Below are 116428 nucleotides of genomic sequence, written 5' to 3'. Positions count from 1 at the left end.
GATTGAAGAAAATAAAAGAAATCTCAATCACAGGTTATTATTTCAAATTACGTATTACACCCCATCATCTTTCTGCCGTTGTTCACATACATAATTAAGTTATGCATTATTTCTTATTAGATGTGTTTAGCTGCCTAGCTTGTATTCATTGTTTCTTATTAGATGTGTTTGGCTGTCTAGCTTGTATGCATTTTTTCTTATTAGATGTGTTTGGCTGTCTAGCTTGTTGCTCGTCATTGAGCCTCTCCACTTATATTAATTTCTTGGTTTTGCAACCCAACTTCATCATGTCTGAACACTTTTGGCCTGGATACCACTCCATTCATTTTTGAAAGAATCACTTTATTCGGAAATTGATAATATAAAGATTTTATCGAACAGTGATCAGGATGAAATTTGAGTGAAATTTTAGCCATAAATATATATATTTATATAGACTTCGCTGTGCAACTGATGAAAATCTGTTAGAAAAATAAAACAAAATAAATAAATGAATGAATAAACAAAAAAGTCATACAAATTATTCTAAGTATCTTTAAATTTCATAAAAAGAGTAAAACCTCGATAAATAGAAGGTTTTCCTATGACGTGTTTCATTTTTCTCAGAGATTTAATATTTAATATTCATCTTAGTTATTATATCTTATTAATATACAAAACTAACTACTGTGGAATCATCGTTGATCGTTGGAACCCAATATTCATGAATTTCGTGGGTCACACTAACGCAAACAATAACATCCTTACGAACAATTTGTCAATGTAACGGTCTCTTATGTATTTTGAATACAGGAGTTATCTATGACATTATTTCCCAACGAATCACTCAAATTTCGTTTGTCCACGAACATTGACTACCACGGTTAAAGATGATTTCACAGTGGACTATTTTTAGATACCTCTTCAAAACTAGCTTCAAGACTTTAGCTCTATCGGAGAAATTTATTCTAAAACTTCATTAAGACATTTAAATGCCAATGTTGTCAATTCACATGCCTTAGATTTATTTTAAATTGCCTCGAAAGATTAAGCATATTGAATTTTTGTCTATCAATGATCGCCATTTTTATTTTTGATAACAAAACTATTTTTCTTCCCCTTTCAAGTTGTGAGACAAGTAAAGTGAAATCATAATAAGAAAAATGTGTCCTTCATTTGAAATCAAGTAGAGCCGAGAGATAATCTGTATTGTTAAAAAAGACGGAAACTATTTCCCCGTGATTTTGATAGCTTGAAACCAGGTACAATCCACGTGACGCTGAATCGAAAAGCTGATTTCCAAAAATCGTACTTCGTAAAGTAACTTTCAAAGCACTTTGATGCTGTTTAATACAAATAAAATCTTATCTAACCTAACCTAGATTTGGGGGGGGGGGGAGGGGGGGCACGCCCCATCTAAACCTAAATTTTAGGGGGGGACGCCCCAGCTAAATCCGCTAGTTAATTGCTTCATATCAGGATATTTTACTACAAAAAAAAAAAAAAAAAACTTTAATGGTTATCTAACAAGAAAGCTTCATGATAAACGTTATGACTTTAACTTTTCATTCTTCAACTTCCCTTACTTATGCAGCAGTATACCCTTATCACCTGCATATGTGGTGTATATCTCTCAGTTGATTCGATACACAAGAGCATGTTCTACGTATGAACACTTTCTAAAAGGAGGTAAGTTAACGGCGGGTGTGACCGTTCGGCAAGGGATGCTCACACCTGAATGGGACCTGGTCAAATCTCTGATGTTTTAGAGGTCCGTGTTTGCCCTGCTCCCGATTTGTATTGTTTTAATGAACTTTGATCTTGAATAGTTTTCGTTATCTCCATATTTCATATGTGAGAATGTCAACTTATTTGAAGTTGAATCCAATTAAAATTTGAATTACAGTAAAATCAGATTAATCTTATGCTTCCCTTGTTATAGTTCGGAAGGAATGGCTTAAGTTTGCACAAATCTGATAATTTAGAATGCTACGTTTTTTGTATCCACTTTAAGATGCCGTAAGTTTTTGTTTCCTTCCTTCCAACAAGATATAAATCCTCCAATCATTGCTTTTTAAACAGAAAGAAAAAACAAATTTATATATCAAATGCACAATATGCTACTAACAATATAGTCCCATTTTAATATGGAGAAAAAAATTGTATATCTTATCACGTTTGCTTGTTTTGCGAGACGCTGCTTTGCTCTAAAGTCTGTCAAAGAGGTATATATCCCAGGAGACTTTGTTTTAGGAGCACTCTTTCCAATACACGACTCCAAAGACGGAATCTGCACTCCGCAGGTGAACGGACAAGACGGGATTCAGATTCTGGAGGCGACAATCTTTGCTCTGACGGAAGTGAATGATCATCTGAGAGAAAAAGGTTTTTCTCTAGGATTACTGGCTAGGGATTCTTGCTTTGATACAGGCATATCACTACAACATGCGCTTGAGTTCGCACAAAAGCGATATAACTCACAATCAAATAGGCCTCAGAACTGCACTTCTTTGTCCGAAACTAACAACGTCGTTGGTGTAATTGGGCCACTCAGAAGCATGGAAACAGTAGACGTAGCAAATCTACTCACTTTGTTTAAAGTGCCACAGGTATAAATTATGCTTACATTCTTAAATGAATTCTAAGCGAAAAGAATGATTTTTAAATCAATACACATAGTATCTTTTCATTAATATTCTATCAAGTAAATACAGAGCGACGGAAAGCTAGGAAATGTTTCATTTAATAAACATGTAGTGGTAACCATAAGATCCTATCAGGAGTGGCAGTTGAAATATCTGCAGTTCTTGAGTCTAGGCCCTAAAAATCGTTTTTCAAACTCGTGTGTTCAATGAAAGATTCCATATGTAGACCAGATTTAAATTTAGAATATGAAAGACTTTTTATTGCATAAATAATAAATCCCTTAGAATGCGTTGGGAAACTTTAACCCAATCAATCAGCCTTGCAATATAAGGGAACATGCAGCATCCTTAATAAGATTGGGTCTCCGTCGGCAACATCTTTTCAAGCTTGCAATTGATAATCGTTGGAATAGTAAACATTTGAAAAACAATGAATTTTTTTTACAAACTTTAGGAAAATGGTCACATAAAACAGAAGCGTCGTGACTGACTTATAGTGACTTCCGAAATTAAGATATTCCAGTTAATACAGTATCCGTATCGCAGTATTATCTGTCCTTATTGACACCATCAATGGAAGATGAAATATGATTATGACGCACAGGATGTCATTATAAGACAAATCCACAAGGGGACAGGGTCCTGTTTTACAAAAGAACTTACGACTAAGATCAACATGTTATTATGCAAATAACTTTCCTTTTTGCATTACTTTGAAAATGGTTTTCATCTTTTTGAAAGGAATTTAGAAAGATATTTTTATGCAAACAATTTTTAACAGAACCATAAGTTTTGTAAGATTTTTCAATTATTTAAAGTTTTTAGTCTTAGTCGTAAGTTCTTTTGTAAAACAGGCCCCTGGTCTGCTGGAACAACATCGACAGCTTTAAATTGATCATTTATCCAGTATATAATGGTCACAAACAGCATTCAAGACATGCTTATTAGCATATATCTACGAAATATATACCAAAGAAGATAGTTGAGATTAAGGTTATGACCAATCAAACGCAAAATGAATTATATTGCAACCACTTAAAATGAAGAATTTTGAATGACAATTCTAATTCTCAGATCACATCTTTTAGGCCTCTAGGGCCAAATTACAAGCTTCAAATCAAATCATTGTGAATCTGCACAACGTGACGAATCATAGGTACAATGGTTTTTAGTTATTAGCTTGTAGAAGGAGAACAGATGTTTGACAGACGGGGATAACATCGTGATGCGCAATTTATTTATTGTGTTTATTGTGACACAATAAAACTGATATCTGAAGTTTTATTCCCTTATACAATTATGATGACAAACCCCTTCGATTTTTAGATAGATCACTGTTCGTTATCTTCACATATTTCGTAAGGTTAATAAATGATTGGTATATACCCAGTTTTCAATTCTTGTTATTGTATAATGCTTTGTATTGAAATACAATTTATTGACAATAATTATTTATGTCTGGTTGTACAATATTCCCTCTTTTAAACAGATAAGCTACTTTGCCACAACCCCGGAACTGAGCGACAATGTTAAATACAAATACTTTAAGAGGACGGTCCCCTCTGATACCTACCAGGCCAAAGCATTAGTCAGCATAATGCGGTATGTGATGACATGTAATACTGTATCATAATGAAATCTCTATCAAGGTTTTTATCTCGACAAAATAAATTGAAAATTCAAAGAATGCCTTTGCCCACTGTGTTTACTTGTTATCAATGGTTAATTTTACTAGAGAATACCTTTTAGTTGTTAGTACTACATATTTCTAGTTATCTTGGAACTTTATTCCTTTAAATAAAGGTAATTTTTGAATTTTCACAACAAACTTAAAGAAAAAGATGGCAAATGTCACTAAGTTTGAAATAAGTCCCCTTGAGAAGAAATAATTAATCAGCTCATTAATTAATTGTATGTATTTACATATGTAAACAAGAGCAAAACTGGAACAAGAAACATAATTACAAATTGTTAATGCACTTGTCCTTCAATATCATCTTTTAAAAAAAAAAAACCGACCAGCTAAGTTATCTTATCCTGCTTTCAAGTAGGAAACTGACTGTTTCTTCAATCAAACTTTCTGGAATAGATATATGTAACACCGCCAACTTCCTCCTTTTAATATCCACTCAGAGAGAAAGATGAAACATTTGCAATGATAAGTAATAATCACAATATACTTTTGTAGCTCTACAATTTTAGAGCTTCCTTGGTAATAAGGAGCATCAAAAAGATGGAAAGTCTAATTTTGTCTTCTGAAAACATGAAAAGGCCCACATAAATTATCATTATGCTATAGGATAGCTGAAACATTTAACAGTAAGGATGAAATAGTAGAGACTTTTAAAATTGTAGTTCTCTAGATTGGCAATATGTCAGTATCCTCTATGAAGACAGTAACTATGGTATTGACGGGTACACTGAGATCAAAACTGCCGCTGAGGATGCAGGGATATGTTTTGGATTCGATAAGAAAGTAAGGGAATCAGCCAAAGAAGACGAACTGGAAAGGATAGCTGATAATTTAATGAAAAAGCGAAACACAGACGGTAAGTCCACAGATTCTGAATTATTAACGAGAATAACATTCAGAGACTACCAACTTTTTAAGCTTTTTTTAAAGACATATTTCTAATTACAATGATTTTATTATTTTATAGCTTTTTCTCTACAGGGTTATTCCATTGTACCCTAAGATTTTCAAAAAAAAGTATTCAAAGAACTTAAACTGTTTAAATATTTCATTACCTATCGATACAATTTGAATATCTGGCTACTGTTTAGGATAAAAACTGTAAATAATCAGAGAATAGCAATATTTTAATGAAAAGTGAATTCAAGATAAAAAAAAAACAAAACCCAGTAAACATACTCAAAAGTCCAATTGTAGGTAATATTGATGCATTATTGATGTCTGAGATGGAAAAACTTTCATATTTACACCTGATCTTCTTCATTTTTCATTGCAAATGGCAGATTAAAATCTTTTTTGTTGACTCTTCTTTAAAATTATGTCCTGATACACCTTATTTAACCAAGCTGTAGTTGTAAAACTTAATTTTAAAAAATCGTTTCTCAAATTTGAGAAATCTGTAAGCACCTCTACTAGATCTTGACCTTAAACCAGATACTTGATTTCCTTGAAATTATTTTTTAATGATGCATCACTCTGAAAGACAAATACGTGTAAAAAATGTACTGATTGATTGTATGTTGTTTAGTCCCATTCGAGAATTTTTCATTCACATAGAGACGTCACCGTATGCCCGAGAAGGGTTTCAAATTTAGACCTATACATAGCTCTCAGAGCCATTGAGCAGTAAGGGATTTTTATTGTGTCAACGCCTACCGAGACACGGGACTTCGGTTTTTTAAGTTGCATCCAAAAGATCAGTGACTCACGTTTAATGTCGGGCACTTGGTGAAGAACAGTCACAATTAATGTTTATGTTCTAGTTTTGACGCGGCACGGCGAAGGAGACTCAGCTCGGACCTGGGCCTCCCGATCACGAAGCAAGTGCCTTACCACTAGGCTACCGTGACCGGTTGACGTGTAGTTAAGAGGTTTTGATCTCAACACAAAGAAAATGTTCAGGACTAATAGTCTGTACGCAAAATACTTTACAACAATCATGTTTATAGTGAAAGATAAGACCGACCCCATTCTTAGTTATATTGTATGAAATAACATTTAAACTGTTTCCAGAGGTCTTCGTTAGCTTTGCTAACAATTTGTATTGTTAAAATGGAATTTTGAGCATGATCATTTTTTGTCTTCTTCAAATTTCATTTTAAGATGACATTTATTCACCTCGGTATGAATGTTTTGTTTTTTTTTGTTCCATGAGTTATAGAATATTAAGTACAGACGCTTTCACTTTTGAAGACAAACAGTTCGATCAAAATAATTGTTCAAGTTCCTTTAATGGTAAAATATGTAGGTAATTAATATTATAATGCAGTGCAATGGCAGGGCTGGGCAGCAAAAATGATCTTGGGTACTCATTAGGATTTTAATTTGTCTGACACTCGCTACTTAAAACTTTTTATACATCCCTCACACCAAATTGTCTTGTTATGATACGATATTGTAACTCAGCAGATTGAAAACGTTTTATTTGTAGATGGTGATAACCAAGCTGCCTTTTACTTGAAATCCACTTTTCAGCATATTTTACTGGAATAAAAATGCTACATTTTACTACCCATAACAAACATTCTGCGTTGCAAAGAATAATTAAAATATTAAAATAATTTTTTAGGGAAAGTCGTTGCCATTTTATTCACTCAATATGCTCTGGCGCATAGAATTATGGAGATAGTAGATAAATCTTATAGCAGCAATGACGTCGTTTGGATCGGAGGTGACGCTTGGATAGGGAAAGAGCCACCTATTGGACGACAAAAAACTATTGAAGGAGCCATAGGAATTAGTCCTGAAACCGGACGCTATCCGGGATTTGCTGAGTACTTCAAAGAGTAAAAACAATCAATATTTGCATGGATTGCGATCATGATATGCTTTTTAAGTTTATTTCACCGACAACCAATAAGGAAAGTGTTCGCGGTTTATATTTGCTGAATTATTTCGTATAGTTTTATCTTATTTTTATGTAAAAAAAAAAATCTAACAACGTCAGAACTGTTTTTTAAAACCATGGGTAAAATTTCATAATTAACCCTATAATCTTTAGATTATGAAGGTAAGTCTCTCTTGTGAGCAGTAATCAGACAAAATACGGCTGAAAACCCAAATGGATATTACGTTTTATTAAGTATTGAGTATTGATAAAAATTGTAAGATTTGGTTTTACAGTGTGATTACTTTTTCTTATGCTTTTAGAATTAATATAAGTAGGAATCCGAATCCCTGGTTTGGTGAATACTTGAGACAGCATTACAACTGTTCTTTAACTGACAAGAACAATAGTTGTTCTGGAATCCAAATCAAAGGTAATGCGAAGAGAACAAAGTCAAAGATACAAATAGAATTTGGTACAATGATAATAATCAATGATATAAGAACTGGTCAATAGGCAAATGAAGTGCTTGCAAAATCAGAGATGAATACAATAATTACATAATCATATGTTTTAAACAATGACCAGATAAAAGGCAGGATATGAAAATGATAACAAAATCAGAAGTCAATACAAAGACAAAAAAAATAAGAACACCAAACAAACAATCATATATTGATAAGACAACAAAGTTAGCTAAAATAATCCTCTTCTAAGCCAGGAAATATAATTCTTAATATTTTCATTTAATTGAAAAAATTCTAAAAAAAAAAAAAAAAAAAAAAAAAAAAAAAAAGCAAGCTTGAAATTGAAATATTTTCTTGCAAGAATTTTCATTTCAGGCATCTCAATATGATTTAAAGATTATACAATTGAAGTTAAAAGAAGTACTTAAAAAATTATTCGTATTAAAAACTTGCATTTTTTCCAAATTTCTGAATACCTATATCTCTCTCTCTCTCTCTCCCCCCCCCCCCCATCCAAAAAAAAGATAAAAACCAAAAAAACTTATTGATCAATTTTTAATTAGAAATGCATAACTGGTGCTTTCATTTATGTTCCCCCAAAATAAATAGAGATTTGATAATTTTCTCTACGTAATTTAATTAACAATAACGATGAGCTTTGAAGAACTATCAACTGGGTAAATATTCATTACCCGTTGAATTCAGAGTCATTTTGTGAGCATTTTCAATTGCTTATTCTCAGAACCTGTGGATCAGACTACCTTAATGACAATGAAGTTAGAGATTGATACATGAAAAGCAAATCATTACCGATAAACAAAAACACAGAAATCGGAAATAAACTGACCTAGAATACAAACATTGATGATGTTCTGTGATATTAAAAACATCACAATCATAAAAGAAATTTATGATGAAATTTGAATCATGCAAGGATAAAAATTACAATGAATTAAAAGTATTTATTTGTTTTGAATAAAGCATTAAATTTGTGAAGACGTACGAAAAATATCAAACACTTACAAATGCAACAATCTGGCATAATTCCCCCACTATTGTAAAATTATTTCTGGCTAGATTTCAGAGAACTTTTAACAGTCTACAATGTCCGAAATGCTGTATACGCTTTTGGCAGTGCTTTGGAGGCTATTCATGCTTTACTTTGTAGAGGAAATAAAGATGTTTGTATGAACATGAAAACTAGCCTATCAGGAGCATTGCTCCACCAATATTTGTCCAACGTTTCAAGTAAGAAACATTGAAGTACTTGCTATTGTGTTCAGTACGTGTTGGTTAAGGTTTGCAAAAGGAATCAGACCATATTTTTTTATTTTTAATTCAATAAAATTAAGGGGACAAACTATCATCATAAAAGAACACCTCTATCTCTGGTATTTTATTTAACGTATGCTCAGCATCAATTCTTTGTTAGTCTAAAGAAAGTGAACAGTCAAGTATAGCGTATCGATTTTAATCGTTAAAAATTATTGATTTATTCTTAGTGTTAAAACAAAGCAAAGAACATTTAAGATGCATTTTTTCTTTGTAAAACATTGCTGAAAAAGGTTGAAACACTTCTTTCTTATAAACATATAAACTTACATTTTTCTGCTTTTGTTTGTGTTTAAACATCAGACCCATTCAACACGACTTTCCACTTTGTAAATGGCCGGGACGGTCTAATCCGATATAGTGTGTTACAATACCAGAGGCAGCAAAATGACTATAAATGGATAGAAATGGGAAATTGTATGAATTACTCAACATTGCATGTTTTTCATCTATTTACGCCAAAATCTGTACACCTGTACAAATGTAAAGATGATCTACATTATTTAACACTCTGTGTACAAAGGGAAATAATCCTTAAAAGACCATTTATTTTATATTATACTTCTTTTCAGATTTAGGACAGGGATTGATATGGAAAACAATAAACAGATCTGAATACACCGCTTCCGTGTGTTCGCTGCCTTGTAAGAATGGTCAGTTTCGGAGTAGAAGCGAGGTTTGTTGTTGGGAGTGCAAGGATTGTGACTACACAGAAATTGTAAATACTTCTGATCCTTTCAACTGTCAGACGTGTGATATCAACTCTGGTTGGACATCCAGCCCTTCACAGAACGTTTGTGTGGCTATTCCTGTTGATTATTTTCACTACGATAATCCGTTCATTATAGTGATCTCTGTTTTATCCACTCTAGGAATCATTATTTGTTTTGTTGTGTCTGTTGTTTTTATCGTCAAACGAACTACACCCATAGTGAAGGCCACTGGTTTTGAGACAAGTATAGTCCTCCTGATTGGAATCCTTTTCTCTTACATCTCTCCATTCATTCTTGTAACTGAACCCTCTTTAGCTTCGTGTGGTTTCTTCAGAGTGTTTCTAGGTCTTAGTTACACAATGGCGTACTCGTCAATTTTCTCGAAACTGATGGTCTACAATCGAGCCTTTGATATACAATCATCTATGAGGAACAAACCAATTCAGGGGCAAAGAGTATTCAACAGAAATATATGTACTATGAAGACAGCCCTCGTTATATCACTGACGCTCTCAGCTGTACATCTCCTTGCGTTAGTTTTCTGGAGTATACGGGATCCTCCGTCACCAGAAGTCAACTTCTCCGTTACACGTGAGGAAGCGCTTGGTAATCTGTCATGTGCAGATCTAAATAATTTCAGCTATTTCGTTAACCTATCCTTCTCATTCTTGTTAATGATTGCTTGTTTGGTATTTGCAATTAAAACAAGAAAGCTTCCGGATGGTATGAACGATTCCCATGAGATAATGTATTGCTCTTTCACTTCTTTTTTACTCTGGATTGCATTTATTCCTCTATATGCCTTTTCTGAAAATAAACTTGTCAAAGTTATGTCCCTTTCCATATCGTTGATCATTCACGGTACAGCTTGCTTACTATGTCTCTTTATAACTAAGATATATATTGTGATTTTTCGCCCTGAGAAGAACAACAAGGAACGGGTCATGAGGACCACCCCTAGTCGAAGTCGAGATTCGTACAGCGGAAGTTTTCAAGGCAGTCGTGCATTCGAAAACAGACAATCGTTTGGTGTGACTTTGGAGGAAAAAACATCCACAAAATGTACAGGAAATCTCTCTTCAGCATGTGGTATGTTCAATGTGTGATTATATCTGATGTTTATTTTTTTTTAACTAGATTTCAATCCAAAAGCCTTTTTCTTTATGTACATTGAGTAACCAAAATAAAAAAAAATCAGAAATAATTTGAGGGGAAAAAGTTGTTTGTAAATTCTGTGTAATACATGTAGTATCTGTTAACGTTCATGCCTTAGTGTTTACGGCATATAAATATGCTATGCAGAAAAGATTTCATAATGTGCTTAAGAACGTTATTCAATTTGTCAGCATAGCCGTTGCATGACACGTTGCAAGTCCAAAATTTACAATTTTAAAATTTTTAAACAAAGTTATTTTGTTGTAAATTATGGAATTGATTGAAAAAAAACAAGTAAATAATTGAAAATGACAATTAATTAATCGTGAGTCATTTTCTTTATTGACCATTTTTCTGTCTTATAGTTGCAGACGACACCGAGGAAGGCGGAGAAGGGTACTTTGAGACTAGGGGACCGTTACCATTCGAAAACTTAAACGTAATCGACAGACCAGGGAATAAAGAGGGATTAGGGAATATAAAATCAGATGAAAGGTTGACAAATCACAAAGTCAATGGTGATATTTTGAAAAATGACAAAATATATGACAAGGATAAATACACTCAGGTACATTCAAACCAAGGCAACTTTCTTAGAAGCATAGGATTCAAGCCAAGTAATTCCATTAAACACATCACTTCTAGCGAATCACAGGAAACGCCTGTCAGCATTGAAAATAAACCGGAGGAAAAGAAATAAGAACACGTCAAAAAAGACGGTCAGAAGGCCGTCCTAATCATTACCGGATGTTCATTTTAAAGAGACTTAATTTTTTTCTATTTTGCATATTTTGTGTCAATACTCAAATTTGCAAAAGGTACTAATTTGAATTAGGGCGAATTATTATTTAAAATACTGATTTGTATGATATTTCATACGTACTTGGTACATTAATTAATAAACTGTCTTATTAATCAATCTGTTATGCATGCAGTGGAATCATTATCTCCGATAAATTTTAGAATTCTGGGGGATTAAAATTGGTTTATATATATTTGGGTATATTAAGCAAAACCATATGCTCTTTCGTATCTGGTTATATCTTTATACTCGTAAAGTTTATTTTATTATACAGACACTATATTGATCTCATTGATTAAATACACAGATAATATATTGATCTAATTGATTGAATACATAGATAGTATTATAGGGTTATTGAACTTATATTGGTGAATATTGGCACGAGTTGGCTGTACAAATCCAAGAGCTTGCGCCAATGCACGAGCCAATATTCACCAATATAAGTTTAATAACTCCTTTATTATCTAGCTAAACATCTCCCATTAATTTATATTAATTATTTCAGTTAAATAACTCAAATTAATAAGATTTTTTTAGTATCGGTATTTAAATTAAAGTTTGTCTTGTAAGTGTTCAATTTCGCATCATTCCAGTGACCCTACCAAGCGTTATGATTTGCTTATTGAGGTTTTATTGAGGCTAATACGTACTAAATTATTAATAAATAATCTCAATTTTGTGTGAAAATAAACACATCTTACTTAGCTGCCGCTACCTCTCATAAATTTGCCTTTAAGAAATTGACAAAACGACATTTTTTTTTACAACAGGGCATTCGATATTGAACGCTCGTATTCGGAATTTTTCGGGTATACTCATTTACGTAATATAAACTCAGCGTTCAATAAAACGCCAAGATATTAAACTCTAAAATTCTCTAGACTTTTAGTAGTTTTTCATTATAGACTACATTAGCTATGAAATATATGGAGATAACGAACAGTATTCAAGCTCAAAAGTCCATTAAACAATACAAAATAGGAGCAGAGCAAACACGGACCTCCAAACATCAGAGGTGGGATCAGGTGCCATGGAGGAGTGAGCATCCCCTGCCGACCGGTCACACCCGCCGTGTGCTCCTTGTCATGATCGGGAAATAACGGAAAAATCCGTCGACAATTCAGTGTGTAAATAATGGCCTAACAATTAGTATGAAAAACGTCAGTCAGCATTTGACTCAATGATAAATTGTATTTGCTGACGGAATCATATTATATTATACATAAATACATTCATTAAAGATCTACAAATCAGTAGAACCTGAGATCGTTAAAATTGGGCATAAGCTTACTTATAAGAGATGTAAAACTGTCCGGTTTGTGCACCTCCAATTCATCATTCAACGTTTTCTTTCTGCCATGAAACATGTTTTTAACGTTCTATACATACGGTTGTCGATTGAACAACTTTTTTATGCAAATTTATTCCAGAAAAATTGATTTGAATGTTTTATGCATATATAATTTGCCTATTTAAGACGTGGCAACCACCTATCAAATCTCATCAATTTTTTTTACAGTATGCTTTCATTATAATAATCATAATTATCATGACTGCAGGTAATAATGGAACATTATTATATAAATATGGGAAGCTGACGATGGAAAACCTGAAAACCCGTTAGTCATATAATTTAGTTGTTTGTTTGTCATTAATGTTTATATTCATTAAATCATCCAAACATGATTCTGATATGTCAGATTATATGGCTTATCAATTTTGAGTTAACCGAAATATATCTAGTCAACATATGGAGGAAAATAAAATGCTCAAAAGTCATTTCAAAAGATATAAATTGTGAGCAGAGCCAACACAGACCTCAAATAAAAGAGGTAGGACCATGTGCCATGACAGTGTAACCGGTCACACCCGCCTTGTGCTCCTTCGCAGCACAGTAAAGGCTGCAGTAAGGAGGCGGGGCCTAATTTATACGGGAAATGCTTACTATGACATCACACAAAAATATAAGTTCTTCAAATTACCACAAAATGAAATGATTTGCTATTTCAAACTGTTAAATAGCTTTAAACTACATCAACACTAAGAAGTGCATGCATTAGTGTCGTTGGTTAAATCCCACACAGCAATATATAAACAATTCACCGATCGCAATGCACTTGTCAATGTGAGGTCATATCGTAAAATTTGACGCAGTTTGTATGCAGTGAGAGGCGGATCAAGTTATATTTATACAATGAAAAATGTATTTTGTAATTAAATAAAATATAAATTGTAGATATATAAAAGGCCATTAACTTGGATGCAATGTCTATTTTATGATTTTATTCATATACTTCCCGTACATTCCCTAGATAAGCGATACTGTCGTATATTTGTATGCAGATTCATTGAAGGGTAATAGAAGGGCCGTGATAAATCGATATATTGCAAGGGCATACCCTCAATGAATTATGACAAGCTTTTACACATAAACTCAAGAAGTATGAAGATATTTGAAAAGTGCTGCGAACCTGTTGAAATCTTGCAAATTAATTAATTATATCTATATTTAATGAACTTGACCAGCAAAATATTCAACATACGGTCTAACAAATGTAATTTTAGTACATAGATAGTAGAATCTATGTAGGTTCGCAGCACATTTCACAAACTACAAAGAGTGTTGAAAATAATTATATGTTAAACTTAGATTTTTAACTTGGTTATGCCCTTGCAATATTAGAATTTATAGATGACCTCAATACTTCAGGTATATTTGCTAAAATCACGTGACTGCCACATCACGTGACAAGTCTAAATAAGAAATCTAATCGTCCTCAACATGTAGTTTTCAACCACATTGCATTTGTTCGATAATAGTAAAGTCCTAAAAAGAAACACCCATCCTTGTAAAGAATGTATTTTCTATCTCAAAAATTCGCTGATATTTCCATTTGGCACCTTAACTGTGCTGCGTTGTCATGATCGGGGAAATCCGTAGAGAATTCATTATGAAAACTTCAGCCAACATTCTACTTAATGACAGATTGTATTTACAAACAAGTACATTGTATTGACCATCGATTTAGCGAAATTTCGAATTTAAATAACATTGTTGATGTCCTTGTATCATCATCAACTTATTTGTCATCGTTTTAGAAATTGAAGTACATGCTCTTACGTATCGAATCAACTGGTATATATAAACTCCATATGCAGATGATAATGGTACATTACTACATAAATGAAGGAAGATAACGATAGATAAGTTAAGGTGATCACGTTATTCATATTGTTCAGTTGCTAGTTTGCCAATAGGTTACTTTAGTAAAATATTGAAATATGAAAGAGAAGTTGTGTCTTTTATTCGAGTTCAGAGGGATATATCAAATCAAAGTATGAATGAAAATGAATATTTTAATTAAGAAAATGTCGTCGATATATATCTAAATGTAGAAATGAGGCACACAGCGAGATAATTCTTTTAATGTAGAAGTTTTGAACACAAAAATAGGTTTGTTGATAACGGGCCGCATTTAGTACCTATGGGAATTCCGACAGACTGTTGGAAGATCTGATCTCCACTCTACGTAGATATTGACAGACAGACACTCAAATATCTTTTTAATATGAGCTTGTGTACAATCAGAATTTTTTTAAAAATAATTTTGCAAATAATCAATGACAAGAAAAGTAAATTTACGAGTTCCGTTTTGATTGAAAAAGCACCTGTCTACGAAGTAGAACTTGGACTTAAAACTATCGTGGGGAGTGGTTGTATAAAGTGTTGAAAAGTTGTTCGTTTTAATGTTTTTTATTTTGTCAAAATTAAAGTCCTATCACAGGCGAACCTTAAATTTTCAATCAATCGAAATCAATTTAAACGTAAAACTCATTCATATCTTGTTGCCCTCGTGGCTAAGTGCTTAAAGCGTTTGCTCTAGATCAAGAGTCGCGGCGAAAGGACTAGATCCTTTACATTGCGTGTTCGAGACCATTGTTCGACGTGGAGACCGGTCCTTCGGATGAGACCGTATAAACCTAGGTTCAGTGTCGCTGTAGGTGCTGGCACGAAAAAGATCCCTCACTGCTCAAAGGCCACAATGAAATATATGGAGATAACGAACAGTATTCAAGCTCAAAAGTCCATTAATCAATACAAAATAGGAGCAGAGCAAACACGGACCTCCAAACGTCAGAGGTGGGATCAGGTGCCATGGAGGAGTGAGCATCCCCTGCCGACCGGTCACACCCGCCGTGTGCTCCTTGTCATGATCGGGAAATAACGGAAAAATCCGTCGACAATTCAGTGTGTAAATAATGGCCTAACAATTAGTATGAAAAACGTCAGTCAGCATTTGACTCAATGATAAATTGTATTTGCTGACAAGGTCATTGTATCGACCATATAACTTAGGTAAATGATGACTTTAAACGAGACAGCTGATATTCTTGTTTCATCAACTTATTTGTCAACAATTTACCTCGTTTTAGAAATTGTACATACGTAGAGCATGCTCTTGCGTATCGAATCAACTGAGAGATATATACCCCGTATGCAGGTGAAGAAGGTATATTGCTGCATAAGTAAGGGAAGTTGACGATTGAAAAGTTAAAGTCATCACGTTTATCATAATGCTTGGTTGTTAGATTACCATTAACGTCTTTTTCAAGTAAAATATCCAAATATGAAACAGATGTGTCAGACTCTGTGGTATCTTTTATCTCAAGTTCACCAGGATATATCGTATCGACATAAGAATGGAAATAGCCATTGTTAATTGACAATACACATGTACGTCGTCGATATATCTAAATGTCGAGTTGAAGGCCACAGCAAGTGTTTTCTTCTTTTCACGTACAAGATTTTGGACAAATTTTGCTTCATATGAATACAAAAAAAGGTCTGCTAATAACGGGGCGTAATTGGTACCCATGGGAATTCCAATAGATTGTTGGAAGACCTGGTCTCCAAAAACCACATAGATATTGTCAATCAGAAACTCAAGCATCTTTTTAATGTCAACTTCAGGGTACTTGTGTGAACAATCAGAATGTTTTTTAACAAAATAATTTTGCAAATGACCAATGACAAGGTAAGTATATTTACGAGTTCCATTTTTATTGAAAAAGCAGCTGTCAATGATATCAAAAAGCCTGGACTTTAATTTATCGTGGGGAATGGTTGTGTACAAAGTTGAAAAGTCGTAAGTTTTTAAGCTGTTGATTTTGGTAAAATCTTGTGATTTCAAATTTTCCAAAAGTTCCTTGGAATTTTTAAGTATCCACATCTGATTTACACCACTTCTCGAATATATTGTTGCACAGTACTCTTGAAGTTTCTCCTTCACCACTGTTAATATCTTAGTGAGGAGTAAAGATATAGGCTTGGTTGAACATTTACTGTAACCCGCTATGTATCTTTGTTTGTAAGGATTTTTATGAAGTTTCGGAATCCAATATAAATATGGTAATTCAAATTCATTTTGGTTGTTTGGAATATTAAAACTATTCAAAACTGACATATGATTTTGAAGAATTTCTTCCTTAGAAAGGGAACTATGAGTATAAGTTAGATTACCACTTGTAGAATTGAATCCAAGTTCCTCTAAAATACATTTAATATAATGAGCCTTACAAACAAAGACAATGTTGTTACCTGCTTTGTCAGCAGGGACCAGTACGTACTGATCATGTAATCTATCTAATTCTTTTTTCACTTCTGCATTATTGAATACAGAAGGATAGATGGTTTTCATATTGCCTCTCAATCTTTTAATGCGCGATTTTAACATACATCTGATACATTTAATCCATTCTGACAAAGTGTCAAGGTCTTCTTTTTCATGTCTGGTCCATCGCCTAAATGTCGAGTACAGGTCTAAATTTGCAGCCCCCCAAAAAGGTTGCATTTCAATGCAATATGGAGATAAAGAACATTAATCAAGCTCAAACGTCCATTGAAACAATGCAAATCGGGAGCAGAGCAAAAACGGACCTCTAAAAAATCAGAGGTGGGATCAGGTGCCATTGAGGAGTAAGCAGCCCCCGCCGACCGGCCATACGTGCCGCGTCAATATGAGTGAAAATTCTCGAAGGGACGTTAAACAAACAAACAACCAACCAACCAACCAAACATTCATATCTTTGTCCCAATAAGATTTAAATCGTTCAATGTGCTGTAAATAACTTTTTATTTTTATTTCATTTTCGCGTAATTATGCTAGTCTGTATGCTCGCTAATTTTTTTTTTCTCGAGTATGTTTGAATTGTTAAGGATAATATACAACAAAAACATTAGCTCGCCAAAATTTTGTCTCGTTAGTAAATACCAAATAGCTATCTCGCGAAAATATAGTGATCTACAGTAATCAACTAGTCAATTAATTAACTAATTAATTAATCAGGTGTCATTCTTTATGTTTCAGTTCGTTAAACATTATTTCATTAAAATTAAAAATAAAAATTAACTGATTGATTTTTTTTAAAACTTAATAAATGAAGTTTTGTATGGAATCCGGATAGGGCCATGCAGTTCACTATCGCATCATCGCACCATCGAGGTTTGAGTCGATAGTGCGATGACGCGATAATGCGATGACGATGAAGCGATGGTGCGATAATGATGAAGCGACGGTGCGATAGCGCGATGACGATGATGCGATGGCACGACAATGCGATGACGATGATGCGATGGTACGATGAAGCGATAGCGCGATGACGCAATGGCACGATAGCGATGATGCGATGGTGCGATAGGGATGATGCGATGGCGCGATAGTGATGACTATCGCTCTATCGACTAGTACTTTCTATAACCGGATAACATTCCCAGCAGTCATTGCACAACATGGCGTTTGTTGACGGAAAGATTCAAGAATATTTCTTTAACAGATACGATAATAAAGAAACATATTCTTTCTTTGGAGTAATTATGGTGTGAAAATAAGGTAGGTATTATTAATTGTCATAAGTTATGATAATATAAGTACCTGTATAGGCTAATATTTTCTCTAAGAGTAATAAAGTTACTATACATTAAATTTATAGTCTCATTCACAGATTGTTTATATGCGTGTTCTACTTGTATGTATATATCTGTTATTTAAGAAATAGTGATTGAAGTTAAAATCACCCATTTTAAGATATATTTTATGCATTATCTTTTAAAATAATTAAGCTGTAGACATGTGAAAACGCGCATGACTAGACTTGATTTGAGAAGACGGAGATCATACAATGTGGATATGGCAATGAGGCTACTCAGGTAATATTGCTTGTGTTTTATTTCATCTTTCTTTTTTGATAGATTGATCAAATCTAGAAAAATCGTCAGTAACATCTACATTTTGATGATAGCTCATTATTTTTAGTTAACTCATACAAATGTTAAAAATTTCATATGATTTACATATATTCTACTCCAAGGAAGAAATGATTTTTTTTATTGGCTCTTTTTTTTCATATACAATGTAATAACATAATAAACATGCAACAAATTTAACTATATACAGTAGCGTCAGTCTGCATTCTGCAAGACAATGTTTTGCAAATCATGAAAGATCACAGTGCATACTCTCTACAGATACAAAACATATTTTCACTACTTTTACAAAGAAATATGTTACAGGGGATATTACTTTTTGATTATGACATTTGATTTAAATACATAGTGAGATAATACCATTAGTTCTGATGTAATAACTATAATGCATCTAATATTGGTTGCCAAGTTTCATTAAAAATATCTAAATTACTATTTTAGCAATATGCTGCCTTTTTAAGTAGTAATTTCTTTTTCAGGAGGTATAAAAAGGCATGAAAACTTGGTTCTTTTTTAAGGACATTCAAATTAGCTATAGACACTGAATGTATATAAAACTTAGAAAGCAAAATACAGTAATTCAATCTATCACATTTTCTCTCATACAGACCTAATATAACATTTTGACAAGGTAGCTTGTCTATGTGGAAAATGTGTATATCATTCCACCAAGTTAGAAAGTGGTTCCAAAATGTAGCAACATAAGTACAGTAATAAAACTTGTGTTATATAGTATCTTCCATTTTACATAAAAAACATTAGGGGGAAGTTTTAATTTTCATTTGAAACAGTAGTTTATTATGAGATAAAAATCTATGAGTTAGCTTATACTGAAAAGACTGTAGTGATGTTTCATTAGAACATACAAAAGGTAGCAAGAAAATTTTTTCCAAGCCTGTTTCCGAAAAATTTGCTTTAAATATTTCCTCCCATTTTTGTACACATGTTGGTACTTCATTTAAACTTTCCACTGTAATCCAGTAGAAGTCTTTACAAGATATTTTTGACAAAGGACTTCTTTTATTATTAAAAGATAAGGTCAAAGAATCTCTATTAAAAGAACCTTTTTTGTTTTGTCTTATATATGTTCGCCAATGATATGGAATTGCATTTCTTAAACAAAAGTAATCAAAAAAGGTATATTCAAGTCATACAGATTACTTAATTCTTCATGGCTTAAAAAATCATAATTATCACCTAAAATGTCTCCAATAAATAAGATACCTTTTTTATACCATTTTTTCCAAAACACAGTCTCATTATTTATTTTAATGTTATCATTGAACCAAAGAGCTTCTTTAAATATTATTGGTTCAATATTAATAACATTGCATCTAAGTTGTGTCCATGTTTCAAAAATGTCTCTGTAAAATTGTGGTAATGATGAACATGCATGTAGCCTATTTTGACAACCTCTGGTAATTATAAAATCATTCAATTCTATATCATTCAGGTAAGATTGAATTATACTTCTCCATCTTGCTCTTGTATTAATAAATATCCTTCTAATCCAACCAAGTTTTAATGATTTCATTTGTGCTTCAAGATTAGGAACTTTCAATCCACCCTTATTGATTTTTTGACAGGATACTGAACTTTTAACTTTGGCTTTTCATTATTCCATATAAACTTATTCAGTTCTTTAGACACCTCCTTTATCATTTGTAGGGGAATTGGAAGTACTTGTGCTTGGTATACTATTTTTGATATTACTAAAGTTTTTACAATTAGAATTTTGCCAATAAGTGTTAAATTCCTCATTTTCCATAAATTCAAAGTTGCTTTTAGTTCATCTAATTTTGTATTTAAGTTTTTAGCAAGGGTCTTTTGTTCACCGCTTGAACTAAACCAAATACCAAGAGTAAAAAATTGACCTTCAGACCATTTCACTGGCAAGATTCCTGGTTTGAAGTTTTTGTTCTTTCCTATCCAAATTGCTTCAGTTTTATTCAAATTAATTTTCAGACCAGAACAGTACTTAAATTTGTGAATAACATTTAATATTTCAATTCCTGATTTTTCATCACTTAGAAAACATGTAGTGTCATCTGCTAACTGGCTTATCTTAAATTCTGTCGCCCCTACTTTTATTCCACGTATATTTCTATTTGCCCTTATGGCTATTGCAAGTAGCTCGACACATAAAATGAACAGGTAGGTTGATAAAGGGCATCCTTGTCTCACCCCTCTAGTTAATTTGAAGAAAGAGGTTGTATTCCCATTGTTTATAACACTACTAGAGATATCTGTATACAGGATTTGAACCCAATGTCTGAAACTTTCACCAAATCCAAATATTTCTAAAGCTTTATCGAGGAAAGGCCATTCTATTGTATCAAATGCCTTTTCAAAATCAACTAAGAGAATTAGTCCAGGAATATTCTTAATACTAGTATAGTTTATAAGATCAGATATGGTTCTAATATTTTCTCCTATAAATCTATTCTCTAAATATCCAGTTTGGTCAGAATCTATTAAATGAGGTAAATAAGTTTTCATCCTTTTTGCCAATACCTTTGATAATATTTTATAATCAAAATTTAGAAGAGATATTGGTCTCCAGTTTTTTAACAAAGTTCTATCTTTATCTTTTTTAGGAACTAGAGTTATTATTCCTTTTCTTTGGTCAACTGAGAGAGCGTGTTTTTCAGTGCTTTCATTTATACTATCAATGACTAGTTCTGATATCTGATTCCAGAAATACTCATAAAATTCCATTTGAAACCCATCAGTTCCTGGTGATTTATTATGTCTAAAAGTTTTCAAAATATTTGCACATTCTTCATAAGTAATTGGTCCCTCACATGAAAGAGATTCCTCTTTTTGAAGTCTTGGAATGTTTACATTATTTACAAAATAGCCAAGATTTTCATTATATTCATTATAATCCAAGTCAGATGTATATAATTTCTTATAAAATTTCATCTCCTCCTCTAATATTTCACTTTTACATTGTACAATATTTTCATTTATATTTAATGTTGAGATACATTTATTTCTGTAATTTCTTTTTTCCAAAGATAAAAAGAATTTTGTGCATTTTTCCCCCTCTTCACACCATTTTGCCTGAGATCTTAATATAATTCCTTTAGTTTTGTTATCATTTAATATTTCCAACTCTTCTCTTATTTCATTATATATGTTGATATTTGAAGAAATGATGTTCAGTGGATAGACTCTTGGGTGTCGTTCGATGAAACGAAGACTTCTTCAGAAGCATGGCATCTTTATAGGAAGGTATATTATCTTATTATGATTAATAAACAGAAATCAGGTTTCTTGTTCAAAGTATTAATTTTATTTTTTTTTAATTCAGGAGAATGCCAATTATACAGAATATTTGCTGACATTACTTTTATGAGCTTAAGGACATACACAACATAGTACTGGAATTTTATTTTCTTATTCCCTTGTTGATTTAATTAAGAGTTCAATAATTGAAAAACCTTTGTACAATTTAATGATGCCTGTAAATGCCGTTACCTTCTCTGAAGCAAATGTTGAGGAAATACCAGCTAAAACTATATTTTTGTTTTTTTTTTCTTTGAGAAAATACAATGATTTTCATCATTTGACATCTTTTTTTTTGTCTTAAAACACCAGATGAAATTCTATAATTTTAAATTCGGAATATCCTGGAAAATAGTTGGTAAGGTACATGTAAATGCAAGTTGCATATGACCTTAGGAGGCAATTATGCTTTTCTTAGTCACAATTTTCAACGTTTATACTACTTGACATGTATTTCTAACTCATCTCATTATTTTCCTTTTCTTTCAGAAGGTACATCTGAAATAAATCTAAACATGCTCTTGGCGTTTTGGACTGGAGCTGACACAATCCCTCCACTAGGATTTCACAAAAAGCTTGAAATTAAATTAGTGGAAGACCCTGCCTGTTTGCCAGTTGCACATACTTGCGAACTTTTGTTGGAAATATCTAGGGGAGAACCCCCTGAGGAATTACACAGAAAAATGTAGTTGGCATTCACTGGGGGGGGGGGGGGGGGGGGATTCCATCTTGCTTAAGAAAATAACTTTATGTATTCAATTCTGTATCTATGTTTTGAAAGTTTTCATTCAATTAATTTTTAAACTCAATAATGGCAGTGTTAGTCATATTAAGCAATAAGAGTATTTCTTAAGGGAAAGATAATACTATAGGACATTGATAATCATATGAGGAAAATTTCTTCAGGGAAAGATAATACAAAAAGACATTGATTTTTGTATAGGAATATTAATTGATATTTGGTGTATTTGTGGTAGTAAGCATGCTTTTGAATTTTAAAGTTTTTCTCAGAGCAGTTTGCTTTCCTTATATCTTCATTTTGCAATTGTCATTAATAGTTGTTCTAATGAATATGACATGTATGGTGACCCAATAAACATAGTAATAATTTTTGTTTGTGACTTTTAATTCATACACTTAGATGATTAGTGTACAACATTTGTCATGAAAATTGAAGAAAAAAAAAAAAACAAGTGAAACATCAGGTGATGATTTATTCTCTAATCCTAATTTGGATTTTACAACTTTTCAACCAAGTACTTCAAAGCCTCCATGGCCTTCTCAGTGGTGTTTGGAACAGTTCTCCCACCTTCCAAAAGCAAATGATCAAAGTATGCTGCATTGTCCTCACAACATTGGACTAGGAAATAATCTTTGAAACTCTAGCACGTCATGAATATCCACTGGAAATTTATAATCTACTGCACCTGTACATAAAAAAATGAAGTCATAATGTGTTGATACTGTTTTAAATTTGAGCACTGAAAAACAACCAAGGTATCGAAGGAGAAAGGTAAACACAGAAAAATATTCAAATTAAAGTTAGTGATTAAACAAATCTTTATAGGAAAAATACCAAAAATTTCAGGGTGGAAAAACATCATTTCTGGTTTTCCTGGGAGACTTCCATCATCATCATAGCGTCTTTGTGCTCTGATGTAATGGTCATTCCATTCTGTTTTTATTTGATCACGTTTTTGTTGGATGATTTTCATAAAACAGAAGCAAAGGCATTCTTTAAATTGTATGCAGAAATATCATAATAGGTTATAAACGCACAATTCTTAAAGTATAAATAAAGAATTTATTTCTCTTCTTACATGTGCTCGTTATTTGCTGATGAGAACATCCCTTGGTCTTTTATGTCTTTGAACAAGTGTATCCAGAAGGAGATGCCCATCTCTCTCAGTGTTCTCCACTAGCGTTCAATTCTCTTAAATCAAAATGTATTTGTGAAAAACTGAAGGCTGATTTTTCAAAAGTAGGTCAAACTTCAAGGTTATTGAGTACAAATGTTGGTACTGTCACAAGGAATACACAACTTCCCTAGGATCAACCGTTCAAAGTTATGGCAAAGGTCAAAGTTTTACAAAAGTAGGTTAAACTCCAAGGTCAATTATTATAATGTTGGTACTCAAAGACATATTTTTTTTTACAAGAAATACACTTGAGAAATATGAAATCTCTAACATCAACCATTCAGAAGTTATGTCCAAAAATAAATTTTTTTCACAAGTAGGTCGAACCCTAAGGTCAAGGTCATTAGGTCAAAAAATGTTGGTGCATTAAAGTCTTTGCAGATAAGAATACAGACAGACCCAAAGCTATATGGATAAGGCTCCCGAATCTTTAATAATAGGGGCATAAAACAATCACATAAATATGTCATATATTCATTTCATAATGATACAGAAACAATAAATTGTATATCAAATTATGTGCAGAGATATTTTAAATCATTTAACTGACTTCATTTTCAAATATTTGACAACAGGTTTCTGGAAAGGGGTATAGAGAGGGGTATGGGAGGGTTATCCCTCCCCTAGGTCAAAAAATTTATGATAAAAATGCATACAAGTCTGTTGCATTCTGGGGGTCATATTTTTTCAAATACGAAATAAACAAATAAATAGCAAAACTTTAAACAAAAGATTGGTGTTTTCAGGGGTTGCAATTGCATCCATGCCCCCCCCCCTTTTGATGGCTCTGTAGTATAACTAATACTATAAAAAGAACTGTGTCACCTTGAACTCTATTAAATGAAACTGATGCAAATAATGAAAGTATGAAGTTTGCAAAACTTTATCTGTGGTATCAGATTACACAATGACGCCAAAGAAAGATAATATGAAGAATTTTTTTTGGTCTATGAAAAGTAATAGTGAAAATAATCAGTCAGTTGATCTATTTCCTTTTAAACATAAGATAACAATTTTCCCTCAGGAAAAATGTTCAGAAAAGTAGAGAGTTTGAAAAGAAACTTAAATGAGGATTACACATACAAATTTTTAAAGTATTCAATTACTTCAGTTATTTGATCTTACATTAAGTTGGGACTAACTGAATTGACTGTGATTGGAGTAGTAGACCATTCAGATTTGATCAAGTCCCCCCCCCCCCCCAATTTTCAAATCAAAGGGCAAATTACTCTAACTTCTACTGCAGGAGTGTTAACTGGAATTGGAACTCAATCCTAGGTGTGCAGATTTTAGAAGGTTATTAAACTCATCTGATTTGTTTATGCATAGGTTACTGAATCATATTGTTATTTAAAAAAAAACTTCATATTCATACCTGGTTAGACATTGATCTTCCTTTGATTACACTCGTTTCTCCACAAATGTCATCATTATCGTACCAACGGAAGGATTTTTGAATGTCCTCAATATATATATTCTCAGTTCCAGCATCAAGTCTCACACACCTTGGAGCACCTATGTATTGGAAAACTCATACTACAATGAACTGAGACAAATATGGTTTCTTTGTTCAAATAAATATATTTTACAAAATAATGCATTTTATGTGTATTTTTTATTCTGTATCAATACAAAATAATGTATTTAGAATGTTACTTAGTAGAAAATTTTAAACTTGTGAAAATTAAACTGCATTTACAGTATCAATGATTTGTAAAAAATATATACTCAATTATTTCCTCCAGGTATTTCAAGAAATATGATGCTACAACAAAAGGGTCATTGTTTGTTCTTGCAACTTTAAGCCATAGTATTCGTCTTGAAAATCTGAAAGAATAGGAATTTGATCATTTAGATTAATAGTTAAAATTGTTTTCTGGTATGTAGCTACAACAGTATATAACAATCATAAATTCTATAACTTCATAAATTCGTGTAATCTTACATGACTCAAATGAACACTAAAAACTGATGCACATTAACTTACCCACACATTGCACCATGTATAGCGAAGCCAAATGGCTTCAACTTGTCGTACCCATCAACATGTGCAAGATAATTTGGTCCATTGTTTAGATACATTCTTCTTGTCAAGCAGTGACTTGCTCTTAGATCAACTCCGTCAGGATCGATTATTCTCAATAAACACAACATGTTATCCCTGGAACAGTATATATATAATTAATTATCAACGATTTTAAATCTAACCATTACATTTTAACAAAAAAATGAATTCAATGAAATTATTATAAATATCTTATTTATATAAAACTCATTATAAGCAATAGGCACATCGGTTGAATTCTGTTTATTAATCATAATAAGATAATATACCTTCCTATAAAGATGCCATGTTTCTGAAGAAGTCTTCGTTTCATCGAACGACACCCAAGAAGAGTCTGTCCACAGAACATCATTTCTTCCTTGGAGTAGAATATTTGTAAATCATAAGAAATTTTTAACTTTGTATGAGTTAACTAAAAATAATGAGCTATCATCAAAATGTAGATGTTACTGACGATTTTTCTAGATTTGATCAATCTATCAAAAAAGAAAGATGAAATAAAACACAAGCAATATTACCTGAATAGCCTCATTGCCATATCCACATTGTATGATCTCCGTCTTCTCAAATCAAGTCTGGTCATGCGCGTTTTCACATGTCTACAGCTTAATTATTTTAAAAAATAATGCATAAAATATATCTTAAAATGGGTGATTTTAACTTCAATCACTATTTCTTAAATAACAGATATATACATACAAGTAGAACACGCATATAAACAATCTGTGAATGAGACTATAAATTTAATGTATAGTAACTTTATTACTCTTAGAGAAAATATTAGCCTATACAGGTACTTATATTATCATAACTTATGACAATTAATAATACCTACCTTATTTTCACACCATAATTACTCCAAAGAAAGAATATGTTTCTTTATTATCGTATCTGTTAAAGAAATATTCTTGAATCTTTCCGTCAACAAACGCCATGTTGTGCAATGACTGCTGGGAATGTTATCCGGTTATAGAAAGTACTAGTCGATAGAGCGATGGTGCAATGACACGATGACGATAGTGCGATAAAGCAATAACGATGACACGATATAGCATCGCGTCATCACTATCGTGCCATCGCATCATCCCTATCGCACCATCGCTATCGTGCTATCGCTTCATCGTACCATCGTCATCGCACTGTCGTGCCATCGCATCATCGTCATCGCGCTATCGCACCGTCGCTTCATCGTTATCGCACCATCGCTTCATCGTTATCGCATTATCGTGTCATCGCACTATCGACTCAAACCTCGATGGTGCGATGATGCGATAGTGAACTGCATGGCCCTATGCGGATTCCTTAGTTTTGTGTACTTATTTGTGAAATTTAAAAGATCAACACCTCAAATACATGTGAATATTATTGCATGCAAACAAAGGACTCCGACCACTAATATTTTTATTCAGCACCCCATCTCCCGGTTGCACATGTAGCGTAGAAATATTCTAGGACCCTTACAATGTACAAATGCTCGTGTTACTAAAAACTGCTCTCGGGTTAGAAGTTTTGATGTGTATATTATTGTTAAGATGCACTCCTTAGGCGTCTTGCAAGTAATGGAATGTTCAGCATAAAGTGAAAGTCCCCTTTTAAAATCGACGTTAGAATGAACTATCATTCATCCGTAATGGTATATTGATAATTTGGCACATATCAGCAACACTTGTCAGCTTGTCCCCATTTATTCCTTCTACATTTAAGGTTCCTATCTAAGTACAGAGGGAAGTTGATGGCTGTCACTGGGTTGTGAAGCTGCTTACAACTAATGATGATGTACATTGCCTGAAAATTATATTTTCATCTCTATGAATTTTATCTCTGGCGTAATTGAGCTTCATGTCCAGTTCCTTTTTGATAGTTTGATAATCAGTTCACGTCCTTTTACATCCTTTTACAAATTTATCTTCATTAAAAAAGCACTGATCTTAGTAATTCAGCATCACTTATTATTAATAAGATCAAATAAATCAGCAGTGATATCTGCAAAATAAGCGTAAGAATTAGATTACCGCTTTTCAGCTCACTGAACTCTAATATTTTTTTCGTCTAAAGACATATTCTTGGTGCATAAATATTGTAAGAGTTTTCTTAATCGTATTCTCTTCTGAATATAAAATTTCAGTTGTGGACCAATAAAGTGATTTACATAAATAACAAGGAGCTTTAATGAGTAATTTATGATTAATACACACTATTATATTGATAAACACAGAAGCTGCTAAATCATTAACATGGCTGTATTGTTTTTATTACCAGTCATTAGTATATAGTTTTGTAATTGTCTTCCTTATATATATTTGTTTGCAACATAAAGGCTTTTTAAGTCCCTCAGCTACAAACGTGTCGGCTTGTTTCAGTTAAGTACAGCTATGCATTGCGCTAATTATGAGGAAACATTTGATGCGAACATAAAGATGCAATCTATAGAAAACTTTCATCTTCACGACATTTTTTCTTATGTTTCTCCTTTGTATTCCTCAAATAAAATACATAAACATGCGACAAAGTTTAATTTAGGTTAAAGACTCGTAACAATGCCAAGGAATAGTAACAGTGTCAATATACAATTTACAACATTGTAGTCAATGGATATGACAAGACAAATAAGATATCTTGCGCTTTATTTGTTAGCATTTTCTTCATTTCTTTGTAACAAAACTGGACGAACATATCTCCACATTCCCGGAGACTTTATTTTAGGTGGACTCATATCCGTTCATTTTCCAAACGACGATGGATGCGATAATAAAATTGACCCTCACGGAATTCAACTGTTGGATGCTATGATATTTGCGCTATCGGAAGTCAATGTTTACTTAAGAGAGAAGGGAATAACACTTGGTTTGAAAGCATATGATACTTGCTACAGCATTAACCCGTCCTTGGAATACTCCTTAGAATTTGCTCAGCAAAGTTTCTACACGAAGCAAGAGGAGACTGGATACAATAATTGCACGGCACTGCCGTCAAGACGGGTGATAGGGGTAATTGGTCCAGCGACTAGTAGAGAGACACAATATGTGGCTACTCTGCTTACTCTGTTCAAAATGCCACAGGTAAACATGCATGCTTAATGAAAAAAAAATCATTAATGAAAAAAGTGAGTTAACAAACAGTGATCGATCTTGAGAACATCCAGAAACAATAAAAATCTGTGAACAGGGCATAAAACAATATCAGAGATAGGGTCAGGTGACTAGAAGGATTAGGCATTAAACACAATAAGTGTTGATCACGTAGACGGAACGTTCCATAGTCAAATTAATGTAAAAAAACAAAGGCTTATAAATTGTTATGTAAAACGACAGCAAAATGATAGGATATATATGCTAACATGGCCATTACAACCTTGGGCCAAGCGAGGTTTTGCTATGGAAATATGAAGAAAAAAAATTAAAATTTGTTTTCAAGACCAATACGTCCTTAATGTGTCATATTGATAAGCAGACTTCTTCAAGTAGTGCAAATTCACATTTGGTCAAATCAAAGGGGAAGGAGAGGGTTATAGAATGAGGCAACTATTGGAGATAAATACTTTTATTAGTAATATATAGGGAAAATATCTTAAAAATTCCTTTCAAGACCAGAAACTCATGATTACTTACATAAACATAAAAGGAGCCTCGTAGAATGAAGGTTGATGTTCTTTTAAGCCCGGCCCCCATATGGGAGTTAGTCTGGCAACACAATACCGGTCAACATTTCTCATGTGGACAAAAAGGAAAAATATATTGGTATAATCATCTTTTGATTAAAAAAAAAATTCTGGTGAGCATTGTGGCCAATGAGCCTGTCGTTTGACATGTTGTATATGACAAAAAATTTATTTTGTATATTGATTGCAGCTTTTTAAAATTATAATTTTTAATTTTTAAAAAAAGTATAGATTTTATTAAAGTAATCAAAATATAAACCAAAAAACGTTTTCATTACTACAGATTAGTGGCACGGCTACTTCTTCAGCTCTTAATGATGGACAAAAGTACAAATATTTCAAGCGAACGGTGCCCTCGGACACATACCAGGCCAAAGGAATTGTTCAGCTTCTCAGGTACCTCTGCTTGAATTTAATGAGGAATAAAAGCAGCGCTCATATGATACTGACTTCATTTTCTTTTTCTTAATAATTAATAATCAGTAAAGAAATTTAAGATCAAGGATGTTATAAAATTAATTTAATCAGCATTTTAAATGATGGTACTGCAAGTGCAATTCAGTAATGAAAATAATGGCTTGAATTTAATTTCTAGTAATGCCAATCCCTATGAAGTGAAACTAATAACATATCAAATGTTTAAAAAAAACAATGAAATCAAAGTCGAAAAAGTTAAGGAGTTTGGATCCCATCAAAACTAATGAGAATTTTTTTATCAGGTATATTTTTAGAATTTATACACATAGCTTAATAAAAAATCAAAACAAAAAATGGGGGTCAATGCGCTTCTTTTGGCGCTCCAGAGCGTTTAGTTTGACTTTTTTGCACTGTAAATGCGTCTTACACATAAATCAATTTTAATTTTTATTAAAGTTTTTCCTCCAATATTTTTTATTCAAATAAATTATGGGAACAAACACAGTCTTATTTCATCTTGAATAAACACATTAAAATTTGTGACAACGAAATTTTTTTCAATTTACTCCGCATGTTCAATTATTTGTCCTTTTTGCACTCAAAAAATTTTATTTTTCTGGCATTAAAAATTCAACAAGCAATAAAATCATTTGAAATGAAATATATGGAGATAACGAACAGTATTCAAGCTCAAAAGTCCATTAAACAATACAAAGTAGGAGCAGAGCAAACACGGACCTCCAAACATCAGAGGTGGGATCAGGTGCCATGGAGGAGTGAGCATCCCCTGCCGACCGGTCACACCCGCCGTGTGCTCCTTGTCATGATCGGGAAATAACGGAAAAATCCGTCGATAATTCAGTGTGTAAATAATGGCCTAACAATTAGTGTGAAAAACGTCAGTCAGCATTTGACTCAATGATAAATTGTATTTGCTGACAAGGTCATTGTATCGACCAAAGTAATGACATTTTACTGAATTTAAGAAGAATGGTCAAAAGTATCTTATATATTCAGAAAAGAAAATAAAAAGTGGGGGTCTGTGATGTTAATTTTTAGATATTACTAAAAAAGTGCTCATTTTAAGCTTAAAATAAGGCTATTTTTTTCTTGATTTTCACAATATATTTGCTATATTTATCAAATATGATGATAGAATTCATGTCACTTTATTTAATATATAATTTAGGACCAGTATAAAACAGTTCACTGCACAAAATAACTCTGTGTGCAGACTGCATGTAAATATAGGAATCCAAACTTAACATACTTTAAATACTTCGAAAGAGAAAAAATGACCATTTTCTTCTAAAAAACCTTCCGCCACAAAATATAGTTCCTCACCTAATGCTTTTGTTATGGAATTTAATCATGGATTTTTAACTGAATATAGTTTAATTGGCATTGTAGAATCCAAATTTATTGTAAGAATTAAAACTTTATGCAGAATTTTTGAAATATTGGTTAAGATATAAATCTGCTCAAAAGCTCAGGAGTGAACCTCTTTAATTAATAGTCTGATGTAGTGAAAAGAGAAGCATAACGAAAAATCAGATAACTACGAGGGTTGTACGGTAAAATAATAGACAACGTGTTTTTATAGGAAAATAATGTGTTAAAAATGGTCTTTTACCCGAAAAGGTGTTACGCTATGAATGCTAAATAGTCTGAGATTTACCGGTCAAAACTACTACTTCTACAATTATATTCAGAATTCAATAAAACATGCACAGAAATAGACTACCAGTATTTAAAGATGTATAGTTCTAATTATAAATTTTGATTTTCTTTTTATAAAAAGTGTTTTCCTGGTTATTAAAACTAGAATCTTACGAGAAATTGCAAAGTGGAAACCATTTTTTTTAAAAATAAAGTTGCACTTATTCATTTCAATCACAGGGGTTCGCGTACCTATCAATTTAACCGAAATTTTCAGTAAATAAAAAAAATACGTAATACCTATAATAATAACACAAGGAGTGCAACGCATTCCAGGTCACCGGGGAACCCCTCTCTTAATATCGAGGCTGCCGCGCAATCAATTTTCAGTCGAAAATTATAAACACAAACCATTCTTTTCGGAAGGAACCATTCTTTTTTGTCTGCTAATGCATATGATTTGAAATGCCTGTTTAACAACAGTAGCAGTGATATTTCTGATCGACTTCGCTCAAACGTTGGTTGTCCGCGACGCCATTACGTGACGTTGTGATGGGTGCGTTGATTTACCCAAAGAAAAAAAAATGCCAAAGATGAATAATAATATGGAAATTAAGATAATTTAAGGTCATGTACGATATGAATCTTCTACAAACCAATTCAACAGTTCTCCGTTTTTACATACAGGTGTAAATAATGTGAAGAATACAACGTACAAAACGATACATATAAGAAATCAAAATGAATCACATGTACTTCCAGTAGACAAATGATTTGAACGTAACAGGGAAATGTTTAGAGCAGTGTCTTTCTCCGAAAAGATAATTATCATTTCCTTCTGACATTTGAAACATCAATTCAAAAAATGCTTCGGGCACTTTTTGATATTCTTGCATGAAGTGTGCGAGGGTCTGTCAATGTATGTGTAAAATGAATTATTTAATAATGTAACACTGCATGCTTGTGAACAAAATTGTGAGTGATAAAGTTCAATTAAAAAAAATCATATATCCCCCCAATAAATAAAAGTAAAATGGAAACGCACGTCCAGCGATTGAACAACCCTTGAATATCACCCCCCCCCCCCCCGCCAACTTGTACGTAAATACATCCCACATATATAGATACTTCTGAAATGGTCTCTGTTAAAACAACAGACAGCTAATAATCAGAAAAGCTTATTTGAGCCTTCTGCTCAATTGAGCATGAGCACAAATTATAAGTGTTACGTTTTTTTTTTTAAATAAGTATTTAATAGGTTTTTTATTTACTGAAAATTTCGTTACAATTGATGGGTACGCCATCTTCCGCGATAGTACTGATTAAATTCTCAAAGTAAACGATTGTTGAATAATCTTTTTGTTCTTCCTTTTTTTACTTTTCCTCGCCAAAATTGAAGTCACATTAACTTGGATTGGAACCCCCCCCCCCCCCTCTACTTCCTACTTTCAAGTTTTTTTAACACCTTAAACGTAATCTAGTATTAATATATGCTTAATTTTTTACATACTACATTGAATAAATTCAATAAGGGTTGGAAAACGTATATCTGTTCAATGTCTAAAAGGTCAAGACAACAAGGAGTACTTTAGTATACTTAAGTTAATAATCAATTATAAAGATTCACGGGCAATTATTTTTTTTTTAGTATTTTAGAATAAAAATGAAGATGACGTCAGCCCCCCAAATTATTCACATATTTTTCTATCTATACATAAAAATTTAGATTTATTAACCGTAAGTTGTGTATTGAACCCCCCCCCCCTTCGCCTAATGCCCCACAAATCTTTTAAATACCACTGCTAACTTATTATGTAAAATGTTTCATATATTTTATATATATTTCACAATAGACAAACAAGTACAAGTACACGAAGAAAAAAAAAAATATTGAAACAGATTTGGTTTAATTTCATGTATATATATGGTACACAGGTAAACTTCACAATTGAATTATATTTTTTGAAAAGATGTAGTATGATAACTGCAACAGTGTGTGCAAACGCATTGAGTAACGCGAGTTGGCAAGTTATATAACACCTTTCAAAAATAATAACTCAATGCTTATACCTACATTTTTTTAACTCCGTGCCTTGTCTGTAAATGTAATTTTTATTTCCAAATTCTTTGGGTAAAATTCAACCAATGGAAGATCCAGTGCGACAGGTACTACCTTGAATTTTGAATTTTGTTGATGACGTTGCACCTGCACGACGTTCAACTTTTGTGAAGTCAAAATAAAAATCAGGTAACGATTTTACTTCCCCGACCGTGTTATAGTGTTTTGAATGCTAAAACTTTCCACACATTTGATTGCAAAATACTTGTGTAATGTATAAATTAAAAAAAAAATGTCAAAATAAGAACCACAATAAATAAAACAATCTAAGAAGCCTTTGTCCAACATGAATTAGTGAAACCTAAAGAAATATTCACATGCAACAAATACTAGAACCTATGCAGCACAAACCGTTAAAATGTGGTGAAACAAACAAAATTAGGTGAGATTTATCTTATTTTAAATATCCCGATAAATGACATACGTTATACAATTTCTACCTAAGAATTCTTAGTAGCCCCAGTTGTCGATTTCTGTTTGGTCTATATTCTGCAATTCAATCTCATACGAGTCTTGATCGTTTGAACTCACCTGACTCATGTTTATAAAATGATTTTTTTCTTCTTTAGAGCAAATGGATGGGTGTATGTTAGCATTTTGTACGAAGATTCTAGCTATGGTAGATATGGTTACAATGACATCAAAAAGTTTGCACGACTTGACAACATATGTATTGGATATGAGAAGCAAACCTCAGAGGATATGACAGATTTAGAGATCACGGAAGTTTTAACAGATCTTAAATCAAGAAGGAACGAAAAAGGTACACTATTTGAATTCAGTGTTCTTTAGATGATATGTATAAAGAAAACTTAGATATCGTAACAAGTAAACTGTGAATAAGAAATTAATAAGGTTCATCCACCTTATAAATTGTAGACCTATCTTTGTAAAGAGCGCCTTTCATTTGCAGATTTTAAAAATATTATGTTATATTTATTAGGAAAAATAGCGGTAGTTCTGTTTATGCTGTATCGGAATGCATACAGAATTATTCAACGAATTCATGACATGCGCATTGAAGGCTTTATATGGACTGTAAGTGACGGATTAACCGGGCTTGATCCCCCTGTTGGACTAGAAAATATCATGGATGGAGCAATCGGATTAGCCTTAGAGACTTTAAAATATCCAGGATATATCCAATACGTAAATAAGTGAGGAAAAATGTTGCATTTTTTTTAGTAATACAGTGTAATACATCTTGGACAAAACAATTTTGAATTATTAATGTCAGAAACTTTGGCCAACTAATATCATGCTACATAATACTTTTCATCGTCATTGCAGCCAAAGTAGAGAAACAAATGCAAATCCATGGTATTCAGAATTCCTCCAGGAATATTACCCCAACTGCACAACGGGAAACTGTGGGCGGATTAATAACACAGGTATATAAACATAAATATGGACAATTGTAGACTATCAAAGATTTGAATTCATTCATATTGTTATTATATATTATATATAGCTAATTATAATTAAATTACTTTAAAGTGCTTTAACATTAGAATAGATATGAAAGAATACAACAATCAACTAACACTTAATCTAGAAATTTAGACGGACAGAGATAATTAAAAATGATTTAAAGATTTGATCCTGAAGTAGCAAGCCATTATATATATACATTTTGATTACGGAAAAAGGTCTTAAATGATAACACAGATTTACAAATTAAAAAGAGCCCAGAAACTATAGACACTAAAATAGAAATTACATAATTACTATGTATACAGATAGGGCTAAAGATATATATATCCATTTTAAAAAGATAAGGCGTAAGACACGTCTTAAAATTGCATAGATTTGATTCATGTCTCATAGCTGCCAGGAGACAGTTCTAGAATGCAGATGATCTTACATCGAAATGTCGATTCCCGTATAACCTGGTTTATCTACTTTCTAGATTATATCTATAAAGTAATACGAATCAACATTTCCCAAGGACTTCAAAGCATACCATTCCAATGAAGATTTCAAACTAACAAAATTAGGCAACAGATCAACAGATTCTGAATTAAGAGTTTTATATAGCCTATAGTGATAGTAAATGTTACGAATGTATTTATAGTTATGTTCGCCTTTGATAAAACCCTTGAAAGTATTTTTTATAACTTCCAAACCGTTCACGGTAGCTCAGTCGGTAGAGCCCTCGCTCCGTGATCGGGAGGTCGTGAGTTCGAATCTTGGCCGCGACTGGCCTAAGTCGATAAAATATGGGAAGCAACTGTTTCTTCGCCATGCGCTCGGCACTTTAAAGTGAAGTTGCAGGTCCTTCGGATGAGACATTAAAAACCGAGGCCCCTTGTCAGGTCAGGCGTTGGCACGATAAAGATCCCTCACTGCCCAATGGCCCTGAGTGCCGAGTAAAGGTCAGAATTTGAAGCCCTTCACCGGTATAATGGTGACGTCTCTGTATGAGTAAAAAATTCTCGAATGGGGCGTAAAACAACATACAATCAATCAATCAATTTATAACTTCCAGCGTTTTAATAAAGGCATTTATGTTCTCAGGTCAATGCCCTTCCCATAGGAATTTGAAAATAAGAACTTAAATTCTGATTTGTAAAGCTTAATATTGGAACCTGTCTATCAAACAAAAATTTGAAACATAGTTATAACAAACAATATTAAAACCAAAAAATGAAGATGTCACTGAAAATATTTCTCTTAAACTAATTTTTACTGCTTATATTCACCAGGTGTCCCGTATATAATCAGCATCCGAGATGCTGTTTACGCATTTGGCAATGCCATTCTAAGCATTCATTCAGAGATGTGCAAGAATGATACTGGTGTATGTGAGAAAATCAAAGAAAAGTTAACAGGAGATTTATTGTTAGAATACCTCGAGAAAAGCAAAAGTGAGAACACGAATTGAAGATAAGAATTTGAAGTTTAATAATATTAATAAAATATCACAATATAAAAAGGAGATTTTTTAATAAATTATTTAATTTAAATAACAGATCCTTTCAACACTTCATTCCATTTCGTTGATGGTGTTGAAGGACCCCCTAGATACAGCATCCTACAGTACAAAGGAAAAGGCAACAACTTCAAATGGACTGAAATAGGAAAATGTATCACATCTCTGATTTCATTTATCTACTTCAACTAGATTTTACCTTACAAAATGAAATTTAGAGCTATATATTCTTGATTCAGGATCTAAATATAACTTATGTGAAAATGACTTATTTTCTCTTTAAAACCAGTTGTAGGAGAGGAATTGGTACTCGATGCTGTTAAGTCGGAAGCAGCGTGTTCTGTGACATGCCTTCCTGGCTACATTAAAAGAATAACTGAGATATGCTGTTGGGACTGTATACTTTGTCCTCGTGGAACTATCACTAATTCCTCAGAACCGTACAGCTGTACAGATTGTTCACCTGGATATATATCAAATTCAGACAGAAATGAATGCATTCAGATTCCAATATCTTTTTTTACATATGGAAATCCCTTCTCTGGTGCTATTCTTGTATTGTGTGTTCTGGGTTCTGTTTTATGCATTGTTGTATTTGTTGTATTTTTCCAAAAGAGAAATACGCCTCTCCTTAAAGCCACTGGTTTTGAAACCAGTATGGTATTGCTTTCCAGTATTCTTATGTCGTATATATCACCTTTTATTTTACTAAGCTACCCTTCTTATCTATCCTGCGCAGTATCTCGATTATTTATCGGTATGAGTTATACCATGGCGTATTCTTCCGTTCTTTCTAAGCTAATTGTTTACAAGAGAGCATTCGATGTGAAATCTGGAATCAAGCAACACACAGCGAAAGGACAAAACTTACCAAGACCTTACATGTGTACAATGATGACTGCTTTGTTACTTTCTCTTGCTCTTTCAGCTATGCAGCTTCTTGCTATAATATTCTGGCTTATAATTGATACTCCAGAACATACGATAACGTACGATCTTACGTCCGATCCTCCAGCTGGTCACCGCACATGTCGAGACTCTAATAACTTCAATTATTTTGTTCTACTCTTCTGGCCTTTTATGCTAATGATTGCATGCCTTATCCTTGCCATCAAAACAAGAAAACTCCCGGAAGGTATGAACGATTCACGTGAAATCATGTACTGCTCTTTCACTTCCTTTATCATCTGGTTAGCGTTTGTACCTCTGTATGCTTTCTCCACAACTATTGCTGCACGAGTTATCTCTCTTTGTGTTTCATTGTTCATTCATGCGACAGTTTTTCTCAGTTGTCTTTTTTTGACAAAGATTTACATCGTGGTCTTTAGACCAGAGAAAAACAACAAAGACCGTGTAATGAGAAGTACAGCTGCCAGTCCTAGCAAAACTCATAACACATATAGCGATGCCCACCATAGCAATGATTTACAGGCAAAAGGCAAAAAGCAAGCCTTAAATGATTCATACGACTCAATTGTAGAATATTCGCCATCTAACGGTAAGAAATCTCTGTTTTAATCTTCAAAATATTTTATTCTTTTTTATTTTCATTTTTGATTTAGATTTGTACTTTTTTGACTATATAGTTTGATTTTTATATTCGTTATAAATGCATAACTTTGGAGTTATATTTACCTGTCAACCTTCATATTGTTTACAGTGGAGTTAGAACATAAAGTCTCCCTCCAAAAATCCACCTTAATTAAACAGTGAAGGATTCAATGCAGGAGATGGGATTGTTGAGATTACTGAAATAAACGCCGCTCTACAACTCCTATGCAGGGATTACTCTATACCTTGATTAGTAAAAAAAAATCCCGAAATAAAAGCTGTCAATCCTAATTGATCCCATATTTGATTACAGAATGATTTGGAAGGAGACGTCGTCCTGTAATAAGATATTTGGATTTAATAATGGATTTAACAAAAAGAAATGTTTTGAAACTTTTGAAAAAATATATATTAATGATGTTAATGATCATTCTGTCTACCACTCAAATACGTGATGTACACTTTAACCAAAATAAAACATTCTTAGAAATTACATGTCATAGTACTTTTCAAATTGTAGTCCGATGCAATACCTGTGTTTTGTCACACATGCTCTGGAATACTTATTATCTATTAAAGAAGTTGAACGTGTCTTTCTACAATTTCAATTGAAAATCCCACAAATTGGTCAATTATGTCCTACACATGTACAGGTATGTCACAGACCCGCGTGAACTGGAGGAGGAGGCTGGGTGTATTTTCAAGTCTATTCTATGCAGTTGAAACTAATACTCCTTTAGATTGTGTTCTTTAGTTGATAATGTCTATGATATTATTTCATTGCATTTCATGTTAGGTCAATATAAGGACAGAACAATCAGAGGTAACACAATGAGAACAAAAGGTTATTGCACAAGCTACAAAATGAAATGTTAATGCGATTATAAAAATGCAAATATAATGAAAAATAATTTATTTTTCTCTTAAAAAGAAAATCAGAAGTGAATCAGGTGTCTGCAAGGATAAAGCTCTCCCTGCCTTTATCTTAATTTAATTTTGATTAATGGTCATTCCAAAGGTATTTGGAATGACCCTTAATCAAAATTAAATTAAAATCAATGCGTCTGTGTCCTTTAAAGTAGCCACAGCTTCTGTCGTATCTCATAATGCACATTTATACGAAATGTCACTTAAATGAAATGCTGAACCTTAATTTAATATTTCAAAAAAAATTATAATGCTGTGAAAAGATTGAAAGTACCAGAAAATCTTACGACAAATGATACCCCATTTAAAATTCATGTCAGATTTTTTGAAGTGACAAGAAATTACCAAACACTAAACGGCCAACGATATTTTCTAGTCAGATACCCTGGTATTTCATTTTTATTATTTGATAAATTAAAGTTTGAAGAATTGTCACCACTAATCAGTCTATGATGCATTTATCTGGTTCGAATCTTTATAATTGCCGATAAATTCAGAATACTCAGGAGCGCGAGATTGTTGCCTGCTTATACAATTGTATATATAAATATAATATAAAAGCATTTACTTAGACTATGTACACATTTGTTCTATTGTTGTTAGTCTGTATAATGTAGACACTGAAACGATCTCTTAAATAAAGAATATTCCTTCTCCTGATCCTGGTGGAAATATATCGCATTTACAAGGAATAATGTCGAAAAATGAATGTTAAAACACCAGAACAAATGTATTAAACCTAAGAAATTTCATCATGTAAGCAGTTACCATAGGAAAGGAAAACAGTACAAAAGCTATCTAACCTTAACCCTGAATGACATGGTAGCTAGGAGAGCAAACCCTGACAGAAAATACGGAGTTCTGTAGACGGTTGGTCGAACCTTGTGACACATAATGACGACTTCCGGCAACTCCTGCAGCTTTGCTGCTGGTAACTCATCATAGAATTAACGGTACTTAATTTCTACAGCATTTCTCTTAATATTTCCGCATTGGATTAATGCTTCTTTCTGAAGCATTGCTCTTGCTAATTCCGTAAAGGATGAATGCTACTTTCTGAAGCATTACTCTTAATAATTCAGCATAGGATCCCTACTACAATATATAGCATTTATCTAGTAATTGAGATTGGCACAATGTTACTTTCTATAGCTTTGCATAAATATTTCTTTATTGGATAACTACTAGTATTTGTGGATTTTTTTCTTGGTAATTTAGCATAGGGTTAGTGCTACTTTTTATAGCAGACGTCTTATTGATTGAGAAAAAGGGGTAGCAGAAACAGCATTCAAAGTTTACAAGTCAAAATAAATAAATAAATAAATATATACATGTAAATAAATAAATAAATAAATATAAAAAGTATCAACATTGGCAGTTAAAACATTCAAGGAAACATTATACTGTAATTGTAATATGGCGGAGAAATAGAAAATTAAAGTTACACACTTTTTTTTTTTACAATGTTTGAGAATTTGCAATTTGAAGTACACCTTTGTTTCAAATTATGGCATTAGCAAACAACTGAATAATTATTAATGTGACTGTAATTTCATGTTTCTAATCAGTAATAGTACCTTTTCTTTTGATTATTCTTTTTTTCTGGAAGCCAGTATTCGTTTGCCTTTTTGTCGGATTCACGGTTACAAGTTGTAAATTATATACGGTATCAATTTTGATGCATCAGATGTGCATTTCGACAAATTATGTCTCTTCAGTGATGCTCAAGCCAAACGTTGGAAATCCAAAATATTTCAATAAAAACGACTTGGAAGAGCTGAAAAAAGGTGCCAAAGACTGGAGCCAAATACATTGAAGGATCAGAGCTATGCCCGAGGGAGATAATCCTTAATTTAAAAATAAATTTCAAAATTTTATCACTGCAATTTAATATTTATCCGTATTTTCAAGCTAGTACCGAAGTACTAGGTTACTGGGCTGTAGAGACCCTCGGGGACTAACAGTCCACCAGCAGAGGCCTCGACCCAGGAATCAAGATGTAAATTATATACGGTATCAATTTTGTTGCACCAGATGCGCATTTCGACAAATTATGTCTCTTCAGTGTCTTTTCAATGTCTCTACAAATGCATCAATGTTATTACATTATCAGGCTTTACACAGTTAAATATCTCGCTATAGATGAGGAAACATTTGATTCATACCTAAAGCTGTGATACAAAAACAAGCTTTATCTGCATTCCAGTAGTTTCCTTATGTGCTCAACTTTTTAAATATAAATTAAAAAAAAAAAAAAAAAAAAAAAAAAAAAAAAAAAAAAAAAAAAAAAAAAAAACGACGAAGTAAAATTAAAGTGTAACATTTGATTTAATACCAAGGATAAAAAACAGTGTCAATATATAACTCGACAGAAAAAGGTAGAAATGGCCACGACAAATGGAAAAGGACAACCTGCCTTTTATTTACTTCTAATCGGGTCAATTTATTCTAATGAGCTTGAATTACATTTCTACATATTTCCGGAGATCTCTACTCTTCTTGAATGTAGCATGCACAACAGACAAACAATCTCTAAAAGGAGGCTATTGACAAATATGTTGCAATTGAGGAAACAAGGGTATCAACAGTCTCATTTAAAGTCAATATTTCGCAAATACTATGGTCGATACAATGACCTTGTCAACTAATACAATCTCTCAGCAAGTCAAATTTGAATGACGTTTTCCATAGTAATTGTTAGGCCATTATTTTTTATACTGAAATGTCTATGAGTCTTCCCGTTTGCGCGATCATGACATGGAACACAAGGCAGGTGTTTAATAGAAAGGTAAACATGCATTACTTGCATAGAATATCGATTGCTATCTTTCGAATAAGCAAAAAAAAAAAAAATAAATAAAAAATTGGTCCATATTTTTTTGAAATGTTTCTTTTAAAACGGTCATTTTTTTTTATTCTACATAAATATTTAAAAATAATAATCAGAACAAATGTAATTGCATGTATTTAAAGCTAATATTCAGAGAGACTTAGTTTTATCCTGAAATTCAGCAGATTTCCACTTGCATTTTAATGAAAATTGCTACTTTTTAAAGCAATATATCAATAACTTTACAAATTCGGCAAAGAAAAAAATCCTGTCTTGACTAAAATGAAATAGGAAGATAACGAACAATCCAAGGAAACGATACAAATTTGGAGCAGGGCAAACATGAACCTCAAAATTTAGAGGTGGGATTAGGTGCCATGGAAGAGTGAGCATCCCCTGCTGACCGGTCACACCCGCCGTAGCTCCTTGTGATGATCGGTGAAAAAAAAAAAGGAAAAAATCCGTAGAGAGTTCAGTGTATAAATACTGGCCTACCATGTAGTATGAAAAACATCAGTCACCATTTGACTTAATGATAGGTTGTGTGTACTGTCGAGTTCATTGTATCGACCGTAAAACTTGCGAAAGGATGACTTCAAACGAGACTGTTGATATCCTTCTTTCATCAACTTTTTGTCCAAAACTTTTGTCAATGTCTCTTCTAAGAAATTGTTCATATGTAGAGCATCTTGCGTATCGAATCAACTAAGAGACATAAACCCCATTTGCAGGTGATAGTGGTATATTGGTACACTAATGAGGGACTTTGACAATTGAAAAGTTGAAGTCATCATGTTTATCATAAAGTTTTATTGTTAGGTAACCATGGACGTCATTTCCTAGTAAAATAGCTCAATATGAAACAGATGTGTCAGAATCTGTGGTATCTTTTATTTCAAGCTCACTGGGATTAACGAGTCGACATATGAATGAAGGTAACTATTGTTAATTGATAATACGTCGTCGATATGTCGAAATGTCGAGTTGAAGGCCACAGCAAGTGTTTTCTTCTTATGTGGAATTTTTTAAAATAAATTATGCTTCATATGAATACAAAAATAGGTCTGCTAATAAGGGGGCGCGATTGGTACCCATTGGAATTTCAACAGATTGTTGGAAGACCTGATCTCCAAAATCTACATAGATATTGTCAATCAGAAATCCAAACATCTTTTTCATATCAACTTCAGAGTACGTGTGTGTACAATCAGAGTAATTTTTAACAAAATAATTTTGCAAATGACCAATGACAATATTTACGAGTTCCATTTTTATTGAAAAAGCAGCTGTCTGTGGTGTTAAAAAGCCTTGACTTCAATTTATCGTGGGGAATGGTTGTAAAAAGTGTTGAAAAGTCGTACGTTTTAGTGCTATTGATTTTAGTATAATTTTGTGATTTCAAATTTTCAAAAGTTCTTTGGAGTTTTTCTACATCTGATTAAAACCAATTCTCGAATATACTTTTGTACAGTACTCCTGAAGTTTCTCCTTCATTACAGTAAATACTTTAGTGAGGAGTAAAGAAAGAGGCTTGGTAGAACAAATACTGGAACCCGCTATGTATCTTTGTTTGTAGGGATTTTTATGAAGTTTAGGAATCCAGTAAAGGTATGGTAATTGAAACTCATTATGATTGTTTTGAATATTAAAAATACCTAAAATGGACTTATGATTAAGAAGAATTTCCTCCTTAGAAAGGGAGCTTTGGGTGTAAGTTGGACTTCCACCTGTAGAATTAAATCCTAGTTCCTGTAAAATACAATTCAAATTATGAGCCTTACAAACAAAGACTATGTTGTTACCAGACAAAGTTAAAACAAAATAATTAACTAACATTGATGTAAGTCTTTGCAAGATAGGTGTTTAAGAAATTCAGATTTATTTGTTCTCGAACGACGAAGTTCACAGTAGTACAATATTTATCTTCAACTACATATCCTCGATGAATGATATCCAGCAGGATTTTGTATCTATGCGAACTTCTCAATAAATTCCAGTTGTAGAAAAAAAATATATCGTTGAATTAAAATTGCACTTTGCTTTTAGGAGACAGGTACTTGATGTTATATATATATATATATATATATATATATATATATATATATATATATATATATATATATATATATATATATATATATATATATATCAATACACACAAAAATTCCGAAATCATTAAGACGTGTTTCATGTTTTTCTTCCGTGTCAGTTATACTGTATTGCTTTCCGTATTTTTTAACTCCTCTAACCAATGTGGTTTTCCTTGTATATTTGTCAGCAATAAAAATGCCCTTTTCGGTTCAACAATTACAAGAATATCGATATCTTTAATTTAAACCGTGAACACACCGATGCAGCTCGCTAATTAGGAGGAAACATTTAGAGCATACGCACAGATGATCTAAATAAAAGCATTTCATCTTAATGTCACTGTTTTTTCCTTATGTTTTTTTTTTGCGATATTGAAATAAAATACACAAGTTTAATGAAAAATTAACACTTTCATCAATACGAAAGAGAAGAAACTATGTCAATATACAACCTTCAAGTTGAAATAAATGGATATGGCAAGGCAAATAGGATATCTTGCACTTTATATACTAGCATTTGGGTCGATTTGTTGTAATAATACTGCGCGAACATATCTCCACATTCCTGGAGACTTTATTCTTGGAGGACTTTTCTCAGTTCATTTTACAAACAAGGATGGATGTGATGTTAAAATTGACCCCAATAACGGAATACACCTACTTGAGGCCACGATATTTGCTCTATCGGAAGTCAATGTTTACCTGAAAAAGAAGGGAATAACGCTTGGTTTGATAGCATATGATACTTGCTACAACATTAACCCGTCCTTGGAATACTCGTTAGAATTTGCTCAGCAAAGTTTCTATACGAAAAATGAGAAGACTGGATACAATAACTGTACGACACCGACATCCAGACGGATGATAGGAGTAATTGGTCCAGTGACTAGTAGAGAGACACAATACGTGGCCAGTTTGCTGGCTCTTTTCAAAATGCCACAGGTAAATATACTGTTATGTTTAATCCATTTCTGTGTGGGATATATGGCTAAAGCAATGGGGTACCGTCTCCTGTTATCTTTCCCTTAGAGGGCGCCACAGGCAAACTCGGTCCCGTATCGGAATACCCTCGCGCATTATCAGTATCTAACTATCGAAGAAAACGTAAACAAACCGCTGTCAATCTCTTTTTTAACATGCCTGAAACTTGCTGTTGTGTACCAGAATGCAGTAATCGAGGTGGACATGTGTTTCCCTCTGATCAATCAAGAAGAAAAATTTGGATCCATGCAATTAAATGCGGCGAAACCCGTTTTCAAAGTTGGGAACCTAAGACACATGCTGTTGTATGCAGGGCACACTTTAAAGCTGATGACTACGTAACTGAAACTCAACACGGTATTTATTTATTTTTTAATCAGCTTAAAACTTTATCAACAAAAAAAAATATTAAGAAAAAGTTGCATTTTCCATGTAAATACTTTAATTGCATGTAAATTAATTTACGATGAACCTGTTCCAGACACTGACACATGCATGCCAATATTTGACTCCCGCTGACATTCCCGATTACACTTGTGATCCAGTAAACAAGAAGCATGTCTGGCAGCTCTATAAAACTTCTGGTAATCTATTTATGCATATGTAATAAGCATGATAAGAAATCGTCTTTTGTTTACCCTTTTATTTTCATCTCACACTGTTTAAATCTCTGCATGAACAGATGAAGTCTGACAGATGTTCGGACTTTGTATAAGTATGGATAATAATGTAACTAATTACTGGCTAATCCACTGTGAATTTGAGAAATAAATAAATAAATAAATATATATATATATATATATATATATATATATATATATATAGAATAAATTAAGATTTATATTTTGTATCTTACTAGATAATAAAATTTTAAACATGTTAAAAATTTGTTTCAAAATAAATAAATTATTTTCAAGGAACTACACCCCTGAGTAAAAGACTTAAGAAAAGTGCGGTCCCTAGTATTTTTTCCTGGGTTGAGCCAAGTCCCCATTCAGAGGCCAGATCTGATAGAGCAAAGTCCAGGGGTATCAAGCGAAAATTAGCAGAGGAATTTTCTTCCCAGTCAGAGGATGTAGAAATTATATATGCAAGTGATGAACTGCAAACAACCGAAGAAGTAGTTTTTGATTCAACAATTTTAACTGAAGCTTCAGAGATACCCAAAGTTGAAACCAACCTTTATTTTCAAAATGTGGAGACCCAAACACCTAAACATCCTCCAATGAGCATAGACAATTTTACAAATGATGATGCTGGTGTTCATTTCTATACTGGCCTGGAAACACTACGGAAATTTTACTTTGTTTTGAGAACTCTAGGCCCAGCTGCCTATTATTTAAACTATGTGTATCATCAAGTTTCAAACATCAGTGTTCCTGATCAGTTTTTCCTTGTGCTTTGTAAATTACGCCGCCACACTACAAATTTTGAACTGTCAAGACTTTTTGGCATTTCTGAAAAAACGGTCTCAAATATATTTTTTACCTGGATTCTATTTATGAATAAGCAATGGCGTGAAATTGATTTGTGGCCTTCAAGACATCTAGTTAAATATTTTTGCCCGTCAGATTCTAAAATGAAATTTCCAAATACAAGGGTAATTATTGATGGTACTGAATGTCCCATTAAGAAACCAAAACTTCCTAAATCTCAGCAAGCCACTTTTTGTACATACAAAAACCGTAACACTGTGAAGGTTCTTGTTGGAGTAACACCAGGCGGTTTGACATCCTACATCTCTACAGCCTATGGCGGATCTACAAGTGATCGTCAAATTGTTGAAAGAAGTTGTCTAATAGATATGTGCAATTCGGGTGATTCAATTATGGCAGACAAAGATTTTAATGTGCAGGATATGTTTGTACACAAGAACATTCAAATTAACACGCCAACGTTTTTTAAAAAGAAAAATAGGATGTCCTGTGAAACTGTTATAAAAGATAGAAAAATATCCAGTAAACGTGTACATATAGAGAGAATTATTGGACTTGCAAAGACTTACAAAATTTTAAGTGAACCAATGAACAGTTCAGAATCAAAACTGTCATCTGAAATTATATACATTTGTTTCATGTTGTGTAACTTGAAGAATTGCATTGTGCCATCATATGCATAATTAATCAGATCTAATAAACACTGAATAAAAAGAGTGTTTTATAATTTAAACTTTTATTTACTTATTGCAATTACAAACACCTTCGTATGTTTTGTAAAACATTTTCTCAAGCAAGGCAGATTTGAAGTAAGTTTTGTAAAACTCATCCAATTTTCTTTCATGTCATTTATAAATTTGTCATTTCTTATTTCATTTCATTTCATTATACATGTCTTTAGCTTTCTTGTCCATTATCTTGTTAAACTTTAACAAGAAGGCAGAGATATCTGAATCAGTACATCCTGGAAATGCCTGGCCACTATGGAGGTCTTTATAAAGCTGTGGATCTGGGGTCATCATGAGGAACTTAGGTCCAGAAACGTCAGTCTTTGCACAGTGGGCATTTCTTTTGTAAGCTTCAAGTCTGTAAAAAAAAGTATTATCATAGTTAAATTGATTAAGTTTTTTAAAAATAGATAACAATATATTAAATCTTTTCATGATTTTGTGAATTATATGAGGCGTACACTCACAGGAAAACAAAGACCACTCAGATGACAATGATTGAGGAAATTCGGGAAAAATATATAAGCAATAAAAACGATCATTTTATATCTTTCCAAAAGACTTTTTCAATTAACTGGCGTTTTTAAGGCTATATAAATACAGATCACTGATATTTTATTTCATTTAAATGTTTCCATAAGGTAACAAAAGAGTATAAAAAGATCGATCAGCTGTTTACATTGACATATATATATTTACCTCTCAACGAGCTCCCATTTTCTGCCGCTTTTTTTCGCACCGAGTTTTTCCAACTCTCTTTTTAGCTCAGGTATTGTCATAGCACCAAAATTTGGCATAATCATGTTATTCAATTCGCGAATTGATTAAGTTTGACGTTGTACACGTAACCTCATTACATTTATAAAACTGATTTTAATGATAAAAAGCATTAATAAAATGATAAAAAGAATTATACAGTTAGACAAGACTCTTAAATTGACTTTTCACGGAAAGCGAATTGAATAACATGAGTATATATATACAGAGGCAACATTCTAAACGTCTCCGAAAGGGGAGGTTTTCCCCGGAAAAGGGTTTCTTTGGGGGCCATACAGATAAAAAATGGGGCTTGGATTTTTTGGGGGGATTTTCATTTTTAAAATAATGAAGGAATTGAATGAAGCGAATTGAATAACATGAGTATATACCGACGCAAGTTCAATTTTCCTTTCTATAAAAAGCAAGTGAACCGAATCGATAATACATATCAGATATTAAGAGCGAATGGAATAACATGAGTATATATATAGTGAGGCAAGACTCTTAAATTGACTTTTCACGGAAAGCGAATTGAATAACATGAGTATATATATACAGAGGCAACATTCTAAACGTCTCTGAAAGGGGAGATTTTCCCCGGAAAAGGGTTTCTTTGGGGGTCATACAGATAAAAAGAATGGGGCTTGGATTTTTGGGGGGGATTTTCATTTTTAAAATAATGAAGGAATTGAATGAAGCGAATTGAATAACATGAGTATATACAGACGCAAGTTCTGTTTTCCTTTCAATAAAACGCAAGCGAACCGAATCGTTAATACATATCAGGTATTAAGAGCGAATGGAATAACATGAGTATATATATAGTGAGGCAAGACTCTTAAATTGACTTTTCACGGAAAGCGAATTGAATAACATGAGTATATATATACAGAGGCAACATTCTAAACGTCTCTGAAAGGGGAGATTTTCCCCGGAAAAGGGTTTCTTTGGGGGTCATACAGATAAAAAAAATGGGGCTTGGATTTTTTTGGGGGATTTTCATTCTTAAAATAATGAAGGAATTGAATAAAGTGAATTGAATAACATGAGTATATACCGACGTAAGTTCTGTTTTTCAACGCAAATCAGGTACAACGAATTCATTAACACGAGTAAATATATAAAAATACAAACTATTCCATTTATTCCGTAAATAATACACATTCTTAGTGAACTTTGAAGTCAGTTAAAAATTTGTAAGGATTCACTTATCAAAACCAGTAGATACATATACTGACATAACTTTGAAAAAATCAGGACTGTGGTTGCAAATTTATAATACAGGTGCAAGTAAATTGCATTTTTGTCTAAAAGGGAAGTATATATAAACTTGTCTTATATCTACATTACATATATTTTTCTTCTAATTTTCGAGCCCACTGCGTCAACGAACGTCAAGTTTGATCTATACACTTGAGTACACATCACTCACGTTAAACTTGGACTGTACGAGGCCTATGAAAACAATTGGGTGGTGAACGCCGTGAACACTCTTAACACTACGCTGAATAATATGAAAGAAGGAACACAAATTATTTACATTTTAATAATAGTTGTAATTAGCGTTTTTACCACATGCACTTCAATACGATACGAACTGTTTGAAGAGTGAAATCCCAACAAGATATTTAATACTGCGTTTATTCCGTAAATGGCATACAAATTAATATGTTACGTCTTTATATTTCATCTAATACGAAATAAATAGCAAATGGATGATGTATCTGTTCTTTTCTTTGAACACTAGAAGTACAACAAAATTAAAAACATATTAAATAAAATTCCGTTTATTCCGTAAATGGCATCAATGGCATAACCCGTTATTTTAAAATACGTACTTTACATATAAAATATTAGAAATAAGTAAATTTAATAATTAAAAAGCACATTTTGGTATTTTTCCTTTTAATTCCTTCTCCATTAGTTCTCATTTATTCTGTTTGCAGTATTATATATTTAAATATACGTGAAAACAGAAAAAAATTAGTACATTTACGGAATAAATAGCATATTTTTAATTTAAATTCCTTTCATATTTCTTTTGTTTCTTGTATTATATTCTTAGATATATGTGAAAACAGCAAAAATTAGTACATTTACGGAATAAATAGCATATTTTTAATTTAAATTTCTTTCATATTTCTTTTGTTTCTGGTATTATATCCTTAGATATATGTGAAAACAACATCCTTCAAAAGGAAAAGAAACGTAAACGTTAACGTGTACAACGTCAAACTTAATCCATTCGCGAATTGAATAACATGATTATGCCCAAAATTTGATGCCATAGTGGGTAAAATATGTTTTTGATACGTCTATTTTCTTCGAAAGTGATCTGTAGAATAATCGCCGATAAGCCATTGCTGCCATGCCTATCAGTTTTTGTGTTGGACCGCATTTGCCTGTGGCGACCCCTTACGGTGCAAGATAAGATAACTGACGCCGGTTCACCATTGATAGGTTACTTTGCAGTATGGAATGGTCTTGGATAACACAGCAACGTCTTCCAAAAAGATTATCTTTAATGCTTTATCTTTATAATAATATACGAAAAATGCTTTTAAATAACGCCTTCATGTGTAATTGTGCATGCTTTAGAGTCCAATGACATAGTACTTTATGGAATCTCTTCAGAGATAAGTTAGATACCTTGCAATAATTGAATAAATTTCGTTTTGCAGTAGCATATTAGAACCCTGCATTGTACGCAATATAGCTTTTACATACTAATTTTCCTTTAGTTTGTATATAATTGATGTTAGAGAGGGATGGATGGTTCAGCTTCGCTGAAAAATGTTATGTTTTTCCTAAATATTCTATAAATAGAATGCATAGATATCAACTTGTTTTTTTTCAATTCTCCCTTGAATAAATGTTACTTGAAAGATTTTGCAAAGTTTAAAAAATTGACGGTGTAAGCTTGCAACTGAAATATTGTTTTATTTTATTTTTTTATATTTTTTGGTTGATTGAGTCTTTAATGTGTTGTTGATTTATTGCAGTTGAGAAAATTGATTTGTTTCCTGCTTACAAGTAACCCCTGAATTTAACAGAGTAACTTCGAATTGTGTTTTTAATAGGGATGCTTACTCCTCCATGACATCTGACTCCTCTTCTGTTTTCAGAGGTCCGTGTTAGCTCTGCTCACTTGCTTATCATATTGTTTAAATTCGTTCTTTATCTTCCATTTCATATACTGATTGATATATAAGCAAAGCGTCAAACCCTTCAATTCTTTGCAAAGTGCAGTGAAAAGCTTTTTCCTTCCTTATAACAGAGAGTTCTCTATAACAAAGTGTGGTGTGATTTTTTTTTATCTAAAGGAAAATGTTCCATAAATTCCATTTATTCTTTTACAATGTTCTTTCTAACAAGTCTGTATCATTCTTCTTCAGAAAAATGATATTATATATGCTTTATTTGACATGTGCTAAAAAGATCTATTTCCTTTCTTGAGTGCAGGTTTTTCATTTTATTATGATTTTCATTTTCTACAAACCTGTAATAAAACGTATCAAAATAGATAATTACTGCATTTTTAAAAAATTATTTCAGATCAGTGCCACGGCTACTTCTTCGGTCCTTAATGACAGACAGAAGTATAAATATTTCAAACGAACAGTACCCTCCGACACTTATCAGGCCAAGGGAATTGTTCGACTTCTCAGGTACGACAACTACAATTTAATGCGAAATAAAAGCAGTAAGTGTATGAAGGTAAAAAATCGGATTTTACCATTTATTCCTAGAAAAGGTATTAAAAAAATGAAGTTTATATCAATTTAATCAGTATTCTAAAGGACGTTATCTGGTGGTACTGTAAGTACAATTCAGAAATGAAATTTAGATTTAAATTGAACCGCTCGACAAGAGAAGCTTACTCCTTCATAGCACCTGATCCCACCTCTGATGCTTATAGAGGTCCTGTTTGCTCTGCTCCCAATTTCTATTGTTTCAATGGACTTTTGAGCTTGACTACTTTTCGTTATCTCCATATTTGAATTGAATGATTTCCAGCGGTTGCAATATCAGCTAAACGAAGTCAATTAGATAGTAAATGGTATAAAACTAACAATGAAACCAGACACAAAAAGATTATATAAATGAAAGAAAAAGGTGAAAAAACGAACCGTAATTGATCTAAAAATTCTATAAATCAGTACAAATTAGTAACCAGAAAAAAAAAAAAAAACGGACCCCCGGAAATCTCCAGAGGTTCATGCAGCATCGGGTGCCTATAGGAGGAGTGAGAAACCCCTGTCGACCGGTCACACCCCTCGTGAACCCTATGGATTATCCAGGTAAATAAAGAAATCCGTTGTCAAATTTTATATAAAAGTAATAGTCTAAGAATTTGGATAAAACTCCAACAATTTGTTTAAAATATGTCAGTCAAAGTATGACTCTATCATGGGCTGTAATTGTAAACAAAGTCAATGTAACAATGAGGACAATTTTAATGAGGATCTTAGACTACATATATTGTCAATGAATAACCCATTCATCTTTTAGTATCAAATTCAGTGCCCTGATCTGTAGAATCAGAATGATTAAAGAGTAAATTTTGTAGAAGATCGATAACAAGGTATGAGAATTTCCTCTTATTTTTTTAGCAGAACTTTTAATGTATTGATATGAAGCAGAATTTATTCAAAAACTTCTACATCAGAAGAAGAAAACACTTCCTGTTGCCTTCATCTCGACATTTAGATACATGTATATAGACGACTCATTATCAATTGACAATAATTACTTCCATTCATATGTCGACTCGATATATCCCAGTGAGCTTGAAATAAAAGATACCACAGAGTGTGACACATCTGTGTCATATTTAGGTATTTTACTAGAAAATGACGTTAATGGTAATCTAACAACAAATTTTTATGGTAAACGTGATGACTTTAACTTTTCAGGGTTAGGGTTCAATCGTCAAATTCCCTTACTTCTGTAGCAATATACACTTATCACCTGCATATGGGGTTTATGTCTCTCAGTTGATTCGATACGCAAGAGCATGTTCTACGTATGAACAATTTCTAAAAGGAGGAAAGGTATTGACAAACAAGTTGATGAAACAAGGATATCAACAGTCTCGTTTGAAGTCATCATTTCGCAAGTTTTATGGTCGATACAATGAACTCGTCAGCACATTCAACCTCTCATTGAGTCAAATGCTGACTGGCGTTTTTCTTACTAATCAATAGGCCATTATTTATACGATGAACTGTCTACAGATTTTTCCGTTTTTCCCCGATCATGACAAGGAGCTACGGCGGGTGTGACCGATCGGCAAGGGATGCTCACTCCTCCATGGCACCTGATCCCACCTCTAAAGTTTGAGGTCCGTGTTTGCTCTGCTCCAAATTTGTATCGTTTCATTGGACTTTCGAGATTGAATCTGTTGGTTTTCTTCATAATTCATTGACAAAACAGTTTTCTATATCAAAAAGCAATATCTTTAAATTATCGGGGGAATGTCTGTATAAAGTGTTGAAAAATTATAACAACTTTTGACCTTACTGACTGAAGAAAAAAAGAAAAAAACTTACAATTTTTGAGGATCAACATTTAATTTACACAAATTCTTAAATTTTTGCATCACAGTACGTCTGAATTAGCCTAGGATAAACTAAAAACTGTAGCAAGTTTATAAAAAGCATCGGTACTGCAAAAGCTACATGTATATACATTGGATTAATATTGAAATGATAATACACATTATATACTCGAGCTCTTTCCCCCGGAATGTTTTTCCCCATTAGTCACGTGGTATTTTGATTAAGAAGGCACATGCTGTTGAGTATCAAATCAAGTGAATGCTGGATAGTTCTATTGATCGAAAAATACTTCTTCCAAAGTTTTAGTACGATTTCGATAAAAAAGTTGACACAAGTTAAAAAAATCAATATATAAAATTCTAAATTTCAATTTTGATTTCAAAGTAAAGTGTTACCAAGGTTATTAAAACTATAAAGATGTTATGAAGAATTCTATCTAAACGGAAGCCATCCTACTGTCTAGGTCAAGAATCATTGCTTCAAAGGAAGCCTGTAGTATGCCATGTAGAACATATAAAAAGCAACACATACTACCACAAACAGAAACTATATTAGGTAATATAAGAAATTTCCTATTACAAACAAATGGTTAACGTTATTCACTGTGCATGATAATTCCTGGAGCCCTAATGGTCTACCCGGGGGTATTTCAATTTGATATACTTTATGTTTTAATATCATATGCTTCCTGACCGATTTGTTTCATCTGCATATTGTTTGTTAATTGTATTTTGTTCTTTCTTCAGAGCTAATGGCTGGGAGTATGTGAGTATCCTATATGAAGATTCCAGCTATGGCCGATATGGTTACAATGATATCAAAACCTTTGCACAACAGGGCAATGTATGTATTGGCTATGAAAAGCAAATATCAGAGAAAATGACAGATTTAGAGATGAATGAGGTTGTAAAAGACCTTATATCCAGTAGAAACTCAAAAGGTACAATAATTGTATATCAATGTATCGATTTATCAATATATCAATGTTCTTTTGATGAAATGTAAAGATGATTAGATATAGTATCAACTAAACTATGAACATATAACATAAACATTTTCTCTTTTCTAGGTTCCAAATTGTAGATCCAAGTTTGTGAAGAACAACTTTTCATTTTTAGATGCATTAAAACATTTCTATTATAGGAAAAATAGTGGTAGTTCTGTTTATGCTGTATCAAAATGCATACAGAATTATTCAACGAATCCATGACATGCGCATTGAAGGCTTTATCTGGATCGGAAGTGACGGATTAACAGGGCGTGATCCACCAGTTGGACTAGAAAATATAATGGACGGAGCTATCGGATTTACCCTAGAAACTTCTGAATATCCAGGATATCTCCAATATGTCAATAAGTGAGGAGAAATCTGATACTTTTTACTCGTTACACTTACGCCTACATCTCTCAGTTATGTTAAATATTAATACCCTTTGAAGCATTTATACCAGTATTATATCTAATAATTCTTAACATCTTATTTACAGCCAAAGTATAGAAACAAATTTAAATCCGTGGTATTCAGAATTCCTCCACCAATATTACCCAAACTGCACAGCGGGAAATTGTGGGCAGATTAATAACACTGGTAAATTACAATGATTATGTCAACTTAAAATAAATGTAAAAATCATGAAATGAAGCTTATAGATTTCCCTTCTAGACTAATCTATTAAGCGATGCGTGTCAGTAAAAAGTTCCTCAACAGTTTACAACATTCAATTTTAATGAGGATCTTAAACTGGCAAAGGTAGTTAACTGATAAACAGTTTTAGAATTAAATTTATTTTATGAATTATTATAATGAGTATGAATAATGTTTAGATGCTCACTTGTTTTTATACATCCTTGATAACAGGGTTATAATTTTTTGCGTTTTCATTTGGCTTACTGTCTTCATGTCCAGGCTCTTCCCATGAAGATTGAACTTGAATATAAGAGCTCAATTTCCGATCTGAAAGCTTTTTATTTGAAATTTAAAAAAAAAAAAAAACATTGGCACATAAAAATGAAAGAAAAAGATAAGAACATATTGTTAATATCACATTGAAATGATCAAGTTACTGAAAAACATCATTTTATCTACTTGTATTTCTCAGGTATCCCTTATATCATCAATGTCCGAGATGCTGTTTATGCATTTGGTGATGCCATTCTAAATATTCATTCGGATATCTGCAAGAATTATTCTGGTGTTTGTAAGGAAATTAAAGAAAACTTAACAGGAGATCTATTGTTACAATACCTCGAGGGAGTTAAAAGTAAGAACACGATTTCAAGATGAGAATTTGAAGTAAAAATGTCTGAATACAATGTATATCAACGTGAAAAGAATTCTTTTTAGGGAATGAAAAAGATGACAATAAGGAAAAGTGATCGATCTTAAAATATCTAAAAACAATAGAAATTTGTGAACAGGGCAAAAAACATGTATCCCGAAAAATCCTGAGGTGAGATCAGGTGCCTAGGAGGAGTAAATATCCCCTGTCGACCGGTCACTCCCGCCAAAAGCCCTGTGTATTGATCAGGTAGACGGAACATTCCGTTGTCAAATTTAGTATATAAAATAGGGAAATGATAAATGTCAATTTCAATTACAGATCCATTAAACACTTCATTCCAATTTGTTGATGGCATTGAAGGACCACCTAGATACAGTATTCTACAGTACAAAGGAAAAGGCAATCACTTTGAATGGACTGAAATAGGAAAATGTATAACATTTTTAATTTTATATTTATATTTGCTGAAATTAACCTTCCAAATTGAAATTTAAAATTATATTTTCTTGATTCAGGACTTTAAAATATTATCTGAAAATGACATTTTCTCTATTAAACAAGATGTAGGAGAAGATTTGGAATTCGATGCTGTCAAGTCGCAGGCGGCATGTTCTATGGAATGTCTTCCTGGCTACGTTAAAAGAAAAACAGAAATCTGTTGTTGGGACTGTACACCTTGTCCTCCTGCAACCGTCACTAATTCATCAGATCCTTACAGCTGTACAGATTGTTCACACGGATATACACCCAATTCAGAGAAAAATGAATGCATACAAATTCCAATTTCTTTTTTTACATACGAAAATCCCTTCTCTATTGCTATTCTCGCATTGTGTATGTTGGGTTCTGTTTTATGCATCGTTGTATCCGCTGTGTTTGTGCAGAAAAGAAATACTCCTCTACTTAAAGCCACCGGTTTTGAAACCAGCATGGTATTGCTTTCTAGTATTCTTATGTCGTATATTTCACCTTTTATTTTACTAAGCTTTCCTTCATCCCTATCCTGCGCACTATCTCGATTATTTATCGGCATGAGTTATACTATGGCCTATTCCTCCATCCTTTCTAAGCTAATTGTTTATAAGAGAGCGTTCGATGTGAGATCTGGAATCAAGCAACACGCAGCAAAAGGACACCGCTTACCAAAGCCGTACATGTGTACAATGACGACTGCTTTGTTACTTTCTGTTGCTCTTTCAGCTATGCAACTTCTTGCAATAATATTTTGGTTTATAATTGATACTCCAGAACAAGCGATAAAATATAATCTGACATCAGATCCTCCAGTCGGTCACCGTACGTGTAAAGACTCTAGCAATTTCAAATATTTCCTTCTACTCTTCTGGCCCTTTATGCTAATGATTGCATGCCTTATCCTCGCCATCAAAACAAGAAAACTACCTGAAGGCATGAACGATTCACGTGAAATCATGTACTGCTCTTTCACTTCCTTTATCATCTGGTTAGCGTTTGTACCTCTGTATGCTTTCTCCACAACTATTGCTGCACGAGTCATCTCTCTTTGTGTTTCATTGTTCATTCATGCGACAGCTTTTCTCAGTTGTCTTTTTCTGACAAAAATCTACATCGTGGTCTTTAGACCAGAGAAAAACAACAAAGACCGTGTAATGAGAAGTACAGCTGCCAGTCCTAGCAAGACTCCTAACACATATAGTGGTAATCATCAAAACAATGGGTTACAGTCGACAAGAAAAGAGGAACATTCAAACAAATCGAACGATTACACCGTAGAGTATTCACAATCTAACCTTAAGTGTTGCCATTTTTTAAGTTTACGTTTTTAATCTTTTGTTTTTAATTTTTTGACCTATATTTCACTCTTTGTAAGAATATATTATACTTGCTTCGATTAAGATTTTTGTGTTCGTAATACATGCATGATATTAGAATAATATTAAACTTAACCTAATACTTAATTTTTTTTTACAGATGACTTAGGACCTGATAATATCCTCTCAACAGATAAAGTATATGTATCCACCTTTAACAGTAGAGGATTCCAAGCAGGAGATGGAATTGTTGAGATTATGGAAGTTAACAAAAACTCTATCCACAACCCCGAGGCATAAATCAATTTATGCTTTAAAGGAACACGGATTTGAAGTGTACCATCTTTTCCCCCGCAATTTAGTACTTTCATATTACATGAGTGTTTCAGGTTGATAATTTTTAAAACTTACTTAGAAACTTCTTTCATATGAAAAATTATATATAAAGATCGGGCGTGTTTGATTGCTATACATTCTTACACATCCACAAACTAAAATGCATCCTTGATTTTCAAGGAAAATGGAAAATCTAAGGTGTATTAATAAAAGACATTAAAACTATTGCTAAGAACAATAAAAGAAAAAGTGTAAGAAACCAAAAGCAACACACCAGTGTTAACACTTTGTTGTTAGTGAAGTGAACGTTATAAAAAAAATCAAATAAACCTAGTAAAACTTAAATATTAAAATAACAGAGTGAATGTCAATGTTAACAACTACAACTGTTTGGTGTAAAGTTATTTTGAAAAATCCGTTGTCACTGAATGTTAAGTATTTTCATGTATATTCATTACCTTATTTCAATGAAGTAGAAAAATTCAAATTTTAAACAAAACAGCATTGCAAGTGTGCCAACCTCCTGAAGAAAAGTAGGAAATATTTCAATCCTTATTTCTTCCATCTTTGACGCCATCATTCAATAGATATTAACACGAATCCTAAAAAAAAACAAAAAAAAAAAACATGTTTTATTCTTTCAGTAAAAAAGATGATTTAATTGATGTAAAAGATATTGTTCCCTACCACACCAATGCATGAAGAAAGGTTTATTTTAAATGATATAAATCATTCTTAGATGCTTTATATTATTTTCAAATTATAATCCGTTTCAATTCCTGGGAGACTCTTTTCACATTTTTACGTGAATGCAGACCAAACAAAATGATCAAAAGCCTTTAAAAAGAATCTGAATTCGCCTGTACGTACATTTAAAATGATTACAATTGTTATTTTGTTTCGAACATATTTTTATTGAATGAATCAGAAGGATTGAAAAAAAGGTTCTTACACTTATTGGTATACAGTCTTTGGTATTCCCTTTTTCAGCTCTCCATTGCCTTTTCTTTATCAAAGTATTTCAGATTTCCAACGTTTGGGCATGAGCATCACTGTATAGACGTAATTTGTCGAAATGCGCATCTGGTGCATCAAAATTTGTAGCGTAAAAGATTTATTTTAGGACCCCTGTGTCGAGGCCTCTGCTGGTTGACTGTCAGTACCCGAGGTTCTCTACAGCTCAGTAGCTAAGTACTTCGGTACTAGCTTGAAAATACGGACAAATATAAAATTGCTGTGGTAAAATTTAGAAATTTATTTCAAAATCAAGGATTATCTCCCCATGCCAAGCTCTGATACTTCGACGTATTTGGCTCCAGTCTTTGGCACCCACTTTTTTCAGCTCTTCAAAGTCATCAAACTATCAAACTATTTCGGATTTCATACGTTTCGGCGTGAGCATCACTGAAGAGACATAATTTGTCAAAACAAGCAGCTGGTGCATCAAAATTGGTACCGTGTAAGATTTATTTTATTTTCCTCTCTTTACATAAAAAAATATGTCAAGTAAAAAATAAATCAAAGAAATATAACTTAAACAAGTGGGATAAATAAAAATTATTTACAGTAGCAATAGCAATTATAAATCGACAGGTTTCATAAATAAATTTACAGACAGCAGCAAAAATATTCCAATTTATATTATTTATAAGAAATGGCCCTTAAACTGTATGCTGGCCGTATCTTCATTGATAATTTCAAAGATTATTAAAATGCTGCAGAGAACATTGAAATAACAAGAAAAACTTTTCGAAATGATGCCCTTTAAACTTTCATGTCGGCTATTTTGAAAATGACCGAAACTTGATTGACCAACAGTATTTCCAAAAGGTTTTAAACAATCGACAATTGACTAGACAAGTAAATTTATGAGTTCATTTTGTACCGAAAAGGCAGCTGACTATGATGAAATATGGAGATAACGAACAGTTTTCAAGCTCAAAAACCAATTAGACAATACAAATCAGAAGGAGAGCAAACACGGATCTCGAAAAACATCAGAGGTGAGATCAGGTGCCATCGAGGTGTGAACATCTCCTGCCGACCGGTCACACCCGCCATGTGCTCCTAATCATGATCGAGGAAGCGAATAAATCCGTCGACAATCAGTGTGTAAATCATTGCCTCACAATTAGTATGAAACACGTCAGTCAGCAATTAACTTAGTGATATGTTGTATTTGCTTACAAGGTCATTGTATCGACCATAAAAGTTGCGAAATGATGATTTTAAACGAGACTAATGATATCCTTATTGATATTGTTTCATCAACTTGCCTCGTTTGAGAAATTGTTCATGCTCTTGCGTATCGAATCAACTGAGAGATATACACCCCATAGGCAAGTAATAAGGGTATACTGCTGCATAAGTAAGTGAAGTTGACAATTGAAAAGATAAAGTCATCACTTTTGTCATCAAGCTTTGTTGTTAGATTACCATTAACGTCTTTTTCTAGTAAAATATCCAAATATGAAACAGATGTGTCAAACTCTGTAGTATATTTTATTTCAAGCTCACTGGGATATATAGATATTCAATGTTTTCGTAGATGAATATGGAATCGATTTTATTTCATAAGTTGGACAGGATTTTTTGATATTTTCACGAGTGCGAAGCACGATTGAAAATATTAAAAAATCCTGTCTCACGAGTGAAATAAATTCCGTATTCATTTACAAAACATTGAATTTTCTGTTTATTACATTTTCTTAGATATTACCTTTGCCTCTGTCTTTTTGTAACACAGTGTCATATGCTGTGACGTCATAGTTGAGCGGTTGAAACATCATAGCTAAGCGATTGCGAGATTGAAAAAACGTTTAAACAAGAATTTTAAACGATATATTTGGAAAAAACTTTGGTAGTATATCTATTAGTCTCTGTCGGGATGGCTCAATAGCTCTATCTTATAAAAGGCCAAGGATTTTTTTAAAAAACACTCTTTGTGAAGGGAAGGAAAATAGTAAGTTTTGTCGCACTTCTGATATTCTCACACTGTGAGAATACCATTTTTGATATTCTTTTACACTGTGTAAGAATATCACCTTTATTCAGCAAATAAATTACAATATTTCACTGTTGAAAACGTAATCAATCCTGACGACATATGAATAGAAATAAGTATTCCTAATTGATAATACGTCGTCGATATATCTAATTGTAGAGTTGAAAGCCACAGCAAGTGTTTTCTTGTCGCCGCATGGCGCAGTGGTTAGATCGTTTGCTCTAGAGTCGCGATGTAAGAAGTAGATCCTTAGCAGCCCTCCACCGGCAAGTTGTGACGTTTCCATATGAGTGAAAACAACAACAACAAAAAAGAGATTTCTTTTTCTCATTTATAAGATTTTGAATAAATTTTGATTCATATGAATACAAAAAATAGGTCTGCTAACTATGGGGCGCATTCGGTGTACATGGGAATTCCAACAGATGTTTGAGGACTGGTCTCCAAAAACTGCATAAATGCTGTCAATCAGAAACTCAAGCATCTTTTTTAATATCAACTTCAGAGTACTTCTGTGTACAATCAGAATGGTTTTAACAAAATAATTTTGCAAATGACCAATAATAAAGTAAGTAAATTTACGAGTTCCATTTCTATTGAAAAAGCTGCTGTCAATGATGCCAAAAAGCCTTGACTTTAATTTGGAGGACAAGTTTCTTCCTTTGATTATTTTTTCAATTGAGTATGAGTTTTTTAAATGTATGAATAAAGCTACGACAATATTCAGTGCATTGTTTTGGTTTTATTTTTAAGAATACGCATAACTAAACAAAGAAATCTTTTTTAAACATCATTTGTTTCTAGAAAAAAAGAACACTAGATTGTCCGCTTCCCTTTCAAGGTATATAAAAGAGCATTCAAAATATCTCCGAATTTTTTTTTTGAATACTGTAGTTTGCAATAAAAAGCCCCTCCCCACTTTTCCCTCTCTTTTTAATAAGTCGCGCGACATTCATGAATCCGCCCTTACGGCATGATGTTCACCATTATTCATTAAATGTAGTTCAGAATTTGTTTCATGGGATGATTTGTAATCTTATGTTGTAAAATTTCAATTTATTGGATCGCAGTAAATAGAAGTAAATATATGTAGTGATAGTGGATGGCAGGAAATACAAAATTTACAAGTTTACTTCTCCCCGGTAAACTCAAAATTTACTACATGACAGCAATAAGGAATGTCCCGCTCCCCCAGTCACACACACGCATGTCCCTTTTTCAGGCTGACCGGCTATCACGGTTACATAAATAAATGGCACCAACCTGTGCATTTTAAATGACTTGTGTTTTTTATTTTTCTCTCACATTTATTTCCAGAACTATAACATTAAAGATTATATATAGGGCAGCTACCAGGGATGGGGCCCTGACTAAGTTCCCTTTATAACAAAATATAATTTTAGCCCCTACAGCACCTCTATATCTAAATATCTATATCTAAATACAATGTCTTGTGTTCATTTTTTTTAATTAAAATATTTGCGTTTTTATTTCATGATTCAAACATCGATATTTGTTCCTTTTTTACATAAATATGTTGTAAAATTCCAATGCGGAATAGATTTTGCGCTTGGGATTATAAAACACCGTTGGAAATCTCTTAATTTTGTATACCTCTATCTAGAAACATAACTGCATATGCAGACCATTCCGCGAGCAAATTTTTACCATTGTTTTTGTCTGTCTTTAATTAAAATATTATGAAATACAGTTGAACTTCGTTATCTGGAACACTGATATCTCGAATACCATGGATATGTCGAAGTGATTTGCATGTCCAAACCACTATTTCTTTAGGTATTTTACACTCGATATCTCGAATAATCAGATATCTCGAAGTTTATTCTCGGTTCCTTCGAGTTCGAGATAGCGAGGTTTGACTGTATATATATATATATATATATATATATATATATATATATATATATATATATATATATATATATATATATATATATATATATATATATATATATATATATATTTGCTCGAGGGATGGGCACTACGTCAGTCTTAGGAAATCCATGTAAAAATAGTTGAAAAAATAGAAATTTCTGGAAAAAATAAATCTTAAAATGCTTTATATACTTCATATTAAGGAGTGTGGAAATTTTGCTATGCATATATTAAAACTACCAATCCTCTAGTATATGCCCATATTTGTTATATTTTGGCAAACCTGTTTATTTAAGGAATGAATTTAATAGCTACCCATTTTATACGGTATAAACTGGGTTGGGGCAGTTTACGCTTTATAAACCCCGAAAGTAACAGAAACAATTTAAGGAATGAAAGTAAACTGAGCAATAGAAGAAAACTTTAAAGGAACTAGAGTAAAACAGGCTACCACCGCAAAACTACAACCACCGGTTAATAAAAAAAAAGAAGAAAAATAGTATGTCTGACAGGGAGACCAACTAAAGAGAGTAATGCTGATGTAGACGATTGGTTGTCAATCATGATGACAGATGTGAGGGAACATCTCAGTTGTGATGTATCCGGATCAACGCGAGGCACGTCCGGTCAGTCTGGTCTACCGTGGTGATGTGGTGATGTGTGTGATTTACATAAACCACCGAATTAATTATCACGAATTAATTATAGGTGAATTATAGGTGAATCGTACAACGTTGTATTCTCTCAAACATATCGCTACTACGTTATATAAATACTAGATGAAACAAATAATAATAAAGGAAAATGTACATGTACAACAGAAATAGAATAATAATGTTGGGTCCCATTAAATTTAAAATATTATTTTAAAAAAAAAATATTGAATAATATTATTAAAGGGACCTGGACACACTTAACATTTTAATTTTTTTAAGTTTATTCAAAACATAACCTCAGTTTAATGAATTGTACTTCCATGAATATTCCTAGAATACAATGACAACTAGATTTTTCTATACATCACGACATACATCTCTGCATAAATGTTTTCGTTTGATCGGGTGTGTTCAATTTGTTTACTCTGCACGCATCACTGAACGCAGATAATAATAATATATTATACTAAAAAGTTTAGAAAATATTAAATCTGTGCCCAAGCCCCTTTAATAAGAAGCAGTGTTAAGAAAATAAAATAATAATAGTAATAAAAGTAAACAAAATGAAGATAAAACAAACAATATGAATTAATTGGGTAGAAATCACTGTGTGGAGAGAATACATTAATTGCTCGGCATCATCAACATTTCGGCTGATATCCAATCTATTTCATTTAGTATATGCACTGTGGCTACATTCTACTGCAAAGATAGCAGAAATTCAACATGAATAACATGCCAAAAAAGCCTAAGCTAGTATTGATATCGGCAAGCCAAGCATTCATGAAAATTAGATTAATGCTCTAACAGATAAGTGGTAGAGACATAAAAGTTTTTATATGAACAAGATATAGACGTTATAAGGTCTGACGATTCATAATGGTTTATGCATACATGCATATCAAATATTGACGTTCCTTCATTTGTTTTGTTTCTTATCAGATACTGTAGAGTATTGATGTTAAGTATATACTTCCTTACAACAATGTGTTTTACTACGTATATTTGTAAGCTATTATGAATATATTATATTCGGTTTCATAGTTACAGGCGTATCAATGTATATCAATATCATGCTTACATACGATTATACATCTCGCTATGAATGAGGAAACATTTGATGCATACTTAAGATGTAATATAAAGAAAGCTTTTCATCTGCATGTCAATATTTTCCTTATACGTTCAACAATATCTAGATATATATTTTTTTTAAAGCACGACATTCAAATTCAATTGTAACAATTGCTTTAATACGAAGAGGAGGAACTGTGTCAGAATAAAACCTGACAGAAATTGTAATGAATGGATATGACAATGGTTGTAAGACAACTTGCCTTCTATTTGCTACTAGTCGGGTCGATATTTTGTAACAATACTGAACGACTATACATTCCCGGAGATCTTATGTTGGGGGGACTCTTCCCAGTTCATTTTTCGGAGGGTGAAGGATGCGATTCCAAAATCGACCCCGATATAGGAATTCATCTCTTGGACGCCGCAACTTTTGCTCTTTCCGAAGTCAACGTTTACTTGAAACATAAAGGAATAAAACTGGGTTTCTTAGCGTATGATACTTGCTACAATATTAATCCAGCCTTGGAACACTCCTTAGAATTTGCACAGAAAAGTTTCTACAAGAAACATGAGGAAACTGGACAAAATAACTGTTCTACTTCAATAGACACAGGGGTGATCGGAGTAATTGGTCCAGTGACTAGTAGACAGACACAATATGTGGCCAGTCTGCTGGCTCTTTTCAAAATGCCACAGGTAAACATACTGTTGTTTTAATTCAATGTGTTTGTGAGCGTTGAGTTAAGTATAATTTCTCTTCATAATTAGCCAAAATTTTCAAAACGATTTTTGGAGAGTTTTTGAAGGAGCAGTTCATTCCTCATGGAACATGACAAGGTGTTCAATGACATTATATCTTGAAGAACCTATTTAGAAGCAATATTTAGAATGAAATATATGGAGATAACGAACAGTATTCAAGCTCAAAAGTCCATTAATCAATACAAAATAGGAGCAGAGCAAACACGGACCTCCAAACATCAGAGGTGGGATCAGGTGCCATGGAGGAATGAGCATCCCCTGCCGACCGGTCACACCCGCCGTGTGCTCCTTGTCATGATCGGGAAATAACGGGAAAATCCGTCGACAATTCAGTGTGTAAATAATGGCCTAACAATTAGTGTGAAAAACGTCAGTCAGCATTTGACTCAATGATAAATTGCATTTGCTGACAAGGTCATTGTATCGACCATAGAACTTACGAAATGATGACTTTAAACGAGACAGCTGATATTCTTGTTTCATCAACTTATTTGTCAATAATTTACCTCGTTTTAGAAATTGTACATTACGTAGAGCATGCTCTTGTGTGTCGAATCAACTGAGAGATATATACCCCGTATGCAGGTGATGAAGGTATATTGCTGCATAAGTAAGGGAAGTTGACGATTGAAAAGTTAAAGTCATCACGTTTATCATAAAGCTTGGTTGTTAGATTACCATTAACGTCTTTTTCAAGTAAAATTTCCAAATATGAAACAGATGTGTCAGACCCTGTCAGACTCTCAGACTCTAGAAGCAATATTTTATAATATGTAATGAAGGAACTGCTTCGCTGAAGTAGATTAGAAACATCCATTTCATTAAGCAAAGGGTTTCTTATCTGGAAACATTAAATGAGAGTAGAGCAAAGGAATATATCATTTTTGTTTTTAAACGACTCTCAAGCCTCGTTATCTCGAACTCGATTTGACCAAGAAAAAACCTCGAGATATCCTAGGATTCGAGATATCAGGGGTAAATTACTTAAAGAATAACTGGTTGGGACCACCAAATCACCTCGACATATCCATGACATTCGAGATATCACTGTTTGAGATACACTGTTCCTGTCCATCACATTATGCCGAAATAAACTTGTCTGGCTTGCAATTGTCTCTAAAGTAATCTTTATCAATATAGATATTTTTACCGGTCAAAAAGATTAAAATTTAGAAAAAAAAACTTTTTTATAAGGAATAACCTGCAGAAACCTGAATAATTCATGGAATGGAGTTTATTCGTAGAAAAAAGTTTTTGCGCCAAGTTACAGGAAATTTTCTTACCTGGAAATCAATATTGATATGCGAATATAGCTTTCAATACATAATTCCTTACATATTATTCAACAAAAGGAGACCTGCGTTTAAAAGCATGCAAAAAAAAATGCATAAAGGGAGAACTTGTCAATATTTTCCATCGATAAATTTAAAATTCAATAAATTTGAAAATGAATGCATGGATCCCATCTCTGTTTTCAGAGGTCCGTGCTGATTATGCATGCTGAACTCCTGCATCTTTTAAAGATCTAACAGAGAGTTTTTGTGCTTTTTTAAAATTTTCTTAATAACAAATCACAAGTTAGGAACATTTGCTGTCAGTTATCTCCATATTTCATATTCCACGTACGTTAACGTGGTGTTTATGAGAGAAAAAATGTCTCTGTTGTCAAAAAGCCTTCTTAAATTGCTCTGAGGAATCGTAGGATAAAACGTTGAAAGTCACATGTTTTGATGCTATAGGTATTTAAAAGACTTCAAAACATTAAATGCATATAAATAATTTTAATTTCTTTTTTTATATTATAATTTTTTAACAAAGAACTATTAAAAAGTTTAGCCAAAATAAGAATATTTCAAGATTTTAATTGTTACAGATAAGTGCCACGTCTACTTCTTCAATCCTAAATGACAGACAGAAGTATAAGTATTTCAAGAGAACAGTACCATCCGACACATACCAGGCAAAAGGAATCGTTCAGCTTCTCAGGTACGACAATTAGCATTTAGTGAGGAATAAATCGGACAGTACTTTTTCGGTATTGAACGTTTATTCATATTTTTATCTGTTCTAATAAAAGTTAAATAGCATTAGATATTTTTGTTGTTATCCGGCAATATTGCTTTGTGTAAAGTACGGACAAGAAAATCTTCAACTTCAAAAAAACCTTCAGACTGTACAAATTTTAAACCCATCAGAAAATTAATTGATTTCTTTTGACGCAAGTCATTATGAAGATACATACTGTGCAATATTTATTCGTGGAAGTTTATGTTCATAGCTCATCATAATTTAATTACAAGTAACTTGTTTGGGGGACAGAATTTCAAGGTTAAGTGATACATGTTTAGCTCACCTGAGCCTAAGGCTCAAGTGAGATTTTCTGATCAAAGAGTGTCCGCCATCCGTCTGTTGCCTGTATTCTGTAAACTTTTCACAGTTTCTACTTCTTCTGAAAAACTACTGGGCCAATTTCAAACAAACTATAAAGCATCATTGGGTGAAGAGGATTAAAGCTTTTTCACAGGAAGTGCTGTGCATTCTATCAAGGGGAGATAATTAAGAATTTGTGAAAATTTTGTGACATCTTTTAAAAATCCTCTTTTCAAGAACCACTGAGCAAGAAAAGACAAAACTTGATCCCTGGGGTAGGACAGGGCCACAACAGGGGTTAAGGTTTAAGATAGGAGTATATAGAAAATATCTTTAAAAAAAATTCTTCTCAAGAACAGCTTAGTTTCTATTAGTCATATTCATACCGGAGTATCATCATGTAGTGTAAATTCAAGTTTGTTCAAATATGACCCCCGGGGGTAGGGCGGGGCCGAAACAGTGGATCAAAGTTAAACATAGGAATATATAGGTGCAATGGTTAAGGGGCATTTGTATGAATGATTGATTTTATGTTATTTTTATGTCCCATTCGAGAATTTTTCACTCATATAGAGACGTCACCATATATCGGTGAAGGGCTTCAAATTTTGACCTTTACTCGGCACTCAGGGCCATTGATCAGTGAGGGATCTATATCGTGCAAACGCCTGCCGTGACACGGGGCCTTGGTTTTTAAGGTCTCATCCGAAGGACCAACAACTTTCACTTCAAAGTGCCGAGTGCTTGGGGCAAGCGCTCTACCGACTGAGTTACCGTGACGGTTACCACTGTCTGAAGTCTTCAATGCGTTTTACTCAAATGCCCCTTACCATTCACGGTAGCTCAGTCGGTAGAGCGCTTGCTCCGTGACCGGGAGATCGTGAGTTCGAATCTCGGCTGCGACTGACCTAAGTTGATAAAAAAAAAAAATGGGTAGCAACTGTTCCTTCGCCATGCGCTCGGCACTTTGAAGTGAAATTTGCGGGTCCTTCGGATGAGACCTTAAAACCAAGGCCCGTGTCACGGCAGGCGTTGGCACGATATAGATCCCTCACTGCTCTATAGCCTTGAGTGCCGAGTAAAGGTCTAAATATGATGCCCTTCACCGGTATATGGGACGCCTCTAAATGAGTGAAAAAATCTGAATTTGGACGTAAAACAACATACAATCAATCAATCAAACAGTGGAATGAGCTCAAAGCGTTTGGAATGGACTAGACAAACCAAAGGGTATGTATAAGGCGAGGTTTTGGAGAAGTCAGACATTCATGAGCTAGATGAAGAAGTCGGAGTTGAATCAGCAATAAAGAGGTTTATTCCATCACTAGTAACAACAGATTTAAAGAAATTGAATACGTGACAGATGTATAAGGGTTGAATACTCAGTATAATTAGACACAATTCCCATTTATTACAATTAGCATGATAGGATGGGATGTGTCCTAATTTATGACCATGAATTTTGGTACGATTTATCTCCCTCTGCTTTTTATTAATAAAAAAAGAATCAATTTTGAAAAACTTATCTGGTAAAAAAAATCGTTTTCAATTGCCATTCTATTTCTAATATTTTAATGCATCTTATTATTTGATTTAAAAAAAATTGCTTGTCGCCATTCACTTCAATGCAGTCTTTGTTTATTAATTTCTAGTTAGTAAATTTACTCTAAAATGCTTCAACTTAATATTAGAGTATTATGAACGTGATGGACGTTTGAGGATAGAGAATTTGGTCCTATTAGGGATGGAAAACCTTAGGGGTCAGAGTAAAACAAAAGAATTAACACCAGTGGCAAGTATCCTAAGGAATTGATGTTAACTTCTGAGTGTAGTAAATCTGAAGAAGATTGAGACACCAGGTTCTCATCTATCAATGGGAATCTTAGTTAGAAACACTGTGCAAGTAGTACCTTACCCAGTCCCCGTCTCTAGATAAGAGAAAATTTAAGTACTGTGTGATATACCCTCAGGCAGAGGTGTCTTGATAATTATTCCAATCATTTACTCAGACAGAGTAAAAGAAAAATCTATATATATCCCTTATAAGAACCTGATCATTCACTTTACAGATTGGAAATATCTTTAAAATCTTCCTCTCAAGAACAACTAAGCTATTATTAGTCATACAATTAATTCAGAATCAACCTTAGGTATTGTAAAAGTTTTTTTTAATTATGTCCCCAGGGATTGGGGGGGGGGGGGCACAACAGAGGCCCAAAGTTTTGCATAAGAATATATAGGAATCATCTATAAAAATCGTCTGCTGAAGAGGAGCAAAGCCACGATTAGTCATTATTATAGAAGCATCCTCATGTAATGTAAATTCAAATTGGTTCAAATTTAGGGTGGATAGGGTAGGGCTACAATGAGAGATCAGAGTTTTACATAGGAAAACATAGGGAAAAAACCTTGTAAATTCCTCTGTTTAAGAACAGTAAATCAATGATCAGTAATATTGATATGGAAGCATCCTTAGCTAGTGTAAATTAAAGTTTTACCCCCCCCCCCATTTTTAATACAGAACTGATTTCTGCTTCTTCCTAGCCAATATGCCCATTGGCCTCTTGTTCCAGTTATTGTTCATAGAGTAGCGTAACACATGATTGCTATTCTTTATTGTACCTATACAAATATTTCATCAACTTTGTTTTTTAAATCTTAGCACATCTGGTGATAAATATTTTCTATGCGTTTATGATAGAAATAGCTCTACATTATAGAGGAAATAAATAATGTTTGTATGACAATCTATCTTTTACAGTCATTATAATTATTTCTTTACCGATCTCTTCTGCGAAATGTTATTAGACTAAGCGCTCCAAAAACTGTAATGTTGAATAGCTTGGACGTTTATTACATGCAAGCATACAAATGTATGTATACCTGAAGATGTATATATAAAAATATAGAAAGCGCTAGCGTAATGAAATTTGAACTCTGTATATTTTCTGTTATGATATTATATATATTTTATAAATTAATCTAGGAATTTTTGGTAGTCCCGATCGTCTAGTGTTCAGCAATTAATTTGATTTTTTTTGGTGTTTTAATCTCATTAGAGCTTTGGCCGTTTGTCCTTAATTTGTTGCTTTTTCAGAGCAAATGGCTGGGAGTATGTGAGTATTCTTTACGAAGATTCTAGCTATGGCAGTTATGGCTATAAAGACATCAAAGAATTTGCACGACAAAACAAAATATGCATTGGTTATGAGAAACAAACTTCAGATGAAATGAAAGATAAAGAGGTCACTGAGATTGCAACTGATCTTCAATCTAAAAGAAACTCAAATGGTATAATGATTACATAAATATTTTCTTTTTAAATCAAAGATCTAATTAAAATAAAATTAAATCCAAAAGAAACGTTATAAACAAGACTAGTTTCTTCGATTATTACTTACACCTCGGGATTATACATAAGAAATAAAACCACATAACTGTTTCGGTGATGTTCGAGTATTCAAAAATCACTTTTGTAGTTTTTGCATTGTAGGCACCAGCTTTGAAAGGGATTTTTTAGTATTATTTCAATACAAAATTGTATTTTAGGAAAAATAGTGGTTATTATGTTTATGCTGTATCAGAATGCATACAGAATTATCCGCCGAATTCATGACATGCGCATTGAAGGCTTTATCTGGATCGGAAGTGACGGATTAACAGGGCGAGATCCTCCAGATGGATTAGAAAATATCATAGACGGAGCAATCGGATTAACCCTCGAAACTTCTGAATATCCAGGATATCTCCAATACGTCAATAAGTGAGTAAAATACTTGGTAATATACAGACTGACTATCATAAAAAGCAACTTCAATTAGTTTTAAAAAAAATTGATTGATTGATTAGGGTTTAACGCCGAGTCGGCAGTTTTAAAAAGATGCTTTGGGTAATGCGACATATCAAAGCATTAGTTACCATAAATAGTTGATTATTTTGGGGATAAGGGTTACTTTGGAGATAAAAGTGTGTCTAAAGACGTCAGATCCCGTGCTTGGAGTTGCTGGTGCGGCAGTTGAGTGAAAATAAGGAGGCAAAGAACATTTTTACGCAGACAACACCGGGCTGTTGATTACTGTTCTGATTCTCATAGTATGTCCCAAAAAGTTTCTCTAGTTAGTGATTCAGGTGTTGAATCGGTCGAATGTGGTATTTTTGTCGTATTATAGTGAACCTTAAAATACCTCACTTACGATGATCAGATAAGCTATCCGAGGCTTAAAAATCGTTGCATAAGGCACACAATAATGCTTCGGTTCCAATCTAAGGTATCTGCAACAACTCGCAAGGGTTGAACTGATCTTAACATGCCGAGATCTTAGTTGCGATGGTCAGTGGAGAGGGAGGTTTAAATTTAAGTCCTGTTAAACATTCAACAGCATATGGCAATGATGTTTTTTTTATTTTCCTTTGAAATGTTTACCTGATTCTTCCTATAAGTCTGTCGAAGTTTTAATTTAGAAAATTTGAATCCATGATCATATTGTCGATATAATATTTAAATGTTCTATATGATTTTGTAATTACAGCCAGAATATAGAAACAACTCAGAATCCGTGGTATTTAGAGTTCCTTCATCAATATTATCCAAACTGCACAGCTGGAAACTGTGGGCGGATAACTAACAATGGTAAATAGTGCTGTTTGGGGAAGATACACCAAATCAGAAAAATAATAGATTCCCCTTTCTAAATTAAAAGTATAAAATCATCAAAATCAGTGAAATTTCTTTTGCAATTCATACCATTAAGTTTTGTAGAGTTTATAAAGATATGTTTAGTGTAAAGTTTGCCTACTGTATATGAAATAAGAAGGATATTTTTTGTATTGTATCTTAATTTTGAGTTTAAATAGCGTTAACATATAAAAATGCTCCACTTACATTAAACCAATTGATCTGATTCTTAGAATTTCGTGCGTTTTAATAGCAGCAAATGCTGCCATGTCGGCACCCTGTCAAAAGTACATGAACATTAAATATAAATTTACATCCACATGCCTTACACTAGAAGATTTTTTTTTCAAAGATTTTGTATGTAGACAGAGGATATTGATAAAAGAAATTGCCAACATCACATTATGATGTCAATGTAATCGAAGAATATTGCTCTTTTATATAGACTGTCTCACATTTCCTTTTATCTTTATCAGATATCCCGTACATTACCAACGTCCGAGATGCTGTTTACGCATTTGGCGATGCTATTTTGAATATACATTCAGAAATATGTCAGAATGATACTGGTGTATGTGACAAAATCAAAGAAAAGTTAACAGGAGATTTATTGTTAGAATATCTCGAAAGAATCAAAAGTAAGGGAAAAAATTGAAGATGAAAATTTGAAGTTAAACAGGCTAATTAAAAAAAACTTGACATAAAGGGAGATGGTTTCTAAGAAAAAATAATGCATTTCTATTTCAATAACAGGTCCTTTTAATACTTCATTCCATTTCGTTGATGACGTTGAGGGACCGGCTAGATATAGTATCCTACAGTATTCAAGAAAAGGAGACAACTTTAAATGGACTGAAATAGGAAAATGTATTACATCAACGATTTCATATTACATGTTTTAATTTCAAATCATCTTTTAAAACGAAATTTGGAAACTAGATTTTATGATTTCTGATATTCTTAATTCATATTGACCATAAAAGAAATTATATTCTTTTTTTAATTAGTTGTAGAAGATAAATTGTTGCTAAACATTACTGAGACACAGGCGTCGTGTTCTGTGGAATGCCTACCTGGCTACATTAAAAGAATAACAGAAATCTGTTGTTGGGACTGTACTCCTTGTCCTTCTGGAACCATCACTAATTCATCAGACCCGTACAGCTGTACAGACTGTTCACACGGCTATACACCAAATGCAGAAAGAAATGAATGCATACAAATTCCAATTTCTTATTTTTCATATGAAAATCCATTCTCTATTGCTATTCTCGTATTGAGTGTTTTGGGTTTTGTTTTATGCATTGTTGTTTCCGTTGTATTCGTGAGAAAAAGGAATACACCTTTACTAAAAGCCACTGGTTTTGAAACCAGCATGGTCATGCTTTCTAGTATTCTTATGTCATATATATCACCATTTATTTTACTAAGCTATCCTTCATCTTTCTCTTGCGCAATATCTCGATTATTTATCGGTATGAGTTATACTCTGGCCTATTCTTCCGTCCTTTCTAAGCTAATTGTTTATAAGAGAGCGTTTGATGTGAGATCTGGAATCAAGCTACAAGCAGCGAAGGGACAGCACTTACCAAGACCGTACATGTGTACAATGATGACTGCTTTGCTACTTTCTCTTGCATTATCAGTTGTTCAGCTTCTTGCAATCATTTTCTGGCTAATAATAGATACTCCAGAACATAAGATAACGTATGATCTTACATCAAGTCCTCCATTAGGACACCGTACGTGTAAAGACTCTAACAATTTCAATTATTTCCTTCTTCTTTTCTGGCCTTTTATGCTGATGATTGCATGCCTTATCCTCGCCATCAAAACAAGAAAACTCCCTGAAGGCATGAACGATTCACGTGAAATCATGTACTGCTCTTTCACTTCCTTTATCATCTGGTTAGCGTTTGTACCTCTGTATGCTTTCTCCACAACTATTGCTGCACGAGTCATCTCTCTTTGTGTTTCATTGTTCATTCATGCGACAGTTTTTCTCAGTTGTCTTTTTTTGACAAAGATTTACATTGTGGTCTTTAGACCAGAGAAAAACAACAAAGACCGTGTAATGAGAAGTACAGCTGCCAGTCCTAGCAAGACCAATAACACAATTAGTGCTAATCATCATAGCAATGGTTTACAGACGAAAAGAACAGAACAGGATTCACATTCTTACAATTACACTGTAGAAGAAGTATCACGTAATGGTAAGTGTTGTTGCTGTTTGATATTTAAATATCTAAATTTGAATAACCTTTTACAATATTGGTTAGTTTCTAAGTATCATGATTTTCATATGCTTTTATTATAAATGCATAAAATCAGAGTTATAAGTCATTGTTACTTTCATTTTTTTTAATTACAGATGAGTTAGAAAATGGATATGACGTCATTCTGTCAACAAACAAAATGCGTTCATCAAATTTAAAAAACGAGATATTTGATGAAGTAAATAGGATCGATTATGTTTTTAAGATTAACGAAAACCCACTTTACAACACTGATGCACAGAGTTCTGTATTCTTGAAGTAATGTCACAATATCTCAATTCCAACTATCTTCACCAACTAATTTCATCCATCTTTGATTACATAATGAGTTGGAAGGTGATTCCACCCTGTTATTAGAAATGTACATGGACCGGAAAGCGAATGATTTGGGACTTTAAATAAAATGCAGGATTTAATTGTGATAAGAGTAATATCTTGTGATCACTCTGATGTATAGAACAATGCATATTGAACCTGCTGTACATTTTCAGATAAAAAAAATATTTTATATTGTTATTGCATAGGTTTAATTTCATGTTGAAATTCAATAAGAAAACTGGAATAGATTTGACATTTTTTAGGTGAAGGGATAATTATAAGCTTATGAAAAAAAATCTTAGTTACTATAAGTACTATTGAATTGTTGGAAATTCCTCAATTACCGTAACGTTTCATCTTCAGTTTTTAGTAAACCCTTTATATTTCAATAAAGAATTAGAAGTGTGATGAAATATCGTTTTACAATTGTACAGATAGAGGGATATTTGTAAAGCAGATAAGTAAAACTGTTTTACATTTTAAACTTTAGTCTCCCGACATATTTGTGATGTTGTATTAGAATGATCTTGTATAGGCTACTTACTGTGATATCATGGTTATAAAACGAGGACTTCACGATGTGTGATACTTAAATCATCTTACTGGCGTTTTAATTTTAAAATAACTCAGAGAAGAGTTACTGTTAAATCACTAATGTGCATGGTGGTTCCTTTTTGTTGCTTTCGTGGTATGAAGATACTCAAAAATACAAGTCCTCAACAAAATGTTAATTTCAAACGTATATTAACTCAACACTCTGTCAAACATGAATTCAGATTTTAAAAAAAAATTCTCATATCACCAAAAATTGTACCTCACAGAAATATATGACTCTACATTATTTTTGCTCTGATGTAATTAAAGATTCAACTATCTACGCGTCAATCTTACATGTACTTTAGTCTAGATTGAGTACCCTTTTTAGCTCCATCTACTGATTTTTTCAATAAATGTTTTCTATAACTTTTAAATAAAATCCGATTTTTTGAATTGGATTCATCATTTCTCTTAAATCCATCTCAGTGTTTCCTTCAGAAACCTATTAATAATTCACATGACTGTCTGTAGTATTTTTCGTATCACGTGTATTGTATTGTATTACTTAATAATATACTGTTGTGTTTTAAATATCCGTTTACAAAATGTATCTTCCGTGAACGTGTTATTTGTAAGATATAATTTCATCAGTTTCCGAGTAACAAAACTATTTGATTAAGGTTTTCTATGGTAAATTTCTGTACAATATTTCATAGTTACGTATCAATTTTATTCTACAAAAATATAAGTAAATTTTGCTATATTCTAGATAAAAAGGCTTCCAGTTTTCATGTCATTATTTACGTTCCTTTTGTCTACAGGATATAAGTCCTCAAACAAAATTAATGACAATTTACAAATTTTCGTTATCATACACATAAAATAATTTTAATTGTGCATTTATAATCAGAGATAATATCTCCACATGAAGATGAAAATGACAGGAATCGTGATGCATGTTTCCTTTCATTTCTTGATATTTTGGTTGGTATTCTGGAAGAAAACTGAAGATTCATTCCTACTTATTTCTGGTGATTTTATTTTTGTGGACTCTTTCCAATTCGTTTTCAAAAGGTGGTGGAAGCGACACTAAACTCAATCGAGAAATGGATGAATTCAGAAATAATGAAAAACCAATTTGAATTAAAAAAACAAAACAAATAACAATAGCACATTTTTCACTTATATATATCATACTGTACTTGCATTCTGTCAGAGACAGATTTTAGTGATAAAACTGTCATTAATTTAGTACTATATTAATGAAATAGATTATTCGTAATAAAATATTTATGAGTATGAATAGAAGTCTTTTCACCATATAACTTGAATCTTTAAAAAAAATGTTTGCACTCCTGATATGGTACATCAGTTATTGTTTTACACTTTGAATTTCCTTTCGTGACAATCGATTTTTAAAGTGGATGATTTTTGGCAATGCTATTTTTCTGTTGCACTCCTGACATAGTACAGCATTTTTTTCCAACATCAGATATGGCTACAACTTGGTCAATCCAAATAATTACACTCTACATTTAAAACTCAATATTTTGAATATTATCACAAACGTCTTTATTTTCAACATAAACCATTATTTTTTATTGAACAGGTCTCTAAGAAATATCTAATTTTCAAAATGACAAAAACTATGTTGCTCTTCTGAAATTTTTAGCATCAATTTTGGTCATAACTATTTTAATACTTGAGATATTAATGAGATTTTGGCATGTTTTTAGACAATATCAAAAGACATATGCTGAGACATAGAAATGTATTCCTAATGCCTGTACTTTAGTGAAGGTTGATAAATATGTGTCCAGTCATTTTTTAATTCACCCAATCCTCAACTTGCCTTACTTAGATAGCAATATACCCTTATCATCTGCATACGGTGTGTATCTCTCAGTTGATTCGATACGCAAGAACATGCTCTACGTATGAACAATTTCTGAAACTAGGTAATTAAGCTATTGACAAACAAGTTAATGAAACAAGAATATCAACAGTCTTGTTTAAAGTCATCATTTTGCAAGTTTTGCAAGTCGATACAATAACATGGTCAGCAAATACAATCTATGTTTAAGTCAAATGCTGACTGGCATTTTTTTCTCATACAAACTGTTAGGCCATTATTTACACACTGAATTGTCGACGGATTTTTCCGTTTTTCCCGATCATGATAAGGAGCACACGCGCATGTGACAGGTCGGCAGGGGATGCTTACTCCTCCAAGGCACCTGATACCATCTCTTATGTTTTAGGGGTCCATGTTCTCTTCTCCTGATTTGTATTGTTTGAATGGGGCTATGAGCTTGAATAATGTTCGCGTTATCTCCATATTTCATGAAAGTTAATTTGTTTATTTCTTTATAAATAATCTTAATATTTTGCTTTATTTGCTACATAAGTTAGGGAAATTGATGTTTAAAAGTTGAATTCACCTTTATCTTAAGGCTTTTTGCTTGCTCACCATTAACGTCTTTTTCTTGTACAATAGCAAAATATGAAACAGATGTGGCAAGTTTCTGTGGTATCTTTTATTTCAAAATCACAGGAAAATATAATCGACACATGAATGGAAGTAATATTCTTCTGAATACACAGATCGGTTTGCTAATAACGGGGAGCAATTGGTACACTTGTGACTTCCGGCAGATTGTTGGAAAACCTGGTCTCCAAAAAACTATATAGATATTGTGTATCAGACACTCAAGCATCTTTTTGCTATCAGCTTGAGAGTACATGTACTTCTGTGTATAATCAGAGTTTTTAACAAAAGATATGTTGCAAATAACCATTGACTAGGTAAGTAAATTTATGAGTTCCATTTTTATTGAAAAAGCAGCTGTCAACGATGCCAAAAAGCCTACACGTTAATTGTAAACTGTTTACACTTTCATTCTACTAATTTTAGTTTGTGTAATGTACACACTGAAATGATCTCTTCAATATAGAATGAAACCTTTTTATAAGCCTGGTGGGGATATAGCACAGTCACAAGAAATGATGTCCAAACATGAATGTAAAACACATCTGAGCAAAAAAAATTATTCGATATATCACAGTGATCTTGAAATAAAATACAACATCATCTGCCACATATGTTTCATATTTGGAAGTTAAACTGCTTATAGCTGATAGAGATCAACTAACAACTAATTTTTATGACAAACGAGATGACTTTGGCTTTTCTATCGCCAACTTTTCTTGATTGTATCGTTATTTTCCGCTCTCACTTGTGTTTGATGTTTATTTCTCTCACATTATTCGTCAATCACGAGCTCTGAGTACGACCATTTTTTAAATCTATGCAGAATACCGACAGGAAAGTTGATGTTGCAGGGGCTTCAACAACCTCCTTAAAAGTAAGCGTTTCTATGTCTTCTGTTCCATTCTTGTGTTTCTATGTGCTTCTGTTTGTTTTTCCTCTGCTTGTAAATAAATGTTTTTAAACCAATTAAATTAGACTATTTAACATGAAAGTATATAACAAGTTTAACTGGCATCATGGTGCTGTGAGTAATCTTGATATGTGAGCTTGTGTGAACTTGAGCCTGATTTGAATTATTAAGTTTTGAATATTGTAATAAAGAAATATGAAGCCAAAACTTTGACCTGTACCTGATTTAAATTAAGTTCCATCATTACATGTAACTACTTGGAACTTGTCACACTCTTCATGAATATAATAATTATGGGATCAGCCTTATTTGCAGATCCTTGGGTAGTATTTTCACTCAAAACCCTGTTCCTATTTCAATAGCTTGAGTATCCCTATAATGTTCTAATGACAAATGGAAGAAAATGTCTATTTCTAATCCTATTTCATGAAAAAAATGTCTGTCTCATAAAGAGTACTGGTAAGGAGCTGGGAGGATGATGCTAGGTAGTTAATATGTGTACATGAAAGAAATGCCTTCTTCTTTGTAGAAATAAAAAAAGGATTATTTCTTAGTGTGAACATTTTTATATCTGGATAGACACTGGGTAGACTTCAGAATGAGCTGATCTTTTTAATGTATAGTATTAATTATTCAAGGATGTTGTTTACTTGGGTTTTAGATGACAGAAATGGAATTCTATGAAGTACAATATGTTAAATAAATCAATGTTCTCAATAATATAAATAAAATAACCCAGTTGATTTTTTTTAAATTTGAAGAAAATATGCAGGAACAAAACTAAGATTATAGTGATGCAGAGGAAATTCGGACAAAATTTTAAAATTTCATTTTTTCACAATTTTTCCTATCTTACAATATTTATTCAATAAAGTTAAGATTCTATATGTTTTTAAAAACCATTTTCAAATATTATGAGTGTTAAAACTCAAGTATTATTTCAAATAAAATAATGACACGTAATAAAGAATTTGAAAAAATATGAACAAATTTTCAGACAACATATTCCAAAATTTGATCATCGACCTCATATAATTTAAAACCAGCATAATAAGGGCAACAAAGGTAAAATGAGGCTTTAAATAGTTAAGAGTTTTTATCATTCATTTTGTTGTAAGATTAGATTAAAATGGATAAAAGTTAGAATATTGACAGAGGAAATTTGAACTGAAATACTTAAGATTATGGTTCAAATTTAATTGTTTATTATGTAAGGCAAAAATATTACATTTATATTTCATTATCCAGAGGTATCTTACTTCTAATCCCTAGCGATATATATTTTTAATAAAGAAAATATTGTTCACAGTGTGGAAAATCGAGCTAATTTTCTAAAAAAAAAAAAAAAAAAAAAAAAAAAAAAAAAAAAAAAAAATACCCAGTAGCCACTAACATCAAAGGGTAGGTCATTGACCTAGTTATTTGAAAGTGAAAAATAACTCAACAATTATAAGTCTACTATGTACAATAGGTGATTTTCATTCTTATATATCAGTTGCATTTTTATGTCATCTGAGTAAACTTCATCATTAAGTGCAATAATTTAAATAAATAAAATAGATTGTGTTTTCTACAAGGATCATGTGATATCGATGTGGCAATCAATTTTGTATTCCAGTAGTCGATGCATTTGGTTAGGCTTACATCTTGTATATGCTTTTAATGACGTCGCAATTCAATATGATCGTTTCACGATAACTGCGGTACCATTCTTTTGCAGGGAAAATTGGTATATTTTGGTGTAACATGACGCAATTGTTTGATATATGTCATATAATTATCTATCAACAAAAACTTCGCCAAACGTTGTTAATTTTTCCTGCAAAAGAGTAGAAACTATTGCAATATAAGAATTCGTAACCTTGACCTCAAATGCAATAGGGACATTTCTTAATTCAAGGAGTTACATATGAAAAAAAATCATTGAGAAAGCTTAATGAGAATTTTTTTTTTCCGCGTGTTTTTTTTTTTTTAACTTCATATCCTCAAAATTAATCCTCCTGCAGAACGCTAAGCGCTAGAAATAAAAGAAAACAAACAAACTTGGAATTGTCTTATTAAAAATATTGAATGAATGTAGACCAATGTAATCATCTGAAAACCATTTTAACCAAAATCTCATGAATTTCTGATGCAATACAAATGAAAATGAGAAAATGTTGTGTAAATATGTATATGTCTGTAGTTATATATTTTGTATGTTATTCTTTTTGCATATTTTTGTATGATGTTCATTAATCACTGCAAAGTAGAAATAAAGTATGAATTTATTTATTTATTTATTTTTAAACCTTAATGAACTTTATCTATCAAAGATAAATATTTTGTATTTAGATTAAAATAGATTAAATTATATTGAATTTAATTTCAGATACATGTATTAAAAAGTTTTTTTTTTATTAGAATTGAGGATTTTTTAAGTCACCTATAACAATTAAAAAAAAAAGTACTATGTCTTTAATGTGTGTGTTTATATCAAGAAAGACAACAATTGAGTAAATCTAAAGATACATATTCAGATTTAAATAATACATACAATTAAAACTACGCAATACAATAATATAATAATACATATACTTAATATATAACGACATACACAATTTATCCATACAAATACATATAAAAAATCAATATAGACAATGATAGAATAAATAAATAAAGAAAAGAAAGAATAAAAGAATTTCAATAAATAAATGTATAAATGAAAAGAAATGCATGGGTGTATAAATGAATAAATAAATAATTGAAAGTAAATAAATTAGATAAAATAATACTAATAGATAAATAAATAGATAAATAAATAAATAAATAAATAAATAAATAAATAAATAAATACTTACAGATTTCTTACAATGAAGACAGCTATACAACCCATGGTCAGGCTTATTTGAAGGGCTTCGAAAGCAGGGCTACGCACAAAAAGCTTATTCAGTCGTGTAAAAAATAATTAGATAATATACATACTCACCATTACAGCCTTCTTTGAAGATCAAATACTTCTTCAAATGCGTCTTCATTGGTAGTGTCATTGTTTTTAATGTTGTATGCAGATGACATGGTATTATTTTCCGCTTCTCCTGAGGGATTACAGAAATGCTTGATGTGCTTTACTTATATTGTAATGATTGGAAATTATCTGTAAATGTAAGTAAAACTAAAAAAGTAGTATTTAGGAAATCTGATCGATTGAATAAAAATTTTAAATGGTATTATAATGATGAAGAAGTTGAAGCTGTCAATCAGTTTACTTATCTTGGTCTCACTCTGACATACACAGATAATTTTTTTTTATAAATCTCAGGTAAAATTGGCTACTCAGGGGAGTAAATGTATGTTTAAATTTTAGAAGTCAATGAAAAATGCACATTTTAATTATGTTACTCGTTTTCTTTGTTTGATACTTATGTAAGTAGTATATTGAATTATGCAGTGAAATATGGGGATTCCACAAAGGTGATGCTATAGAGAAAATATATTTAGAATATCTCAAAATTATCTTGAAAGTTAGAAAAAATACATCTTCGTTGATGATCTATAATGAACTTGGTCGTTTACCTCTTTTTATTCAAAGGAAAATTCGCATGATAAAATTTGGGTTAAAATTATTGGAGTCAGAAAATTGTATATTGAAAAGTATTTATCAAGATATACTTGAAAGCATTGAGAAAGTCCTTGTACAAAATACAATTGGTTACTTCATGTAAAATTTTTACTATTTTCATAAGGGTTCAGAGAAGCTTGGTATTGTCAAAATATTACAAACAAAAATATGTTTTTAAAAATTTTTAAACAAAGATTAACTGACTGTTTTCAACAAGAATGTGAGGCTTTTTTTTCTTCGTCACCAAAGTGTTCTGTGTATAGATATCTAACAAATACGCTGTGCATGCAATCCTACTGAATGAAACCAATTCCAACCAAGTATATTCAATTGATTGCAAAATATAGACTAAGTGCACATTCATTAATGATCGAGAAGGGAAGATTTACTCATCTTCCTAGAGGGAATAGATTATGTTCTTTCTGTCAATAAGAGGTTGAAGATGAGTACCATTTTATTTTGAAATGTTCACTTTATCATGAATTCAGGAAACTGTATATTAAAAAGTATTATTGGTATAGACCTAGTATGTATAAACTTTTACAATTAATATCAACTGAAAATGTGAGTGAACGAAGTTATATAGGGAAATTCCTACAGAAAGCAGAAGCACTTTGAGATTCATATCTGTAAACTAGGGATTTTTTTTCAATATTTGGTTGGAAATATTGTACACAGTTAATATTTTGTAAAAACAAGTGAATGTAAATATTTCATGTATGTACATTTTATATTTTGTAATTATGAGTATGTAATCTGATAAGCCATATGGCTTAAGGAATGAATAAACAAACAAACAGGCGTCTTCATTGATGGATTCTTAATTGCGCCGTGATCATGAACTGTCTAAACAATGTACGTTCCTCCAAGTTAAATTGCATACGATAAATAAACATCATTAATAACACTATTTTAATGATTGAAAGGTACGTTGTCGCTATGAACAACCCTATGTAGACAAAAATCAAATGTAAAACTGTTGAAAGTATAAATTAATTAAATAATTGCTTTGGAACATAACCAATCAGGTCAAAAATGGATTCGTGTCGAAACTACGCGGAGCGAACAAGTAATCGGAACGTAACCACGCGGGTCGAACAAGTGATCGGAACTTACCCACCCGCATTCGTCTTCAAGAACGATCATGTAACCGGAAGTTATAAAATGAAAGTGAATGTCAATGAGAATTACAGACCCTATTGAAGTTTTTAGTCCATGGAAAGGTAGCAGTGTTAATCTACAATCTACAAAAACTGTTTTAAATGGATGCGGGAAGGCAAATAGAATATCTAACACTTTATTTGCTTGCAATTGGGTCATTGTTTTGTAGCAAAACCGGACAAACATATCTCTGTATTCCAGGAGATTTTATTCTGGGAGGACTCTTTTCTGTTCATTTTACAAAGGACAATGGATGTGATTTTAAAATTGACCCAAACAGTGGAATTCAACTCTTGGATGCCACAATATTTGCGCTATCGGAAGTCAATGTTTAGTTGAAACAGAAAGGGGTATCGTTAGGCTTGATAGCACATGATACTTGCTACAATATTAACCCGTCCTTGGAATACTCTTTAGAATTTGCTCGGCAAAGTTTCTACACAAAACAGGAGGAGACTGGATGCAAAATCTGTACGACAGTGACATTCAGACGGGTGATAGGAGTAATTGGTCCAGCGACCAGTAGGGAGACACTATATGTGGCTAGTGTGCTTGCTCTATTCAAAATGCCACAGGTAAACATGCATACTTTTGTATTAATGAAAAATTGAAGACAAACAGTGATAAATCTATACAAAAAAGCCCGCATACAATATAAATCTGTGAACGTGGCTTAATTACGGAACTAGGGAAATTCCAGAGATGGGATAGTATTTCTGGAAGGAGTTAACATCCCCTGTTGATCGGTCGAACCCGCTTTGAGACCTAACTATTGATCAGGTGGTCGAAATATTCCGTAGTCAAATAACATATAAAATTAAAGGTCTTTTAATTGGTATGGAAACGTCAGTAAAATAAGAACCAGTGCTAGGTTACATTCACTAACAAAGTCACTATAACGATCATATATCTAATGAACTGCTGATTTTAAATGAGGCTGTTGAATCCCTGTAACATCAACTTAAATGTAATTATCGACTCGCTATATCCCAGTGAACTTGAAATAAAAGACACCACAGAGTCTGCCACATCTGTTTCATATTTAGATATTGAACCGACTATAGACGACAAAGGCCTACCGGGGTACTAACAATTAAATTATATGACAAACGAGATGATTTTGATTTTTTTATCGTCAACTTTCTATTTTATTTAGTAATATTCTGCTTTCACCTGCAAATTTTGTTTATATCTCACAACTTATTCGCTTCTCAAGAGCATGTTCGGAGTACAAACAAATTCTAAACCGAGATAGCTACTCATACATAAGTTAATGTTACAAGGATTTCAACAATTTGGTTTAATGTCAGCATTTCGTAAAAGGCTATGGTCGATATAATGACCTTATCAGCAAATATAACCTATGACTGGATCGTATTTTGGCTGGATTATTTCATACCAATTGTTAGGCCTTCGTTTTTATGCTAAATTTGACTACGGAATGTTCTGTCTATTTGATCAATACATAGGACTCAAGGCGGTTGTGACTTGTCAAAAGGGGATGCTTACTCCTCCTGGGCACCTATTCCCATCTCTGGAATTTTCGGAGGTTCGTGTTTATGCCCTGTTTACAGAATTGTATTTTTTTTTTTAGGTCGATCGCTGTTCGTTATCTTCACTTTTTCACATATATGAAGATAGCCTTTCTCGATTAAAAAATGTTATCGTACTCAGAGTATGCTCTAGACTATCGAAGGAGTTGGAAGATGTTTACACCATATGCAGGTGACAGCGAATTATTACTATATACATAAGGAATATTGACGATGGAAAACTGAAGTCATTTCATTTTGCGTACAATTTAATTATATTTGGCACTAATCTTCTATAATCTGTAATATAAAACATCTAATTATGCAACAGATGTGGCAAACTCTATGATGCCTTTTATTTCGATTCACTGGGATATACTCAGTCGACATATGACTGTAAATAACTGTACTTAATTGAATAACGTCTTCAACATATTTGAATGCCACAACAAGTGATTCCCTCTTCTTATGTACAGGATCACTTAATATACCACAAGAATAATAGAGAGGTTGAGATCTTAAACTTGTACGCGTACGTGTACGTGTACATTTGCTTTAGTTTCGGTAATTTTTCCTTTGTTGAAATGTCAAGAACGTGTAAAATGAACGTGTACATTGCGATCGGTGTCTCTGTTTCAACTATTTAGTCGAACTGTGACTTTAGTTCGTAAATTAAACATGGTTAAAGTAAGTGCTCGTGAAACTAAACATCCTTAATAATGTTCAAAAATCACATTTTCACACATAAATTGACTAATTTTTATTATCAAAGCAATAAGTTTACAATTACGTGTAGATGCCACTCTACAAGTTGTAGGGACGTGTAGAAAACTTGTCATCACTAAAACCTATGACGTAATACGCGAGGAATTTAGGGAATTCCCCTCCTAGACGTACCCGTACATGTACACGTTTTAAATCAAAATTTTATACATGGGAAAAAGAAATCTCTTGCTGTGGCCTTCAACTCGACATTTAGATATATGGACGACGTATCATCAATTAACAATAGTTGTTTCCATTCATATGTCGACACGATATATCCCAGTGAGCTTGAAATAAAAGATACCACGGAGTCTGACACATCTGTTTCACATTTGGGTATTTAACTAGAAAATGACGTTAAAGATATACACGCTATGTGAACGCGTTTTTTCTGTGAAACAAAATTATTAAATGATTTAAGAAACATGATGTGTAATAAAAAGTAATACTTTCCACAAAGATTTACTAATTAAGTCGTTGTAATTACAAAACAATTAAGCAAGATCTGCAATTAAGAATTCAGCCTTTTCATGAATATTAATGAAGGAAGTGTGTAAACAGTATATAGACACGCATGTCCACGGGAAATCATAGACGACGAGGTACGTTGTATTTTGACTACAATTATAAATTAAAGATTAATATCTGTCATTGCAGAGTAGATGGTTAATACTAGTTGTTCCAAATGATAAGTATCTTTAAGTATTAGACGTGTGCCATCCATTTCAAAAGTTATTTGTATCCCAAACGGCCTACCTCGTTTTCTGGATGCCATTTTTGTTTATTGTTCTAAAAGTACCGACGGTGTCACATGATGCATGAATTTAAATAAAGAGGCATTACTTTTCTAGTAGGAAACTAAATAATTATAATTTGAGATCTTTACAGTATTTTCGTATCTTTATTTGGTAAACAACATAAATAAACTTCCAACTTTATTTTTGTCTGACGCAAGTTATAGCGTGTAAATCTTTAATGGTAATCTAACAACAAAGCTTTATGAAAAAACGTGATGACTAACTTCAATCGTCAACTTACCTTACTTATGCAGCAAACATTCCTCTATCACCTGCATATGGGGTTTATATCTCTCAGTTGACTCGATATTCCAGAGCATGCTCTACGTATGAACATTTTCTTAAACGAGGTAGGTTATTGACAAACAAGTTGATGAAACAAGAATATCAGCAGTTTCGTTTAAACGCATCATTTCGTAAGTTCTATGGTAGATACAATGACCTTGTCAGCAAATACAATCTAACATTAAGTCATATGCTGACTGACGTTTTTCATACTAATTGTTATGCCATTATTTACACACTGAAATGTCGACGGATTTTTCCGTTAATTACTGATCATGATAAGAAGCACAAGGCGGATGTGACCGGTCGGCAAGGGATGCTCACTCCTCCATGGCATCTGAATTCACCTCTGATGTTCTCGGAGGTCCATGTTTGCTCTGCTCCCGATTTGTATTGTTTTAATGGACTTTGAGCTTGAATTCTGTTCGATATCTCCATATTTCAAGTATATTACAAGTATTGTTGCCCATGAACTTTTTTGTGATGTGATAAAAAAAATCCATTATGTATTTTAATTGAAGTTTTTTTCTAATTATAACTTTGTTTGTCTAAAGAAATAATACAGATTTTATTGAATTAATAAAAGTAAATAACTGAAATGTTTTTAATATTTCAGATTAGTGCTACGCTACTTCTTCAATTCTTAATGACCGACAAAAGTACAAATATTTCAAGCGAACAGTACCATCGGACACTTATCAGGCCAAGGGAATCGTTCAGCTTCTCAGGTATGAGTATAAAAATTTAACTTGATGCTGTCATATGACAGAAATACCCAGACATGTTTTTGCCTCTTAATGTACTTCCCCTCTACCTGGAAATCAAGCTCAAAAGTCAATAAAAACGATAAAAATTGGGATCAGAGCAAACAAGGACGAAATAAAGTGTAGTATAAGTGTGTACTTCAATGGATTTTCCGAATCGATTTTTATTTAAGCTTGATGTTGCTTTAACCCATTTGATGTTATGATCTGTGCGTCATAAGGCAAAAAAAATGCTATATTGTTTGTTTATTAGAGCATATTTCTAATTTGAAACAAGATTTGAAAATTGGTTAAAATACATTTAAGAATTTAGAAAACATTTAATATGCCTAAACTCTCAGCACACTTTATGAGCAAATAACCTGGGGATGCAATGATAAAAAAATAGTCAGACTAATAAAATTTATTCATATTTTAATTCGAAAAACTACAACATAAAATCTATATATGAAGTCTTTTTCCAACATGAATTAGTGACATTTTAAGGAATATTGATAAGCAACATTTACTTCATGCAGTACAAATACGCATATGTATGTGAAAGAAACTATATTTAATGGTAGAATAAGATTTTTCCTATTTTAAAACAAATGTATTCCGGATATCCCGAGTTCATCTGTTCATTGCAATTCCATCTCATATGGGTTTTGACTGTTAAAACTCATCTGCCTTCTGTTTAAAAATTACCTTTCTTCTTTAGAGCAAATAGATGGGTAAATGTTAGCATTCTCTACGAAGAATCTAGTTATGGTACATATGGTTACAATGATATTAAAAGATTTGCACAAATCAACAAAATATGTATTGGATATGAGAAGAAAATCTCGGTGGATATGACAGAGTTAGGGATCAAGGAAGTTTTAACAGATCTAAGATCAACAAAGAACACAGAAGAATGTTCTTTTGATAATATATATATATATATATATATATATAGAGAGAGAGAGAGAGAGAGAGAGAGAGAGAGAGAGAGAGGAAGGGAGGGAGAGAGAAACTGAGAATAAGTAATTTTAAGTAATATAAATAAGGTTCAACCAACTTGATTCTAAATCGTAGACCCGATTTTGTGAAAAAAGCCTTGCATTTTCAGAGATAAACATTAAAACTTTAAAATAGTGGTAGTTCTGTTTATGCTGTATCAGAATGCAAACAAAATTATTCAACGAATCCATGACATGCGCATTGAAGGCTTTATCTGGATCGGAAGTGACGGATTAATCGGGCTTGATCCTCCGGTTGGACTAGAATATGTCATGGAAGGAGCTATCGGATTAACCCTCCAAATTTCTGAATATCCAGGATATATGCAATACGTCAATAAGTGAGATGATATGATTGTTTTTCTCTCGTAAAAATTATTGATTTTCAAAACTTTGGACAATCTATAATAATATCATACATGTACTACATTAATCTCATTATCTTGATAACAGCCAAACTACAGAAACTAATCCGAATCCATGGTATTCAGAATTCCTCCATCAATATTACCCAAACTGCACAGCCGGAAACTGTGAGCGAATTAATAACACTGGTAAATAACATAAATATCAATAAGTATATATTATGAAAGAAATATTATTATTATTATTATTATTATTATTATTATTATTATCTCCCTCATGCATAGCTCTGATCCTTGGACGTATTGGCTCCAGTCTTTCACACTTCCTTTCTTCAGTTCTTTAAATTTTTTTTAATGAACTATTTCGGATTTCCAAAGTTTCGGCATTAGCCTCACTGGAGAAACATAGTTTGTCGAAATGCGCATCTGGTGCTTCGAAACTGGTACCGTATACGATTTACATTATTGAATTTAATGTAGCTAAATATAAATAAAATAACTGAAAAGGGCTTAAACTTTAGAATAAATATTAAAGAACTCAGCATTTCACTACCGATTAATTAAGAAATTAAATAACATAGATATTTAAAAATAATTTTAAAATTTGATCCTACAGTATCCATTACATGTCAACATTTTTGATCAAAACATGGTACTGAACAATTGAATAGCTTAACGAATTGATAGACCCCACTCAATATATACAAGAAAAGAATACTAACAACTATGTAAAGAAAAGGTGAAAGATCAAACATTATTTTAAAAAGACTAGTCGTTTGTTTGTTTGTTAGTTTAGTTAGTTAGTTTGTTGTTGTTTTCTTTTTCTTTTTTTTTTTTTTTTTTTTTTTTTTTTTTTTAGATCCCTTTTGAGAATATTTTAATCATATAAAGACGCAATAACATACCGTTGGAGTGCTGCAAATTTTACACCTTTACTCGGCACTGAAAGCCTTTGATCAGTGTGGGATCTTTTTTCGTGTTAGCAACCATTGCTTATTATGTCGCAATAGGTGCTAACACGAAGAAAGATCCCACATAGATCAATGGTCCCCAGTGCCGAGTAAAGGTGTAAAAGTCGGTTTGTACGGTCTTATCTGAAAAACCGGGATCCATGTCCCGCAGTGAGTTTCGAACCCGCAATGTACAGAGCCAGCGTTTACTCTGCAGCTCAAGTGCAAACGCTATAACCACTGCTCCAGGCGGGCAACAAGATGAGTTGTCAGCAAAAACAATCTATCATTAAGTCATATACTGACTGACTTTTTTCATACTAATTGTTATGCCATTATTTACACATTGAATTGTCGACGGATTTTTCCTATATTTACCGATCATGACAATGAGCACACGGCGGGTGTGACCTGTTGGCAGGGGAAGCTCATTCCTCCAGGGCAACTTATCCCACCTCTGATGTTTCTGGAGGTCCGTGTTTGTTCTGCTCCCGATTTGTATTGTTTTAATGGACTTTGAGCTTCAATACTGTTCGTTATCTCCATATTTCATTGTAAGACACTTCTTAGAGTTCGTTCGTGTCTCAAAGCTGCCATGAAACTGCTTCAGAGTGCGCTTACATCGAAATAGAGATTCCCGTTTGATCTGATTTATATACTTTCTAGACTACATGAAAAGGGTGAAGATAACAAAAAATGACCGATCTAAAAATGATTTGAAAGTAATGCCAATCTGTAAACATGGCATTAAACACGTATTCCTGAAAATTCCAGAGGTAGGATCAAGTACTTAAGAGGAGTAAGCATCCAATGTTGACCGTTCTCGTCCGTCGTGTCCCTAAGAATTGAACAGGTAGACGAAGCACTCTGTAGTCAAATTTAGAGTGAAAACAAAGGCCTAATAACTGGAATCAATCAAGTAATATGAATCAACATTTCTGATGCAGTTCGCAGCTTTGAATATAAATTAGGATTTCAAAAATACAAAATTAGATAACCAATCAACAATCACAGGTAAACACTTTTTATGTTATCACAAATACTAGGAATGCATGTGTGCGTATGCTCTCTTTCAACAAAACCCTTTCAACTATTTTCCTAACTTTCAGCGTTTTAATTTGGCAATTTACTGCTCTTTCAAAAAGAAATAATTCTTACTGCTTATACTTCTCAGGTATCCCGTATATCATCAGCGTCCGGGATGCTGTTTACGAATTTGGAAATGCCATTCTAAACATTCATTCAGATATGTGTCTGAATGAAACTGGTGTACGTAAAGAAATTAAAGAAAAGTTAACAGGAGATCTGTTGTTAGAATATCTCTAGAAAAACAATAGTAAGAACACAAATTGAAGATAATAACTTGAAGTTTAAGAATGTAGAAAAATCAACACTATGATAAATATCAGAGATATCACATTTTAAGAAAAATAATGCATTTAATTTTAATAACAGTTCCTTCCAACACTTCATTCCATTTCGTTGATGGTGTTGAAGGACCACCTAGATACAGTATCCAACAGTACATAAGAAAAGGCAACCACTTTGAATGGACTGAAATAGTAAAACGTATAACATCTATAATTTCACATTTTATTTGAATAATTAAATAATAAAATGCTTTCATTGGTTGTTAGTACGAAAATTAACATTGCAGCTGTTGCAGAAAAAATACACAACCCGCGTTAGCGAGTTATATAATTTTTTTCTGCAATAGCTGCAACGTTAATTTCCGCACTAACAATAAAAGAAAGACTTTTTATTGTTTATATTTATATATGTACAAATAATCACTTAAAGTAGGAATTAGTGGATGAAATATTGTATTATTGATATGTAGGTCATTGTACGTTTCATTGATGGAACAACCACTGCTCAAGTAATTTTTTTTAAAAGTGATATGCTTAGCGTTGTTTGCTGGCTAATAAATGACGATGGTTTTCTTAAGAAATAAAGGAGATAATTTTCACTGGATGAAATATATGAAAATAACGAACAGTATTCAGGCTCAAAAGTCCATCAAACAATACAAAATAGGAGCAGAGCAAACACGGACCTCCAAACATCAGAGGTGGGATAAGTTGCCATGGAGGAGTGAGCATGCCCTGCCGACTGGTCACACCCGCCTTGTGCTCCTTGTCATGATCGGGAAATAAAGGAAAAATCCGTCGACAATTCGGTGTGTAAATAATGGCCTAACAATTTGTATGAAAAACGTCAGTCAGCATTTGACTCAATGACAAATTGTATTTGCTGACAAGGTCATTGTATCGACCATAGAACTTACGAAATGATGACTGATATTCTTGTTTCATCAACTTGTTTGTCAATAATTTACCTCGTTTTAGAAATTGTACATACGTAGAGCATTCTCTTGCGTATCGAATCAACTGAGAGATATATACCCCGTATGCAGGTGATGAGGTATATTGCTGCATAAATAAGGGAAGTTGACGATTGAAAAGCTAAATTCATCACGTTTATCACGATGTAAATATATTATAATTAAGCTTCCAAGAAGAAATTTAGAAATATATTTTCTTGATTCAGGACTTAAAAATACCATCTGAAAATGACATTTTCACTATTAAAGAAGTTGTAAGAGAAGAATTGGAACTCGAAACTGTCATGTCGCAGGCGGCGTGTTCTGTGGAATGTCTTACTGGCTACATTAAAAGAAAAACAGAAATCTGTTGTTGGGACTGTACACCTTGTCCTTTGGGAACTGTCACTAATTTGTCAGACCCATACAGCTGTACAGACTGCTCACACGGATATACACCTAATTTAGACAGAAATGAATGCATGCAAAGTCCGATTTCCCATTTTTCATATGTAATTCCATTCTCTGTTGCTATTCTCGTATTGTGTGTTTGGGGTTTTGTTTTATGCATTGTTGTTTCTGCTGTATTCGTGCAAAAAAGAAATACGCCTATACTAAAAGCCACTGGTTTCGAAACCAGCATGGTAATGCTTTCTAGTATTCTTATGTCATACACATCACCATTTATTTTACTTAGTTTCCCTTCATCTCTGACATGTTCATTATCTCGATTATTTATCGACATGAGTTATACTATGGCCTACTCCTCTGTTCTTTCTAAGCTTATTGTTTATAAGAGAGCGTTCGATGTGAGATCTGGTATCAAACAGCAAGCAGTTAAAGGACAGCAATTACCAATACAGTACATCTGTACAATGATGACGGCTTTGCTACTTTCTCTTGCACTGTCAGCTGTTCAGCTTCTTGCAAGCATATTCTGGTTAATAATTGATATTTCAGAACATAAGATAACGTATGATCCAACAACAAATCCTCTATCCGGACATCGTACGTGTAAAGACTCTAACAATTTTAATTATTTTGTTTTACTCCTCTGGCACTTTCTGCTGATGATTGCATGCCTCGTCCTCACCATCAAGACAAAGAATCTCCCGGAAGGTATGAACGATTCTCGTGAAATCATGTACTGCTCCTTCCCTTCCTTTGTCACTTGGTTAGCATTTGTACCTCTGTATAATTTCTCCACAACTATTGCTGCACGAGTTATCTCTCTTTGTGTTTCATTGTTCATTCATGCAACAGTTTTTCTCAGTTGTCTTTTTTTGACAAAGATTTAAATTGTGGTCTTTAGACCAGAGAAAAACAACAAAGATCATGTGATGAGAGGTACAGCTGCCGGTTCTAGCAAGACTCATAACACATATAGTGGAATGCATGAAAACAATTGTCCTCAGACGAAAACAATAGAACAGGATTCACATTCTTACAATTTCACTGTAGAAGTATCACGTTATGGTAAGTTTTGTTGATATTTGATATTTTTACGGCTTTAAAGTTTTTAATCTAAATTGAATAATCTTTTACAATATTGGTTAGTTTCTAAGTATCGTGATTTTTCATATGCTTTTGTTTTATAAATACATAAAATCAGAATTATATATAAGTCTTTGTTACTTTTATTTTCTTACAGATAAGTTAGAACATGGTTATGACGTCATCCTATCAACAAATAAAATGTGTACATCAAACTTAAAAACGAGGTATATGACACAAATAAGATAAATGAGATTGATGAAGTTGTTAAGATTATCGAAAACCCACTTTACAACTCTGATGCATAGAGTTCTGTATTCGTGAAATAATGTAACAATATCCCAATTCCAGCTCTCTTCACCCATTAGTTTTATCCCATTTTTGATTACATAATGAGTTGGACGGTGATGCCATCGTGTTATAAGAGATGTACATGGACAGGAAAGTGAGTGATTTTGGATTTCAAATTAAATTCCAGATTTTATTGAGATAAGAGAAATATCTTTTGACCTCTCTGATGTATAAAAAATGCATATTGTACCTGTTGTACATTTCAGATAACAAATATTATATATTGTTTTTACATCGTTTTAATTTTCAATTGAAATTTAATAAGAATACTTGAACAGTTTTGATATTTTTTGGTGAAGGGATAATTATTAGCTTATGGAAAAAAAAATCTCTCGTTACTGTAAGTACTATTGAATTTTTGGAAATCGTTCAAGTACCGGAACGTTTCATCTTCAGTTTTTAATAAACCCTCTATATTTCAATAGAGAATTTAGAAGTGTGTTACAAATATCTTCGTACAAGTATACAGATGTAGAGGTATTTTTTTACGGCAGATTGGTAAAACTTTTGTATGTTTTACACTTTAGTCGCCCGACTAAAGTGTGATATTGTATTAGAATGATCCTGCAAAGACTGCTTACTGTGATATCATGCTTATAAAATGGAACTTCACTTCACGTTTTGTGATACTTTAATCATCTTATTGGCGTTTTCATTCTGAAATAACTCATGGAGTATAGTTACTGTGAAATCACTGATGTGCATGGGGGTTACTTTTCGTTGCTTTCGTGGTATGAAGAAACCCAAGTATACAAAAAGTAAATTTCAAATGTATATTTATTCAACACTTTGTCTACTACAAATTCAGATTAAAAGAAAAAAATTTCTCATATCACAAAAATTTGGACCCTCAAAAATATGTGACTCTACATTATTTTTGTTCTGATGTGATTAAAGATTCGAATATCTACGTCAATTTTACATAAATCTAGATTGAATACCCGTTTTAGCCAATTTACTGATTTTTTTCCAATATATATTTTCTATAACTGTTATATAAAACCCGATTTGTCGTATTCGATTCAACATTTCTCTTAAATTCATATCAGTGTTTCCTTTAGAGGCCCATTAATAATTCACATGATTGTCAGTTGTATTTTCTTATCACATGTATTGTATTGTATTACTTGTGTTGCTGTGTTTAAATTTCTGCTTACAAAATATATCTTCCGTGAACGTGTTATTTGTAAGATACATTTTCATCAGTTTCCGAGTGACAAAAATATTTGTTTAGAGTTTCTTATCGTTAATTTTTGTATTTTTTAGTTACGTAGTGTTTTAGTCTATGGAAATATAATTAACTTTTGCTATTTTATAGATAAAAAGGTTTTTTATCTTATCATCTTGCCGTTTTTTACGTTCATTTTGCCTACAGGGTTTAAATCAGCAAATAAAATTAAGGAAAATTTACAGGGTTTTTTTTTTTTGTTATCATTCACATGAAATAAAGTAGTTTTATTTGTTCATGTATAATCAAAAATAATATCTCAACATGAAGATGGAAATGAAAGGATTCGTGATGCAAGTTACTTTTCATTTCTTAACATTTTGGTCGGTATTCTGTAAGAAAACTGAAGGAACATGCCTACATATTTCTGGGAATTTTATTTTGGGTGGACTCTTTCGTAGTTCTTGAAACATTGAAATCATAATTTAATTTCATAATTTCACGATTGATTTTATGTTGTTTTACGTCCCGATCGGAATTTTTTTACTCATATGGAAACGTCGATCACCATAAACCCTTGAAGGGCTCTAAAGAGCTTTAGACCTTTACTCGGCACTCAAGGCAATTGAGCAGTGAGGGATCTTTATTGCACCAGCGCCTACCGTGACAAAAGGCCTCGGTTTTAAGGTCTTATCAGAAGGATCCGCAGCTTTCACTTCAAAGTGCCGAGCGCTTAGCGAAGAAACAGTTGCAACCTTCTTTTTTTCGATTTAGGTCAGTCGCGTCCGTGATTCGAACACACAGCCTTCCGATCACGGAGCGAGCGCTCTACATATTGAGCTACTGTGACGGCTTTATTTTCATGAATTATGGAGATAACGAACAGTATTCAAATATTTAATTTAACTCTGGATGTTTTTTGTCTACTGGTTTTAATTAAAATATCAGAATTTTGTTCTTTTGTTTTTTTTCTATAAAAAATCTATGCTTTAACCACTGCGCCAGGCGGGAAATAAGATGAGTTGTAAGACATTTCTTAAAAGTGCAAACCGTTTGATCTGGTTTATATACTTTCTAGACTACATGAAAAAGGTGAAGATAACAAATAGTGAATGATCTAGAAGTAATCTGAAAACAATGTCAATCTGTAAACATGGCATGGAACACGTATCCTTGAAAATTCCAGAAGTAGGAAGAATAAGCATCCCCTGTTGACCGGTCTCGTCGGCATTGACCCTATGTATTGAAAAGGTAGACAGAGCATTCCGTCCGTTGTCAAATTTAGGATCAAAACAAAGGCCTAACAACTTGGATCAAGTAATTTGAATCAATATTTCTGATACAGTTAACAACATTGAATATTAATTAGGATTTCAAATATACAAAAAAAGATAACCAGTCAACAATTATAGGTAAACACTTTTTATGTTTAGTTATCATAAATGCTAGGAATGCATATATGATTGTGCTCTCTTTTGACAAAACCCTTGAAATTATTTTCATGAATTCCAGCTTTTTAATTTGGCAATTTGCCGTCGCATAATTGCCATTCCTATAGGAATATGAAAATAAGGTCTAAAATTGACAAACTGCTTATTATCACACAAGAATGATGACACTAGTGGAAATACTGCTCTTTAAGCTTCCAAAAAGAAATTTAGAAATATCTTTTCTTGATTACAGTCTGAAAATGACATTTTCTCTATTAAACAAGTTGAAGGAGAAGAATTGGAACTCGATGCTGTCAAGTCGCAGGCGGCGTGTTCTGTAGAATGTCTTAATGGCTACATTAAAAGAAAAACAGAAATCTGTTGTTGGCACTGTACACCTTGTCCTTCGGGAACCATCACTAATTCATCAGACCCGTACAGCTGTACAGACTGCTCACACGGATATACACCTAATTTAGACAGAAATGAATGCATGCAAATTCCAATTTACCATTCTTCATATGTAATTCCATTCTCTGTTGCTATTCTCGTATTGTGTCTTTGGGGTTTTGTTTTATGCATCTTGTATCCGCTGTATTCGTGCAAAAAAGAAATACACCTTTACTAAAAGCCACTGGTTTTGAAACCAGCATGGTAATGCTTTCTAGTATTCTTATGTCATAAATATCACCATTTATTTTACTTAGTTTCCCTTCATCTCTAACATGTTCATTATCTCGATTATTTATCGGCATGAGTTATACTATGGCCTACTCCTCCGTCTTTTCTAAGCTTATTGTTTATAAGAGAGCGTTCGATGTGAGATCTGGTATCAAACAGCAAGCAGTAAAAGGACAGCACTTACCAAGACCGTACATGTTTACAATGATGACAGCTTTACTACTTTCTCTTGCACTGTCAGCTGTTCAGCTTCTTGCAATAATATTCTGGTTAAGCAAGTGAGTTAAGGCTAAGTATAGACGTTTCTATGCAAATGAACTAATAAAAACACATTAGGGCTATACTTGTTATACAGAAAAGGTAAAACTTATTTTCTAATGCAAACTTGGTACCCGCGACAAGTGATAGTCAGTACACATTTTGACGTCATATCATGACGTCATACCTCTTTACTACACAAAGTTATAAAGAACATCAACAAGAAAGTTTCGGCGCAAGGGCATACCCTATTTATTTTTACAGAAACATGGTCTAATTAGAGGCAGAATATTCCAAGGATTGGAGATATTGCTGCACAAATATCGACAGATCAATTGTTAAGTTACTATCTGTAAAAGTTCGAGTTGAAACGGGGTAAAAATTCATAATCTAGTGCGAGTTTCCTCAAATTCTTATCAAATGAGAAAGTGCATAGGATTTGTGCAGTTCTATTATTAATCTTTAGAATATTCTTTGTAGAATTATACATTATTTTCGTAAAATTAAATAGGGTTTGCCCTTGCGCCGAAGCATTTTTGTTGATGTTCTTTATTACTTTGAGTACTAAAGAATTATGACGTCATGATATGACGTCATAATGTGCACCAGATATAAATGCCTTGGGAACTAAGTATGTATCAGAAAATGAATTTAAGCTTTCTCTGTACAATAAATATACCTCTTTTGCATTTTTATTAGCTCATTTGCATAGAAACGCCTATACCTAGCCTTAACTCACTTGCGTAATAATTGGGTTGAGGCTATCTGGTACCGCTTGCAGGGTGGCTGGGCAGGAGTTATCTCTCCATAAGTGCGTACGAGTTATCTCGCATTACGACGGTGATAACCATGAATTTATACCCTTATTAAAAAGTTCCACATCGATCGTTCTCTAGAAAGGTAAATGTTTATTTAATATGTAAAACGTAATAATTAAGAAAAATAAAGGGAGATAGACAATTAAAGTCCTCTAATTGTTGATTTGGGAGCATATAGTGCATTCGAACTTGGGGGGGGGGGGTGGAGGGCGAGGGGGTATCGTCACAATAATTTTAACATTATACAATATTTACTTGAAAAGAGTCTTACGGAGCTCTCTCTCCCCCCCCCCCTCTCTCTCTCTCCACAAAAAATGTTAGATGAAGTTTATTTTTTAAATTATTTCATTATTTTTTTTATCTATATTATTTTATGTACATATTTATATTTATTTATTTATTTATTTTTGTAAATACACACCTTTTGTTTATCACTCGAGACTGCGATGTTTTCAGTTACCCTTTATTGTTATTCTTTTCTTCTGACAAACGTTTACTCGCTTTGTCATTCTCGCAGACATGGCACGATAACCGAACGTCTTTCTTCTTGAAATTGAAACTCTTATAAATCAAAGTACAAAAAATTAGGGAATTTTAAATCCCCCTCCATGTATCAGCGAATGCCGGTGTGCAAAGACTCTACATAGACCTTTTATTACTTTATTACATACTTATTTACAATTTAATCAAGGGTCGAAAGGAGGTGTTTTTAATGTCTTCAAGTTCTCTCTCTCTCTCTGTGTGTGTGTGTCTATCTCTCTCTCTCTCTCTCTCTCTCTCTCTGACGGTAGTGAACCCCTGCCTCAATCTGTGCTTGCTGTGTTCTACATTTAATCTAATTTTCAGACACTCTTAGCTTTCTAGTCATCATATTCTAATTCACCGAAAATTTTTCTGTTTTTTAAAAATATATTTTATCTCATATTTTCACAGTGAACATAACAATTCCATGATAACCTTGTACAATTTACTAATAATGATTGCGTTTATAACATAGGTCCAACTAGTATTTCAAAACTATCCCAAAAATAAAATTCGGCATCTATATGTATGCCCCCTTCCCCCCGATGAAAAAAACTAAAATTCTTAAACCAGTATTTAATAGTGATATTTATTTTATTTAATGAATAATATGAATAAAGGAATGTTTTAACGCCGAGAATCAACATTTAATATTCTAAACATGTGTATAAAAGTTAAGACATACTAAAGTCACCTCTACCGACCGCCTAGGCTTTGCTAAGATTGTCATATCAAAGCACGCCTTTTAGTTACGGTATTAAATCAAACACTGTACATTTAGCATGGTGTTAGACTTAAGTACCCTTTATGTTACGACCCCCAGAAAATAAAACATGCCCACCTCTAACAGGTACTACATTATGTAGCTTGTCACTGTAAAATGTACAGATATCAAGTTATGGTACTTCCTACCTTTAACAGGTACCAGAGTTCAAAGTTACCTACCTCTAACAGGTACCAGATTTCAAAGCTACATACCTCTAACAGGCACCAGATTTCAAAGCTACCTACCTCTAGCAGGTACCAGATTTTTAAGCCACCTACCTTTAAGAGGTACCAGATTTTAAAGCTACCTACCTCTAACAGGTACCAGATTTTAAAGCTACCTACCTCTATTAGATACCAGATTTTAAAGTTACCTAACTCTAACAAGTACCAGATTTCAAAGGTAACTACCTCTAACAGGTACCAGATTTTAAAGCTACCTACCTCTAACAGGTACCAGATTTTAAAGCTACCTACCTCTAACAGGTACCAGATTTCAAAGCTCCCTACCTCTAAAAGGTACGAAATCTCAAAGCTACCTACCTCTAACAGGTACCAGATTTCAAAGCTACCTACCTCTATCAGGTACCAGATTTTTAAGCCACCTACCTTTAAGAGGTACCAGATTTTAAAGCTACCTACCTCTAACAAGTACCAGATTTTAAAGCTACCTACCTCTATTAGATACCAGATTTTAAAGTTACCTACCTCTAACAGGTACCAGATTTCAAAGGTACCTACCTCTAACAGGTACCAAATTTTAAAGCTACCTACCTCTAACAGGTACCAGATTTTAAAGCTACCTACCTCTATTAGGTACAAGATTTCAAAGCTACCTACCTCTAACAGGTACCAAATCTCAAAGCTACCTACCTCTAACAGGTACCAGATTTCAAAGGTACCTACCTTTAACAGGTACCAGATTTTAAAGCTACCTACCTCTATTAGGTACCAGATTTCAAAGCTACCTACCTTTAACAGGTACCAAATCTCAAAGCTACTTACCTCTAACAGGTACCAGATTTCAAAATTACCTACCTCTAGCAGGTACCAGATTTCAAAGCTAGCTACCTCTAGCAGGTACTAGATTTTAAAGCTACCTACCTCTAACAGGTACAAGATTACAGGACAACCTTCCTCTAACAGGTACAAGATTACAGGACAACCTACCTCCTACAGGTACCAGATTGCAAAACTATCTTCCTCTAATACTACTGCTTCTAATCTCTTTTATGTACCAGATAATGAATCTACCTACCTCTAACATTAGATTATGAAGCTTCTTTCTTGTAAGAGGTACCAGATTATAAAGCTACTCACAGGCAACGGGTTATAAAACTACCTACCAGCATGAGATATCAGATTATGAAGTTTCCTACCTGTAAGAGGTACCAGATTACGAATCTAACTACTTCTAACAAATACCACATTCAGAAGCTGCCCACCTCTTACAGGTACCAAAATATGAAACTTTTTTACTGTAAGAGGTACAGTATTATAAAATTTCCTATCTACATGATGTACCAGATTATGAAGCTACCTACCTGCTTCCAAGAATTTCACAAATCTTCACAAAACACCTTTACTCATTACAACTTTATACTTTGTTTGATCCTAGATGCACATGAACAGAGAAAGAGATTTACTATAGGTTCACTGTACATGTATTATAAATAGAGCCACTATAAATAACCAACAGAGCCACCTAATAATCAATAGAGCCCGAACCTTAATACCGGAAACCCTAATCCAGAGGCCATATATTTCACAATTTTGGAAGAGGTACCCTTGCTTATCATAACTATGTTCTTAGTATGTATTATAAAGACCCAGGAGTAGATTTTCAAAGAATTACAGCATTTACTTTATGATCAATAGAGCCCCTCTCTAAGCACCAGAACCCCTGATCCTAAGGACGTGATTTTCACAGTTTTGCTAGAGATCTCAAGGCCGTAACTACCACTGAGGCAAGTGAGCCAAATGCCCCACTAAGATTTTAGAGTTTTCTGAGAAGTGAATAAGCTTTACTTTGAACTGTAATAATGTTTGACTTTGTACTAAATTAATACTTTCAATTTTTGTTTCAATTCCTGTACATCAGGTGCTTCATTATAGTTTAAGAGGACTGTAAAAAAAAATCAAAGCATCTGAAAAATTTCGAAGATTAAAGTCTTTAATTTCTTAAAATCCATGTTTTGGACCCCCCCCCCACCCCCCGTTCAGGACACTACCCTGCACCCACTTAGGAATCGGGTGTCCCCCTACCCGAACCATTACCTCACTAAAAATTTGAGCCTAGTTACGGCCTTGATCTTATTGCTTGATATAGTCATACCAACAGTTTGATGTTCAGGAGTAAGATTTTAAAGATTGTATTACTTTTTATTGTTTTGACCCCACCTCTTAGGCCCCAGGGAGAACAAACCATGAATTATTAAAGTTTTTTTTTCCTTTGCCCTAGATGTTCTATGCCAAAATTGCAATACATTCAGCCATTCATGAGAAGAAGCAGCATGAAAATGTTAAAATTTTTGAACGATGCACGACAGAAGGTGACGGACATACAACAAATGATGACTCAGGGGACCCAATGAACTAATAAAATCTTTGATTCACAAAGTAATGGATTGTTGGCATATAAATAAGATATATTTCCTTCTTGCTATTCTTCCAATTAAGCTTTTTTGTACAAATTTTCTGTATATTCCCATGAAAATGTTACTCCCCTCTCTTCCCCCCATCCTACACAATGGGGTGATGATAATGCACAATAATGCCAATTATGTTACCCCTACTGATCTTGAGAATATTAATGATTATTCAATTTTATTTTCATGTAAAAGGACAGGTTTCCATAAGGCTGTTTTTGGCCCATATTGAATTTTATATAAATTAATTTGATTAGCAATGTCTAGTAATGTTTCCTCTGTTATATATAGAACAGGACTGAAGTAACACAAAAGGCTAACTGATTTAATATTTTCTGGAGAAGAAAACTTCTGTAATTGTAGCCATAAAAATTCAATGGAAATTGTGTACGCTCTCTTGTTCGATATATTTGCTATTTATAATAACATAAAAAGGTATGAAAAACAATCAGTCATGAAAACAAAAGCTTTCAATATTAAGAAATATCAGATATTGTGACGTATTATTAAAACAACAACTTTGCTTGCATCTCCTACATGCATTTACAAGTATAGAAAAAAGACCTCTACGCAACATAAGTAAGCACATCGATTTCAAAGTATTTGATTTAAATAGACACATAAAAAGTGTAAAAATCTCTTAAATTGTTTTGCATGGCTAATTGGATTTTTAGAATAAAAATTCATTGTGCATTCAGAATTGATTCTAGAAGTGTATACTATGCACTATAATAAATAGGCATTTACATTATTTACATGTATATAATGCATAAAGATTTATAGATATAAAAATAGAAATTCCCATACACTTTTTTCATATTATATTTTATTTACAGAAATTGGATGCAAGATTTCTCTATTATCAAACTTCATTTTTATAAACATTTTTTATATTCTGAAGATATATCCTTTGAATCCATGTCTGTGCCTATTTTCGTGTGGAACGTATCACCAAAATGTTTCTGAAACCGCAAATACCAAATTGTGTTCATCAACCAATAGTTCTTGATCATACTTTGCACTGAAAATACAAACCAGTGATATGGGGGGGGGGGGGTAAATGGCAAGTGTCATTGAAAGATACTAGTATCTACAGATATCTCATGGAGATACATGACATTATTGAATTCTTGCTCTTAACAGACCAGCATTATCTTAGTTTATATTTAGAGATTCTGTTTGTTTTATTGGAGACAACTTTTTTACCATTACTTTATTTGGCTAAATTATATACCGACTCTCAAAAAAATGTTCAAAAGTTTCATCAACTACGTACTCTTATACAAAATGTAGAAAATGTCCTAATGTCTTCATTTAAGTACATTATTACTGTGTCTCAGGGATGACCATTCAGAAAATCTCCCCTGACATCTGAGGTGCTCCTCCAGTCGCAGATTACAAAAGTCTTTGCAACACTAAAGATACGCGTTGGATTGCACATTTATCTTCAATATCCAGGTGTAAAAAGTAAAGAAAATATTTTTTTCTCGCAAATTCACCACCAGGGAGAGATAAACGGTTTATGGTAGGGACTTTCAGCAATTCTTTTTACAACTGACTCAAGCATTGATAAGACCACTGGTCATATGAGCAATAGCTTTTAGACTGATCGAGGTAAAAACTACATCAACAACATCTTGTAAAATTCACATTAAGCTACATGTACAGACAGACGCACAGGAAGTTGACATTGGATTCAAATAAAAATGAATCCCATCGTACGACATGCCTAAACAAAGAGTGTGCTTAAAGCATCAAGCATCTATTATAAGTAGTTGCCGAGAAAACTGCGACGAAAAATTGTTACGGACAACACACAGCTAGGCAGACTGAAAGACATGCAGACAGATACATAAGGGTGAAACAGTTTACCCCCCCCCCCCTCCTTCGTAGCGGGGGTATAATTAATCTGTTTGATAAACTGTAAAAGTGGTTGAGGGCACCATGCTTCCATCGTTTATTCCAATATTATCCTAATTTTTTTCTCGCAAAAAAATATACAGCAAAAAATTAGACATGTTGAAAATAATGAAAATAAGTTTAAACTTGTGAACAATCCAATTTCATTTTCAAAAATATGGGCCAAAAACAGTCTTATTAAAACCCCTTCTTTTGGATCTCATTGCAGCCCCATACCTACTCCTGAGGGCCATGCATGCTATGAACAAGTTGATTATGCACTACTTGAGGATGTTTGCATATTATATGTCTAATCATGGTTCTGCTGTTCTTTTAAACAAGATTTTGCAAAAAGAAAATCGTACAAATTCGTAGTATAAATTTGATTCTGTATTGGTTTTCAAACCTAACCCTAATGATCAAACTTTAAACAACCTTGAATCAACACTGTCTAACCTTACACATAAGTTTGAAATTTTTTTGGCACAATAGCTTTTGAGAAGACCCAATCATGTTTCCACTATTTCTGAATTATTTCCCCTTGAAAGATAGTGTAGCCTTTCATTTGAACAAAAAATAATATTTCTAATCACCAGAGAATGGTTTATGACAAGTCTATTTGGTGACTTGGAGAAGATTGTTAATGGGAATGGATAACGTACAGATGACATACAATATACAGACAGACAGGCAGTCAGACGCTGAACACTCTAATCAGAAAAGGTTACTTAAGCTTGCGTCTTATGCTGTTTGGAGATAAAACTGTCATTATGTCAAGCAAAACAAAATCAAGCGACGTATTCTTATTCCTAGACCTAAAATTTTGTCCACGAATATTCTCCCAGATGGCTTAGAGAATTTTAATGGAATTTCAGAGATAGTCACCAACTCTAAATGTGCAATTTAGGTTTATGCACAGCAAAATCAAATGGCTTAAAAGGTTTTCAGGAACTAAATTGTAATACTAAAATCATACCATTAAAAATGCTTTGTTATGTTTAATTTATTATTAAAATCAATTAAAACTGTGTTTTACTGGAGACTTTAACGTATAAATAACAGCAGCAAGTTAAGGAACGGGATTATAACTGTCAAAACCATATTTCTGCTTGCTGTACCTGATTCAAATGATTTTCTTATCTGTCGCTGATAAATATTTTAATTACGCTCTGTAATCTTGATCAATCTTTTCAAAAAATTTAATTTTTCCTGTCATCTCAATTTTCCCTATTATGGCTCTTGGCAAAGTTAAATAAAACTCTGGAACTTGTTACAGGAAGAGTAATTCATAATTTAATAAATGTTACGGTACGTGATTCATAATCTGGTACCTGTATGAGTTAAATAACTTCAGGTAGCTTTATAATAAAGTGCTGCATAGAAGTATGTACATGATGATCTGGTACCTATTAGAGGTATAGGTAGCTTTAAAATCTGGTACCTGTTAGCGGTAGGTAGCTTTAAAATCTGGTACCTATTAGAGGTATAGGTAGCTTTAAAATCTGGTACCTGTTAGCGGTAGGTAGCTTTGAAATCTGGTACCTGTTAGCGGTAGGTAGCTTTAAAATCTGGTACCTGTTAGAGGTAGGTAGCTTTAAAATCTGGTACCTGTTAGCGGTAGGTAGCTTTAAAATCTGGTGCCTGTTAGAGGTAGGTAGCTTTGAAATCTGGTACCTGTTAGCGGTAGGTAGCTTTGAAATCTGGTACCTGTTAGCGGTAGGTAGCTTTGAAATCTGGTACCTGTTAGAGGTAGGTAGCTTTAAAATCTGGTACCTGTTAGCGGTAGGTAGCTTTAAAATCTGGTGCTTGTTAGAGGTAGGTAGCTTTGAAATCTGGTACCTGTTAGCGGTAGGTAGCTTTGAAATCTGGTACCTGTTAGAGGTAGGTAGCTTTAAAATCTGGTGCCTGTTAGAGGTAGGTAGCTTTAAAATCTGGTACCTGTTAGAGGTAGGTAGCTTTGAAATCTGGTGCTTGTTAGAGGTAGGTAGCTTTGAAATCTGGTACCTGTTAGAGGTAGGTAGCTTTAAAATCTGGTACCTGTTAGAGGTAAGTAGCTTTGAAATCTGGTACCTGTTAGAGTTGGGTAGCTTTGAAATCTGGTACCTGTTAGAGGTAGGTAGCTTTGAAATCTGGTACCTGTTAGCGGTAGGTAGAATTGAAATCTGGTACCTGTTGGAGGTAGGTAGCTTTGAAATCTGGTACCTGTTAGAGGTAGGTTGCATCATATTCTGGTACCTGTTAGCGGTAGGTAGTATTAAAATCTGGTACCTGTTAGAGGTAGGTAGCTTTGAAATCTGGTACCTGTTAGCGGTAGGTAGCTTTGAAATCTGGTACCTGTTAGAGGTAGGTAGCATCTTATTCTGGTATCTTTTAGAGGTAGACTCCTTTAAATGTCTTATCCTTTTTTGCATATTTAGAATCAATTACCCTCAAAATAATTCAGTTTTCGATACTTTCTTTCTGTTTAATCTTAATTCAATGTTTTGTTTTAATTTCAGTAGAATGAATGAGGAGTTGATTGCTCAGTTATGTCTTAATTTTTTAAAACAATCTTCTCATGTTTGGCCACATTTCTCAAAGTGCCAAATTGAGATAAACTTTAATAATAGTTGAAGCATTTAAATTATTTGGATATAGGTCTATCATTTACCCAGTTACTGCGTGCAAAAGTTTGAATATATTGATGCGGGAATGAAATCGATAGTTGTCGCTCTCTGATCATTAAATTATTCGTCGCCCGCGTGGCGCAGTGGTTAGAGCGTCTCCTCTAGAGTCGCGGAGTAAGGAGTTGATCCTTACGTCGCGGGTTCGAATCCCACTGTGGGACGTGGAGACCGGTCCTTCGGATGAGACCGTATAAACCGAGGTCCCGTGTCGCAGTAGGTGCTGGCACGAAAAAGATCCCTCACTGCTCAATGGCCGCAAGTGCCGAGTATAGAACAAAATTTGCAGCTCTCCACCGGCAAGTGGTGGCGTCTCCATATGAGTGAAAAATTCTCGAGAGGGACGTGAAACAATATACAAACAAACAAAATAGCATTAAATTATTCTCTGCTTTCACAAACATTCTTTATCACCAATATATCGAATATTAATGATATGAAATAAACCGAGATTCTTGTCTAAATGTCTCTAGTTTTTTTTATATGCATTTGATACTGCCTAATGGTGCCAAAACATTAAAAAAAAAGAAAAGAAATAAAATGAAGAATTATTCACTGAAAAAATATCGAGCAGTTAGAATGAAAAGTTTTTGTTTGCAGCAGCAAAAATCCATAAATTCTAAAATAGGAATATTATACATAGAATTATACCGTTAAACTATGTGCATTTTTTTTGGTAATGCTTTTTATATCAAGATGCATTCCTGTTTATAAAATTTCACATCTCACACCAGGTGGGTGTCTGTGTGTGTGTGTGTGGGGGGGGGGGGGGGTTGATATTTATTGGTCTGGGAATCGCGGCTCTCCATTGATCCAGGACTGTGCTCTCTATAGGCAACATTACATGTAATTAAAAAGTTTAGGGACCCACAACCAAAGAGAAATTCCTTTAGAAGCCAAAATATATGAAATAAAATACATTGTATATAAATAAATAAATAAAATAATAAAATATTTAAGTAAATAAACTTCGTCATGCATATGTTTGTGTGTGTGTGTGTGTGGGGGGGGGGGGGGCAGCTCTGTTAAACACCTAAGTTGTTTCCATTTTATAATCATTAATGTTAGAATTATTGTGACGACCCATCCCTTCCCCTTTTCCGCCCCCAAGTTCGCAAGATCTTAAGATTAACAATTAGAAAACATAAATTTCTATTTCCCTTTCTCTCTCTTAATTATTACTTTTTACATATTAAATAAACATTAACCTTTCTAGAAAACGATTGATGTGGAACTTTTTAATAAGGGTATAAATTCATGGTTATCACCGTTGTAATGCGAGATAACTCGTACGCACTTATGGAGAGATAACTCCTGCCAGCCACCCTGCAAGCGGTACCAGATAGCCTCAACCTAATAATTGATACTCCAGAAAATAAGATAACGTGTGATCGAACAACAAATCCTCTATCCGGACACCGTACGTGTAAAGACTCTTACAATTTCAGTTATTTTGTTTTACTCTTCTGGCACTTTCTGCTGATGATTGCATGCCTCGTCCTCGCCATCAAAACAAGAAAACTCCCAGAAGGTATGAACGATTCTCGTGAGATCATGTACTGCTCTTTCACTTCCTTTATCATCTGGTTAGCGTTTGTACCTTTGTATGCTTTCTCCACAACTACTGATGCACGAGTTATCTATCTTTGTGTTTCATTGTTCATTCATGCAACCATTTTTCTCAATTGTCTTTTTCTCCCAAAGATTTAATTGTGGTCTTCAGCCCAGAGAAAAACAACAAAGACCATGTTACGAGAAGTACAACTGCCGGTTCTAGCAAGACTCATAACACATATAGTGGAATGCATGAAAACAATTGTCCTCAGATGAAAAGAATAGAACAGGATTCACATTCTTACAATTACACTGTAGAATTATCACGTAATGGTAAGTTTTGTTGATACATGGTTATGTCGTCATCCTATCAACAAATAAAATGTGTTTATCAAACTTAAAAAAGGAGATGTATGGCGCAAAGGAGATAAAGGAGATTGATAAAGTTGTTAAGATTATCGAAAACCCATTTTACAACTCTGATGCATAGAGTTCTGTATTCGTGAAGTAATGTAACAATATCTCAATTCCAGCTCTCTTCACCCATTAGTTTTATCCCATTTGTGATTATATAATGAGTTGGACGGTGATTCCATCGTGTTGTTAGAGATGTACATGGACGGGAAAGCGATTGAATTTGGACTTTAAAATTAAATTACGGATTTTATTGAGATAAGAGAATTATATTTTGACCTCTCTGATGTATAAAAAAAACATATTGTACCTGCTGTACATTTTCAGATAACAAATATTATATATATTGTTTCTGCATTGTTTAAATTTTCAATTGAAAATTCAATAAGAATACTTGAACAGTTTTGATATTTTTTTGGCGAAGGGATAATTTTTAGCTTATGAAAAAAAAATCTCGCGTTATTGTAAGTACTATTGAATTGTTCGAAATGGTTCAAATACCGTAAAGTTTCATCTTCTGTTTTAAGTAAACCCTCTATATTTTAATAAAGAATTAGAAGTGTGTTACAAATATCTTCGTACAAGTATACAGATGTAGAGGTATTTTTAGGGCAGATTGGTAAAACTTTTGTACATTTTAAACTTAAGTCGCCCGACTAAAGTGTGATATTGTATTAGAATGATCCTGCATAGACTGCTTATTGTGAAATCATAGTTATAAAATGGAAATTCACTTTATCTTGTGTGATACTTTAATCATCTTATTAGCATTTTCATGTTGAAATAACTCATAAAGTATAGATACTGTGAAATCACTGATGTGCATGGGGGTTGCTTTTCCTTGCTTTCTTGGTATGAAGAAACCCAAGAATACAAAATGTAAATTTCAAATGTATATTTACTCAACACTTAGTCTACCACGAATTCAGATTAAAAAAAAATTCTCATATCACAAAAATTTGGACCCTCAAAATATGTGACTCTGCATTATTTTTGTTCTTAAGTGATTTAAGATTCAAATATCTACATCAATCTTAGATAAGTCTATATTGAATATCCGTTTTAGCCCCATTTACTAACTTTTTTCAATATATATTTTCTAAAACTGTTATATCAAAACGGACTTGTCGTATTCGATTCAATTCATATCAGTGTTTCCTTTAGAGGCCCATTAATAATTCACATGATCAGTTGTATTTTCTTATCACATGTATTACTTATGTTGTTGTGTTTTAAATCTCCGCTTACAAAATATATCTTCCGTGAACGTGTTATTTGTAAGATACACTTTCATCAGTTTCCGAGTGACAAAAATATTTGTTTAGAGTTTTCTATCGTTAATTTTTGTACGATATTTGTTAGTTACGTAGTGTTTTAGTCTATGGAAGTATAATTAACTTTCGCTATATTATAGATAAAAAGTCTTTTTTATCTTAACTTCTTGCCGTTTTTTACGCTCATTTTGCCTACAGGGTTTAAATCATCAATAAAATTAAGGAAAATTTACAGTTCTTTTTTTTGCTATCATTCACATGAAATAAAGTAGTTTTATTTGTTCATGTATAATCAGAAATAATATCTCAACACGAAGATGGAAATGAAAGGATTCGTGATGCAAGTTACCTTTCATGAAATATATGGAGATAACGAACAGTATTCAAGCTCAAAAGTCCATTATACAACACAAATAGGAACAGAGCAAACACGGACCTCCAAACATCAGAGGTGGGATCAGGTGCCATGGAGGAGTGAGCATCCCCTGCCGACCGGTCACACCCGCCGTATGCTCCTTGTCATGATCGGGAAATACTGTAGATTCCTAAATATTCGCGAGGAATCAATTATCGCGTAATTACGCGAGAAGCACCACTCGCGAAATAAAATTTCTCGCTTTTATTTTTATGGTGTTGAAATCGCTGTAAAATCCCTTGATCAATCGTCCACTCGCGAATTTCCGTTCTCGCGATTTGACGTGAAAGAGCCATTTCGCAATAATAAGTACTCGCAAAAAATAACGAATCTACAGTAACGGAAAAATCCGTCGACAATTCAGTGTGTAAATAATGGCCTAACAATTAGTATGAAAAACGTCAGTCAGCATTTGACTCAATGATAAATTGTATTTGCTGACAAGGTCATTGTATCGACCATAGAACTTACAAAATGATGACTTTAAACGAGACAGCTGATATTCTTGTTTCATCAACTTATTTGTCAATAATTTACCTCGTTTTAGAAATTGTACATACGTAGAGCAATCTCTTGCGTATCGAATCAACTGAGAGATATATACCCCGTATGCAGATGATGAAGGTATATTGCTGCATAAGTAAGGGAAGTTGACGATTGAAAAGTTAAAGTCATCACGTTTATCATAAAGCTTGGTTGTTAGATTACCATTAACGTCTTTTTCAAGTAAAATATCCAAATATGAAACAGATGTGTCAGACTCTGTGGTATCTTTTATCTCAAGTTCACCAGGATATATCGTATCGACATAAGAATGAAAATAACCATTGTTAATTGACAATACGTCGTCGATATATCTAAATGTCGAGTTGAACTCCACAGCAAGTGTTTCTTAACATTTTGGTCGGTATTCTGTAAGAAAACTGAAGTAACATGTCTACATATTTGTGGAAATTTTATTTTGGGTGGACTCTTTCGTAGTTCTTGAAACATTGAAATCATAATTTAATTTCATAATTTCACGATTGATTTTATGTTGTTTTACGTCCCGTTCGGATTGTTTTTACTCATATAGAGACGTCACCATAAACCCTTGAAGGGCTTTAAAGAGCTTTAGACCTTTACTCGACACTCAGGGCCATTGAGCAGTAAGGATCTTTATCGCACCAACGCCTACCGTGACAAGGATCCTCGGTTTTAAGGTCTCATCAGAAGGATCCGCAGCTTTCACTTCAAAGTGCCGAGCGCTTAGCGAAGGAACAGTTGCTACATTCTTTTTTCGACTTAGGTCAGTCTCGCCCGTAATTCGAACACACAGCCTTCCGATCAAGGAGCGAGCGCTCTACATATTGAGCTACCGTGACGGCTTTAATTTCATGAAATATGGAGATAACGAACAGTATTCAAATATTTAATTTAACTATGAATCTTTTTTGTCTACTGGTTTTAATTAAAATATCAGAATTTTGTTCTTTTGCTTTTTTTTTTCTATAAAAAATCTATCCGTCTCTGATTTAGGCCTACAGACGTACTAAGTATTTTAATTTCTTATAGGAGCTTAATTCAAACGAAGTGATTTTCTGACTAATTGAATATGTTCTATACACTGTATGCAGGGTTATTTTCGCCCCATGTTATTTTCTTACATTAACACTTGCAAACAATTTTTCTCCTCTTTATATTCGCCCAGACAATGTTTTGCTTGAGAGATTTATTGTCTTTCTTGATTTCGCCCCGTTTTAAATTCGCCCACAAACAGAGAGGGCGAAAGGGGCGAAAATAAAACGGGACGAAAATTTCCCAGTATACAGTATATCTATTTCAGGTTACATGCACTGCATGAAAATTTGGCTTTACAAAACAAGTAAAGATAATGTAAATTTATTATTTACAATGCCTTTAATTGGCTTTTCTGAAAAAAGTCAAAGTTGGAAAAGGTAACCTTTACATTAACTTTACATGCACTTAAATATGATGTAATGTCCCACATTGTCTTGACTTTACAAAAAAGTAAAGTTAATATTTACAAACATTAAACACAGTATTTGGGGTACATTAAATCTGATAATTACAAATATTAAATTTAATTAAATAACATCTTTAATAGCCACAAAAGTTAATTACTGTTTTCCATTCTTTTGAATAAAGCTTGTGTATATGATAAATAAGCTTTTCCTTCCAAATTGAAACTGCAAAAGATACTTAATATACAAAGTAACAACAGATTGACTTAAACTTTGTTTATTACTATACTAAACATTTTTATACAACCATATAATCAACAACATCAAATTTCTTGACAGTATCTGTTGTACATAGTCTATCCTGCAAAGCCCATACACATAGATAAGTATCCAGGAGAGAGTACATTGCACTAAAATCCTTTTCAAACATGTCATTTTGTTTTATAAAGAACCAATTGTTCATCCTTGAATTTAAAGATTTGAATTGACATGAAACTGTGCTCCACTTTTATGTCACTCAATATGCATTTCTGTGGAAATCAACAACTGTCCAAATATATATTTTGTCACATATTCCTTTTCAGAGTCCAAAACTTTTATTCTCATGCAGGCAGTCTTCTACTGTTTTCCTTAAAAGAAAAAAAATATATATATTTTCAGTGACATGAATATTTTCATAGGCATCTGTGTTATAAATTCAAATAAACTGTGATATCAGTATTCACAGTATCATGACTAATGAAAATTGAAACGAGATGCAACCATATTAATACATGTAGATAAAAATTTCATACATGACCTTTAACCTCAAAAAGAAAATATTTTGAACCATTAATGTCAGCCTTTATTTTTACCAAAAAGACTATGTTAATCTTATTAAATAAGACAGATACAAACTGATGAACATGTTGCTATTAACTTATTTTATGATATAAATGGACTGGGCCACTAGCCCTTAACTTTCCCCTAAGATTAAAATTTAATAACTCTGTAATTTCTTTGTTTATCATCACGTAATTTTTCTTTTGAAAGGATTATTTACAAAATATACTAATGTAGGAGTAAAATAAGATACTTTTGCAGAATTGAGAAAACGTTTGTCTTACTTGCAAGATAATTTGTGAAAAAGAACTGGCATCAGTATCTATGAATAATTACTGAACACATATAATTAACTCCATTTTCCTTCTTAGTCATCAGGTAACAAAAAGACCAATAGTTGCTGCTTATAGAGCTATAGTATGATATTCAAGTTATGGTTTAGGATATATGTACCTTTCTCCCAGTAGCATGTTGCTGCTCATGAATTATTTCCTGATCTTGGAATTGTAAAAGTTGACAGGTCCCTCATTTTGAAGATAACATGCTAAAATGGAATTTATACTTTGATAAACATTTCATACATCTGGATAAATATAGTCAATGTTTTCATAAATACTTTTGAGTTTGAAGCATACCAAAGAATGATTTTAAAAATACACAATGCAATCACAGTTAATAGTTATGAATTGCCGAACACCCTTATGTTTGTTTTCTTCACAATTAAAGAATACTTTAGCTCTAAGCAACACTTGCCATCTATAAAATTAAACTCTTGAACTCTTCTCAAGTATTTCTTCTTCATGAAAGATATGTCAATAAGGTGTTAACTTTCTCACAGTAAGCCGAGTAGCTGGAGCCTGGAAAAAGTAATAACACATTTTTTGAAAACAGAAATGTATAATTATACTGACTCCCGAAAAAGTCAAGCAATTGATAATTTAAATAATTGTTTAAGTAACATTTTTATGATATTATTTATTGATTTTTTAAAAACTAATATGTACAAGTACCGTCAAAAAAACATTGGGATCCCTTGGTCTGGTAAATCATACATTGTTGTCATCCACGACTTTCTTCAAGAACCTGCATAATTGATTTCACTGTACCTGTTTTTGAAAATAGACATGGTTTAGAATACAAAATAATATCTATAAAATATAACCTAACTTGTCCTCTATTAAAAACATTGCCATACCCTGGCTTCTACATTTTTTTCCTAGCACTAATGTAAACAGCTAAACATTCTGAAATTGTGACCTAGAATTGTTTTCCTTGGTCTTGTTTAATCCATAATCATTTACAGAAAAAAATGGAACATTATCCCCAGTTTATCAAGTTACTTATCTAAAAACACATATTTAGCGTAGTTTTCCCTGACTTTCATCAGTTTCAATGTTTCACAATATATGCTGAAAACAGATGGAAAACGTAAACAAACCTGCAGTGCATGCCAGCCCGGGAGCTCGAACAGTTTTCCAAGCAATAAGCTCCTTAAATCTTCTGGTAGATGAAAAGGTATCAATTCAACTGATCACTGGTTGCATATTTTCGTCAAAAATACCAGAAAATACCGATGAGACCCGCTCAACTTGATTTGAAATGATTGGCTATCCGTTGGAATACACAGTGCCATATTTGGGTTACTGTTAAAAGTAGATCGTTCGTTTTGTATTCGAGAAGACTTGGATGAAGAGGATTACACAATACTGAGGTGGAAAACATCTGTATATATGATGAAATATATTTCAGTATTTTAAAGTAAAGGTTGTCAAATGAACGGGATATATTACTGATATTACCTCTTATAAACAAAACTAATAAGCGTAGGACTTATTCAGGGCATTTGCAATGTATGGGAACCAGTCTACGAGGCAACAAAAATTCCGCCAAGAAATGAAGAATAAACAAAGAGATTGCGAGATGTTGTTTACGTGTGTCACTCGACACTGACTGCAAGGTAATGAAAATGTGCTTATTTTTTGTGTATAACTGTTTTCTGTCTTCCAAGATATTGAACAACAGTCGTTTAACATTTAGACGAAACATCTAGGGGAGGGAGGGAAGAAGAGGGGTCACCTCTCAAGTTGTTGCATCTACTATATAGTGGTGGTATCAGTGTCAGGATATAATAAATTAAAATGGAAAAAATCATAATAAAAATTTTGTTATAGATTTAGGAAAGCTAAATAAAGGGGCGACTATTTTTTGTTTGATGCGGGAGGGGGGGGGGGTGTTAAAATATATTAACCTCAAAAATGTTTAAAAGATATAATCTCATCTCAACTGAAAAAAATGATTAATAATCTTTCCTTGTCTGATGCCATTATTCCCTTTACCTCACTGAAATAAGAGTTTCTGAGTCAGTTTATTTTTTCCTTTTTGTAAGGGGGGGGGGGGGGTCAAATTTTGTTCATTTAAGATAAACATGAATAATCTGTCCCTCATTATTAAGGAAATCAAATATTCTTTTCATCACTGACTGGAAAATAAATAATCGGACTTAGCTGTCAAAAAATTACCTTTTCATAATTTATCTTTTGTAGAAACAAAGAGTGGAGAGCTAATGCATGGTGCTAAGTATG

The 116428-nt window shown here is 32.9% G+C and overlaps 3 protein-coding genes and 3 long non-coding RNA genes across 6 annotated transcripts in view; 5 read left to right on the top strand and 1 right to left on the bottom strand.

Annotated features, from left to right (window-relative positions):
• The first annotated feature begins 2126 nt into the window (after nt 1-2126).
• On the top strand, nt 2127-11642 carry LOC133191753 (metabotropic glutamate receptor 8-like). The gene is made up of 9 exons (XM_061327489.1): nt 2127-2588; nt 4114-4226; nt 4980-5173; nt 6887-7103; nt 7468-7577; nt 8689-8859; nt 9247-9360; nt 9516-10745; nt 11177-11642. The coding sequence occupies exons 1-9, from the start codon at nt 2127-2129 to the stop codon at nt 11509-11511; spliced, it is 2946 nt and encodes a 981-aa protein (XP_061183473.1). The 3' UTR covers nt 11512-11642.
• A 14192-nt stretch (nt 11643-25834) lies between these two features.
• LOC133191825 (uncharacterized) lies at nt 25835-26499 on the bottom strand. The gene is made up of 3 exons (XR_009721747.1): nt 26425-26499; nt 26078-26251; nt 25835-25917 (listed from the first exon to the last, which is right to left on the bottom strand). It is a non-coding gene; the product is annotated as an uncharacterized LOC133191825 (long non-coding RNA).
• A 2442-nt stretch (nt 26500-28941) lies between these two features.
• Nucleotides 28942-75482, top strand: LOC133191752 (metabotropic glutamate receptor 3-like). Its single transcript, XM_061327488.1, has 9 exons — nt 28942-29214; nt 30097-30209; nt 34578-34771; nt 34952-35165; nt 35299-35399; nt 36714-36875; nt 36981-37094; nt 73659-74864; nt 75023-75482. Exons 1-9 carry the CDS (start codon nt 28942-28944, stop codon nt 75187-75189), a joined length of 2544 nt encoding a protein of 847 aa, XP_061183472.1. The 3' UTR covers nt 75190-75482.
• LOC133191824 (uncharacterized) lies at nt 45356-46311 on the top strand. The gene is made up of 3 exons (XR_009721746.1): nt 45356-45676; nt 45801-45903; nt 46237-46311. It is a non-coding gene; the product is annotated as an uncharacterized LOC133191824 (long non-coding RNA).
• A 13832-nt stretch (nt 75483-89314) lies between the features above and the next one.
• On the top strand, nt 89315-91711 carry LOC133191712 (uncharacterized). The gene is made up of 3 exons (XM_061327447.1): nt 89315-89409; nt 89522-89622; nt 91558-91711. Exons 1-3 carry the CDS (start codon nt 89342-89344, stop codon nt 91707-91709), a joined length of 321 nt encoding a protein of 106 aa, XP_061183431.1. The 5' UTR covers nt 89315-89341; the 3' UTR covers nt 91710-91711.
• Nucleotides 91712-115744: 24033 nt separating this feature from the next.
• LOC133191823 (uncharacterized) overlaps nt 115745-116428 on the top strand; it is a 1713-nt gene continuing 1029 nt past the window's right edge. The window contains exons 1-2 of the long non-coding RNA XR_009721745.1: nt 115745-115803; nt 116390-116428. The exon at nt 116390-116428 is cut by the window's right edge and continues 58 nt beyond it. This is a non-coding gene — a long non-coding RNA (uncharacterized LOC133191823). The remainder of the gene's footprint in view (nt 115804-116389) is intronic.

Source organism: Saccostrea echinata, unplaced genomic scaffold, assembly GCF_033153115.1.
Source record: "Saccostrea echinata isolate AGI-Se365-2 ecotype Australia unplaced genomic scaffold, CSIRO_AGI_Sech_v1 ptg000024l, whole genome shotgun sequence".
NCBI classification, from domain to species: domain Eukaryota; kingdom Metazoa; phylum Mollusca; class Bivalvia; order Ostreida; family Ostreidae; genus Saccostrea; species Saccostrea echinata.
This window is presented reverse-complemented; position numbering and strand designations above follow the sequence as displayed.

Bases quoted from the DNA above. Each gene is read 5' to 3' on its own strand.
- LOC133191712 (XM_061327447.1), top strand. From the start codon at position 89,342: ATGGAAGGAGCTATCGGATTAACCCTCCAAATTTCTGAATATCCAGGA. The intron at 89,410-89,521 runs GTGAGATGATAT...TCTTGATAACAG, and splicing joins TATATGCAATACGTCAATAA to CCAAACTACAGAAACTAATC. The intron at 89,623-91,557 runs GTAAATAACATA...TATACTTCTCAG, and splicing joins TGAGCGAATTAATAACACTG to GTATCCCGTATATCATCAGC.
- LOC133191752 (XM_061327488.1), top strand. From the start codon at position 28,942: ATGATATTTGCGCTATCGGAAGTCAATGTTTACTTAAGAGAGAAGGGA. The intron at 35,166-35,298 runs GTGAGGAAAAAT...TCGTCATTGCAG, and splicing joins TATATCCAATACGTAAATAA to CCAAAGTAGAGAAACAAATG. The intron at 35,400-36,713 runs GTATATAAACAT...TATATTCACCAG, and splicing joins TGGGCGGATTAATAACACAG to GTGTCCCGTATATAATCAGC.
- LOC133191753 (XM_061327489.1), top strand. From the start codon at position 2,127: ATGGAGAAAAAAATTGTATATCTTATCACGTTTGCTTGTTTTGCGAGA. The intron at 4,227-4,979 runs GTATGTGATGAC...TTAAAATTGTAG, and splicing joins GCATTAGTCAGCATAATGCG to TTCTCTAGATTGGCAATATG. The intron at 7,104-7,467 runs GTAAAAACAATC...TTATGCTTTTAG, and splicing joins TTTGCTGAGTACTTCAAAGA to AATTAATATAAGTAGGAATC.